The following is a 107,080-nucleotide window of genomic DNA, read 5'->3' on the forward strand; positions in this document are numbered from 1 at the left end:
GTTTTTTTTTCTTTTATCGTTGCCTTTCTTCTTTTGCCCAGACTATTTCTATGGACCATTTATTTCGGAAACAAAAATTTACCACGCAAAAAATCTTAATAAAAAATTATGTTTAATTTAATTTAATTTGTTTGTGTGATCCACAGGGTTTCATTTCCAGGCTTTTGGAAAAAATTTTTACAGCTACACGTTATAGGATTCATGTATATATGAGAAGATCCCATTGAAAACAGACAACATAGCGAATTTCATCTAAAGAATTCTCTTCGAAATTTTTTTTTGCGTTTAAATTAGTAAAAAATCAACATTTCAACCAATAAACCACAGCTATATGTAGTAAAGGAACCAAGTTGGATCTGAGTGTGATCCAGTCAGAGAAGGTAGAATTTCTGTGCTTCTTCCCGGAAGTGGGTATAATTTTACATCAGGATCAGGAAAAAAAACACCTCACAACATTTGAAATCAAAAATTCCAACAGCTCCTGATAACTAAGCACATTCAGACGTGATTTGCACTGATCGGTGGGCTTTGTCCGAAAATTTGAGGCGGAAACAGAAGAAGCGGCGACGGAGACACTCTTGCGGCCGGCCGCACAGACAATATCCACTTCAATGTAGTTCAGCGTCAAAGTTTTTGTTTCCTTTTCTGAAGCTTCTCCAAAAACATTAACCGAGATTATCTTTCTGGATTTTAGATTGAATTCGGGATTAAAACGGATGGATTATAAGTGTTCCGCGTCTATAGGCTATAAGACTTTAGACTGTAATATAGGTAGAAAAGGAGCAATACGTATCCACTGCCGAAAGCTCGGGATGTTTTTCGCAAGGGAAGAATCCATTTCAGCACTTTCAAGTAAGAACAGAAGGATTTTTCAAATAAAAAACCATATTTTCTAGTCTATTAGCACACGGCCAGATTTTATCACTGGAGCAGCAGCAGCATTTGTTGTGCATTTGTTTCTTCCGTCACTCCTTAAAGGAGTTAAAAAAAACTTAAACTGTAGGAATAAGTGCATAGTTGTCCACTACAAATTCCACGTAGATATGAATTACTGTCAACAAAGGATTCGACAACGAAAACGTTGAGCCATGCCGACATAAACAACTGTAAACAAAGGATTAGACAGTGGAAGAAGCCTTGAGACTTTGAGTAACCTCGCTAACTGAAGAATGAGAAAAAAAATCCGTTCCGAGTTCAGAATAATATCTTACATTGAGGGATCGCTAACGACGAATCCGCAACGAGTTCAAAGCGAAAACGCGACTCGGTGAGAAATCTGAAAAGTAAAAAGTTAAGTGAAAGATATAAACAGATCCACACTTTCCCGAAAACGACACCAATGACGATGAAACCGAAAAGGACACTACGAAATCCCATGGAAATTAGAAGCAGTATAAGAAAGAGGGTTATGCGTGGAATAAACTAGTAATCGTTTAGATGTGGTCGAACATTTCGAAAAAGAAAAAAAAAACTAAGAAGAGGAATTTCAAGAAACAGTATAAAAATTGAACAATTCAATGCTAAAAAAATTCCTGTTTTGATACTGTGATCGATTTTTTGAGATTCATTGATTTGACCACTGCAATCGATTTTCTAACGATCATAGAGAGTTCCTATTGCATTGCATCCCAAGGCTGAATGTCCTCTGTGATTCCTCTCATAATTATCTTATAATGCACATATTCTGTACAATTCCGTATATTTTTTCGTGTAGTCAAAAATCGGTGGAAAAAAAAACAATGAAGGATCAGAGGCGTCAGGTGAACTTGACGTAAAAGTAGGACAAATTAACAAAAGAGAGATGAAAACATGGAAAAAATGAAAAAGAGAAACGCATGAAACAAAGAGAGACGATGGAAAATGCAAACATTTTAATTCCAGGGAAAAAGAATGGGAAGAGCAATTTTTAACTAAAAAAAAAGAAATTAGCTTCTTTAAAGTGCTAAGTAGGAAGAAAACAGGATTTCTATGTGAAACACTTCCTCAAAGAACGATCCACATCTTCGATGTTACTAATCCTGTAATCCTTTATATAGGGTGGCACAGATGAATTGTGATGGAATATGGAAAATCCAGAGATGCAGTAATTCCTTGAGTCAAAGAAACCGGTAAGGATATTCATTGACTAGACCCTCTTGCAAAACTGGGCGCCAACCCACGATGCAAAGAAGTGCACACTGGGGTGGTGCGAGGCCAATTTCCCGGATTTCTGGAAGAAGGTGTTTGGCCGTCAAATCGTCGCCCGATATGAATCTTTTTAATTTTTCTATAGTGTAATTCTCCGAATAATCACTGCACAGAAAACGTGAAAAGACGTGCATTGAAAATGAGGATCATCCGAGTACCAAAAAAAAAGAACCGCCGACAAATTCTCGATTCATGTCGTTATGAGACGCGAGAGGAATTTCATGAATATTTGCATCCGATAAATGTCCATCTTATTGGAAATGAAATTCTAATGTTAGGGGTTACTTTTCCAGAATCCCTCAAAGTTTCCTAGAAGAGGTGAATATATGAAATTTTCTAGAAATCCTCTAAGAATTATTAATGATTCGAAATTGGCGATCACATATATGGCGATATACTATAATCCTTTTTTTAAAATCAGTATAATCAAATAATCAAATATAATATCAGTATAATCAAATAATCAATCAATCAAATATAAGCAGTTAAACTAACTGTAGTCCCGAAAAAAAGCAGAAAAATTGCAAGATTAATGGAAAATTCCAGATCTTTGCTCATTTTCGTGTCCGCTGCGATCGACTTTATGGGGGTCATAGGAGTGGTTTTTGATCTACATTTATAGCCACTTTTACTTAAACTTAATAGCTTAATAGGAAACTTAATAGCTCAAAAATTGTGCAAGCAATGACTTCAAGAATTTTTTTTTTTAGACGAGAATCGTCTGTGGAAACCACTTCTTTTTTTCTTTGTACGTCTAACTGCGAAGGTTTTTAAAAAGTGTTTAAAAAAAAGTGACTGTGAGAGATTCGAATTTTCCTCTTATCGATAGTAAGTTTTCCAGGGAAGATTTTACAATAGATAAAGAGCTACAGTTACCAAAATTTAGCATAAATTTTGAATTGGAAGGACACAATCAGGGAAAATCCAGGAAAATTCTAAAGTTAAGCACAGGTAGAAAACTGTATCTGAATACAATAGCATAGTTTTTTAGGCTTTTTTGTATGAAAAACATGAGCTAAGAGTTGTCAACCAAACAAGAACAAAAAAACCAAAGAAAAAAGAAAAAGATCAATATTCAGCCCAATTCTGCCACTTATATCTGGTTGCAGATCTTGATTATTTATTGATTCGTAGAAAAATAGACTGAGAGTTTTTTCCATCCAATTAGTTGTGAAGAGATTTGAATTGTGGATCGAATCGCTCATGTTAGACTCTGAAGAAGGCGAATTCCAGAAATGACAGCCAATAAAATCATCCGACAAACAATTTATTCTCTGATCGATCCACCTGATCGATATGATCTTTTTGCTCAATGTGAAGTGATCAAAGAGGCGCATCAGCAAAATGACCTCGAGCGTTTTGTTTGGATGTTGTTAACAAAATCGCCACAAAAAACATGTAGTGTTTTCTTTTAGATTTTCTCAGAATTCTCAAAAATTTCGCTCAACGGAAAATAACTCGAAGGGCATAGAAATGATGCTGTATTCAGTGTTGTTTTTGCTTAAAAATACTAGGAGAACCGGTTTAAAAGCTCTCTCGTGACGTGGATAGAACTCGAGAGAAATAGTGAAGAGAGTCATTTTCATCCTCTCTGGATGTCCTCTTCAAGTACGTTTTAAAGGCATCACCCCACGAATCTAAGGTGGTACGGATTTCAGGTGGAGTATTCGCATACAGTGTGGGAGACTACAGAGAGGGGGGTGATGCCGTCCATTTCTTCCTAATTGCCGTAAAAAACGGCCCGGAAGATACGGCTTCATTCGTTTTGGCGCACCATTTTGTACAAGAGGTTCGACTGGAGCGCGCCAGTCTTGTGCGGCGCCGCATCTTCCGGACCGTTTTTCACGGCAATTAGGAAGAAATGGACGGAATCACCCCCCTCTCCGTAGTCTCCCATCCCGTATACGAATACTCCACCTGAAATCTGCACCACCTCAGATTCGTGGGGTGATGCCTTTACGTAGTAACTGTACGTAATTTATTAGCATCGATAGCTAGCACGGAAGCAGCGCAACAGAAAGCGTAAAAGGTAAATACGATGCCACCAATTCGCAAAGTAAAGTAAGTTAAGTAGTAATTTCAACAGAAAAAAATTCTATTTCAAAAATAAACTAGTCTGCACCGGCGGTGAATCCCTAAATTCAGTATTGTCTCGAGTTAATCCAGACAAAAAGTTGTAAAAAAAAATCCTTTATTCTTAGCTAATATTTCTCCTTCTTCAGAGCCTGAAAAAATTAAATCGAAACTCTACCATCCATTCAAAAGCGTTCTCCGCCTAACACAAAAAATCCTATGTGTATTTCTGGATCAAAAGTAGATCGAAAATAAAGTAAGCTATCACATAGTCATAGGTTCAGTTCATCTCAAGAAAATATTGGAGCATCATCTTGCCGAGGTTTATTAGAAGTCGTAAATGGGAGCTCCTGAATTTTTTTTGAACACGTAATCAACTTTATGCTAGAAAATACGTGAGAAATTTTCAGGATGTGAGAAATTTCGCAGATTAGCTGCGAGGTACATAGGTTGATTGCACAAATTAAAAAAACGAAGAGTGAATGGCGTTTTTTTTATAGAATTACCTGTTTCTGGAGAAAATCCATCTCAAGAAGAAAAAGGGTGAAGCAGCTGTGTTTTGTTTTCAAAATGTTATTCCACATTAAGTAAACAATGCAAAAACATTGTTTAAGAATACTAAACATATTTCTTGTTGACTTGTGTGTTGACGTAGAATCTAAATCAACTCTAAAATTAGTATCTATAATTAAGCCACACAACATAACGATGAAATAATGAGATCTCTGGTTTTTTTGTACAGAAATATATTAATGAGCAGGAGCCTGGTATGTACGTCTAATGAACCGTAAATAGCGGAAGTGGGACTAGAGAGCAGTAGAGCAACTGAACTAATAAGTTCCTGTAAACAACATATGCACCTCTGAAACACACAAAAGGGACCCACTTAGGAAAGGAAGTATTGTTACAAACAAACTCTTGCATGGATAGGAAGGTTTCCAGTGAACTGATGGGGTTAAGGGCGTCACCCCACGAATCTGGAGTGGTACGGATTTCCGGTGGAGTATTCGTATACGGCATAGTAGATTATGGGGTGGAGGGTGATTCTGTCCATTTCTTCCTAATCGCCGTAAAAAAACGGCCCGGAAGATACGGCTTCGAGCGTTCCGGTGCACTATTTTCTAGAACGAGTTCGATTGGAGCGCGCCAGCCTTGTGCACGCGCCGCATCTTCTGTGCCGTTTTTTTATTAGGAAGAAATGGACGGAACCACCCACCTCTCCCACCCGTATACGAATACTTCACCAGAAATCCGTATACCCCCAGATTCCTGGGGTGATGCCTTTAATTAACTGGTGGAGAAAACACATTGAAATATTAAGAGAAATGCAAATATATAGTAAAGTGTTGCTATGTAAAATATCTCCACGGCAACATTACGTCAGCTATGAATTCCAAAGGTAAAAGTCCAGAAAATCACCTTCTTTTTTTGCTACTGACGTTGTGAAGTCCAAAAGGACGGAAAATTTCTGGAATGTGGAAAATTTAATGGGTTTTGATCGGTTTCGTTAATGGAAAAAACGAAAAGGTTATGAAATCTCGTCTTTATCCATGGGGAACCAGCAGACCTGTAAGTAAGCGAGGTTTTGTTTTGAGTAATGCAAAAAAAAACAGAAATGCCAAAACGTTAAAAAGAAAAAGGAAAAAAGGAAAAGAGAAAAAGAATCCATTGAAGAAACACAACGAAACCAAGAAATGACAAAAAGAATAAATAATTTACCAAATAACATATATTTGTTCACCACCCGAAAAATTCTGGAAAAAAATCGATACTGTAGCAGAGAAAGTCCGAGAAAGTTTTCTGTGTTATATGTAAATGTATATGTAAACGTCAGCTTTCTTAGTGTTTTTAAGGTTGTCCCAGATACTTTGCGATAATTCCTGTGCTTCGTCAACAATTTTGGATAAGGTTAGTGGATTATCTATGGACGATCCAGAGGTGATTATGAACGGATTACGTAGGAAACAAACGGGAGAAAAAAGAATAGGAAAACGAACGAATAAACGAAAAACACATGAATTCATGAATTAATGAGTTCTCGAATGGATACACGAACATATGTTCGAATGAATAAATGATTTGAAACTCAAGAATGAGAAAATAAGAAGTTTCGAGAAAGACCATATGGACTACATATGGATTCAAAAAAGGAAAATCCCTTAATTTCTGCTAGAAGATACCAAATCTATGCGAATAAGGTTTTGTTTCGGAAAAGTTGAGGTTCCTCAGGTCCTCCTCTAACTCCCAAAACTATCACATCTTTATGTATGTGTGTGTGTGTCACTGAGCACGAGGACCAGAAACCTACGAGGAAATGACTTCGTTTCCTTACTTCAACTCAAAGCGAAAAATCACTGGTAGAACACTAGTAGATCAAAGCTTATTCCTCGAAATGCGTATTATACCAAAGCTCTAATGGGACCCACACAAATTTTCTGAATACAAATGCAGTAAAAAAATCAGGGGATTTGTTTTTGGATTGGAGCATATGTTCCAGAACAACAGCTATCTTCATCTGAAAAGTAGGCTGGAATAAATTACGTTATATTAACCGAAAATATTTACAAATAATCGAAAATAGTAAAGAAAACTTCAGGTTTTTCAAGATTTTTCACCTGAACCTTGCCGAATACGTCTGTTTTTATTTTCCATCATTGTGTCCACCAGGTGAAGACGTTGACGATCAAATATTACTTCGCCGCTGGTGATGATCCTACAGAACAGTAGTCATAATTTCCTGCCCTTAGTAATTACTGGACATTTCCGTCCGGACACCAACAGCAGCTTATTTGGTGCAGCAAAATGATTTAATAATTAATACAAAGCTTTTATTTCTACCAGCTTTAACGTCTATAGCAGTACTATGTTCGCTTGACAGGGTAAGCTCCCTTAGCCTCGGCTTAGACCTCTGAAGATGCAAAAAGAGCCGAAACATCAAGCGACTAATGAAGAACACACCTAAAAACTTCCTAGGCACACTAACGGGAAATATTGAATTTCTTCTCCACGTATATTCTTTCCGAAAATAGGAGAATAAAGGGAGAGATTAGGAATATTTTGAAAGTACAAGTATATGGGTAAATAAACAACCAGGTGACCAAATTAAAGGCAGCACGTGTCACAAATTGACGCAGTACGGAAAACTAATGGAAAATATAGAGTTTGAAATGTAGATTACGCACGTTAACGCACCCACGCTAAATTTGCCATAGTCGTCCTAAAAATTAGCGTGGGAACGGCGTTTGTTCTAACGAAGCACGTTAGAGCGTTTCCAACTTATTTCGTAGGGAGAAACACCGTTTCCCACGCCGTTTTTGGGATGATTAGATGAAATTGAGCGCGTTCACGACCGTAGCCGGAATCCACACCCCGAACTCTGCGCTTTCCATCAAATTTCCAAGTTACGTGAAATTTCTGATACGCTACGCTGCCTTTAAAGGACGGATGAATGTGCACTACTACAGAAGAATGGATGGATGAGCAAAATAAAAGATGACTAATGAATAAATAAAATGATTAATGATATCATTTTTGATGAAGCGCTAATAACAAACTAATTAGGAGTTACTACGCTGCAGCAATTTCAGCTGCGTTAACAAGCATGTAATTTACTCGGACAAGTTTCGTTTTAACTAACAAAAGAGGAAGTTTTACTGATTATTGGAATTTTTTTTTTGCTTTCTTTGCTCTTATCATTAAGTAGATAAATAAATCATTCAAATCATTCTCAATAATTTCAGTTCTGCTACTAACAGTGTGCGGAAATTGTTAAAAGTTCCGCGTTGGTTAGGGTCCCCTCCGTTAAACGAGAAGCTAAACGAAACAGAGCTAAACGCACATTTCTAAACGGCTTTCAGGACACCAGATAATTTGCTTCGATTTTATTTTGGTAGAAGAAAAAATCAACCAGTTTTTTTTTTTGAAACGTGAGGTGAAATTCACAAGGAATCTGTAGTGTCATCAATGGTAAATCAAGTGTAACATTAAGAGGAACGATGTTAGTCGATAAGGATCATTAGGTTTGGCCGTAAATCTTGAGATTTGTTTGTGGCTTGTTCTTGCAGACATTCCATGTTCTCTCTAGGCATTTGACCTATCGGGGAATGGCCTCTGGCACTCGACGACAGCACCCTTTTGCAGTGTTTGGGAAACTTGCACCATATAACATGGCAAATTACATATAGTTGCGCCAAAACGACATGAAGCGCGGTGCAGTAGCGTAAGCTGTTGCGCCCGAAGCGGTGCGGTGGAGCAGAGCGGTTGAAATCGAGGTGGGACCATCGCGAACTGCAGCAGTGAACGGTGCTAGTAATGGTCCACACTTGATCTTATGCTTTACCGCGCCGCATCGAACGCAACCGCTTACGCAACTGCACCGTGCCTCATGTCGTTTTGAGGCCTGATTGCGTTTAGTAAAAGCAGGGCCACTACGAGCGGCTAACAATCAGATCTGTAGCTTCAAGTTCTCAGATTATGATGAACTAATGTTGTCATAGTGAGATTAATGAAGTTTGAATAAAGTTCGATACGTTGGTCACGGAGAGAGGAGTAAAGGTAAGAGATAGGAGCGAGAGCATCAAGGAGAAAAGAAACCATTCTTAGAGACATAGAAAAACCTGGATAACGGAACCCGAGACACCTTATTACGTAAAAGGCAAGCTACTGTTATCGCCTGACGCAGTTATCCGTTTCTTTGCCAAGGCTTGCCTTATTAAATATTGCTCTGCTAAACCTTCTCGATCTACAGCTCGCTTAGAATCCATCCAATCGTCCTTGTTCCATATCGTGCGAGATTTGGGGTCTCGTGTGAACTGCATATCGATACCGAGCGAACTGCGTGGCTTTAAGTGAACAACATTCGAGAGTTCAGCACAATGAAACGGAGTGCCGTTACCAAAGAGACTACGCTCCCTCTAGATATATGACGTATTTGAGTCTGGCTTTGGCGATGTACTGGACGACAACACCTTTTTGCAATGTCCAGGAAACTTCTGCCGTAAACTATGTGCAATTTATATAGCTCGGACGTGCCCAGATCGTACACTCAAAGGTCTGGTTGCATTTAGTCGTTCACAGAAGAAAGGCCACTCGTACATGTACACGGCTTCCTTGAGACGTGAGATGTTTTGGAAGCATTCAGTGGTACCCGAAGACTACTGTCACATATGTACAGTACGGGAAAAGGCTTAGGCTTAGGCTTAGGTCTGCGTACAGTGCAGGGAAAAGGCATCTGGTTCGCGTACAGTGTAAGGAATAGTTCCCGAAATTCCCGTACGGAGAACTTGACGATCAAGATAAGCCGAGATGATTCACTGGCAGAGCTTGACATGTACATTAAGCAGAAAACTCACCAATACCTTTCCATGCTCTTAGACAGAAAAAAGTACGGTGGATGAATTGGCTGGATTGGATCCTCTAAAACAAACAAAAACTAATGGATTGATAGGGTAGGGAACACTCTTTACGAGATGTTCGATCTACACACCTTCTTATTGGGAAGGACAATACTTAAACTCCTCATAAGTGTCCAAAAATTTCTAGCCAAAAGAATTAAATGTAGTTTTGAATCTGTGGATCTCAAAAATTACGGAAACACCAAGTAAGGATTTGCCCTTAGCTTTTTAACAGACTTGCTTTAAAAAATAGGCCCATTTTACAACTTCTTACAATTTTTCCAAAGCAAAATACCAAATTTTAAGATGAACTTTAAACATATATCAAGTGCTGGACTTAAATTGAGAATCCTTAAAAGAGGTCGAATCTTCTGAATACTGAATTAGGGCTTCAATGAGACTACGGGACCAACGTTGATTAGATGCTCGCCGGCGAACCCACTTTAGGGACTTAATCAGGTCCCGTGCATACACTATACACAGAAGACGCTGCCAAGACCAAGCTGATGTGCTTCATTTGATTAGATAAAAATAGAAGCACAACCAGTTGTGTTCACAGTGAGAATATTCGTGAGTAATGAGATGTTAGCGCCTATGCAAATATATGGGACCCTCACAAAACTAAGTCTCATTTTTATAGGAGGGAAAAATAGAATAGAACTAGTAGGATATTAAACACTTTTGACGAAGAGTCTCCAGATTTGTTGGTTGAAGAAAATTCTTTTCGGAGAAAAAATAAAATAAGTATAAGTTATTCCTAGTAGATGGACATAGATTTAATGGCTGGGCTTTTCTTACAAGCTAATGGTGACGATTTCGTCCTTCTCACTTTCTTAAAATCACCAAGATCACATCAAAGTCCAGAAAATCACCTTTTCAGCTTAAACGCAAAGGTAGCTGCATCCAGAAGGACTTTCTTTTATGACACAACGTCAGCGGCACGTCAAATGTACCCTTAATCGCTCTTAAGGTGACAATGAAGCAAGATAACTTCCCAAAGAATTTGCAAAGAATTAAAGGATTTTAGGTGCTTAGTGCTCTGGTGTCGTCAATGGTGTACGTAAATAAGAAAATCCAACCTACAGGAAAGCAGATAAGTAAGAATCAAAAAAGAACACCGAAAAAGAATGAAAGAAAAAAAAAAAGAAAAAAAGAAAAAAAAAGAATGAATAAATATGTAATTGTTCTATATACCAGCAGGAAATGCAAGGATTCAAAATAGCACACTTAAATAAATATATCTGATATGATTATTTCAAAAAAAAAAAAGAGAATATTGCATGTAAAAAATTATTTGAGCTAACGATAGAGTAAGAAATGAAAAAAATAATAACAGCTTAGGCAGAATTTATATTTTAAATTGTTTTTGTTGAACAAAACCAAAATTATTTCCACCATACGCATACGATGGAAAAGAGTAAAAACGCTAAAAATATAAACGTGAAAAACTTCAGGCAAATATTTGCAGTAGCTCCCCAGCAGTATGGTATAATATTTCCAATTAGCTATTTTTACCGAAAACAAAGGACATATCCGGAATAAATTGGTCTTGACGCTCAGAATTAATAAAAGGGCGTAGGCAGCGTTTCTTTTTCAAATCTTTTGCATATTAAAGCCGTATATGAACTCATAAGGCGTAAATATGTGTTTTCCATGAGTATATATCTATAAAAAAAAGTGAATTGAGAAAAATAAAATAAAAGGAATGAATAGGAATGAAGTGGAGGTGAATAATACAGAAATACAAACAGGTAAACTTCCTTTCGTGATCGGAGAGCAATGAATTTCTACATATACTCGTCTTCCTACCAATATGGTACTTTATTTAAACAAACAAATGCTTTGAATATTTTACAACACCAAAAAAACATATCTCTAAAAGAAAGTAATTAACCAGTATGAAATGGTGATCGTAGAAGTGAGGTTATAGTGGGCTGAATATTTTTACATCCACCGATTTAACTGCTCTCAACACAGAATCGAAAAAATGAGGGAGAGCTTGCCAGAGGGCGAACTCAAAAAATGAAGACGACTGACGCTCTACCTCCTTTAACAAACAAAAGCATCTTTTGAAGGAAGGAAGAAAGAAAGAAAGAAGAAAAGAAAGAAAGGAAGAAGGAAAGAAGGAAGGGAATAAAGAAGGAAAGAAAAAAGAGGGAATGATAGAAGGGAAGAAAGAAGGAAGGAAAGAACAAAGGAAAGGAAGAAGGAAAGAAGGAAGGAATGAAGGAAAGGAAGAGGGAAAGAAGGAAAGAAGGAAACGAAGAAGGAAAGAAGGAAGGAAAGAAGGAAAGGAGGAAGGAAAGAAAGAAAGAAGGGAACAAAGAACGAAGGAAAGAATGAATAGATGAATGAAAGAAAGAATGAAAGAATGAAAGAAAAAAGGAAGGGAAGAAAGAATCAAAGAAATAAAGAAGGAGAGAAAGAAGGAAGGAAAGAAACAAAGAAGGAAACAAAGAGAGAGAAAGAAAAAAAGAAAGAAAAAGGAAAGTAGACTCAAACGAGGAAGAATATTTATGCGTAACCGAAGCGAACCAAACATGAACGGCCAGTAAGTACGCAGCCGCCTCCGCCACCGTTCTCCCCAAGCAGTCTCATCCATACGCGACCAGTAAACACCGGGAAAGGGCGGTAATCATAGTTAGGACGAAGTTGGTCGGTCGGCGACCAGCAAAGGACTTTAACTAATCATGAAGTAGCGTGAAGGATTTCCTTCCAGAACCTATCTGCTACGATTCAGAACGAAAAAAAAAAACTAAATAATCTAGGATAAACTCTTATCCCCCAGCTTAAGCAAGAATTTCCCGGAAATTGGCGCGGATAACAATCACAGTTCGCAGTTTATTTTTTTAACTAGAAGCTCAATAATGTAAACGTCAAACAGAAAACCCTTAGACAGACAGAAGCAATGCCAATCAGTCAAGTCTGGTGAAGTGAAACACTTAACAGAAAAAGGAAAAAAAGTGGTGATCAAAGTGAAATAAAAAATCGTAGATTGAAAAAAAAAACGAATTTAGTAATATAATACACTCATTGTGATGAATTCTTTCAAATTAATGATTACATAAAGATTCCTGCGCACTTATTTGTCACCATTTCTAAGCAGCATCACGATAAAATTCTCCTTCTTTACCCTTTGAACCTAAAAGAAGATCATGCGCTCAAAACAAAGATCCAAAATAGTTAGAGTAGATCAAACACATGTCGGCAAAATTATTCTAAAAAATAAGCACAATTAAATTAGCATAAAAAATAAAAATTATTATCTTGTGGAGAGCGAAATTAACGTACATAACTTAATCGATGGCATTGGGAAGAAATGTTCTCACTCAAATAACGAGTCACATAACGCTAAGCTCTTGATTTTTTTCTTCTCCAGTTTTTTTTTGTGGTTCTCTATCTTTCCTTTCAACTTTTTGTGGAGCTCTAATTTTTTGTGGTTCAAATTTAAGAAAGAAAAAAAAAAACGGCATCAGATATTCACCAACCGAATAATATACACATAAATACGTAACTATCTCTACCGTAACTACAATTTATGATATGTGAGGTGTATTGGGCACAAAAAAAGTTTTTTTACCTAGGATACTGGGAAAAAGTGCTGGAAAATTTTTAAGAACTGCGCAGTGAACCTTAGAACTGCAACATTTCCCTTCAGAGACCAGAGAAGAAAGCATGTCAGTTTTCATGTCAGCAAAATACTGTGGAAAAATTTACTGTGGATGACGGGACTGCCCTCCCTCCAGTACTTCTACTTTAGTACTATGCCGGAGAGCAAAACAGGAAGGCGCCACCCATCATGACGTGAGAGGAAATAATTGCGTTCTACATGTTGTTCTCTACGGAAATTGAATAAAAGAACGGAAAATAATAGATCTAACGGGAAGAAAAATAGATGAGAAATGCACTGTTCCTCATGTTATTGAATTCTTGGCGAAAAAACCGAAAAAAAGAGGTCTTAAAATATAGATCGTCAGGATAAGAGTCGGCTATGATGAATAGCCATACTCTAAACAAGTAAAAGTGCTTAGAAAGCGCGCGGAGATCCATGAAAAATCTCCTGATCGATCCTCTTTGTGTTTCTGCGCATTTAGTTAGCAGCTATAAATCTATCCCAAAGATAAAGATGGAGCCGAAAAAGAAACCTTTGTGCTGTCAACGTTTTCTTAGTCACAAAAAAATATAACGAGAATAAAAAGGAAACAAAACAAATAAAAAATGAACATAAAAATAAATAAATAAATATAAAATAAATAAATAAAGTATAAGGTGTACGTTGTTGATAAATCTCTATGGGATGCACCTACGCGTTCTGCTTCAATCTAGAATTCTTCTGAGATTCATGAACGCGTGTGCAGCCTTACAATGACTCGCGGGGGCTACCCGATGTGCAAATTCAGTGTTTTTGTCCTTATATCCTCCTTTTTATCTATTTTTTTACGTTTATATTTATTTTATATTTTTATTTGCGCTGGGGCGGATTCGAACCATCGATTGATCGTGCAATCACAGCTAAATCTCATTCCGTTTGCGCTACACCCGCTACTTGCAATGAACATAAAAATATGAAAATAACATGATCTAGAAATACTAGAAAGAAAGGAAGATCAAATTTTTAAAACAACAACAGCTAGGAAGCTAAGTTTTTCGTTTCGTGCACGTAAAACTTGTACGAATACAAGTGTGGCAGATTTCTTCCTGCATAGTTCGGTGAAGAACAGGAAACATAATGAATATATAAGTAAGAATTAACAGGAGAAATTTACTTAGTAAAATATTTTTTAAGTAATGTACAGAAATACTCTGTGGTGGACGTTACTAACGACGTTTTTATTTAAATAAACTATTTTTTCCGAAATCATAGTGATGTAGTGATGAATTATTTTTGAAGTATAGGATGCAGAATTATGATTGGTGTATTAGTCATCCAGAATATAAACAGAAAAATTTGAATTCGAAAGAGTTATGTAATTTCTTTGAAATCATAGAAAATTCTTTATCACATAAAAGGAATAGAAAAGAAATGCATAATACTATAATATGTAATCTAAATAGAGCAATTAGACAGATCAAGTGAAAATAAAAGATTTACTCACAAAAAAGAGACGAAGAGTGAGTTTTTGATACAAATAAAAACTTTTCGTACGATGTATTTATGCTTTCTTCTTATGCCAACGAGGTCTAGATGAAGGTTGGGGTAACTTTTCGGAAGTTTGTAGTTTTTGGAAGTGAGAAAACCAAAATCAGAAAGCTGGAAGTGAATAAGGTATGCAGTTCGAAGAAAGTATGATATTCTTCTTAGATCATCGTGCTTTCATGACCGTGCTGTATAGCAAAATTACCTAGAAATAACTCTAAATTACTAGAAACTAGCAGTAAATAAACACAGCCACTAGTTCTGTAATGAGCACCTCTCTTTCATGTGTTCAATTCTTTTTATATCTTTCATGTAGTCTTTCATCGCAATCTACGTAATTCACGGAAAATATGCATCATATATTACGAGGAAGTCGTTCATCTATTGATAATTAGTCCGTGAATGTCATCATCAGAATAAATGACTTTTGGACGACTTGGAGATGTTCCCAGATGACAACAGACCAACAGCAATAAGCATCCAAAAACGACACTAAAAACAGACATTCCTCTCCCATACGGTCCCATAATAAAATTTTTGCAGAAAATGGTATGAAGAAAAAGCTGCTACTATTCCATCGTTTCGAAAAAAAAGAACTTCGGAGAGTTATAAGAAAGTTAGAGAGAGAAGTTATAAAAGAAAGCAAAAAAAAATCAATACGAATCACTCAAAAGGAGTATTTTCGAGGAAAAAAATAAAACATCTAGTCTTCTTTTCCAGAAAATGTTAGCTAAAGCTTCAAATTTGTATAGGTGAGCAAAGCTTGCACTTTTTTGCTTCATATAATGTCAAAGGCGCAGCCAGCACAAAGAAAGGTGCCAGGAAGTGGAATGAGGATGAGTGGGATCTAATGGAATGGAAAAAATACGAGTACAAAGGTAGTGCCACCGACACAAGTTTTCAACGGTGATTAAATCGTACAAGAACTATGAAGGATTGGGGAGCGTTGGCGCTGAGCAGTAGCTTCCCAGAAATGTGTCAATGTGAATCCAGAATCGCTTCAAGTTTAGATATGTGTGTCTGTTCCATACAATGACTTTCGGGCCCTCAACTCCCTGTTTTTATCATATCTAGCGCCAATGTGGTGCTCTATAGAAAAGAGCTCGAGCTTGGTTGGCTCAGGGAGACATCGAACCAATGATCGTTCAATCACAGCTAAACTCCTTACCATTGCTCTCTCTAACCGCTCTCTCCAAACAGGAAACTTAAGCAGAGCAAATTCAGGGTTCATTAAATTGTTTTAGCTGTAATTCCCCTGAAGTAAAACTAAACGATGGGTATCCTACGTTATACGTTATGTGTAATGTTACGCTTATTCTGGATTACTGCTGTAGATCTACAGCTAAGCTAATTATGCCTCGCTTTAGTATGGGATAATAACAAGATGTGGTCTCATAAGATAAGCATTCAATGTCCTGAGAGCGAGTGTAGCGCAGTCGGTGAGAGATCTCGCTGTCTTTGCATGGATCGATCGGAGGTTCGAATCCGCCCTAGTGCTCACCAAACCTTTCCACCCTTCGGGGTCGATAAATTGGTACCAGACTTGTTTGGGAGGATAAAAACACTGAGCTGACACATCGACTAGCCCCCTCAAGTTATTGTATAGGCCAGTTACAAACCTCAAAACCTCAAAACTCAAAAGGTTCGTGAACCTCAAAACCTGCTGTGGCGCATCCCAAGCGGACTGATTAACGCCAGACACTATCCTTTACCGCTTTCCAGAGCACTGGTAATTACTAACACCACGTATTTTTGTAAGAGAAGAGTTGACATTTTCGAGAACTTCGTTGGCTTCAATTTTTTCTAAATTTCTACGTTTCTAGTAAATAATCCAAAAATAATTAAGTAATAATAATCTGATAATTCCAATAATCTAATAATTCCTATAATCTAATAATTCCTAAGCTGAACTGAAAGTGATGGCGTGGATTCCAAGCGGATTGATTAACGCCAGACACTTTATCCTTTATCCACAGAAAATACTGTTCAGGGCACTAATAAGGTCTTTATTGAAAATCACCTAATCCTAATCCGGCTCAATTTTTTCCCCTGAAGCCTTATAAAACCACTACGTTCTACGTAAACCACGACTTACTTACCGGATATCGTCATTTCATCCACTTATTTCTTGCGTCTTTCTTTTTCTTTTATTTCTTTGGAAATTGTGGCCAACAACAATTTTGTGGGAAATTTATCCACTTGAAAGGATATTTACTCATCTTGTCGTTTTTGTTCCTTTAACCAGACATTTATTTCTTTGGAAATTGTGGCCAACAACAATTTTGTGGGAAATTTATCCACTTGAAAGGATATTTACTCATCTTGTCGTTTTTGTTCCTTTAACCAGACATTTATTTCTTTGGAAATTGTGGCCAACAACAATTTTGTGCGAAATTTATCCACTTGAAAGGATATTTACTCATCTTGTCGTTTTTGTTCCTTTAACCAGACATTTATTTATTTATTCATTTATTCATGATGGCAAAATAGTTGTAGGAATGATGATAGCAGATTTTAGTTCAGAACTTATTAAAATATCTTATTCAATGGTGTTTTTTTTTTCGAAAGAGGATGGAAGACACATCCAGACCAGTATATTCCATCCAGTGCGATTAAGCGATGTGTTTGAGTGTTTTTTTTTTCTTGAAAAAGAAGACGAGAGAAATTGTTAAATAATTATTAAATGCCAGAAAGAATTATTAAATATTTCAGCATTTGTCTGCGTTTTTTTGTTGTGAATTTGTTAAAAATCCTAGACATATGATAGAGAAAAAACTAGGATTCCTGTGACATCGTTTACTAAAAAGTACGTATGTAGCTGCAGAAATCTGAGATGGTTCGGGTTAATAATTTATTTATATGATTTTTTAATGTATTTTTTATATTTTAATTAAAATATCTTATTTTATTTATATACTTGTTACTTTCATATTTAATTATTTATTATTATTTAATGTTTTAAAGAGAAATTAGTTCAATGTAGATATGCTAGAGCTAAGAAAAAGACAAAAAGATACAGAAAAATAAAATAAAATAAAAAATTAAAATTAAAGATCACTAAAAAAATATATAAATAAAATAAATTATTAACCCAAAGCACCTTAGATTTCTGCAGCTATGTACGTACATACGTTTCAGCTCCTCGTTGGAAAAGAAAAGTCAAATAAAGGTTCCCATGAACCTCAACGAACCCTTGCCCAATATCTCCTCTCATAGCTTTCTCCGGAACATAATTCCTTGCCAGCGTATTGCTTTCCACATACATACGTTCCTGCCAATGCCACGCACAGCTTTTCCACTAATCCTCTCCAAAAACAATCACAATCTACGTACGTTGACAAAGAACGATGACCGATTAGGGATCTTACCTCGGAAGGATTTTTTCAAGAAATAAAATACAGGATTCTAACGAAATGACGAAAGCAATGTACTTTCCGTGCGTAAAGGGGTGCACTAATACTAATTTTTTCCTGAAAGTAGCTCCAGCAATCCATAATCTCACGCTAGGACTACATTAACATAATGAAATTTAAAAAAAAATGATTGGGTATTTTTTTCTCATGATGAGGGAAAGATTATGGAAACATTGCTTTTCCAGAATAGCAGATGACATTCGAAATAGCTAACGTGTAGCAAATCGATGTGATGCGAAACGTACATATACCGTAATCAGATGACGTTGAAAAGAGTACGATATCAGGAACTGTAAAAGCGCTCACTTTTGCTAATGAAAGCTAGTGGTGAAGAGCGGATACGTAGATCCACATCGGGATCCCGTTTGGAATTAGGAGACGAACAAAAACCTCATGTCACTTTCAGTCGAGCTTGAATGAAAATATTTGTAGAAAAAAAAGGAATAAAAACAACATGAATTTGAGTTATGCAGTTATAGAATGGAACAAATATGAGTATTTTATTACGAATATTAATCTGTAATAAATATGAGCACGAATAAATAATATAAACAAATAATAAGTAAGTAGTAATACAGTAACATAAATATATTTGAATATAATGAACAGGTATGCAAAAATAATATTATGAATATAAAATATAAATATTAATTTAATCTTTGCTACTACATATTGGTTTCAAATGGGGTACTTGAGTTAGTTCGAGAGCTTCTAGATTTTTCTTATTACTAGTATATCCAAAAAAATCTCATTTATAATTCTAAGAAATAGGAGGAAATTCTGAATCGTTAATTCTCTCATTCATTCAGCGGAAAAGAAGAAAAAGAAAAAAAAAAAGTTACGAGCAAAGAGATGAAGGGAACGAAACGGACGATGATGAGGAGGGTAGGTTTAGTATAGAGGTCCGAGAGCGGTGAACCTCGAGTCAGTATGTCGGGTTCAGAAAAACTTTATCCTGAAACGTCAAACGATGTCTGAGAAAAAGTTGAAATAAAAAATAAGTAAAAGCTTTTAAACCTGTTTCATCTAACCAACATACTATTTTTGTTTTGGAGAATTTTGGAGAATACACTCAAAAAAACATAAAATGTGTTCATCAGTGGAGAGCATTTTATTTATTTATTTATTTTATTTGTTGAAAACAACTGCACGTGTGCCATAAAGCAAAAAAAAATTTTGAGAGATTGCTCTCAAAGTTGTTTCTTACGATATGAATTATGGATAAAATAAGTTTCTATCTTAATTGATTCCTCCTAACAAGAAAATTTAGCTCAAATTCTCGAGCCAATACTTATTCGTTAACCTGTATGTCCCAAAGGGAACATTAAGGAAAAATATCAGAAAGGAGACATTTTTAAATAACTCACATAATTGACGTTTTCAAATAACTTATATAATTGTGTGGGGGAAAAATTGTGACAAGAAACAACTTTGGAGGAAGATAATAGGAATTACATCGCTTCCGAGAAAGAGAGAGAAAAAAAAAACAAAAGATTGACGATGCATCTGGAAGATAGGATTTAATTAATAAAAGTAGAAGACATGAACTGATGCTAAAAATCATGCTAGAGGTAATATTATCACTCATAGAAGGAATTTAAAAAACATTTAGAGTCTAAAGCGAAAAAAAAGAGGATCTAACCACATCGAGAGCGCACATCCAGAGTCACAGAAACATCCATCAAAGAAATTGTGGCCGGTGATGTTTTCGGTTTCATACGTTCTAATTTCACTCAAACTCGTACTACGGGGAGTAACTCGTCCGATGATGAGATCAGCAAAGTGAACAAACATGAAAATGGACAAATTCTTCCAAGTATTCGAGGAAGTTACTGGATTGGTCAGATGACTATCTTAAACACTAGTATCATCCGAAGTTAAACGAGTATCGCTAACAAAATGTTCAACGATCAACCGAAACGCGTCCAGAAAACAACTTCTACGGGGAAAAGCAATTGAAAACTACTGGTGTGGTTGAGTTGAGAGACAGCTTTAGAGATAAGGATGGAACGCTTGAAGCGTAGAGTAAAAAAAGAGGTTAAAGGCATCACCCCACGAATCTGAGATGGTACGGATTTCAGGTGGAGTATTCGTACACAGGATAGTAGATTATGGAGAGGATTTCGCCCATTTCTTCCTAATTGCCGTAAAAAACGGCCCGGAAGATGCGGCGCTGCGCAAGGCTGGGGCGCTCCAATCAAACTCCTTGTAGAAAATAGCGCGCCGGATCGCTCGAAGCCGTATCTTCCGGGCCATTTTTTACGGCAATTAGGAAGAAATGGACGGGATCACTCTTCTCTCCATAATTTGCGATCCCGTATACGAATATTCCATCTGAAATCCGTACCACCTCAGATTCGTGGGGTGATGCCTTTAATCGAGGGCAGAACGAAAAGAGGAAAAGGGACACAACACATGAAGTTGAACAACTGCCTCTGTGATACCATTCATACCTATCACTTTCTGATTACAGAAAAAAAAATATTTGAGAAAATAGTTTTTTTTTTGCCCAAAATAGCTGCAACGCTTAGCAAAAAAATCAGTCAACAACCGTGTAAACTTTCTGTTTAAAAAAAGAGCTCTATGCAAAATAAACTAAATCCGCCTTCCGTTATGAATGAATAAACCAAGAAAAAGCAATAATAGACTTCCGGCGGCGTGTGGACACTTTTTTTTCGATGAGACCTCAAGTCGCAGGGTTTAGTTCCTTGGGTTTCACGTCTACCATTGTCATCACCAAATTTCACCAGAAACTTCAATTGAAAAAAACAAATCTTCGGGAAAAGAATCCTCGAGATCGAATAAGTCAGTATCAACTTATAGGCACAGATTTGTTCTTTTTTTTTCAATTCTGAAAATTTCACTTTAAAATACTCCGTAAAAAAAGGACTCAACCAGTAAGAGACAGTCTTCCTGTTTCCTATATCTTTTACCTCGTGGAACTCACCCCCACGGATCTTCTCCAACGGTTATTTTTTATTATATTAATGTAAAATTTTAAAAAATGATACGGAAACAAAACAGCGTTTTCTGCAGCATCTGGACAGTTTCTAATTGCTATCTATATAAATATCTAAAAATCTACAAAAATTTTTATAATTAAATCTATATAAATTTTTAGGGTAGTTATTCAATCTGTGCAGGTGGTAGGTTAGAGGAGAAGACGACTTTTCAACATTATGAGATCATCCTGGCCATGAACATCCATTCCTGAAGTTTATTATGTATGAAATTAACGGGATTCGTACCACGAAACTCTTTCTAACTGTTAGTCAACGAGCAGACATTTCAATTCGATAACAAGTCACTCAAATTACAATTTCAAAACAACTAGATTAGTGATGGTCGTCGCATGGATGTGGTTAGAGTGACAGCCCTCCTTTCTCGTGTCGTCCTAGTCGCGTACGGGCATTGAATACACGAATGAGATTGCCCCTGGTCAACTACATATTAGTATATTTACATGAAAACAGTAAACAGTGTAGAAATTAGGGAACTCTTTCTTTTTTTTTTGTCTTCAAGTTTTTTTGTTCAGCTCTATCAAAAGGTTTTTTTTTGTATTTAGAAAAAAAGACGCTCTATTTTTTTTGTGGCTGTTCCATCAAAAGACTTAGATACCTGACGTTAAACTATTTTTCCGTTAAAATCTTATCATAGTACAATTTATATAATTATAATACTAGTATAATTAGTATAAAAAACCAACATGAAGAAAAAAAGTACTTTCCCTGGAGCCGATTATCTCAGAAAACTATAGAACTTAATAGAGTAGAGTGTTGTTTACTTAGCAACGCACTTTTTCCCCCATTCTTTTACTAGTAGTTTTCCAGAAAAACTTCAAACATACATACTAACAACTGAGAAGGAAAAAAAAACTCGGGACTAATAGAGAAATCCGATGGAAAAGGAACCTCCGATTCCAGAAATGGCCTTTTCATGGAAAAAAGGAAATTCAAACGAGGAAAGGAGAAGAAAAAGGAGGAAAGGACGACGAGGGAAATTTGTGTCACTCTTTTGGAACGCCTTGCTAAAATAGAATAAAAAAGTTTAGTACAAGAAGTAGAACGAGTTGACCAAATCTTATATCTATTTTACTCTTGAAAAGACGTGAGCGCACCCGTAAAATGCGAGGTATTTTGGCTGAATATAATAATATGATACATTATATAATAATAATATAATATATGACTTAATACGAATACCGTACCACAATGTTTAGTGCAAGAAGCAGAGCAAATTGAGTAAGTTTATACCCGTTTTACTCGTGAAACGATGTGAGCACACCCGTAAAATGTGAGGTATTTCGACTGAGTAGGATACCGTATCACAAGGGACACAATAATTGTTATTTTCATCAATGAGAAAAAAAAACCTACTAGACATTTGTTGACTAACAGTAGCGATAACTGCATAATTCACTATGAGTAGAAGCTCCACCAGCAACAGATAATTAATCGTACGTGCCTATTGTGGAGCGTCTACTGCTGTGTCCATATCGCAACACAATTGTAAACACTCACTCAGCAGTGATATCCAGGTTTTCCGCAGAAAATTATCAAATGAATCGTGCACGAGAAGCGAAAACAGGAAGTATGCCATAGGAAAAGAGTTACGCATGCTAAATGTAACCTATGATTTTTTTCTTTTCTTCTTTTCTCTTTTCTTTCGATGTCATCGATGTCATCTTTCGATGCCAAAAGGGTTGCGCCAAGTACGGTAGTAGTACTGTATCTATGTACATACTGTGCAGAATAATGAAATAATGATGGTTAAAGGCATCACCCCAGGAATCTGGGGGTGTACGGATTTCTGGTGAAGTATTCGTATACGGGTTATTAGATTACGGAAAGGGGTGTGATTCCGTCCATTTCTTCCTTATTGCCGTAAAACACGGCCAGGAAGATACGGCGCGCACACAAGGCTGGCGCGCTCCAGTCGAACTCTCTTTAGAAAATAGTGGGCCAGAACGCCTAAAGCCGTATCTTCCTGGCCGTTTTTTACGGCAATTAGGAAAAAATGGACGGAATCACCGTCCTCTCCATAATCTACTATCCCTTATAAGAATACTCCACCTGAAATCCGTAACACCTCAGATTATAATTTTAGTAGTATTAGTAGTGGTATTATAATTATAGTAGTACTAATTACGTAACTATATAATAATTATAGGAACAAAATCCATTGGTAAATGACGTAGCGAATATTTGAAATTCAAATAATGTCTTCCTCTGGATAACAATCATCAAAGAGCGGACAGGGAACGGGAATAATCATGTTTTCGGGAATTTACACAGCAACAGCAACAGAAAAAAACACTGATGTCACCTGAAACTTATTAAAGTCCTTTTAAAATGAACAGGAAAATTTTATTACATTTTTTTGCACGTTGTTTTCTCTAGTAGAGGAAAATGAGGAAAACTCAAAATAATCTTATTAAAGCTTAAACGAGAAGAAGGATAACAGAGTTTTCCAGCATAAAAATAGCAATCAAGGATAATTCTAGTAAAATTTATGTGAAAAAATAAGTCAGCAGAAGAAATTTTTCTAGAAAAAAATTGCAAATGTATTCATATACACAAGCGTCCGAGCGACGTAGATTTTGTGTAGGATCTTCGTAAAACGAAAAATTTTTAAGAGATTTCACGGTTCTCCAGAATTCCCAAGAGGAAAATCCAAAATTTCACTTCTGGAATGTAAATAAGCTTTCAAAAAATTTTGCAAGGAAGAAACTAGAAATTTCTAATGAAACTTCAGTGAAATCATGTCACAGTTCGGCGTTCAGCTACATTTTTTAAATCGATTTTATATCAATCATATGGATTTTCTCATTCCCTTCACGTGTCCTTCGCTGGATTTTCTCATTTTTGGAGAATTTGAAATTATAAGGATAAAAAGTGATGAAGGTTTGGAACGTGTTATTTTATTTTAAGTTTGGAAAAAGGAATATATCCTCGAATTCTTCTCCCTTTGGGAATCTATTATACCCGACCAAGCGTATTTGGAGTTTGAAATGACAGTGGCGATGGATGGCACTTCCATTAGGGGGAATTCTAGTTCTAGTTATGAACCTTCTTGTTTCTGTTTCATGGCACGCCGGGGTATTTTCAAATAAAAAAAATCGAAAAAAATTGATAAATAAATAAATATTGGAAAGCTACAAAGAGTTACGCGGTATAGAGCGCAGCGTGACAAAATTCCACAAAAAAAAACAGAAAGCACAGAAAATGAGAAAATCCATAAAATTGGATATGGATAATTAGAAGGATAATAAAGATTAACTTGAACCATGATAACAGTCATTTCATTGAAATCCTATGCAATTTAAGAAGAATTTAAGAAATTAAGAATTTATGAACTTAAGAATTTAAGAAATTCTTCCAGAAATAATAATTTAGCTCTTTTATCAAATCATTGAAGAATGTTGTAAAAGTTTTAGTCGAAAAATGATGAGGGACCGTGAAATTAATCGAAGTGACGAGAAGTATGTCTTGATAAATACGTGTGAAAACGAATAAAACTAATTTTTATATTTATTAATGTGATCATTCCCTGAGCAATGCGAAATGATAAAAAAAAAACATTTGTCTTCGATCAATATGGGAAGACATTCGGAAGATTTTTTCAAACGCAAAAAATGTCCACCTAATTGCGTAAATGCACGAAACAACCGAAATTCCGGACTCTAATAGAGGAATTAATGGAAAAAAAGAACTGATGTGAAAGCAACAGCTGACGTTGAAAAAGTTTGATGATGTCAATTTCTCACGAAATCAACGAAATTATTTTGTGAAAGAAAAACTACACCACGTCATATTCAGAGCGGACAATAGTTCCGGGACCTATTTTGTTTTATTTTACTTTTTTTCCAAACAATTATATAAGTTATTTGAAAATGTCAATTATATGAGTTATTTAAAAATGTCTCCTTTCTGGTTTTATTATTATTTTTTCTTTAGTCATTCCTTTAGGATATACAGTATGGCGAATAAGTATTGAAAAAAATATTGTTTTAATTTTAAAAATTGTTTTAATTGTGAAAATTGTTTCAATTGCAAAAATTTATAAAAATTTGTATTTTAGTACTACTGCTTTACCCTGAAAACGTAGAGTAGCAGCGAATTAGAGCGCATAACAACGGGTATTAGCTGTTTTTTTATTAATTGTTCTAAGAAGTGAAAATTTTAATTTGGTAGTACTGTTTGAACCTGAAGTGGTAGAGTAGGAACGAGTAACGGGCCCTAACCGCTCGCGCACTTGCTCGTTTTTTTTGTCGAAGGAATCCTCCTCAGAGAGTGAAAAAAATGAGGAAAAAATGATCAAGTATCTGGATAAACGTGAAGTGTGATTCCCGCTGCTTTATTTATACAAACGTCCTCAAAACCAGCAAAGTCTCCAGTTCTAGTCTCTGAGATTTCCAGCTTCAGAATAAAATATAGGGTAGCAAAATTATGCGTAGACCCCATCTAGCCAAATCCCTACCTTGAAGCCATCTAGCCATAAATCGCGTAAAGACCTACTCACCTCTTCTGACGAAGCTCTGCGATGACGAAGCTCTGCATATGAGTACTTTTATTTATTTATTTATTTATTTATTGAAAACACCTGCAGGTGTGTCATAAAACAAAAAAAACAAGATGGAACAGAGCTCACTAGAACTTCGCCTAAATGTTACACAACAAGACTGGCCCTCCAAGACATAAGGGGTGGTGGGTTGGCAGGTCATCTTCCTGCTACGGAAGAATAAATCCTTACCCGAGATCTTTTTCCTAAACCCTGAACGCTGCAGTAGATAAACGGATACCAGGGTTTGAGTGACCAATTTAACCTCGAACGGAGGAGAGATGCGTCAGGGACCCTGGCCCGGACGGGTGGCGGGACCTCAAGTGGAAGGGCTTAACAACTTTGCTATTTTTTACTTAACTTATTAGCTTGTGTTATTAGGTATTACCGGTGAAGGTGAAAAACCACAAAAGGAAATCACTAGTGAAAGATTCCTCATCGAACGTTCAAGAAGTTCAAGAGAACTGCCCATGTCCAAGAACTTGACGATCTACCATTCAGTGTTGACAACTAATTATAATAATTATGACAATTAATTAATAATAACTAATAAATAATAATAGTTAATATATAATAATTAATAAACGAAAGGTTCCACCAAAATGCGAGTAAAACACCTAATGGAGGGTGGAAATCAAAGCGGTGAGCTTAGTAAACGGTCGTTTCTTGCTTGGCACTCAAAAACACAACGACAAATAGCATCTATGCATAACAAATATGCTTGAAAAAAGGTTCTCAGCCAAAGAAAACAATTTTTTTCGGCCCTGATACATTTCTTGAGCTTTCTTGAATAGTTCGAATGTACTCTTGTCTTGAAACCTCGGCATATTCTATGTTTTCTGATATTGTGATTGATAGACGGCGATAAAGCCGAATCATCAGGCAAAAGCTTTCTTGAATATATTTTCCAGCATTTTTTTTTGACTAGTAATAGTGACGATAGGAGAGAAGAAATTTGGGATCATTGTGAAAGTACAGCACGTAGGTGGTGTGGTACCTTTCCCGTGAGGAATTGCAGTTTTGATGGACGGAGCTCATTACTAAACTTTTATTTCTACGGCGATTCAGCTGCATACCCCCTAGTTATACAATATTTTTAATAGAGTTACTAAAGAGTGAATTTAAAACGTTTGCGGATGATGTGTGGAATTAGAGAGTGCTCGTGTTCGTTCCAACTCCTCTCCAAATATTTTCATCATCCATCCTAAAAGGTAGAAAGGTCTCTCTCTTTTCAGAAATTAGAAACCAAATAATAAATAGAAGACGTTGAAAACATAAAAGCTGAGTAATAGAATAAATTTGAATGAAATAATAAATGGTAGCGGGATTTTAAAGTAATTAATTTATCTCACGGACATGAAACACCGTCTTTAAAGTTTCAAAGCTCATTAGTGCTCAAAATTGCACTAATTAATTTTTTTTAATCGTACTAATTTTTCCATTATTCTTACTCCATTTAAAAAAAAATTTCCACGATATTACATTTACACAATTTTCAAGCGAATTTAATGCTTATTAACGAAAAACAAATCAAAGAGGAACGCTTGTTTATACATCATAAAGTACAATTTTTTTCAGGCTAGCCGGAAAATAAGCTGATCGCATGACCACAGTGCGCACAAGAAGCATGTGTTATCTTCCAAACTCATAAACTGTAACATTCCATCAAAACTACATAGAGGAGACAGATATAGTACAGAAAGATGAATGTATACAGTATATGGATGTTTTTTTTTCCGGAAACTCGAATAGTCTCCAACGTTACGTTAACGTTCCAAGGCTGATTTACAAAGTCAGAAGTCGAAAAATATTTCCGGTAACGTCGTAAACACCATTAACTTCTCCAGTGATAGAAGGAAACTTGAGAGGGTCCCCAACAAATTAGGATGAGCCGAGCAGAAATAGAGATCAGGAAGCAGAACGGAAAAAGAAGCAAATGGAACAGCGAACAAAATAAGATAAAAAAATTAGCCTAGTCGCAGGGATTGTTTCATCCAGAAAATACAGGATCTCTCAGCGTTTCGTTCCAAAATTTTACTTGTTACAGCCTCATAAGACACAAAATTAACTACTAAATATATGTTCAGAAACAGCAAGAGTTAACAATTATTTCAATATGATTTGGATATCTCGGAAATACATCGATGTTGAGTTCCAAATGATTTATGATTCGAAAAAGAAAATATTTCCGTTAAAAAAAACACGAGATTAGGATGTTGATGGGATATTATGGAGGGAAATTGTGATACGCAGGCCCGAGAATGGATTATAGGACAGAAAAGGGAAATAGGAAATTGGACAACAAGACCTGGGAAGTTCTGTTGTTTAATTTCCCAGGGAAATCATTATTGAGGAAGAGCCCATCAATCAGGAGTTAGATGTATAACTTTTATGTTCTAACTGTTCCCGAACAAAAAAATGAGGAAATATGCGGTCAAAGGCAAAAAAAAACGTTTTAAAAAACTGAAATTTAGATTCATTGTGTCCATATTATATTACTATTATTTCATACTATATTTTTATCATTATATTACATTACATTAAATTTATGTCATATTATTTTTATATTACATATTATATTACATTTGTTTATATTATTATATTATAATACATTATTTATATTAGTTCTATATTATTATATTACTTATTATTTATGTTACATTTATTTGTATTTATATTATATTAAACCATTATTTTCTGCACTGTTTTGTTGTCAAGCGCTGGTTCTGTGCTTATCGCTGGTCTAATGATTTTTATTACGGGTGATACTACAATTACAAGAATTAGGACAATACCTTTTAAAGGAAAAGTTCTGCGAGGTTCACGTCACTGAAACAAATAAGGAAATTTTTCTTTTTCTTTGCGAATACAAAAATAAAAATAAAATAAGTACAAAAAAAATAAATTTATTTCCTGAATCGATTCCCGAAACTAATGATATTTCAACACGAAACAGTATCGTATATAAGTATTTTCCAGCAAAGTAGATGTCAACACTGCTTCCTCTTCCCAATCATGCAATATTTGGAGATACCGTAAAAAAAGGAAATGAAGAAAAATGGGGAAAATGAAACAATGAGCAGAAGACAAAACAAAAGAGAAGAAATAGGACAGCGATCGTATTCAGTGCAGAAAAAGAATCTCAGAAATATTCAAATCCGCGGAAATGCTTGCCCCGGAACTTGTTATGTTCGTGAAGGAAGTCGTTTACGGAGACTACCGCTATAATTTTCTGCTCTGTCTAGGATTGAAGCACATGATCTGCATCGGATGACATCATCTGAAAGGTTGTTTGGATTTAGTGCATTGAACAATAAAGGTGGCGTGTCCTAACCATACTTCCACATTTGTTTTTTAATCAGTTTTTTTTTTGTCTTGGAAGTCTTCAACCAGTTTAAAGGGCTTTTGAGGAGGTATTGGAAGAGAACGAGAAGGAGATTGGAAGATAACTTGGTAGCCATGCTCAGATGAGTTTCGAAGAATCATCTCCTCCGAGATCCGCAGATTCGACTGCAAATTCCCCAAAATAAATTATAGGATTAGGAGCACCTGATCCACAAATGTAGCTCAATTTCGAGAATCTAGTTCTAAACAAAAAACCATGATTAGAACATGGATAACTACTAAAAATAACCTAGTTTCTACACTATCCCCGGTCACTAGCACTCCGAACATGTGTATCACATACTTCACAAAAAATAATTCTTTTTTTTTTCGTCGAAAAATTCGTCGAAAAAAAAAAACGAACCGCGAGCAAGAAATTTCCTATAATACTGCAAAAGAAAGATTGCAGAAGAAAACGCAGAAGTACAGATTTTTTCGTGATATACCTTCTGACATAAAGTCTTCAGTTTCGGTTAGATGCTATGAATGAAGCCTTGTTTTTTTTTCTTTTGGATTTGATGAAACTTTAGCAAAGGGTCAGGAGGCTGCAACGCAATACACTAACGACCATCCTTTTCACATGAAAAAGATGAAATCAAGAAATCGTTCCAAGCTTTGCTGAAAAAGAACTCCAATAAACCTGATAGCGCAATAATCTTTGCAGAGAACTGAATTATCCGACGAAATGATCTGTTATGAGCGAAATGCTTAGAGCAGACCAAATCAGTAATTATTATTGGTCAACTTTTTAACATTTGCCAACTTATGAGCAAGTGTTGGAAATTATATGTCAAGATATATTATAATGTGCTTTTTCTCGAAGTGAAGTGTTCTGCTGTGCACAAGCGCCTCATTGGGAATATTGGGCCCAACAATGCATAGCAAATATAAATGTCACCAGGTATTGAGTTTAGAAACGTTGAGGTGATTTGAAATTTTTTAAAGTAAACGTTTTGCTGGGAACGTAGAAAAATTATTATTTAGTCGGCTCTAAAATCTAAAATCATGTTAACAACTTCCTGAACCGGCGACCACCATCTGTGCCTGAGGCTGTGGACGTCCAACGACCGACATACACCGGTGCGAAAAACCATCGATGGAGTCTGGTCTGCACCCCAAAAAGGAAGGATTGGGAAGTCTTGTGGAGACGACGGGTCGGTGCAGAAATCCTAAAACCTCTCGTTTTGGGACGACGAACATCATCCGTTCAATATGGAGGGACGAAAGGATACCTGAGTCGTAGAGACATGCTACCATAATTCCTCTCCGCAAGAATCTATCCATCAAAGAAACTAGGAATTGATCACTCTGTATCGGCTAATCCAACATCGCGAAGAAAACACTCACGACAAAAAGGTTGGGTTTCGCCCTGGTCGAACGACGATTGATCAGGTGTTTCTTGTGAGAAGAGTGGTTGAAGTGTGGCTGCGGTATTCGAAGCCTCTACAGTCATCCTTTCTGGATTTTGAAGCCGCTTTTGATTTTCCTCACCAGCGCACTTTGCTCTGATGGAATTCGAGGAAAATTCATACGCATAATTAACGACACGAATAGAAAAACAACAAGTGCTGCGCTTCGAACATCAGAAGGTTGTACTACACCGTTCGAAGTGCAAGAGAATGGGCTGTAGCAGTATTTCTGTTCACCTTAGCCGACGATAGCATCATGCGAAGAAAAGTTAAGCAATGTCCCGCCGATATCGTTCTAGCACGGTCTCTGCTTCATTGGTGGATCTCGAGTATGCCGACGATGTAGTAGTGTTCGCATCTAGCAACAAGTCGTCAACTTTTTATCGATATTAATTATAGCCTCAGGGTGAACGGACAATGCATTGAACTTGTGAATTGTGAATGAATTCTGTTATTTGTGCTATATACGGGAAAATGACAGCAGCTCCGAGAGGGGTATTCTGCAAAGATGCGCTAAAACTAATTCGCCATTCAACTTTTTGACCGAGTGCCTGTGGTGAGCCCTCACCGCCAACGAAATCAACCTGCTGGTCTACCTGTCCGCACTTTGCACAACACCGTCGGCTATAGCGGAAAAGTTTGATGCATGAAGAGAAAGCTACTCAGACGACTGTTAAGCTACTTTTGACCGATGGGTGCTATGACGAACAACTTTACTCGGAAGTAGGCATGGTGTACTGGCGTATGACACGTCTAAAACATCAATATCCTGCCTAGCCTTCTAAGGATCTCGCGGAAAATGACACCCTTTCTTTGGTTACGTTGTAAGCACACCTTCTGACCACGTTGTGCAAGTTGTCCTTGTGATGAACCCAGACTCAAACTGTGAAATGCTTGCTGCACGTAAAAGAAAGTTCCGGAGGGAGGTGGTAAAGGAAGATTTGAGGATACTCGGCGTTGGCAAGCAATTCAAACAGACGTTCCGCATATTATAGAATGCCGACGGATGGATAGATTCTATGCGAACTTTAGCAGAAGATCGAACAGAATGTACCAAAAGATGACCCACCTCAGCCAAGATGCGAATAGTCGCGTTAGGCCGTCTCTCTACAGTTTGAGTAAGTCGAGGCTTTGTCATGGTTTTCCTCTGAGTCACAGAGCTGCTTATTATTTTTTGAAGGAGACTTTGATGTTGTAGATCTTTCTAAGATGCACAACATGTGACAGATATCGTTTGCGATTGCACGGCGTTGAGAAATAGTATTCAGAAAATGAAATAAGCGCTAGTGGATATGTTGCCCTTTGAGTTTGTCTATCTTTTGAATATTTTCTGTAGGGTGATGAGGCGCTTTAGAGGATAAGTCATTAATCTGATTTTTTTACAGGCTCTAAACTTTGGCTCTAGCTGAAGTAAACCGATAAAATTCAGATTGAAAATAAGATCCGAATACTTTTGATCGGTTTACATCAGATCGATAAATAAGAATTCAAATAAAATATAGGAAAATGGAGCGCGGTTGGTGGAGATTCAACCTAGGATGCTCCCGTTGCACAAGCGCTCAGAACGTTTCCATTCTACGGACTTGACGGAGTTGAACTATAGACTTTTGAAACCTACACGGTCAAATATATTTTCTGCTCATTTAGACGAATCGTTCAAGAAACCTACATTGAACAAAATGTAGGGTAGCAAGTAGAAGCTCTGACCAACAAGCTTTTCCTGAGTACAGTAGAGTACAGTATCACTACAAGGTTTATCGTCTACGACCAGAAATCGCCACAAATTCTCAAATTTTCGTCATCCTCTTGGCAAAAAATCGTCCCAGCTGGGTAAAAACGTTAAAGATGTTAAAAGCAGCTTGTTATGCACATATTTCATGCAAAAACACTCCCATAAATAGCAAAACGAAGAAAGTAAGGTTGCTGAATGAGTTGAATGAGCACCAAAACAAAGACCAGGAACATTGCTTGTTGTGTTGAGGTATATGAGTTGAGTGGTTGAAAAGAAAATCGACGTAGGCCGCCGGAAGGTATGGCCCCCTTAACGAGGCATTATTGGAGAAAGGTAGATGGATTAGACAAGTAGCAAAAGCATAAAGCATGCAAATTTAACAAGCCCAAAAGACTGAAAAAAAGTGAGTCCGAATAGGGAGACAAAAAATCCGTGACTGTTTGTGCAGAAAGAAATGGAAAAATTGGAAAGAATAACAGAAACCATTTAATGCAACATAAGGTTTGATCTGATAAACTGATAGTTTCATTAATGTAATATCCTGTGGATAGACATTCCATTCCGAAGTGTCACACTCCCATGTCAAGCTTCGCGCATTTTTGCATAGCTCAACTAATTTTGATCGTATAACTGGAATTTGGCTACCATTTTAAAAAGAGATTTGGAATAACGTTCCGAGACATTCAGTCAACTACTCTAACTCTATTTGCAACTATCTACTGTAACTGCTTAAAGTGTTGCATCGGACCTGTCGTCTACAGTACATCTACAGTAATCCTCAGGCACCACTTGAAACTTTATGGTGCTGTCCCTGGAGTGTGCTCGTAATTCTCGGTTTTGCGGCCAGTTGGGTAACGTTCTTGAGGAGGTGGACAAGTTCGTACGACTGCGGAAATGTGAAGATCCGATGTGATGTTACTGAAACGTCGCATAACGTAGATTCGAAAGAGGTGACAACAAAAAATAGTCAAGTTATGTGTAAATGTTGTTAAAGGCATCACCCCCACGAATCTGAGGTGGTACGCATTTCGAGTGGACTATTCGTATACGGCACTGTAGATTATATAGAAGAAGTGATTCCATCCATTTCTTCCCAGTTCCCGTAAAAATGGCGCAGAAGATGCGGCGCGTGCACAAGGCTGGCGCGCTCCAATCGAACTCGTTATGGAAAGTGGCGCCCCGGAACGCTCGAAGCCATATCTTCCGGCCCGTTTTTTATGGCAATTAGGAAGGAATGGAGGGGAATCAACCTTCTCTCCATAATTAACCCTCCTGAACCCCGCACCACCCCCGATTCGTGGGATGATGCCTCTAAGGGGAATGGAAAATCTAACTATGCTATCCCATGTTCAAAAATCCTAGAATCCTGACGTCTTAAATTTTCAGCACATCATATAACCAATATTATATAAAGGATAAAAGATAAAGTTTCTGGCATTAATCAATCCGCTTGGGATGCGCTCCCACGTTCACTTCAATTCAGAATCGTTTGAGGTTTACGAACGTGTAACTGGCCTATAGAATGACATGCGGTGGCTAGCCGATGTCTCAAGTCAGTGTTGTTATCCTCCCAGACAAGTCTGGTACCAATTTGTCGACCCCGGAGGGATGAAAGGCTTGGTGAGCACTAGGGCGGATTCGAACCTCCGATCGATCGTGCAGGAAGCGGAACCTCTAACCGCTACACCACACCCGCCCTTATATAACCAATATTATACCTTACCCTTATAACCAATATTATATACATATTATATTGTGCTAAAAAAACCACAAAAAAAGGAAAAACGGTTGTAGCCATACAGAAGACTATGAAACAATTGTATGAAGTTTATGCGTCTTAGAAAACAAAGAAATAAATGATTTGTTTGGAAAATTGTCAGATTCTAGATATAAAAGGAAGGAAATTCTAACAAAAAGTCTCCAAATTTAAAAAAAAAGTCACTGTAGACATGGTAGAAAAAACGGTTGTAAACTAACTGTAAAAAAACTAATATCTCTGTCGTCTTGTGATATCCACAAGGAATGGAGTCAATATCTGAGCACTTGTCATATTCATTTCCTTCACTGTCACTCAAGGAAACAGCAAAGGAATAAGTTTCGCAGCAAAAGAATAAGAGTGAACAGAAATGAGTACATGTGACTGAACATATGTGAATGAATTAACGGATGACTGAGCAAATAAGTGAAGAAGTGCATACATAAATTAGCATGAGAAGGAATGAGACAGAATTATGCGAGAAGAGTTCCGCTAAAAATCCACTGAATCTTCGATAGTAAATGAGTGAATCATTGAGAGATAAACTAGCAACCAATCCGATTTTCTGGAGAGAATTGAAGAAAATGTAATACCAAGGAGGAAGAGGATTCGATTACTCAATCGAAAGAATTACTTTCCAATTTCTCAGCTAAGAAGAAATTGTACTTAGTAAAGCGAAGTTCCAACGAGAAGTATAGTAGATGAGTTCGTGGGCGACTATATGTACGTAAAACTAACGAGTTCGTAACTCAAAGGGCAGGAGGTGTTGTCCTTTGAGTTCGAATACTTTTCGTAAAGTGATGAGGCGCTTACGAGGATACTGATCGCTGATAGTTTTGATTCTCCAGGCTCTGACGAAGGCGATAACGCGGAAATGTTAGCTCTTAATAAAGAAAGATCAATACCAACCTAGGCTAGAACTTAAGCAAATCAATCAAAAAATAAGTAAAATTAATTTCTTGAGGCAAAGAAAAACACATCTGCAAGAACTTTACAATGAATATAATTTAGAATATGAAAAAAATGATAAGAATGGCAATTGAAAGTGGAGATGGTGTAGTTGTTAGCAAATTGTAACAAAAGCAGCGAAATTTTGCAGTTTTCATCAGCAGCAGATGATCGGCTACGTTGTGAGGATTTTTCTAGTTCAGCTCTGGGATTTCTTCCCAGTGCTAAATTTCAAGACAGGCTAGGCAAGATCAGAAAAAAACCTTAAAGCCAGGGAAAAGACCTTAGAAAGGTAAAAAGCCGGGAAAAAACCTTTAGAAACGGTTCAAAATCCTAGAAGAGATTTATTTCTGGTGCAGTTCGGCGAAGGGGCTCAGCGGATACATTAAGTTCTTACCATATCACATGAAAGCCTCACAAAGATTATTCCGAGTGTGCTCAGGTGAAGCCTAATTTTTTTCTCTTCTTGACATCACAATTTTTTCAAACTTTTACTCATTGCGTTATTGTTTCACTGTTGCTCAAAGTTACTGTAGTTGTTGACACCTTGTTGACAAATTTCCAATCGAAAGAATCACAGTACGTCAAGTAGGCGAAAAAAAATGCTGTCTACCACGCTGTGTTCGTTCGAAATTATCCGATATTTGAACATCACTACCATAAATTCGTAAAGAGAAGTGAAGAGAGCCTAAATTCCTAAAACCCCAACGAGAAAACATTTGAATCGTCAAAAAAAAATGTGGTGAAAATAACCTGTAAAACTTCTCGAATGTGGAACAGATTCGTACGATTTCATTAACTTCAAAGAAGAATGAACAACTATGTATATGGAGCGTAGGCGGGAGGAGGAGTTCTACTGAATACGACAAATTTCTGGAAGAACGCTTACCGAGTAAACCCATAACTAAGATAGGGATCCTGGAAAAAGTTTGATAAAAGAGCTGAGCTATCAAATGACTAAAAATCTAGGTCAGTAACCATGCATTTTACTTACCTTATTTAAAAAAAAAACATTTCCATTTTGTTTATTTTCTATACGACATGCAATACTTTCAATTCTGGATATTCACAACGTCTTCCATCTAGTTTGATAACCTCATCCTATAGCGTAGATTATAATGTCGGGCTAGAGGTAAAAGAATAGCATCACATCGGAGATTTGTGATCGACTTCCTAATAGGTTTTCGACAACTGCTCGCTTCTCCTTGACGTTATGGATTCTCATAGAAAATGAAAATGTGTTGGAAAACTACGAAATAATTAAGTGAGAAAGCTACGCGAAATTTCTTAGATGAAAGAAAATTTAACTGTGAGATCTGCTTTCACGTACCTAGCATCTTTTGCTCTTTCTTCAATTTGAACAAGATGTGAAGAAGTGAATAAGTGATCGAGTCTCTCTTACAGGATCTTTCCTTTTATTTTCAGGACTTATCATATTGCGAGTAGTTACAAATTGTAACAATAGAATTAATAATTAATTAATTAATAATGGAGTTATAATAGATTTAGAATTAGATTTTGGAAGCTCATAGTGTTTTTTGTTATTAATAAATAAGTTCATAGCACCATAGTAGGTGTGAAAATTAGCTATGAGATCTGATCTAAACTAAAACTAAACTATCTAACTAAACTACTAACTAAAACTAAAACAAAAACTCTTTAGAACTCTTTTTTTAGAAGGTAAACTTCAAAAAACCATGTGAAAAAAGTAAGGCAGCAGTTACTGTAGCTCACCTGAGCATTAAAATATACGGATTTTTCCGGGATTACATACTGAGGGCGCCCACTTAGCGAACGGAAAAAACGTTTTTTTTTTGCTGAGACTCAATTTCGCTACGTCGTTTTTTCTGCAGAATTTCTAGAGAAATTCGACTGAATGATGAAAAAATATAGGAAAAAATCGAAAATTGTGGTCCTCTTAGATTGATCTCTCCGAGACATTTCACGTCCAAGATCACTTTTACTGGATATGTGGTACCTGAACAGTTACCAGCAGCAGCATACAGTATGGTAAGATACTTTTAGCGGTTACAGATATTATTATAGTTAGTATTTATATTATTCACTAATTTGTTGTAAAATATCATAAAAATAAAAATGTAAATAATAGAATTGTAGAATAAAAATCTATCAAATTTTGGTAAGTGCGAGAGAATTTCTTCTCCTTACATGCGCCAGTTAAAAGTCACAGAGGATAGTGGTTCAGTGTGACATTCCAAAATATTTAAACTTTTTTCAATCAAATGAACCCCTATGACGTAACTACCTAGATCCACGTTTGTGTGCGATTTCCTTGAAGGATTCCTCAGCGATGAACGGAAAAAAGCATAGTTTGCGTGCTTATTTTATGTTCATATAACATCATACATATAACAGATTCATCCCGTCGCGAATACGTATTGAATTATGGAGAAACTTGAACAGTTATCCAAGGTTTAGAAAATAATCTTGTTCCGCGATTATTGCGAGATCAACCAACTTATGTATCTGATTTCTACATAGCCGATCGGATAATAGGTATTTAGCAACCTCTTACTAGTTTAGTAGAAAAAAAGGAGAAACAAAGAAGAAAAATCGAGGAAGAAAAAAAAAGAAAATTGATGCCTTTGAGCATATCTGAGTGAAAATTTCTACGAGCTCTTCGAAAAACAACTTTTTTATCTGCCTTTAAAAAACAAAGTAAAATGTAGGCGGAAAGTGTTCTTTTGCATATTTACTAAGAGATGAACTTGGATAGAAAAGGAAAGGCATCAACGTATGCACTCCCCGTTTCCTTTTTTTTTTCTTCTTTTCTCTTACTAAAGCAGAAAAAGATACCTAGATAGTCATTACCCGATCGACTATGTAGAAATCCATCCAAGATCCCAGAAATTGTGACATTCTTGAATGCAATTGTTGTTTGAGAAAATCTCTGACATTTAACACCGAAGATCAGGCGCCCAACTCAGTACCAGAAACTTCTAGCGTCTAAAATCAAAAAAAAAAAATCAAAAGGGTTTTCACAGGAATGTTAACTGAATGACAAAGTCTTTAGGGTCTTTAAGCTAACTGATAAGATTTCATGGATGTCTATTCTCCGGCAGAAAAAAAGGCACAACTACCATTTATCGCTCGCGAAGTCTTCGCCAACAACGAACCACATTTCAGACTTAATTTAAACCTCACCGAAGCCAGTTAACAAGGTAAAATTCCGCTGCCGTTGAATTTGCATCGATCACCACATTTTCATACATCATGACCAACCGGAGCGTTCAGTTATTCCGTGCTTGAAAGGCTTCTAACAACAAGTGGGAATCAAAGATAGGAGCTTTTCCGAAATTAATTTCTTTCTATTCTTCTCCATCCGCTCATTGAAAGGAGTCGCCCATTCATCAAATCATCAAATTAACAATTGACTACAACCATTAAAAATTGATAAACTGAGCATTTGTGAGCCAGGAAAAACTACATTGAACAGGAAAAATACGTTTAAAAAGTTAGGAAAAAAGGACGTTTTAAAAGGCCTCAAAAAATCAGCAGAAATTTGGCTCACTGTAGCAGTTAGTTTAGCAGTAGTTAAAGGCAAAGACAGTAGGTAGAGTTAGATCCAGCAAGGTAAACACGAGTCATTTTCTTAGCCATTGAATAAATAAATAAAATGATAGAAAAAAAAATTAAATGGAATAGATAAAGAAAAATAGAAGAAAGTGAACGTATGAAATAAAACAAGGAACGTGGTCCACAAAAAAAGCGAATCTACGAATGAATTAAAGCGGTGGGTGGATTTGTGGATGAAATACTAACATATTTAGAGTATTCAGAAATGGTGAAAATTTACAAAATACTAATTTTTTCCAGACTACATCACCGTTGGGGATCATTCTGAGCGATGAACCACTAAAAATCTCAATCTCTAACACCTCATCCATAGCATTGAAGCCACTTCAACGAGGAAGGATGTGACGCGTTTGTGACTGAAGAGGCTCCCGAATCCGAGCGCATACGCTTTCTATACGCATTCAATTCAATTGGTTAACTTCATTAGCTGCTATTTCCGTAATTCGTTCATAAAAGAAAACGCAAACACGCAATCCACAATTTAACACTACATAATGATGCAACATTTCCATCCAGAAGAAAATCTACGTACGGAGATTTGTAGCAGTTACTACTTCATCCTAGGCGACTGTAATGTAGTGCTCGAAGTCACCACAACGGCTCTACGTTCAGTGGGTATGAAGCCTATCAAACATCCCACTCTTCCAGAACCAATCAACTTGTCTCGATTTGATTGCGAGGCAAAAAAACTCTGATTTCATATATCGTTTGATCCCAGCAATTCATTGTACGGACCACATTTACATCAATTCAAGCGCATTCGAGCATCCCGAAGTGATGAATGGAAGCTAGGCACTAAATCCTTTATCCTTGATTTTTTTTAGCATCTTTCCTACTCAGAACGGTCCAAAGAAATTGAGAAGCGTTTCCTAGTGCACTTCTACTTTCCAAAAAGGGAAATTTCCCATATGTTTGTTCTCCTCACCGTGTATGAGCAGGTAGGAAAACCTCATAAAAGCAGGAAACATAGGTGTTTCGTTCTTTTTTTTAATGATTTCCTTAAAAGACCCCTTGATGAAACTCGTAGGATGATACAAAGATTTTGAAACCGAGATCTCAAAAGCATAGCCTCGGCTAGATAACTTCTTTAGGTTTTTGGGTTTTTGGGTTTTTGTCTCATCCGAAATTAGCTATTGGGTACTTTTACTTTCTATCCCTTCCTGTTCCTTTTTTTCTTTCAAATCAGATCTCTTCCATCATTTCTTCTCATTGACAATGTTTGTGTCCCTTTCTGGATTTAAGTATATTCGATTTTCTCGGAATTGGTTAAATGGGATTTCGCGTTGGACAAACGGAAAACGGATCAAGAATCCGAATAAGCGGTGGTCTCGTGAAAAATAGGAAAAATCGCTGAAAAGGGAGTATGCGACTTACGTCTAGGAAAATTATTAGAAAGATAACACAATGAATAACTAGAGTAAGTCAGGGTAATTGCTAAGATCATCATTGGTAGTACAGCCTATGAACGTCAGCCTGACTCTTTCCTACCAATGTGGGAAATTTTCAATAATAGAAAGTGCATTAACCTGCTAACGCCCCCTTCCCCCGTAAAGTCCTTTCCATGTTTACCGAGCAGTAAATCGTCAACCCTCAACATACAGTCCTCTCCACGTTGCACTCCTGCTCCAGTTCAAAACTGTTCGACAGAATAAAAGCACTAGGGTTTATAAGAGAACTTACTCCCATTTATTGTATTTCCTTTGCATCAAAGAGCCACAAATTTGTAAGAAGCGCCTCCCAAGCCTATCAAAACACCTACAAAATTAATAGTATTTAACACTCATGAATTACGAGCAGTGACCGTAATTTCAAGGTTTCAACATCTTCAAGGATCCCATCACACTATCAAGTACGAGACTGATAGCCACAGGAACACGCAAACATAAATATTGCACATATGTGCAGAATCTGAACGTCACGGTGCATACATATTAAATGTCATTTATATTCATATATTTACATACATCCTCCACAACGGTTTACCACTTCATAGTGGCGTGAAGGTGACTCTGGGCGTCAAACTACGACAAATAGTGGAGGTACGTTTTACGGGATGGTCTTCCAAGCTGAGAAAGAATCCGACAAATCCGACATTCGACTTCTCGGGATCGGGAGCGTAGCTAAGAGTAAATCACCGCTGAGCTTCACCACCATCTTAGCAAAACGGATCCCTCATGGATGGCTCCCCCATCCGTAGAGGTTGAGCGACCACCTGTGGTGAGGGCTAAGCTCGCAATGGTAGGGCTACTTAGTTTGGGAAAAATCTTCTTCTTAGCCCAGTATATACACTGCCTCAGTATCCTAGACACTAGCCTCCACCGTCTCTGAAATCGAACAGTATGGCGACTGCACAGTGAGAAGAGATCGAATCTCAGGTTGCTCAGGATGTCTTTAACTCTGGACCAAGGCAACACTTGCTTGATGATGCATGATGCGTGATTCGCCATGGAGACTGCCAAACTTCGTACTTATAACGCGAAAGCAGTGTCCACAGACGCTGACCTATATCCCTTTCTCGGATCTACAGAGTATATCAAGTTTCACGTGATTGCTCTGCAAGAGACCAAGAGCAGAAGGAACGACGTACGATAAATGATTGACGGTACGCTCGTCATTCGCAGAGAGAAGGTTCCGTTGCGGAATGAAATCGGTGTTCATTTTGTTGTGCACCTTCTGTCATCCATCTTGTCAATTCTCACAAGGTCCTGTCATCTCGCCCGGCCATTCTCTGCTTCTACCTCTGAATGTCAATCAAAACAGCAATCGTCTCGCCGGGACATTGTCCGTCACTCGTGTCTTGCATGAAAATTCTCTTTGCATGAAGAAAGATCATCCTAGGTGGAAATGGGAATTGCCCAATGGCGCAACTCGTGCGGAAATCGACCACACACTTACCAACCGGAGGTGATGTCTACTTCACGTCCCGGTAGTACCATCCTTTTATAGTGGAAAAGAACATCTGCTATCAGCAACGAAGGAGAGAGGAAGTATACGATTGCACACTTGAAGACTTCTTGTCCCAGTGTGATTGAAACATCGAGGACGATACACTCCTATGAGAGCTGCCAAGAGGACTGCGATCGTGTGCTGAACGTGCCTCGAAGCAAACTTGGATCAACTTAGACCACCAAGGAATTGTTGGAAGGTAGAAGGACGTTGACGCTTGATCTAAATGCATCGAACATCGAGCGGTTAGAAGCAAGCACTAGTGGCGTTTCGGCAGGATCTTTCAGAATACAGCCAAAAGAAGATTCGGGAAGTAGCACAAAGAAGAACAAGTCAGAAGAACAAAAGAAGTGCCTCTGAAACCTCCGTAAATATATTATTTCGTTAGCAGCCTTGCTGAGCGAAGACGAGATTCGCAATTCTTCTCCTCGCGAGATGGGTATGATTACGAAGAGGTTATATTCGAACCTTCTCTGTTCTTTGACTCCTATGACAAATCTCCACCGGGAAAGCTCCACTACGGACCTGATTTTGTATCAGCAAACTTTCCTTGCGCTAGTGGGCATCCGCTCCATGTAATTTTAACGGTGCACATCTTATTTTATCTTCAAGCGGTCTTATCTCCAGAATGAGAGGAAAGTGTTTACCGAAATCATTCGCACATATCTACGACACGGGATGGAACCCTGCCTCAACAACAAGCTGGACTGCTTCAGGGGTTCAGCTGTATGGCCCACATCTAGAACCCGTCGAGAATCATACAGAATTGCCGGGAATACCGCCTGCCCCCGTTCTAACCTTCGTCGACTATGAAAAAGTCTTCGACAGTGTAGAAACGAATGCAGTACTGTCAGCGCTGGTAGATCGAAGTGTGGATCTGTCGTATGTAAGGACATTAACCATTAGCTACGATAGCATACAGCTTTTCCACCGCTCCCTCATTATACCTAGTGGAAAGGGTTTACAGAAAGGCGATAGTCTATCGCCGAAGCTGTTTACGGCTGCATTGGAATGGAAAGCGAAATCACTTTCTTGGGAAGAAAAGACCATACGTGAAGAAGGGACAAATCCTAACAACCTTCCTTCTGCGGACGGAACGCTCTCTTTTCGAGAAGTGTCGGTGAAGCAATAACGATACTCAAGAAACTGAACGGAGCACTGAAGACTGGGAATAGACAGAAAGAGGACACAGTGCATTAACAACGCTTGCTGCGAGGGCGGAGGAGTACAACTGGAAGGCTTCCAAATCGTGGAAACTTCGTCATGTGTCTACCTTGGACGTTCTATTAATATGGAAAACTACTTGAAGGAGGAACTGAATAGAAGGATGATAGCAACACGGCCAGCATTCGTACCGTCTGGGAAGCTACGGACCAATTGTTGGTGAAGATCTCCGTGCTTATCTGTTCGACTCGACAGTTCTTCCACCGCTCGATTACGCAGTGCAGACGTCGGCAGACACACTGCGTAACCGAGAGGTGGAACTGCAACGTCTAGAAAGCCATTCTCTACCCAAAGAGCCCTCGAGAAACGTATTCTAAAGTTTACCCGGCGTACACAACACCTAGCCGGTCTTCGCAACTTCGAAGATGTATATCGAAAGCAAAGGATAGACGGAACGGCCACGTTTTGAGAAGATCCGACGATAGATGGATTGAAAGGACGCTGGAGTGAAACGCAAGAGATGCTAAGTGCCATCGAGAGACGGTCCCATGAGATGGGGTGCATGGATGAAAGGATCAGCTGCATATGGCTCAACGAACGTCACTCATGAAACTAGAGAACACCTTGGATAACAATGACGGGGAAACGAAACTAGTGGAAAAGATGCTTAGCTTGAACGTTCAGTAAAGACGGACCATCTATCTATTTAAGTGAGTAAGTAAATACTTACATACAATTTTATATACGTATATACATATAAATGTTTATTAATGGATACATAAATATGCATGTGTACATGCGTATGCATGCATGTACATATGCATGCATAAATATGCACGTATGTGCACATATTTCTATCACAATAAAGTCCATAAACATAAATATGAGGCAAGCAGTACGAAAAAAAAAATTTAAAAACGCCATGACACAGGAAGGACAAAGAGCTTCAAAAATTCAAAAATAGTCTAAATTATCAAGGTTTCTCAAAACTACGCACATATTTGTTGCCTTTTGTATGGTATACATTCAAAGAAAACTTTAGAGTTCACTTTTTTTTGTTGTGAAAATTACACAAGAAAAGCTGCAAGAGTCAAACATTACTCATTTATATTAGTATCTAATACTTAAACATTACTTATAATATTATTAGCTATAGGGCACGAGCGTCCTCTGTTACAGGTACCTATTCAACCACTCTGGTTTTGTCTTCTAATCGCAGGCAGATCAAACTAATCTACACATCTACATAATTACATTTATTTTTATTCATTTTTCTCGTCACTTCTCTGGTATAAATCTTCAATGCTGCCAGAACAAGAAAACAGAGCTGGACTCTTTTCAAAAAAAAAAAGCCAGAAAAAGCGAATAGCTGGCAAACAGACAATAAACTCTTTTATCGTATTTGTTTTTGAATGAGGCAGCGATCCCAATCAAACTACTTCATTGGAATAAACAAGAGAATAGATGTCATTGGGGAAACAATTAATCAAGATGCACTGAACAAACAAATAAATAGATGCTAATATACCATGGAATGTGTTCGTGTGTAGAAACCCTAGGCAGAATAAAACCCTTAGACAGAATGAAATGGTAAAGGATGAAGCGTTCACCCGATATGTCAAGTCAGAATTTTTATGCCCCCAGTACAACGTGACGAAGGTAATTGTATGGCACTAGGATGGATTCGAACCATCGACCAATCCGTGCAGTCACGGTCGAACCTCTTTCCGAAATGTTTACAATGCTTGTATGTTTATGTTTATGTTTACATAAAATTGCAAGAAGACGGTTAACATGGGAGTGAACTGTTTCTATTTTCATTCATTATTTAAGACATCAAAAACTGTGTAGAGGTTAATTCTCCGCAAAAACAAAAACGAATTCGATCAAAATCAAAGTGAAGCAACCGTAGGCGGTGCTCTTCGCTTTGACTCCGAACGAGATGTGGGCATATGTATCTGTGATTGGAAAGCTACATAATTAAGCTATTTCTTTGGAATAAATAAACAAATTCACGAGAAGTACTACAAGAGTGTATTCTAGAGAATTTCCCGGTGGCAAACGGTGTTTAAGCATTGTTTATTTCTTGAAAACTGCTGACGAGCTATGCGTAGTGTGTTTGCATAAAATCACACAACGCAATAGGAAATCCGCTCGTTCACATATGTCAACAATTGTAGTAGCATTTCTGGTTACCCAGGATTTGGTTTTCTCGAAAGAGCAGAGGTTATTTTACTGTAGACTCGATGAAATGAAGAATTCGATGTCAGGACGTTATTCAAAGAAATTTACAGAAACCACTACCGATTTTGGGAACATTTCTCGATCTGAATCACAATGTCAACCGTTACTGTTTATTTTACCACCTCATTTATTTAGTCTCAAGAAAATGCTTCAATTCCGCAACACAAGACGTACCTGTAAGCGTCTTGTAATTGAAGTGAATTTGAAAGTAGTACCTTCTTCAAGAAATTTCTAAAAAAAAATTGAGGAATCTCCTAAAAAAGAAAAACCAGGAAAACTCTCCATGAAAAGCTCCATTATACATAGTTTTTCCTTAGTCTCAAAATAAAATACTTCAGTTTTGCAATACTAAACGTATTTGTAATCCTCTCGTTATTTAATTGTACGTAAAATTGTTTTGAAAAACTTACTTTAAAAAAAAATTGGAAAGGTAAGTAAAGTTTATATATGAATGCACGCAATTTTCTTTACAGTAAAAATTTTCCCGAGCTTCCACAAAATGTTAATTCCACTATTGTCTTTGATTATCTTGGAACCATACGCCAATAAGTATAGCCTCACAAAAACATGAATAGAACTGCTTTAGTTACTAACTTTTCAAGTATTGTTTATGTTATAGAAAAAAATAGACTTTCAGTTTATTAAAAGTTTATTTAAAGTTTTTAATAATAATTTCAAAGTTTTTTCTATAAATTTTAGTAGAATTCCCCTACGCGAATCAATGTTAGTTGCTTATACTTGTTCTAACGTTTTCTTTCTTACGTTTCGACTAATTTTGATGTGAGACTTAATCCCAAGACGTCAGCAGAGAGCGATGAGGTCGGCTTCGGAAGATGTTTGAAGTGAATTATAGGTTTCCTTCAACGAGAACGAGATCAACGCGTCCTTAAAATGACTCATATTTCATTTCGATGAAACAATAATGAAAATGAACTGGACGTGTTGGTTTCCTAGTAGAATTTGATCTTCTGAATTCTTTAGAAATTAAACTATAAAGAAAAAACACGAAATTTCACTGATAAACTTGTCCAAAATCTCTAATTGTATGTGCTGCTACTAAAAAGAGAATATTACAAGAACAACATATTATAACAAATTAGTTATAAATTGGTTCAGTATTAATCAATCAGTTTATTATATAATTACAATATACTAAAAAATTATTACATTATCATAATTTTATTCAGAAGGTTTTTTTGGTTTAGACTTTTTAAAAAAAAAAGATGTGACTGTGTAATTACAGCAATTCCTCTACTGTTCAAACTATATAGGAATTATAATTCCGTAATGAATTTATTTCCTTTCAAACTACATTATTTTATAAATTATTATACAATTCTTAATTAAGATCACATGATTCCATCATTACATTCATATACTCAAAACTTCCGGATTATTTCAGACAATTTATGTCTTTTCTTCTTGCTTTCAAAGTTTATATGATGCTAAATATTAATAATATATTAATATTAATATGCTAAATAAATAAATATAAAATTCAGCAAGCTTTAGAACAAAAAAACATTCTACGAGGGAAACGAACGAAAGAATAAATTTTAATTGTCGGATCAGGTTTAGAGGAACATGGGGGAATTAAGTTAAGCTAAAAGAGCTTATATTAAGCAAAAAAGAGAAATAAGACTGAGTTAAGCATCCATACGAGTTCGTAAGGTGCCTCACGACAGCAACATACTCTCTTGTTTCACCAAAACCTACACTTTTATTGCAAAATTTTATTTTTGTTCTATTTTTATTCATTTTTATTGTTTTTAAGTGTAAATTTATGTTTTCTTCTTTTTCTTGGAATTCGTGGGATTTTCTAAAAAAGAAAAAAAAACATAAACACAAAAAATACCTTTCATGGGATTTTCAGGAGAAGAGAGAAAGCATAATCGTACACCTAAAAATAATAAAAAAAATTATTTTTTCAACGCTGGGATTTTTTTATTTCTTGGAGTTCTACTTTGCTAGTGATATATCGTAAAGAAAAGCTCACAAGCATGAAAGGTCTCTTCAAGAAAAGAAGGAAAACATAAACGTAAAGCTGAGTTATGTACTTTTCCTTCGTATATGTAGATGACGTCATTTTCGCATGCACACGTTACACATAAATGATAACGTCGTTAACGTTCCTAAAACAGCCTACAATATTAATAATATTATAGTAATTGAACTTTCAACTATTACTTTTAGCATTGAACGTATAGTCAAAGTCATTAAACTTAAAAATAACAATAACTTCGAAAAAAAAATTTCCGCTTGTAAAAACGATTCAAACTACACATACAATAAAATTTTTTTATGTATCTTATGGGCGTAGACGTTCTTTTCTTTCTCCCTGTAAAATTTTAACATGAGGTCTTTCTCTCAATTTCAAAAATGTTCCGATAAATAGCGCTACCGCAAGAACTTCCGCAATTCCAGACAGCAAAAGAACAATGAGGAAAGAACCGCATAGTAGGTAAGGATATTTCAGGAAGTTGGACGGGAAAAGTTTTTGGAGCTCAAAGATTGGACTGACGCGCATATTCTTTGTGAATGCGGCTGAATATGCGCGAATGACAAATCGTGAACACGCTAATCTAAGCAGCGATTAAAGTCGAAGCCATAGAATTTGGATCACGGGGAGACCCGCCCGGGAACGAGCAACAAGCACTAAAGGTTATTATAAACAGCTGGAGATTCATCAAAGATCGAGAGCTGCTCCGCCTCAGCACTCAGAATCGAAGAAATTACGCCAAAACACTTGAGATTTGAGGAAGTTACCAGGATGGAAATGTTCACACGGATTCAAAGAGAACGATTGTGAATTGGTTCTGAGAGAAAAACTTCTGGTTCGTGAAGACATAGATCTTGATGGTGCTGTCATTGTCACCGTGATAACTCAGATGGATAAAATTACTAAATTTTTGTTATTTATTCATTTACTGTTTATTTTATTATTATTTGATTTTAAAGTTATTTATTGAATCTACATTCCTCTAACTCTATTCTATAGTAGAAGTCATAATCATGAAGTTCCAAGTGGAACCAAAAAAGAAACTGTCATAAAATAAAAAACAAAATTAAATTAAAAAGGAAGAAAAAACTATTACTAGTAAGATAAAAAGAAGTGATGATGAAGTAATTTTAGTACCTTAAACATTCCGCTCTAGCTAATTTTTGAAGTTAACGTTTTTAACGAGAAATTTCTTGCAAGAAAATATTTAACTTTTTGTAATTATTGTGAAACTTATATGCAAAACGATGCTGCGATCAGCATAGAGATGTTCGCGTGGCTTTTCGTGATCTCCCTGCTTCCTCCCACTAAATCTGATAATAATAACTTTTTTCATCTCATTCCCAACGTTGAATAAGTTTCACGCTAAGATCCGGCAAAAACTGATCTGCCCTAATTGAGTTCATTCATGTGACTCAACGGAGCGGAGCATACGTCACGAAAACGATCACCATGAAATAATTGCTGCTAATTTCAGGTTCTGTACGATTGCATCATGCGTCAAGAAAATCTAAGTTCAACGTAATCACATGGTATACGAATGATTCAGGGGAATGATCCTTCTCGGAACTATGAAACTATGAACTCTTGATCAGCGCTAGGATCAAAATATTACGAGAATGGTTAAGCATTGTTGGCAGCCCGAGAAAATCCTAGGAATGGAGGTGAAGAAGAATTAAGAAGAGAAAACAAGCGAAAAGTACATAAAGAAAAAACGATCAAGCAATTTCGAATTCATCGCGACCATAAGCAAGAGAAATCGATAGTGATGAGAAATTATCACTTTATCTCCCAGAAAAGTAACAAAAACAATTCCCCACAGGATTACTGGTCCGTACTTTGAGAGATTCGAAATTGACCTCTGTAAGTATCTTCGACGGTAAAAAAAAGTGGACAGAATGATACTATAGAGAGAGAAATGCATTTTTACACGTATTTTTATTGTCGTGATACTAGTATCACCATCAGTTTACTGAATATTATTTTTCGGATCATTATTATTTGAACGAGTTTAAACTGATCACTTTCGAAGAGAAGACTCACTGAGCCTCTTAAAGAACGATAAATGGGAACTTCAGAAGAGTCGTGAATCTTTCAAAAATGGTTCAAAACTTCGCAAGTAACAAAAAAAAATACATAAAACCTCAACACTCTGGAGTCATGTTGTCAGAAAAAAGTTGGGGAACATCCTTAGCCTTGACAAAAAAAGAAGAGAAAAAGGAGTTTGATAAGATCACTGTGTGTATCTGTGGAAAAATAGGAGTAAAATTTCTTAAAAGTAAAAAAGGATTAATTAAAAGAAAAGAATTGATTGAATTGATTGTAGAAAATCTCAGCGAAAGCGGTAAATGAAAAAGCGTAACATGACACCTCCTGGCTGAATGACATGATGATTGATTGACAGTTTGAGGTTTGATCTCTTCAGTGATTTGTTTGACAGCATGAAGTGTTGATCTCAACACTTCCTAGGATTCCGCCAGTTTCGTGAGGAAATTTTCTTCTTGTTTTCCTTAAAATTCAATCTCAACACAAAATCATTTTTGACATTATTCTTCTTCGCCAACATCATTCCTTTCTATAAAACCGTGCTAAAAAGAAAACATTTTAGTAGCAGTAGATGAGGAGAAGAGAAAAAGAAAAGAGAAACGAAGTTTTGAGAAGTTTCCGAAATAACTGGTAACTTTTGAGGGAGTGAAAATTATGCTTAACACTGTAAAAGATAAAATAGAGGCACTTTCTACCGGGTCGCATATCTCGTAAGCTCTTTTAACGACCTGTGAGTTCCTTTGCAAAAAAAAATTGACCATATTTCCCTCATTGCTTCAAAAATGGAAATGACCCATTAAAGCACGTCGAAGTCGTTGCTAAATATATTTTCCTATATAACTGGACGGAAATAGCCCGTTTGTGGATTCGTCCGTAATTCGTTCCTTGAACTAAAGCACATACGCGTCTAGACATAACAACAAGTGCATAGACTTTGTACGCGACCTACAGCGAAATTTGCCTCATGCTGTGTCGGTCGCTGTCGCTTGAGTTAGGCCCGTTTTATTCAAACACCACAACCATCGCGCGAAACAACATTATCTTGGATTTGTTTTCAAAATACCTAAAAAAGACATTTCAGCTAAAGAAAAATCAGTGGCAGAGTTGTTTATGAAATTTCTTCAATAGTCAACAAGACAAAATACCCAAACCTAGAATGTACTCTCAGATATCCACAAACATATGTATATGACCCAAAGGTTAAATAGAAGACCGATACGGCGCTAAACCGCTGGGTTCAAAAGCTGAACAATGATGCATTGTAACAACACAACAATTTCTATATTTCTACTCATTTTTATCATCTTTTTCTTTCTTTTTATATATCTTTTCCTATTTTTCAGGTCTATTCTGGCCTCTCTAGCACCGAAAATTTGAGTAATGTGCTAAAAAAAATGAAGCATTCACTAATTATTTGAAACATGAAGGGGTCTTCATCCCAAAAAATGCAACCAAATCATAAGAAATAAAATAAAATAAAGAGTAAAAATAGATAAATAAATGACAGAATAAAATAATGTTATGGTAAATAAAATTGATATAATGAATAGAAATAATACTGTACATAAAATGTAGAATATAATGTGCAAAAATAGTGAATAAAATAATCAAATAAATATACAAAACATCTCATGTCTAGGTAATCTCTTGTTCATTTCTAATATTCAATTGTCACATGAGTTAACGATGATTCATGACAAAGAGTAAGAAATTTCGGTTGCTTTTGAACTTCTGTGGAGTCGGCAACGCAGCCAGTTTGTTTGTTTTTTTGTTCTTGTCGCTTTTGCAGGATCTCAGTAATTCCTTAAAATTGGGTATTAGCCCGCAAAAAATTAAAAAGGTAAAAGATAAGGGGTAAGAAAAAGAGGATGAACTTAACATAATAGACTTTGTTTGATATTTTGGAAGGCTTTCTAAGTCATTATAGAAATTGAATCAAATAAAATGATAAAATTTGTAGGTATTTGTCTGTGGTTCAGAAAAATCATGCAGTAAATCATGTAAATGTCACAGAAATGGCAAATAAATTAAACACACAATATCATGATTTATTATCAGATTAGTTTCACACAATGATAATGATATTAGTTATAGAAGCCAGTGAAGAAATGAGAAACTTCAATTATAAGAGAACTTATGAAGTTCCATTATAAAAATTCTGTCGAGTTAGAAGATCGAGGGGAAAGAGCAACAAATAGTTACAACAAATAGTTTCCTTGCAGAATTTCTGAAAAAATAATTTCTAAGCCATTAATATGGATGTTTTCTGGAGTTGAAACATGTGAGTTCAGTCAATTTCTCAACATCTTCAAAGTAATGATATTACAACCGTAAGAAATATCAAATTGTTCGCAATACTATTTAGATTACGAATATGTAACTATAATATTACTTCCCGAGAAATACATTCATGTCAAAAATCATTCCTTGGAGCTCAATTATCTCGGACTCAGCCTTGTTAATGTGTAGCCGCAAGTAATTTTTTTTCGAAAAGTATTTAAGTGATAGGTTTTGAGAGGTCTTATCATATCGAATCGATAGAGCTCGTGCTCACGAATTTAGATTAGATAATTAATTTTGTGTAGATTTTATGGTAGAGATCATAAGATCACATTGTCACTGACATTGTCTTTTTCGCCTTCTGTTGAAGAATTAGCTATTCTACTGTATCATTCCCACAGAAAAAATACTTGAGGGTTAAATCTCATTTGAATACAAAAAAAGAAAGTGGAATTGAGACGCCACGTGGAAGCCGCGTGGTGAAAATCAAGGAAATAACAAGTTGTCGTCAAGATTACGAGTCTAGAAAATTCCACGCTACATAGATATTAAGGTACAACGGAGGGTCGCCGCACTTTTTTCCATCTTGATTGAATCCATTGCGTGAGGAAATCCTTGGGAAAAGTTAGAGATGGGATTGTGGATTGCTGGATCGGGGTGGTGCCGCTCTTCCCTCCCTAATCGTCCTAATATAGCGGCGTGAGAATCACTTAATTTCCTACGAAGTAAGTTAGAACTATGCGCACTTCTGATCCTTTAGCAGCCTATTCATTGATTTTACTCAAATAGGTTGGTGAAAGGCAAAACGCATTATTGATCCTCGACCGCTCGCACTTCGATGCGGCGCGTACACAAGGACGGCACGTCACAACTGAGATCGTCGTAGAAAATAGCATCTTCCGCCATTTTTTTTACGAAGGCAAGGGAAAGATGAGCAGACCTACGCTGGGTTTTTCAGTCTATTACATGAACTCTACCGCGCACTTCCTTTACCAGAGAAGTCTGTGAGTGAGGCACGTCTGTGAGTTGAAAAGCTCAGAACGTGGTACCCTAGCACCACTTATCTGTGGAATTATTCCTTGATAAGGATGAGATTGGGTACCAGTTTCGACCCTCTTTGGATCATGGCATTAGTTGAATTATGGACTAGTTTTCTTTTTTCTTTTTCTTTTTTTTTTCTTTCTTTCTTTCTTGTTCTAGTTCTCTTGTTTTGCAAAACAAAGATTGTTATTGATCTCTATTCTGGCTAACGTTCTGGCGTCGTCTCATTGTTCAGAGCCTGGAAAATCAAGATGATCATGATGCTAGTAAACCAAGTTCTAGGCTCTGAAGAAGGCGACGACACCGAAACGTTAGCCAGAATAAAGATTAATAACAATCTTGGTTTTGCTCAACAAAACCAGTACATGATTCCGAGGTGAAACAGCGAAACGTTAGGGAGGACGGATAAAGTTTCACCGATAGCTCGTTGGCAAAACAAGAAAACATATATTAAGCCATATTTCTGCACCGTAAGTCAAACATTCGTCGCGATGATGGATGGCTCGAAGAATCATATACAAGGGCACCTATAACTTTAGTTAAATACAGAATATTACCTCCTCTTGTCATTTTTAGCCACAGAATTTCTGTATCCAAAGCACTACTCTATTTCGTTACGGTTTTGTTCTGTTTTAAGACTCTAGTTTTATCCGCGAGAACACCTTGAGTGCATAATCAAGTACACAAACTGATAAATAGACGAATAAATCAGGAAAACCTAGTTTGACTATGTCCTGGATATCGCTACGACCCCCGCCGTAATAGTGAGAAAAATGATTGAAGGTGTGGGAAATGAGGGAATTTCACAGCATCCGCACGTTGGGAGTAATCTGCTAGGAAACAAACATGCATGGATACTGTAAACATTGCAGGATCTGCATGAAGTACAGTAAGCAACACACGGAAGCAGGATGGCCGACAAAGCGTGGCAGACATTTGGGGAAGCGATCTCGCCTCGATCGAATCGAATGAGTGTACCGAAGAGTGCAGTACTATGTAAGGAGTCTAAGACTTAAATTTCTGTGTTTCTGAACAAAAATTACATGGTTTTTTTTTCCTGAGGCAAAATGTGAGCCTCTAACCTAACTCTAACTTTAACCTCTGAGTAACTGAGAGTCGAGCAATTTGTGGAGGAAAATGAAAAAATTTTACACCAGAGATGACTTGTGAATCACATGAATCGTTCCTTACCTTATGGGAAAAATCGAAAATTGAAAATTTTAGCTTGCCGCATCCAAAATAAAATCCATAATTCACAAGAAATAAGACAAATGTACCTGCGTGGCCTCCCTAACTACATAGAAGTTTGTGTTCGCCCGTAATGCTTCAAGATTGGCATCGGAATCCAACTCAGCCGTTCCTATGTGTTTTGTAGATGGAAGACGAGGAAGCCATCGAATTAAAGGTAAAAATGAAAGGACACACATGTACCCTCCTAAAGCTCCAGCCAAATCAAACACAAAAGAAATTGGAAAAATTAGGAAGTCGAAAAGAAATCGCATCGGAGAAAGAGCCAGATCGACCATACGGACCTCCGTGGCATCACGGCTTCTACCCTGCTCAGAACAACCACATTTCGCCTTTTAAAGGAATTGCCATAGTACTGTAGATGATACTGTATTCAGCTCGGTAAAACACATCTACATTATCTTGATATCAAAGCACTAACCTTGATAAGCTAATTTCAAAGAAATTCCAGTCATTTGCTTCACTGCCTGCTGTACTGCAAGACTTCTGCTATTGTGATGCGAAAAAGCAGGAAAACAATCGTTCGAACAGACGAAAATGCGATTGAGGAATGAAACCAAGCAAGAAAACTTAGGAATGTTAAACTTAGCAGACAGTGGTTTTTTTTTTTTTTCAAGTAATGGTTTGGCAACAGCCTTTTTGTATACTCTTGCAAACTCTTGCAGAAAGTACCCAAATGGTTGCACAGATCCTAGCAGAATTCTATTCCCGTTTCCTAGAAAAAGAAATAATGACCGGGAACCAGTGAGAGCAATAGCAATTATATTGCCATATAACAGATAAAATAGACAAATAGAAATGAATAAATAAATACCAGTTGAGACCTTTTCAGTTAAAAAGTAGATGAGATAGGAAAGCATAGAAAATGTTAGCAAATATGGCATAGACCATCTACACTATCTTTTTTTTCATGGGAATCAGCATGTTTTCTTTGGTGTACTGTTTTAAAAACTCCGGCATTATATCCTTCCTCATCTATTGAGCGCTTTATTATCCTTTTTTTCCTTAATCTGAGCAAAAACTTTAAGCATGGTGCTGATTCCAGGGAAAAAAAGTTTGTTTTCGGCCTATGCACCTCACAAATATTCAAATGCTATTCTATCTGATTACAACAACGAAAAGGTCTGCTCCTAAGGAGCACAAGAGAAATAACTTGAAATTGTTGCCACAATCTTTGAAGATAAAAATCATAAACTCAAATTCGCAATCATAGAAAGAAAATCATTCATGGTCGTAACTAAAATCATAGAAACACTAACAATGCAATTCACATAAATGCAAAAATCATGCTATGTAGAAACCTACAGTGAGATTCAAGGAAAAATAGGGAATTACCGGTAGCCACTCAGGTGGAACTAACACTACGATCCACGAAGAGCAGACATATGATGAGGAAAGATTGTATGATTGTTTTCAAATTTGTAATCGTACCAGGATCAAGAAAGATCCCCTTGAAATATGACTGAAAGATGCATAAAATACCTTCAAGCTACGCATATGAAAAATTTTGATAGAAACAGATAACATCCCGGCTTTGAAGTGCAGAGAGGGGACCATCAATATCCTGTAAATTCCAGGACTTATGTAACCTAAGTTGTCTCCAAGAAAAAAGTTACGAATAACATCGGTATTTGTGAAACAGGTAAATAAATAAGAACGGAAGAAAGTGATAAAAAGCTGGGAACTAGATGTTTAAGATAGGGACTTCCTCTATCTCTGAGTTCTTAGAAAAAAAACAAGTTTACATAGCAGGAATTATAGAATTCGGCACCCAGTTTGTTCAACTTTTTCACCTTTCCAATTGTTTCCAAACAACGCACGGCTGTTGAATGGTCAACGCTTAGTTCTTGGTTAATCTCTCATGTTGTTTTAAGCGGATCATACTCGATGATTGCCTTCAGCATGTGGTCGTCAACTTCAGAAAGGCGGCCACGACTCTCTTTATCTTCGAGGCTCATATCGCCACATCAAAATCTTTGCAACCAACACCTTTGGACTAAGGATTTGGTAGCGCTTCATTCACCACGAACAGCAAGAGTTGATATTCCGAGCTCTCTCCGCAGCAGACCTGCTCAGCTTGTACTCGTAGAAGATTTGATGAAAATCATGCCTGGACATATTATCTCCTAAGCCTTGGTACTGACCAAATACTAATTCGCCTTCGAAACCATTTCAGCACTAATAGCTCCAACATACAACATAGAAATGCGCTGCAAAACACCATGTTCTAATATTAAAGATGAGTGTAACTGCAAAAAAAATGCCGTGAAGATGACGAAAAACAGAAACAGAAATGAGGCAACAAAAAACGCGCATTATTTTTGCGCCAACGTCATATGTAAACGTCTCCCAGGACATATTCAGCGGATAAGTAAAAGTATCTCGGAGGCGCTAGCGGGAAAATTCTGCGTATGCTTTTTTTACCGTTCCCCGGCCACAAAGGAAGTTGAGCTTGACACCTTCAGGAAAAAATGTTTGTTTTCTACCTACAAATGTTGTATACATATTCAAACGCTATTCTATCTGATTATGGCAATGTCAACAGGAAAACTCCTCCGCCTCGAGGGAACACTCGCCCCAAAAAAAAGTGCTGTTAAATTTTTTTGCTACTTAGCGTTACATTCCGAATACTGGTACCCAGCAAATCGGATGCGGTATCCTCCAAGATACAATGGTCGGCAAATAAGGAAATTCCTATCAGCTGACAGATAAAGTGTAAGAGCGTTTATTTCAATTCAATCTCCAGGAAACAATCACCAAAAACAAATTTGATGGATTTGCAATGAAAAGACAGACAAAAGTGATGCGTGTTGTCATGGATATGGTAAATATCAAAAAGCCTAAATCTATCATTCAAATTTCTTTGTTTGCACTTTTAGAGTAACACCCCTTCAACAAAAATTCTTTTTTCCTTAAATGCTAAACTATATTTTGCTTCTCCTTCCGAAATCAAAGAATCTATTAAATTATATCCCTTTGATAATGGAGTTCAAGGGGACGAGGGGAAAAAACGAAAGCAAGTGCAGTGATAAAAAGGCTCGCGGTGAGCTTTTTCTGCTTCTGGAACCGAAATTGGAAACAACAACGCAGAGAAGAAGTTGAGAAGGCCAAGGCATACGTGTCATTTAACCTAGGAATCGAGGCATAAGTGTCCTAGGAATAAAAAAAAACGAAGAGAAATATGGCAAGAAATTTTAGTTAAAATATTAAAGTGGAAGCGAGACTCAGAAATTTCAAAAGTATGGTGTTTGAGTTAGCGTAAAGGTACAGAATAAAGTACACGATGTTGATCACTCTCTACGGGAGTGTGCCTACGGGATCGACCTTCAATTCACAACCGTTTGAGTTTAATGAAAGAGAGCAGCCTAGCAGTTACTTGGGGGGCGATAGCCGATGTGTCATGTCAGTATTTTAATCCTCCAAAACAAATGTGGTACCAACTTGTCGACCCCGAAGGGATGAAATTCTTGATTGGCACCAGGTCGGTTTTGAACCAACCATCGATTTTGCAGTTACAGCGGAAGCTCCTTACCGACTGACTGCGCTGCACGAGACCAGTGCAGAAGTTTCCGGAGAAAAACGTTAATGCAGGTGCATCAACGTTAATACGTTAATGACCAAAGATATTCACGGACTAAATCCGATTATAAGTTGCTGTTATGGATGGATCTTCGAGCGTATATCAACGAGAGTAAGGCATTTATTATTGGTCTTCAGTACTCTACTTTATGCGAAAAAAATATGCATAACTTTTAAAAAATAAAAATAACAGCAAAAAAATATAGCCAAAAAATAAATATAATAGCAGAACAATCACGAGTTCACTAGAGTTAAGCGGTTGAAAAGAGTGTTCTGTAAAATAAAATTTCTGTGGTTTTTTTTCTAAGCCCTATTCCTCACACTCATCAATATTTACGTCTTAATGCTTCTTTAAAACATTCAGGTATATATAGTACAACTATTATTAGCGTAACGACACCCTCCGATCGCAGTAAGTAGGGAAACAAAATATGGAAGCACCGGGATCCTAGGACCACTAGAAAAATTTCAAAAAATGAGTTTCGAATATACAAATTCGAGTCGCCAAGTCGTAGTATCAAAAAATGGTACTCATCCAGCTCTAGTGAATAAAGGATAAAGTGTCTGGCTTGAATCAATCCGCTTCGGATCCTCCACGTTCACTTCAATTCAGAATTGCTTGAGGTTTACGAACGTGTAACTGGCCTATACAATGAATTACGGGGCTGACGATGCATCAAGTCAAGGTTTTTATCCTTCCAGACAGGTCTGGTACCATTTTATCGACTGCTGGAGGGATGAAAGGCATGCTGAGCACTAGGGCGAATTCGAACCCCAAATCAATCGTGCAGGAAGCGGAACCTCTAACCGACTGCGCTACACATCCTAGTTCTAGTAGCAGTCAATTATTTTATTTTATCATCTAAAAACCTATAATATATTACGATTGTAATTATTATTACTACCCATTATAAAACACAAAAATAATCTAATATAAATTTCTGAAAATAAACAATAACAACAAGTAAGGTTACTTATTGGCAACATTTAAAATGCTTAAACCTCATCTCAACATGTTCCTAGAAAATAAGGACAAATCTATGCAGAAAGAATCGTGTTTTTTTTGCCATTCCTTAGGAAATCCACCAAAATTATGTGAAGGAAGTTAGGCGCTGCCGCTGGTAGATTATGGGGTGATATTTCCTTTTCGGGCAGTTTCCGTCATAAGAACCATTAACGGAGCAGTGAGCGACCGGAATCGACAAAGCAATAAAAAATGCGGAAGAGGAATTTCGGGTAGAGGATTATATCCCCATTTATTTTTTTCTACCATATGTATAAAAACAGAGGATCAGAGAGGAAAGGATGTTATGTGCCCATCGGAAAAATATTAACGGAAATTTGAATGATTCGTTAAAAAAAAAAACACAGGAAATTTTAATTAAAACCCTCCCACATTTAACGAAACTCCTTTGAACTAGAAATGTTTTTTTCTTGCCACACCAAAACCAAACATAATGCTCGAACCAACCAAGGAGTGATTGAAAAAAAATGTAAAGAAAAGACCTGACTGTAGGGAAAAAAACTTACTTTTATGCTGGAACAAAATATTTCCTAATTGTTGCACATCAACCGCAGCATTTAGGTGTCAAGCCGTCTTGGAATTTCCTTTCTTTACAGCTCAAATTTTTATTTTTGGATGAAATTTTCACGCCTCAGTACATACAGTAAAATTGCCAACTCTTCGACAGAAAACGAACGCGAACCCGCGTTTTTTTTCATAACACGACTAAATTTGATCTTTATTTCAAAATATATACATCAGTAGATTCGTGTTTGAGAGCTCTATCGACAGGGTACAACTAGAACTCTTAAATCCTACCACTTAAACATTTTTGAAAAAATTACCTGTGGTTCTACATCAGCAAGGCCGAGCCCCAGATAATTGCGTCCCAATGATGCCTTGAAGTAGATATCATATATGTATATATATATATATATATATATATATATATATATAATATATAATGTACATAATATGTAATAATAATAATAATAATAATAATAATGATAATAATAATAATAATAATAATAATGATAATAATAATAATAATAATAATAATAATAATATCTCGCCGTGGCATGGCTGCTAAGCTCGCCGTGGCATGGCTGCTAAGCTCGCCGTGGCATGGCTGCTTAGTTTGGGGAAAAGTCTCTTTGCCACTCCAGCATATTATAATAACCTCCACAACGGTTTACCGCCTCATAGTGGCGTGGAGGTGACACTGGGCGTCGAACTGCGATGCACAGCGGAGGTTCGTCCTCCGGCAGGGTCTCCCAAGCTGAGAAGGAGTTCGACACATCCAACATTCCGACTTCTCGGAATCGGAAGCCTAGCTAAGAGTAAACCACTGCTAAGATTCACCACCGTCTTGGCAAAATGTCGCAAGGTGGTTCCCTGATCCATATAGATTGGGCGACGACCTGTGGTGAAAGCTAAGCTTGCCGTGGCATGGCTGCTTAGTTTGGGGAAAAGTCTCTTTGCCACTCCAGCATATTCACTGCCTCAGTACCCTGCACACTGGGCCCTGCCGTCTCAGACGTCGGACGGTATGGCGACCGGTGAGAGGCGATCAAATCTCAGGTTGCTCAGGACGTCATTGATTCTGGACCAAGGCGACACACGCACGACTCGCCATGGAGACTGTCTCAGACTGTGTACTTACAACGCGAGAACAGTTTCCACAGACGCCGACCTGCATGCCCTTCTCGGAGCTGCAGAGCGTATCAAATTTCACGTGATTGCTCTGCAGGAGACCAAGTGCAGAAGGAGCGACGTACGACAGATGAATGACGGTACACTCGTCATTCGTGGAGAGAAGGTTCCGTCGCGAAATGTAGGCGGTGTTGGTTTCGTTGTGCACCCATCTGTCGTCCATCTCGTCGATTCTCACGAGATCCTGTCACCTCGTCTGGCCATTCTTCGCCTCCGCCCTCTGCGCCAAAAATCCATCAGTATCATCAACTGCTATTCACCAACATCAGCAGCTGATGATTCCGAATTGGACGCGTTTTACGAGGAGCTGGAGGAAGTAGTCCACAACGAGAAGTCCTTTTACAAATTCGTTGTCGGAGACTTCAACGCAAAACTAGGAAAGGTCACAGAAGAGGAATACAGGATTGGAAGATTTGGACTAGGGGACCGGAATGAAAATGGCAATCGTCTCGCCGGGCTGTTGTCCGCCGCTCGCCTCTTTCATGGGAACTCTCTTTTCATGAAAAAAGATCATCGTCGGTGGACATGGGAATCGCCCAATGGCGCGACTCGTGCGGAGATCGACCACATACTCACCAACCGGAGGTGGTGTCTACTTGACGTCTCAGTAGTACCATCCTTTTGTAGTGGTTCTGATCACCGTCTCCTTCGTGCGAAAATACGACTTAGCCACACGATTGAAAAGAACATCTGCTATCGGCAACGAAGGAGAAAAGAAGTCGTCTACGACGATTGCGTACTCGAGGACTCCCTGTCCCAAGGTGACTGGCACATCGAGGAGGACCCAAACGTGGACTACGAGATGCTGCTCAGAGGATTACGAGCCTGTGCTGAACGTGCCTCGAAGTCGCGCACGACAAACTTGGATCGAATTTCGAAGACCACCAAGGAATTGTTAGGAAGAAGAAGGGCTTTGAGGCTTGATCCGAATGCATCGCACATTGAGCGGTTAGTAGCAAACACTAGCTGCAGAAAAGCGTTGCAGGAGGATCTTTTGAAGTACAGGCAGAAGAAGATTCTAGAAGCAGCACAAAGAGGAACGAGTCTAAAGAAGTGCCGCAGGGACCTCCGCGAATATAATATTCCGCTAGCAACCTTGCTGAGCGAAGACGGGACTCGCACGTCTTCTCGTCGTGAGATGGAAATCATTACGGAGAGGTTCTACTCGAACCTTTTCCGTTCATCAACTCCTGTGTCAAGCCTAATCATCCCCACTGGCGATGCTCCACCACGGATTCTCCCTTCGGAAGTACGAGTCGCTATCAAGAGCATGAAACCTGGCACAGCCCCCGGACCTGATTTTATATCAGCAGACTTTCTTCGGGCTGGTGGCCATCCGCTTCATGTAATCTTAGCAGCGCACATGACATCCTATCTTCAGAAAGAAAGGATCCCAGACCAGTGGAAGACCTCGCGAACCGTTCTTATCCATAAGAAAGGTGACCGAGAGGACCTTCGGAACTACCGTCCGATATGCTTGCTGAGCGTGTTATACAAAGTATTCACCAAGATCATCCTCACACGCATATCTAGGACGCTGGATGAAGCCCAGCCTCAAGAACAAGCTGGATTCCGCCAAGGGTTCAGCTGCTTGGACCACATCCAGACCGTGTCGAGGGTCATAGAGGTTTGCCGGGAATACCGCCTGCCCCTTGTTCTAACCTTCGTCGACTATGAGAAAGCCTTTGACAGCGTAGAAACGAATGCAATACTGTCAGCGCTGGTCGATCAAGGTGTGGACGCGTCGTATGTGAGGACATTAGCCAATTGCTACGAACGATGCACGACTAGGATACAGCTTTTCCACCGCCCTCTCACCATACCTATTGGAAAGGGGGTACGACAAGGCGATACTATATCGCCGAAGCTGTTCACGGCTGCCTTGCAATGGATAATGAAATCACTATCCTGGGAAGAAAGGGGCATACGTGTTGATGGAAGATTTCTTTCGAACCTTCGTTTCGCGGACGACATCGTTCTCTTTTCGAGCAGCACCAATGAAGCAGAAACGATGCTCAACGAATTGAACGAAGCAGGGAAGAGAATAGGACTACGAATAAACAGAAAAAAGACACAGTTCATGAAGAACGCGCACTGCGAGGACGGAGGAGTACAACTTGAAGGCTCCCAAATCGTGGAAACTCCGTCATACGTATACCTCGGACGTTCTATGAACATGGAAAACGACTTGAAGGAAGAACTGAATAGAAGAATGAGAGCAGCATGGGCAGCATTCGCAGCCGTCAGGGAAGCTACGGACCAACTGACGGACCATGATCTTCGTGCCCATCTGTTCGACTCGACAGTCCTTCCAGCGCTCTGTTACGCAGCGGAGACGTGGGCAGACACCGCGGCCACGTCTAGGAAGCTACTTACTACCCACAGAGCCCTTGAGAGATGTCTCCTGAAGTTTAACCGGCGCACACAACACCTTGCCGGTCTTCGTAGCTCCGACTTAAGAGGAATGTCCCGTCTTCGCGACCCAGCGGAATATGTATCGAAAGCAAAACATAGATGGGCCGGTCACTTCATGAGAAGAATCGACGATAGATGGACTAAAAGAACGCTAGAGTGGATCCCAAGGGACGCTAAACGCCCCCGAGGGAGACCGCCAACGAGATGGAGTGACGTGTTCGCTGCACGGATGGACCAGCTGAGAGCTCAGCTGGATACGGCTCAAGGACCTCGTCAACGTCACTCACGAAGCTTGAGAACATCTTGGATGACAATGGCGAGGGAACGAAACGAGTGGAAGAGATGCTGGGGCCCGCACGTCGAGTGAAGACGGGCCATCTAAGTATCTAAGTATCTAAGTAAGTAATAATAATAATAATAATAATAATAATAATAATAATAATAATAATAATAATAATAATAATAATAATAATAGGGCGGTGTAGCGCAGTCGGTAAGAGGTTCCGTGTCTGCACGATCGATCAGAGGTAGGGATCGGTCCCAGTGCTCACCAAGCCTTTCACTCCTCCGAGGTCGATAAATTGGTACCAGACTTGTCTGGAAGGATAAAACTTCTGACTTGACACAACGGCTGACCTTCGGAAGTCATTGTACAGGCCAGTTACACGTTCGTTCACAGCTATAATTTCATGGCTCTGAAAATGTAAATTTGTATAAAGCAACATGCTTCCCCTACCCAAACGGTAGACATTAGTATCTTGAAATGAAATGAAATGAAATGAAAGAAAATTTTTTTCCTACAAAATCAGCAGGAAAACTATTTGTTGTGAGAAGCTCTTGTCTGTTGAGTTCCTAACTGAACAGGCTTTTCTGTCTTTTTGCAGCTAAAATTGCAACAGCGGCGTTTTATGCGGCTTATTGTGGTCTTTGAAAGTTCGTAAATCGTAAGCAAATGAGCTGTGGCTTTCGTTGATATATCAATTTGGAGAGTTTCAGGTCACATGAACTTTTTAAATTTTTTCTACAATTTGTCTAAGCTGGTCAGTTTTGAACCTGTAAAGATGAAAACTTTTCGCTTGATTTTACAAAAAAGTTCCTTTTTTTTGGAAACCATCGAAGATTTCCCCAAATACTGAGTGGATATTTTTTTCGAGAGGAAAAGATCAGTGAATTGAAAGATTGAATGGTGTTGATCTTGGAGTCGATAACAGAGTTTGTGGAAGGCGATAATAGCCATGTTGGCGAGACTTCGTATCGGCAGGTTCAACCATGCCACAAAGGTGCCCGGCTAGTAGGCCGGTCTTAGGGCATGGCTAGCTAGGTGAAGGGTGAGGCTCCGACAATTCCAAGCCAGCCTGCTAGCTTGCTTTTGCGACAAGGCAACCGAGGACAACACCCCCTTCACGTCATACTGCTAATGTCTACTATGTGTTCTTCAGAACCTAGGGCGTCCCCCGGGAGCGAGCACTGTTGTGTGCAGGAGACTCGCTGAAAGGCTCCAAGTCAAGAAAATTAGGCGATAGCTACAAGCTCATCTACCACGGCACATCTAATCGCAATGGCGTTGGTGTCATATTGAACAGCACATTTAGAAACAGCGTCCAAAAACCTATGTCGCATAAGCAGAGACGACGCCCTGTGCATAAACATATGCCAAGACGGTGGGTCGTCTATCGGATCGCTATCGATAATGGCTGCAAAAGTAGATGCATGAGAAGTGGAATTGCGAATCGTCTCTGCTTATGCGCCACATGTGGGCTGTAGTGAAGAAGAGAAGACGTGTTTTTTGGAAGATCTGGAGCAGTACGTCCAATCCCTGCAAGGCGAGGAAGTGCTTCTAATCGGAGGAGACTTCAGCGGACATGTCTCGGAAAAAGGACTTCAAGAGTTGCCATGGAGGATACGGCTATGGAGCTCCTAATGACGACGGCCTGCGAATCCTGGAGTACGCCGTTGTAAGCGACTCCATCATTGCTAACACGCAGTATTAGGAAAGAAAATCGCATTTGATCACGTACATTACGACGGTCGTGAAACAGAAATAGATTGCTGGATGTTACGCCGACGAGATCACCGACTTCTTCAAGATTCGAAAGTCATCCCTACAGACCATGTTGTCGCCTAACCGCATTTGCTCGCCATCGACTTGAAAATCTTCCGTACAAGGAAGGGACATCCAAAGACTGAAACACAGGGCATCAAATCGTGAAATCTGAAGGATCAAAAGGAGGTATTCTCCGCGTCCGCGGCTCCATCTACACTTCCCAGCCCAAATTGCAGTGTGGAGGAAGTGTGGTCATCTACTTCCAGCGTCACACGCTTGACCGCGAAGAACACTCTGGAAGAAACGACTCTAGGTAAGCCCAATGTACAAAAGGCTGCGTGGTTTTGGAACGAGGACGTTCGGGCAGCAATTCGTGAAAAGATGTCCAAATATAAGCTCTCATGGCTAATCTGAATATTGTGGTGCTTACCTAGCGAAAAAAGGGAGGCTAAGAAAGCAGTCTCCAAGGCGAAGTCCGACCGCTACAAGGCTGTAGACATGCCTGCCTGACGTGCCAATTTTAGCTGCAAAAAGACAGAAAAGCTTGTTCAGCTAAGAACTCAAGAGACAAGTGCTTCTCACAACGCATAGTTTTCCTGCGGATTCTGAAGGAAAAAAAATTCAAGCTACTAATTTCTACTGTTTATGAAGTTGAAAGATGTTAAAGAAAGGATAATGTCACTGGCGTCTCAATCCACTGGATGCGCCAACGCGTATTACTGGAATTCGTAATCGCTGAGGTTTTTGGAATGCGTGTTGGCCTATACAATGACTTGCGGGGCCAGCCGGGTACTCATTCAGCTCTAGTGAATAAAGGATAAAGTGTCTGGCGTGAATCAATCCGCTTCGGATCCTCCACGTTCACTTCAATTCAGAATTGCTTGAGGTTTACGAACGTGTAACTGACCTATACAATGACTTACGGGGCTGACGATGCATCAAGTCACTGTTTTTATCCTCCCAGACAAGTCTGGTACCAATTTATCGACCCCGAAGGGATGAAAAGCTTGGTGAGCACTAGGGCGGATTCGAACCCTCGAACGTGTGGCTGCAACGGATCTCTAACCGACTGCGCCACACCCGTCCTCAAACATGTTGCTTTAGACAAATTCACAACATTTTCAGGGTCATGAAATTATAGATGTGAGAGATATCAAAATGTTCGCAATAGTATGTAAATTACGAATATGTAACTATTACGTTTCTACGTTTCAAACAATATATCCACGTCAGAAATCATTTGTCCTTCGGAATTATCTGGAGTTCTGACGAAGAATTAGCGGTTTTACAGTAATGTGGCTAAAATGGGTTATTGAAAGATTTTGACAAAACTGTTGAGGAGAATTTGTTGGCCTTTGAATAAATGAAAATCTGCGATGAAATCTTTGCAGAATGATATGCTTTCTTTTATTTTTCGGTAAATCTAGCAACAAATGCAGAAGGAAAAAGGGAAAACTAGAACAATGAAACATACTACACGCATGCATGTTATGCAGAACTTCCTTAGCATACTACATACTGAGTATGCTAAGGAAGTTCTGCATGACGACAGGATATTTTGGTTTTTCTCATAAATGCTGAGGCTCCGCCCCGCAAGAGAGATCTTTTTCATTCATATTCGTAGCATTTGTAAGTTCGTAAAAAACAGGTACCAATGAACCCTTTCACATCACCTTGCAAATAGAACAGAACTTCTTATATTTCAAGTCAATGAAAACAAACAGAAAGTGCATGAGAAGAACTTGGAAAGGTGATGTAGTGTTCCCGGTTCTTTGTATTCTTCAGAAAACACGAAGACTTTACAATCTTCGAATGTTTTCGTTTAAGAAAACCTCCAAAGTAACCTTAAAATTTGAAAAACAGACCCTCGGTGGTTGTTAAGTAATAGACATGCTGATGAAAGAGCAGTTAAATATTCTGTGTAAAGTATCGAATTATGCTTAGTCGATAACCCATATCTCCACGAAGATAAAAGTACTGCAAAATGTTTTTGATCTGTTCCGCAAAACATAAAAAAGGAGACTTGTTCTTACATTTTTTGAGCGAAAAAGAAAAATTGTAAAATGTTTCTTGATTAGTTCCAACGAACAGAATTGTAAGAGAAACCTGTTCTCAAGTTTCCTGATTGGAAAACATTATCATAAAAAACAGACAACTGACGAAATATGAGCTGACATGAAACATGAAGACAAGCTTAATGAGAACAAGCAGTCATAAAACCTATGTATCTCAGTGAAAGGAACAATGGGATGTAGGTCGTTGTTTGGGAGCATAGGGATCCAAAAAATCACAAGGAGACGAAAATCTTGCTGGATAGAAATGTTGGTGAAGAAAGAATAATTCCATGCTTATTCGTAGAAATAAATCACAGCCTAGCTGCAGTGGTAGCATTCGTCAGCCGCAACTTCTCATTAGCCGTTGAAATCCGAATTTTATGGATCTCGAAGTCACTAAAATAGGCTCCAATGTTAATTGTTTAGCCTAGCGCTGCAAGTGGTAGAATTGACAGCTATTTTCGCCTGGCTAATTAAATAGTTGGTCTCTATGTAGTCCACAGGATGAGTTTCCGATATCCTGTGAATTACACAGCATTCCGAGGAACACGAAGGTCCAGATTTGATATGGTGTGATTTCGCCTTAATTTTTAATCAGCTGTGCACAAGGTTGTTGTTAATCAATTTTATTGACTATAGTTTCGGTTAATCGCTCTCTTCAGAGCCTGAAATGGGCGACTCAATTGGCGATATAAGCGAATAATCGCGAATGGCGAACATTCGCCGAATGTGTGTCGCTAACCCGGGAACTCGTGAGATATCTCGGATGACTCTTCTCGATCCGAATGAGACATTCGAATCATTCGATTACGTGATCGATCGGTCAGTGGTTCCTTCTAGGTGTCTCCGATCTAAGATGAGCATTTAGTGCAGTCGCTACGTTAGTGGTTGAAAAAGCAGGCTTAAAGTTCGTCTGCTTAGTTGTGGAGCGATTTTATCGCTTAGAATGGGAATTGAATCGCCTATTTCAGGCTCGGAAGAAGACGATAAGCCGAAACGTCAGCAGATAAAATTAATTAAAGGCATCACCCCACGAATCTGAGGTGGTACGGATTTCAGGTGGAGTATTCGTATAGGGGATAGTAGATTATGGAAAGGGTGGTAATTCCGTGTATTTCTTCCTAATTGCCGTAAAAAACTGCCCGGAAGATGCGGCGCGTGCACAAGACTCTCGCGCTCCAGTCGAACTCCTTGTACAAAATAGTGCACCAGAACGCCCAAAACCGTATCTTCCGGGCCGTTTTTACGGCAATTAGGAAGAAATGGACAGAATCACCCACCTCTCCATAATCTACTCTCCCGTATACGAATATTCCACCTGAAATCCATACCACCTCAGATTCGTGGAGTGATGCCTCTGAAAACAACCTCACGCACAGCTAATTAAAAATCAATAATGTGCCGAGCTTTATCGAAAGTCGAACATTTGATCAAGTTTGATTTATTTGGACCGCTGCAGTTTGTTTAATTAATTTTAGTTTGAGAGATTTAAAAGAGTACATTCATAATAACCGAAACGTGACCATAACAAAATGGCTTGAAATAAAAGTCCCATGTCAGTTTCTCATAGCAAAAATCCATGAACTAATTTTATTGAAGCATACATCCTGATGTTTTCGCTGATTGCAGTCATATTATAATGAGTAGAAATGTGTATGAGTTTATTATTTCTGAGAGTTCGCATATATTAGTTTGACTGCCACGGCGGTCAAACTCACGGCCGCCTTAACTCTGCAAAACGCAAACGAACCATTGGAGTGTACCATATGAGCACCTATACAGTTAAAGGCATCACTCCACGAATCTGAGGTGGTAGGGATTTCAGGTGGAGTATTCGTATATGGGATAGTAGATTATGGAGAGGGGGTGATTCCGTCCATTTCTTCCTAATTGCCGTAAAAAACGGCCCGGAAGATATGGCTTCGGGCGTTCTGGCGCACTATTTTCTACAAGGAGTTCGACTGGAGCGCGCCAGCGTTGAATGCCTTTAAATGGCCGAAATTACCGAATAACCGAAATTTAACCGAAATTACCCTAATATGGCTAGAAAGAGATGTTGTCTAGTGAACCGTCAATGATCAACCTAAATAGGTCAAATGCCTAGAGGTAGAACGGAATCCTTACCAAAAACTTTTCGTCTTGTCAGGCTGAACTGCACGTGATTGTCGAGTGAGGTGGTTGAGGGCACTCAGCGTCGACAGGCACTTCGAGCAATACTTCAAGTCTTCCATAATATGGAAGAGCGACGAATGCATGGATTCTATGTGATCCTTTGTTGTGAATGGAGAAGGTGTGGCAGAGGTATCTATCCTCAAGAACGACTCATCCAGGCGAAGACGCCAGCAACCTGCATCAGCTAATAATATCAGTCACCTGTTTCAAAAAAAAAAGCTTATCTATTTTTTCACATACACCAGTGGTGCGTCCTTTTTTGGCGGATAACACGTTCTCCTACAACAGAAAGCGAAAAAACCTTTTATCACATCTGTTCCCCAATGCAGAAAGCTTAGGGATCGGTGAATTAATCTACATATCAGGGTTTGAATGACCAAATTAGCGCAGAACGGAAAAAAGCTCGTTGGGACCTTGTACGACTCTGGCGAATCTCACGTATCTTTAGCAAGATTCACCAACTTTCCAGATCCTCAAACGACTAACCTCCGCAATATGGATAGGCGGAAGTCAAGACTAAACCAGCTAGAGATTTGGGAGTCAGTAAGAGGAAGTTATACAGAAATAGTTGAGAGAGAGGGTAATATGACGGAAAAAACTGATAGTAAGATATAACCGCAAAATAGTACTTTTAATCTTTAATAGTTAGTTATCTTTATAAGTTAACATCTTTGTTAGTAAATGAGCTTCATTGAGTGAACCAGGCCTCATGGGTCCAAAAGAGGGGAAGAGTGATAGTCACCCAGTTAAAGGCCCCACCCCACGAATGTGGGGTGGTGCGGATTTCAGGTGGAGAGTTCCTATACGGGGTCGCAGATTATGGAGAGATTGTGGAGAGGGTGATTCCGTCCATTTCTCCCTAATTGCTGTAAAAAAATGGCCAGGAAGATGCGGCACGTGCAAAGGGCTGGCGCGCTCCAATCGAACTCCTTGTAGAAAATAGCGCGCCGAAACGCTCGAAGAATCTTCCGCCTCGTTTTTTACGCAAATTAGGAATAAATACACGGAATGGACCCTTCTCTCCGTAATCTACGACTCTGTATAGACATAACCCACCTGAAACGAGCACCACCCCAAATTCGTGGGGTGATGCCTTTAACAGAAAGAAAAGATTAGTAATAAGAGGAAAAGTGCAAGAAACAAAAAAAAGTGTAGAAGACAACTAAGAGGTATCACTGGTGGGAATCTGTGTGATCCACATCCATATCCAGCACAAACGGCACCAGACTTCTGGAAGTTGCCAGAAATTGAGACAAACTCTTTAACACCAACTTTAACACCAATTTAACTGCAAGATTCTTAAACCATACACTTTTTTTGCACGTGTGTTTGAATTTAAACTCCCAAACAACCATAGCGCTCATGAGAGCTGAAGAGCAAAAGTCTGCAACTCAAAAAATATCACTAATTGTTTAAAGTCGACTATGCACGGATGTAAAAGAAAATTCAACAACGGAAAATAATTTCTGTTGCAAACGGAAACAAAAGAAAATTGATGGCAAGCCATTTCACTCAGAACATTGTTATGCTGAATTTTGAAAGGACCATAGACCATGGACCCGCGAAATAATTTTTTTAGGCTTTCAATGTTTTTCCTACGTTTCTTTTTTTTAAATGGATGAATAAGCGCAACACAATAAGCATCAAAAATAAATTTTCTGACTATAGTAAGATTTTTGGCAGGCACGAATATCTAGCTGTAAATGTATTTTTCTGAAATTATATCCTCGCAAAGTATAAAATATGCTAGGACCGCATTTATCTGCGAATCAATTCCGCTAATCTGTACCTGCAGATATTCGGAGGGAAATGTATTCCTAATAAATTTTTTTCTTCGTCTTCGCTTAGCTGGAATTATGCATCGCCGTCATAAAGCAATTTTTTTTGTTGATCTAATGTCAAAAAGCGAAAAGAGAGAAAAAATGTTACGATGAAAATGCAGAAAAAAGGTGGATCGGTAGAATTTCTTTTTTTTTACAAAAAAAAAATCGGCAGTACTTCTAGTAACTTTGTTTGCCAGATTTATCTGCTGGGAAATTGATCTCAGGAGCCACGGGGATGATCATAATAATTCTTCCATGCTGTGTTTTCTTCGAGAAATAATTTCCAGTAAAGTTAAGTTCAACTCCAATTCAAAAATATGGAAGAATCAGGTAACAATAACAACTAATCTGATCTTCCAATGGCTACAGTTCCCAATGCCATTGCTACAAGTTGACCTACTTACTAATAAATTTGTTTGCTACATATTTAACTAGTGAAAAGGTGATGTTTAGAGCGATACTACGCTCTACTCTGATCATAATTGATCGCTTATCAATCGACGGACTCGCACATTCACGCTTGGTTGACAAGCAACGGTTGACCACCAAAAACATTCAGTTTTCAGCCTGATTACTCCTAACATCAAGTAGATTCTATGCAAATATAGTATTTCTCTAAAATTTCACTCTCATCTCCGAATCCCTATTCATTATCCACCATTCGGTTATCCATATTCGTGTTTTCTCGCTGTTCTTTCCTTGTTTATTTCTCATACTCTCAGATCATACTCGAGTAGCACCTAACTTGAGTTATTTCCTTAATTATAATTAATTTTTAAACACTTATACTTGTATTATTATTATTTTGTAGCCGATTCAGCATGAACTACAACTATGAGCATCTTCGAGTGGAATTCGTTAGTGAATACGTGGTCAGCGTAAAACTAAACCGCCCACGTCAGATGAATGCGCTTAATCAGAAAATTTGGAGGTAGGATAAGAGGTGGTGAAATAGAGTTACGTTTTGGCGAGTAGTTTTTTTTTTTGGAAGTCAATCTAGCCTCTAAAATCATTTCTAGACTTATTTCTCACTAATACTTCATCATTCATCTTACTGCACCTGACAATAATCTAAAGTTTAAGAAAAAAAAATTGTCTCTAACGACTACAGTTGCCAAACTATTTATTTTATGTGTCAAAATGGAAAAAAAAACTCCACTTGTATTTTTCTTAGATGAATCTGTTTATTTTAAACAACAACAAAATTTACTCTTGTTGACTTCTTGAAGCTTAATGAGACTCAAGATTTCCAACAGTTTCTTCTTTCTTCCAGCGAAATCGAAGACGTGTTCAAGAAACTAGACATTGACGAAAATTGCCGAGTTATTATTTTGAGCGGCGAAGGAAAAGCGTTCTCGTCTGGTCTCGATCTCAAAGGTGTGTATTTCCTTAGGTTTTACCGTAATCCAAAGGAGTTTCTGTCCTAAGAGGATTGGATTCATTTGAAATCTTTGCAGATGGTGGTCTAACCGAACTCATAACCCTAGAAGAAGGCGACGACGTTGCAAGGAAAGCAAGACAAATTCGCAGAAAAATTCAGAAAATGCAACAAGCGTTCACAAATATTGAAGAGGTACCTATTCAGGAATATTCAGAAACAGGACTAAATATGAGATGAGTTCCATTATATGTCTGCTTGTCTAGCTTTGCAACAAAAGAAAAAAAAAGTGAAGGGTTAGTTATCATTGCTAGACTTATCCGAAACAATGACGTCGAGTTTCAAAAAGTTCTCTATTTTTGGGGACATTGGAGGTAAACCGGGTGATCTCAAAGCTGCATCATGAAATTTTCAATGTTTACATCTCTCATGTTCGCGGAATGGAATGTAGTGTTCAGGGTGTAGGTTATGAGGACAACCGTGGTCTATTTCCTTTAATCTACTTGAAAAACGGCGTGTGAAACTACATTACTTCCTACAAGGTACGTAATAACGCGCCACAGCGCCCCGTCCACGAGCGAGCTGTCAAAGATCAATGAGATCTCTTCAGCAACAAATTCAAGTAGAACAAATGAATAGGCTGCACACCCCAAATTCTATATTCTCCACAACATCCAAACTTCGAAAATTCCATGATACTTTGCCTTCAATGACTCTAAAAGGAAGTTTGTAACCTTACCGGAAATCACTGGAATCTTGGAATGGTGTCCAGGACTGATGTTATAGTCCAGCCAAAATATTCTGATTTATTGGGCAATATTACGTAAGCCGTTGTATGGAAACAGGCACGGTTAAAGGCATCACCCCGCGAATCTGAGGTGGTGCAGATTTCAGGTGGAGTATTCGTATACAGGATGGGAGACTACGGAGAGGGAAGTGAATCCGTCCATTTCTTCCTAATTGCCGTAAAAAACGGCCCGAAAGATACCGCTTCATTTGTTTTGGCGCACCATTTTGTACAAGAGGTTCGATTGGAGCGCGCCAGTCTTGTGCGGCGCCGCATCTTCCGAGCCGTTTTTTACGGCAATTAGCAAGAAATGGACGGAATCACCTCCCTCTCCGTAGTCTCACATCCCGTATACGAAAACTCCACCTGAAATCTGCACCACCTCAGATTCGTGGGGTGATGCCTTTAATGTGATTAGAGTGCAGCTAGGCGCCCAAGCCGAAAAGGGCGGGATAGGCGAGGGTATCCGCCGCGAAGAGTATGCTGCGGATCTTGAAACCACTTGCTGCACCATAAAACTCATGTTGCTTTTGGTTTTGAGTTTAGTTCATAGTTTCTGAATAGCTCATCTTCCTTTAGTGCTGCAAACCAGTGATTGCGGCTATTCATGGAGTTTGCTACGGTGGAGGTATCGACATCATATCAGCATGCGACATTCGTCAATGCACCAAGGATGCGACCTTTTCAGTGAAGGTAAGTGGATACGAGCCACAGTTAGTTTAAGTTGGGTTGAGCCACTCTACCGCGCTAGGATCAAACTGGGGTAAGGTGACGTTGGAGGGGGAGGGGGCACTCAGTGGCGCCCTTATTTCTCAAAGCAAATAATCAAATCAGTCGGGGCCCTAAGGCTTAAGCATTAGTCTTAGAGGATCTATGACATGTAAACCTAAGTTACTAAGAGAAAAAAGTAAGTTAGAGCTTCGAGAAATAAGGGTGCCACTGAGTGCCCCCCCCCCTAACGATATTTTTCCCGCGCATTAATCAACTTATTTATCTGCAGTAGTAGTTTTTTTTTTCAGGAAGTGGATGTTGGCCTAGCTGCAGATGTCGGTAGCCTTAATCGTTTGCCAAAAATTTGTGGCAATGAAAGTTGGCTGAAAGAGGTACCACTTTGGATATTTTTATTTTCAACAATCATAAAACAATTTTTCTACCTAATTTTCCTGGAATACTGCGATACGATTCATTTTTTTAGGTTGCATTTTCTGCCCGCAACTTTGGAGCGGATGAAGCGTTCAAATTTGGTACGTTATTCCAATATTTTCTTTGTGATAAAAGGCACCACCCCACGAATCTGAGGTGGTACGGATTTCAGGTGGATTATTCGTATACGAGATCGTAGATTATGGAGTGGTGGGTGATTCCGTCCATTTCTTCCTAATTTCTGTGAAAAACAGCCCGGAAGATACGGCTTCGAGCGTTCTGGCGCGCTCCAATCGAACTCCTTGCAGCAGATAGTGCGCCGGAACGTTCGAAGCCGTATCTTCCAGACCGTTTTCTACGACAATTAAGAAGAATTGAACGGAATCCCTCTTCTCTCAATAATCTACGATCCCGTAAGTAAGCGTCGCGCAGCTCTCGACCCACGCAAGGAGAAAGCCTTACCTCTAATAGATTATCTGGGCTTCGCCCCCGTCGGGAGCATCCTCGAGAGGCTCAGGCTAGCGATGCGGTCCTTGGTGTCGTCGTCCCAAGCGTCCTTGGTCGGTCCTTGTTCTGCAGGTATCCGGTGGCTAGGGTGCCCTCCGTGTGCTCCAAGGCATGGGCTCTTATGAACCCCGCCTCTCCTGCCAGATAGCTCCACCATTAAAGGGAATGTTACAGTATCGATCAACTCGCGATAGAGCGTGTTAGCCGCATCAGTTACACGTATACGAATACTCCACCGGAAATCCATACCACTCCAGATTCGTGGGGTGATGCCTTTAAGCTCTTAGCGGTTCAATGGCATTTCCAAAAGTATTTCTTGACAACTAAGAAAAATTCTCGTTCTGTGGAAATGCTAATTGTTTATATGCTATCTGAAGAGCTCTAATTCTTTTTGTGCTTATCTTTTCCTTCGTTTTTCCATATTTTATAAAAAGTTCAGATTTGGTGAGTCGCATTCACGCCACGTATGACGACATGTTCAGAGAAGTTCTTAGTCTAGCCAGGAATATAGCCGAGAAGAGCCCAGTCGCAGTACAAGGGACCAAGGTGGGTTTCTTTCTGAAATTACGAACAAAGCGCGGGATTAAACAAGATAATGACTTTTTTGAAAGATTCTCCATAAAGGACTCTGCATTTCTGTCCTCTTACGTAATTTCCAAATGTTTAGGTCGTTCTAAACTTTTCCCGTGATCATACTGTTGAAGAAGGCTTGCGATTTGTGGTACGTTTGTATATCTTCATTCGTTATAAATGAAAATTTAATTAGGAGTTCCCTTTCGCTGACCTGAACGACAGATTAATGTCTTTCCTCTCCAATCTTTTAACAGACTTTGATGAGCTTCTTTTAAGCCGAAATTTTGTTTTTAGCAATCAAAGCACATATGAAAGCAGTCATTAGTCTTCCTAGACTCTCATAGTTCTTCTTAGGCTCTACAGTTTTTGTTCCATTGAAAATGTTAAAAAAGAAGACAAAAAAAATTATCCTTCACAAGTAGTAGTAGTAATATAAAAGTAGCAGCAATACGACACATAGTACTCATGATTTTTCCAGGCCACATGGAATCAATCACAACTGATGACAGAAGATATTTCAAAGAGTGGACTAGCAACGATGACTAAATCACCAATGCCGCCTTTTTCAAAAATATAACTGAACGGAAATAAAGTTCGATTGTATAGAATTTGATACATGATCAATGTTAACGATCTTGCAGTACCAATAACAAAATTTCGAAAACATTATACATTCAAATAATTTGCAGAAAAGACAAGGTACTAACTTGTTTAGTCAATGTACAGTTCCTTAAAGGCATCAGGAATCTGGGTGGTACGGGTTCCAGTTGGGTCATGCCTCAGGTGGGGAAGAGGGTGATTCCGTCCATTTCTTCCTAATTCCTGTAAAAACGGCCCGGAAGATGGGCTGGCGCGCTCCAATAGAACTTGTTGTAGAAAATAGCGCCCAGAACGATCGCAGCCGCATCTTAAGGGCCGTTTTTTAGGGCGATTAGGAAGAAATGAGCGGGATCGAACCCGTTTCTGCAATCTACGATCCCGTATAGTCTTTGACCATCGGAAATCCATATCACGTCAAATTCGCCAGGTGACGCTTTTAAAAGAGAACAATGGCGGGGTTAATTGTATTTAGGGGGGGAGGGAGGGAGGGAGGGAGGGAGGGATGGATGGGTGGGCTCAACCCTTAACCGTACACTTATTGAACTGTACTCGATCTAGGGTACAATGAAGTTAGGGGAGCCAACTCAGCGGTACCGCTGTTATTTCTGGAAGTAAATAACTAAATTAATCGGGCCCCTAACACCTAAGCATAGTCATAGGGAATCTAGGACATGTTAACTAAAGTTACAAAGAGAAAAAAGAAGTAAGATAGAACGTTCAGAAATGCGGACGCCACTGAGTGCCCTCTCCATCCTCCAACTACATTTTCCCTTTGATCTATACTTAGAGCGCAAAAAAAAACCATTTGACAGTTAAAAGCGATCTTTGTGCTCTAAGTGCAAGTCGAGTGCAGTTCTACAAAACCACTGGTGAATGATTCTCCCAACTACACTTTACCCGAACTAAACTAGAATAAATAAAGTCAAAATAACAACAAACACAACAAAGATCACAACAAAACACAATCGATGATAGAAGCAACCGTTCAAACATATGTTTAACCGCTCGTCACGTAAAAAATAAGAATCTATATGATAGGGAGCGTACAATTAACATTAGGTCATTTTAATTACTTTAAATACTATGCTCTAATCAAATCTACTCTAAATCTAACTTAATTCCAGAACGATTTCACAATTTCACAATTCCCCAAGGTGCACTCTTATTCTACATTATTTTCTCATAATATATCATCAAATCAGGAACGAAGTTGGCTATTATGTAGGAATTTTATTACCGATTAGGTGTAGGTGGTTGATCTTCAGTTCTATTTGGTTTCACGTGAGATTTTCGTTTCCTACGAACTCTCTACGCAAGAATATTCCAAAGCTGCGGATCAGAAGTGGGACTACAGTTTTCTACAGCCTTTACGTGCCCTAAGAGCTCGGCATTAAGCGAGGAATAATTCAGTGGGAAATCAATAGGGGAATGCTACAGGTATCGCAGTACTCTAGGACACAGACTCTAGATTTCATTTTTTTTTTGTACCTTCATCTCTGGGTATTTAAAATCCACTCTTCTGAATTATCCGAGACGAGACAAAGAATTGAAGAAAGAAGTGAAGAAAAAATAAAAGGAAAAGTTGTCTATGTAGCAGAAAATAAGTTAAACAAAAGCGAGAAAGACGAAGTATCGACATAGTCTTGTACAATCTTCTCTATCATATGTGTTGATTTAAAAAAAAAAAACAAAACATCGAGACTTGCAGAGTGGGTTCACGTTCGGAACTGGTGGTATTTTATGAATGGGGACACAATTTAGCCATACAGAATGGAATACAGGAATAGCAACAAGAAAGCAAACTACAATAATAAATACAACAATAATAATGTATTACCACCCTTAAGAGAATAATTAGTGCTGTATCGTGTTGGAAACACATTCTTATCTGCTATGTAAATCACCAAAGACTATGCAAAAGATTGTCATCCGTGATCATATGGATACCTGATCATCTAAAGCTCGTAATTTCTCTCTTCGGAGCATTGCAATGGATAAAAGTATCTGGCGTTAATCAATCCGCTTGGGATCCGCAGGAATCACCCACGAATCTGAGGTGGTGCAGATTTGAAGTGGAGTATTCGTATACGGGATGGGAGACTATGAAGAAGGGGGTGATTCCGTCCATTTCTTCCTAATTGTCGTAAAAAAAGGCCCGGAAGATGCGGCGCCGTACAAGGCTGGCGCGCTCCACTCGAACTCCTTGTAGAAAATAGTGCGCCAGAACACCTGAAGCCGCATCTTCCGGGCCGTTTTTTACGGCAATTAGGAAGAAATGGACGGAATCACCCTCCTCTCCATAGCCCCCCATCAAGTATACGAATACTCCACCTAAAATCCGTACCACCTCAGATTCGTGGAGTGGTGCCTTAAAGAATCGCTTGAGCTTCACGAACGTGTAACTGGCCCATACAATGACATGCGGGGCCCAGTCGATGTGTCAGGTCAGTGTTTTTACCCTCCCAGACAAGTCTGGTACCAATTTATCGACAACGGAGGGATGAAACGGTTGGTGAACACTAGAACGGATTCGAACCTCCGATCAATCGTGCAGGAATCGGAACCTGTACCCGCTACACTACACCCACTCCAATGGATCATTGTAGTGTTTGTGATTGTTTGATAACACCAGCGAAATGCTCTTTTTGTAGTGTTTATTCAATGACCGACGATTTTTGTAATAGATGGGATGTTTTTTCAAAGACCAATTGAAATGAGGTTATCATCGATAGAAGATAATCATCTAAACATGAGTAAACTGATAGATCCATCGATATTACTTCTAACCATTCGCCGCTGCCGCTGCCTCTGCTCTTGCTTCAGCTGCAGCAACTTTTTTGTTATATTTTTTGAGCATATCAACGTATGAACCCAAAAAAGGCCCATATTTTCCTTTACGAGACAATAAATTCTCCTGAAATGCTATATATTAGGATGGTACAAAAGAACAGTAAATGGTACGATGGGCAGGTCTCATTCATCAGAAACCAGCGAAGCTAATGGCATTATTTTTTTAGAAATGTTTTGTTCCCACATTTGTTTGCTGATTATTTCGACATTTGAATTTTTTGCTTGTTGTTTACGTCACTTAAAAATGCCTACATTTTTATTTAGATCATGGATCATGGATATTTAGATCGCCTAAAAGTGTGTGTTACGAGCAGCATTTCTGATTAACTTTAAAATAGGAGAGTCATATAAACATTTGTGATCATATTTTCAATTTTTTTCTTTCGAGTCCTCATCATATTATATTTTCCTTACCTCAGCTGCTAGTTCAAGAATGCACATATGCAGAAAAATATACTGTATTGGAGATTGGATCGCTTGAAAACGTTGTCCACGTAAATCTTTCAACACGCTTATCATGTGCGTGTCGGAATTCTCTCGAATTTTTTGCCAAGCGTAATCGATTGCTGAAATTTCGAACAGAATTCTATTAGTTCTTGTTGATCTGCCGAAAGCAGTTTTTTTTTTTTCTGGAACTCACCAACAAATGTAGCCGACCTTCCTATACCAGCAGAACAATGAACAGTTATTGGTTGTCCAGCAGCCAGTTGTCGGCACAACTTATAACAACCAACCATCGGTGCAGGATCTGCCGGTGCTGTGTGGTCAGGCCATACTAGATAAGCGAAGTGATGTACTGTAACGGTCTCCTTCCTGAATGATTTTGAGCTTACAAAGAACTTGCCTAACACTTATGACAACAAACGTTTTTACATATTTGTATTATTGTGTTTGTGCCATCGCCTGATTTTCAATAAGCATCACATAAATTAATTATTTTAATTTTGAGCTGGTAGTGGTTTGACTCATACATATAGTAGGGTCAAACCGACATCAAGGACGATACAGTTGCGTAAGCGATTGCGCTCGAAGCGGTGCGGTGCAGCGTAACGATTAGGATCGAGTGAGGACCCCTGTTACCACCGTTCATCGCTGCAGTTCGCGACGGTCCCACCGCGATTCCAATCGCTACCCTTATCGCACCGCTTCGAGCGCAACCGCTTATGCGACTGCGCCGTGGTTCACGTCATTTTGACCAGACTATGATAGTTTTGAAGATAGCATGAAGAAATTTTTGAGGTGACAGCTTAGAAACTTGTGATGAAAATACGGAGCTCTAAAGATACTATTGAAGCTGTAGGTAGGTTCAACACGGATGACAACTTTGAGAGCGTGCCGCTTGGAGCGTGTGCGACGTATCAACCCTGCTCCTCAAAGTAATAATGGATCAGCGCTGCTATAGTCAGGTCAAAAAGAAGTTAAGCTCGATGCAGTTGCGTAAGCAGCTGCACTGGAAGTGGCGCTGTACAGCGAATGGTTTGTGATTGTAAATAGGACCCTCGTTTACTCAACTCATCGCCGCATTTCGAGTGGAACTAGCGGGCTCCAACGCACTGTAAAAAAAATATCTCTACCCAAGCTAAAAGTCGTTTTGACCTGACTATACTGAAAAAAGTCTGTTTGCGGTGATGTTCTGGATGACAAATCTGCTCCAGACAGTCTAGCTAACGTTTCTCTCTGAATATTCTTGATGTGAAGATTTTAAAAAAAAATCCTACTTTCCTTCTAGCAGTAGCAGTGTATGTTTCACTGAATCGTATGGATCTGGTTTTTGATCTTTGTTCGTAACCTTGTACGGACCGAAATTTTCCGACGACCCTTTCAATTTTGGGAAATATGGTCGACATTTTTCATGTTTTCCTGAAAAAAATAATAAAATAAAATAAAATAAAAATCATGGGACTGATGTGAAGATGTAATATTAATATGTGTGATTATCAATATCAGCGTAAAACGTATAGTCGACGCTAAATTTTATGCACATGACTGTCGGCTAAAATACGCTCGCTTTTTGATATTCATACTGGATTCTGGTGGCCCAGGCAAAAGGGACACCATTCTCACCCAGATTAATACATTCACCGGCAATCGTAGATAAAGAAATGTTGAATGGAGATTTTATCGAGAGAAGAAAATCACTAATGGTTTTACAGAAGAAAAAAAAATCGGCTGATCACATACCTTCAATAAAATCGCATAGTTGTACTATAACTGTACTACGTTCGCAAAATATCATATGCCAAAAATCATCGAGAGTTTCTAGAAGGGGCCCCTGCAACTGTTTGCGTTATGTAAGCAAAAATAGTTTGTTCTATCGATTTTGATAAGCTGTACATGAGGTTGTTAAATAAGTTTATTGGCTAACGTTTCGGCAATATCGCCTTCTTCAGCGCCTGAAACGGGCGATTCAATCTACAATTTAAACGACCAACCTCTCCACAACGAAACTGATTAACTCCATTACTTTTTCAATCACCAATTTAGCCACTACACCGAATGCTCACCTTAGAACTTACTAGTGTGAAACCACAGGGCAATTGGCTTCCTTTTTTGAACATCTAAGTTTGCATCTCAAACGGTACGTACTAAACGAAATGGTATCGTAACCTAGTAATAAAAACATCTTGGATCATTTTCTTTCTACTCATCCATCTCATATGAAGAAAGCTGGTTATGAGATTTGAACGTCTGAAACCAGACGATACCGAAGTGAACGAGCACGGCAATTGAAAAACCCCACCACAGATAAGATACCTCTCTGCTTTCCTTATATCTCCGATGAAATGAGCACTGCCATTAGGCAGTGTTTGAGAAGAGCAGACTTGGATAGCTCCTTAGCTGGCTTCTATAGCTAGTTTCTTTCTTTTGAAATACCACCAAATAATTTGAATCGTCAACTAGTTCGGAATCGTTTGTAGGATACCAACTGTACAACACCGACTGTATTATTTGTTCTACAGGTAGACCAAGAGACTGTTTGAGATCCGGGGTAATCTACCTGATTTCTTGCACGAACTGTGGCGATGAGTGTGTCGGTGAAACGGCACGACCCCTTTATGTCCGCACCAAAGAGCACGTGAACGGCAAGAATAGGTTACGAGAAGGGACACTTTTAGGTGACCATAGAACACAAAAACACGACGGAGCTGATTTTGAAATCAAGGTCCAAATCTTAGCACGAATATAAAACGCTGGCTCGAAAATCGCTGGAGTCATTTTGGATCCAAGCCAAAACCCCTAAATGAACCGCAAGGGCGGATGTTTGTCGATAATGCGGGAACTCGCGGCACATCTCGAATGGTTCTTCCGATCCGAATCTGGCAATCGAACCATTCCCCTCGTGATCGACCAGTCAGCGGTCCATGCTAGGCGTCTTCGATCTAAGGTGAGCATTCAGTTTAGTCGCTAAACTGGTGATTGAAAAGGTAGGCATGGAGTTTATCAGTTTAGTTGTGGAGAGGTTGGTCGTTTAAATTGTAGATTGAATCGCCCACTTCAGGCTCTGTAGAAGGCGATATTGCCGAAACATTAGCCAATAAATTTATTAAACAACCTTGTGTACATCTTATCAAAATCGAAACGACATTCAACTATGCCGAGGTTCATTGAAAGTCGAACTTTTCAAAAATAGCTTGCTTGCTTTTAGTTTTTAGTAAACAAATCCAGCTCAAAAGATGTCTACAGCGAAATGTCAGGAAATTTACCTGTGTACAGATATATTTAAATTGGTCCGGCATTGTCATCCAACTTGCGTGAATGTAATCGTCATCCGGTTGACGATTTCTCAAAATAACTCGCGTAGCGTCAATACATATTATATCATTATACCTAAAATAACTTTCAGTACTTCTTTTCTAGCAAATATTCCCCATTAAACTTACGTACCTGTTCTTAGGTTCGTTTCTATCATAAGCTTCTGTAGTGTAACCAGATGGCTTGTATCTCTTATTAGAAGCAAACTCTCTTGATAAGGCTTTGATTGTCTGGAATATCGTCGCTTCAGAGTCTATGTATGGTTTTAGCCGATATGTTTACTGTGCACCTCAAATTTACCTTAGTAGAAACCGTTGTATTCGCCCACTTAGATCGATTGTCATCGCGAGAGCCAACCACAGTGTTTTCAACCAAAGTCTAGAGTAAAAAAAGGGAAAAATTTTTAAGCATTTATTAGATCAGGTTGTTTAGTGAACAAACTATCATCGACCCTGATGATCGTAATGGGTGCGTGGTATACAATCTGCTTTGCTGTTACGGTTATTTTGTTGGGATAACTATTTGCGTCGCCCCAGAGGGCGTCAGACAACGCTCTGCCCACTCATTCAGACGTCCACGTTCATCGCATCCTTTCTCTGCTTACTGTTAAACAAATATTTCCACTGAACCTCCGACTCGGTCTGTTCGAACAGGATATTAAAAGGATAAAAGGATGAAATCACTGGCATATCAGTCCACTTTGGATGCGCCAACGCGTTTTACTGGAGTTCATAATCGTTGAGGTTTTGGAACGCGTGTTGGCCTATACAATGCGGGACCAGCCGATAATCAAGTCAGTGGTTTTGTCCTGCCAGACAACTCTGGTACCAATTTATCGACCCTAGGGGCTTGGTTTGCACCAGGGCGGTTTCGAACCCTAGACCGTGTGGCTGCAACGGACCTCCAACCGACTGCGCCACACTCGCCACTCAAGAAGCCGTCATCGAAATGGTTTCTTTGTCATTTTCATTCTCTTCATATAGATGGGGTACTACCTGGGATCGCTACGCTTCCCGAATAAAATATCATTTCTGTCAGATTGCCTATGGCCCAATATTGCTGCCGATAACGGCCTCATTTTTGATAGATATTTGATGATAATGCGGTCGATCGTAGAGATTGCCCAAATCGCCAGTACACATTCATTATCTATCGATAACATTTGAATACAGTTCTTTCTTCGATTCCCAGTAAATACACTCAAGACGGTACTATTTTATGAGGAATTTTTTGTATCTAATGTCACATACTTAACTGTTAATTCTCTATACCTTTGCTGCTGCTCCTCCTCCTGGTCCCCCTAGCGCTTCTTCATCTAAATCATCATTTTTCCTAAGGAAATCCTAAATAAACACAAAATAATCATCCGTCAAAACTAACAAAACTAACTAAATTTTTAATCGCATTTCAGTGCTTCTCATCGGTAAACATTAAGGAATATAGTTTGAACTAACTCTTTTGCGATTTTTCTCATCTCCTTTCTTTTTCCTTAGAAAATTACTTTCACCTGGAACAAAAAGGCATGGATAGTGTGGATTTATGTTGTTCAATTGCAGTTGATTACTGATACAGATACCCACTACTTCTAACTTGTCTTTCACGTTTCCCCTGAAATTTTATTTTGATTATTTGAAACAGTTTCAGCCCACAGTCTACTGTACGTGTGCTGAAAACCAATATGTCAATCTTGTATCACATACAAGAACCTACCATCTGCAATGAACGTTAACATCGAAATGACCTCACTATGCTGCTCAACTGCTAGAAATAACAACCTCAAGGATAGATGCAAGATAAAGGTGGTTTTGATAGGATGATCATGTACTCATCAATATTCCTTGATGTTCAAGCTTTAAGAAAAGTCAAAAAATTAGTAGGTTTCTTAGAAAGATCACGTTATCTCGCCAAAAAAATCCCTTCTCTTTTTATAGTATACAATTGATTAGAGAGATATACACTGCGGAGTACTTTCCAAGGACTGCGAAGGACTTTCCATGCATGTATCGCAGCCCTCGGGTAACAGAATAGTGCAGAAGTTTTCTTGGGCCAGTTGTAAGGTAGACACATACTATAGCAACCACCATATGATATAAATGTGTCATAGTAGTTCGAATGTTCTCTTGTCTTGAAACCTCAGCATATTCTGTCTATGTTTTGTGATAGTGTGCCTGCGAGGTTTTTAGATGGAACTCTTTATTTGCCTGACGTTTCGGCTTTTTTCGCTGTCTTCAGATGCCTAAATAGGGGATAACTGGAGCAATGCTACGTTTATCCCGTCAAGTGCCACACTACCCTGGTCAGTGTTCCGATAATCGTTCAGGGTAGTGAAAACAGGAACCCATCTACATTAAAATTAGTCTTACGTGTTGTTCCACCGAATATGGCGCAGCTGGTAGCACGCACTTGTCACTCAGTGTACCAGCGAATGAGTATTGTTGCGTGTAGATCAATCATATCAAACCAGCGACGATATAGATAATTTTATCTACACACAGACTATCAGGCGTTTATAAGTCAAAGAGCGGTACAAGTGGCTCATTCGTTACCGACAAACATTGATTCCTATTATTCATTGAAGGGTTTCTTTTAAGAATCCAGAACTTCTTCAACGTCTTCCTTGCCGATATTTCTGTTTCGTGAGCCCTACAACGCATTTCACATCATAATCATTTCCGTTGTGGGCCTCATGTCTGTGCCTTCCTAGTGGTGTTATCAAACGTCAGGCAAATAAAGAGTTCCACCTAAAAACTTCGCAGGTACACTATAACAAAAAAGTGTGTCATAGTGTTCCTTTTATTGATTTAATAGAAAGAGAAACCTTATCAATATTTGACTTGTGAAGGAAAATCGATTCCGTTTGTTGATTTCCCGATTATTTAGTGAAAGTTTCCTAAGAGAAACATTAGTTGGTGCCGACGCGAGCGATGTCGTCTAGCATTGAGGAGCAATGCACTGACCTACGTATCCTCCCAGCCAACGTACAACATATTCCACCTATTTCACAAACGACGTGGGCGACGTTAACAAACGATCGAAACGTCAACTTTCGCTTCACATCATCCCTTTTCTTCAAGGCAGCATACTACGAATCTGACGCTGTATGAAATTCACATGGAAAAGTTTTATACAGGGTCGTAGATAGTGGAAACCCAGGTGGTTCCACTCATCTCTCTGTAATCACTGTAAGAAACGTCCCGGAAGCCGCCTTTTTTCAGACGGCTTGCATTCCAACGCGCCGCTGTTGTGACCGTAGGAACTAAAACGATTCCCATGCCGTTTCTCACGACCATCACGGAGAAATGAGTGGAACCACGTGATTTTCAGCAAGCTACGACCCCCCGTATAGACGCTTTCTTCAAAAAGTCTACAACACATCAGATTCATAACATGCTGCCTTTAATCTTCGTGCAATTCAAAGGTTATCAAAGAGCTCTGACATGAGAGAAGCATCATTATTGCGCAGGAATACACCACAAAATCCTCGAAAAATCAAGATCATCACAATCAACTATAATTTTGTAGCTTCTGAAAACGCTCCTGCGAGATACCGTACCAATACTGATTCGATTGGTGATGGATTGTCGATTCGGTTTGTGGATCAACCGATTCTTTAACAAAAATTTCCGGAGAATAGTGTCGATTGAATGCCTGCAAAAAGAAAAGAGAATATTTATGGTTTTCTGAGCTAAGCGTGGGTAGAATTTATTATGATGCAATAATAATTAAATGCTCAGGAACAATTAATAGTGCAACCAGGAGAAGAAGTAGTATTACCTCAAACACCAAAGCAGTGTTGTTATCGTAAACGCCTGGTTGGAGAGGTAGTGCATTGTATCCAAGCCTAAGTTTTGAAGTTATAAACACATTTTAAAAGGTAACTAAGGTTTATCCATGTTTGAGAATATGATTATTAATTAACAAGTCTGATCGTCCGGCTTACGCCGGACTCTCAGACTTTGTGTGGTGTTCGCTTCGCTCACTTTCATCAACTAACCAAAATATACTTTTAAATTGAAATTCAAAAATTAGTGGTAGTGATATTTTCTGTAAATAATAAGAGTTCTGTTTTCATGTTGTTTTGTTATTTTCTTCTTTCTTTTTTAATGTATATAAAGACAAAAAATTTCATAGTTTTTTCTAAACGCGTCAGTTCTACATTTTGAGAATATTCAAACTTTAGCATCAAACACTACTTCGGTTCGAATATAATATATACACAATTTTAAAGCATTACGCGAAGAATGGGTGTTCTCCCTATTTTCCTCAACAGCTATCAAGGAATGATGTTTAACATAAAATAATGTGAAGATCATCGTACTGATAAAGGTAACGTTCTTTGTCAAATTATGTAAGCTGTTGGCTACTATTTAAGCAGCCGGTTTCATTCGTGTTTCCACTTTCTGAGGAGCACAATACCAAGCTGAGGCAAACGTGCAAGGAAACAAACGCACGGAGGAGTGAAATATATCATGAGAACAGGACTTTTCGGTACACTGTCACCAAACTTTTCGGTACACTGTCACCACACCTTTCATACCGGAGCACGCTTCACAAATTGTCTAGAAGTAGTGAGTTTTCTTCAAAAATTTCTTAGAAATGTAGTAAGAACCTACTGAAGCCTATTTCCATGGTTCCAGTAGAAAAAATAGGAGACCTTTTTCTGCTCTACAGTTAACTGTTCCATGTTCTTAATCAGGATGTTTTTTTCGTTCTCGTTTTTTATGCTCAAATCTGTCCTAGCCCAGCGGAAAATGTTCGTCGTCAACGATGTAATTCCTTCTCCCCTTCTCACTTCATTCGTATTCCTTGCAGTGATTGGTTTGCTAAAATTTTATGTTTCTCGGAAGTTATTCGTTTTATCTGCAGTAGTACTTTTTCACTACATTAGTGCTTTTTACCCACCTTTTTGCCTTCAGCCTTCTTCTTGCATTTTTTCATAGCAAAACCTCATTGTAGACTATGTTTTTCACTGATTCATGTGGTGTATAGACCTTCAGTCCGACTGGAGTCCTTACGCGGGAAAAAGCTACATATAGTTGTCCGTGACTGAACACGTCTTCTGGCAAATACACTCCCACTTTGTTGAAGGACTGTCCTTGTGCTTTGTTGATGGTCATTGCAAAGGCAAGACGTACGGGGAATTGCCTTCTTCGTAGTCGGAAAGGCAACTGCTTATCCCAGTAGTTGTCGATTCTGGGTATTACAGCTAGTTGATTTCTTCGACTCCCACAAATAAAGCGGCATCCAAGCACATACCGTCCAAGGGTTTCTATTCTTAGTCGCGTCCCGTTGCACAGACCATTGAGAACGTCAAGGTTTCGCAGAAGCATGATAATAGCACCTTTCTTCAGTCGAAGTTCGTGCGGTGGCATTCCCGTGGGTTCCAAAGTGTTTAGATACTCTATCGGGTACAGTTCATCTGAACTTCCTTCGTGGTACAGTGCTTCATCAATGCTTTTGTAGACGCGCTCATCGTGTGGACTGGATGTGCATAATCGTTGCAAAGCGTCGTTATTTTGCTGCCCTACACTCATATTAGTGGGAGCCAAAATTGCCCGTTCATAAAGGTCCGTATCATCAGCACTAATAGTTTCACCGAAAATCTCCGTGACGATGCTTCTTTGACACCGGAATTCCTCTGAAATTTGAACGCGCCCATTGTCGTCGTTCGCGTTTCCATTGCCTAAGTTCAGGAGGAAATTCGCCCACTCAAGTCCAGCTTCTCGAGCTCTCATATTAACTTGGAGCCTATGAGTCTTGAAAAGTGACCACAGAACAGAATTCGTCACACATGAATTTACGAAGTCGTCTCGCTGTCCGTGCTCTACTATGGGTAGCACTTGTCGAAAATCACCTCCAATGATGAACAACTTGCCGCCGAATGGCTTATCGTTCTGCATGATATCACGCAACAAACATTCGACGGCTTCAAGGGTGCACTTTGGGGCCATTGAAATCTCATCCCAGATGATAATTTCAGTGGCCATAAGTTGTCTTGCTTCTTTTTGCTGGCGTTTCATCAAGGATGTGCGATTTCCATCGGCCATGTTGAGCTTGAAGGCTGAGGTTACCGTCCGCCCACCTGGCAGAAGATTGGCTGCTATGCCTGTCCAAGCAACGCACAACACCTGACGTCGCCGCCCCACGGCCAGGTTGTTAATGGTGTTATAGAGGTACGTTTTTCCTGTTCCACCTGGGCCATCGATAAAAAAGCAGCGGCTTTCACTGCGGTTCATTGCTGCAAGGATGTCATCAGCAGCCCTCTTTTGATGCGTATTCAACGATTCGTATAATCGCGATCCTTCACTTTCATGTTGATGATAGTCAATTGGGACCTCGGGAGGTGAAGGTCTTTGATTCGTAGGAGGCACAATAATTTGGGCCAAATCTCTGCCAAGCAGTAGCATCCGATCGGCGACGTTGAAATAGGCGACAACGATAGCCTCTTCTGCTCCTAGCCCTCTGTTGATGTAATCGTCAGCCATCGGTGCCGAAAACTCACTCCAAAGCTCCTCAGCATTTGCGACTTCACAGTAACAGAGCAAGCAAGCAAAAAAACTTCGTAACGTTGCTGCTGTCTGAAACTGTGCAGCTTCCTGAATACTCTGACGATAATACGTGTCATCATCAAGGAATCCAGAAGCCTTTGCTGCTTCGGAAAACTTTTCATAAGTGCGTCCGTCAACGGTTCTGAGGTCCTGGAACGACTTCTTTCCTTTGGTGTTGAGTAAGAGGATACGAAGACTGTAGCGTTCTACATCTCGTGGTGAAACAGTGTACATACGTCCAATTTCTTTGCCCGCTCTTCTTCGAGGTCGTCACCCGTCACGTGCAGTGAACGTAAAATGCTCGGGAATTTGGTAGTAATAGAGATCACGAGCATCAATTCCCATTTCCATACCACTATTGGCCATGTTCTCGCAGAGTTATCTTGGCGTCTTCACACATTGGCAGTCCGAGAGTCATACATACATACATACATACATACACACATACATACATACGTACATACATACGTACATACATACATACATACATACATACATACATACATACATACATACATACATACATACATACATACATACATACATACATACATACATACATACATACATACATACATACATACATACATACATACATACATACATACATACATACATACATACATACATACATACATACATACATACATACATACATACATACATACATACATACATACATACATACATACATACATACATACATACATACATACATACATACATACATACATACATACATACATACATACATACATACATACATACATACATACATACATACATACATACATACATACATACATACATACATACATACATACATACATACATACATACATACATACATACATACATACATACATACATACATACATACATACATACATACATACATACATACATACATACATACATACATACATACATACATACATACATACATACATACATACATACATACATACATACATACATACATACATACATACATACATACATACATACATACATACATACATACATACATACATACATACATACATACATACATACATACATACATACATACATACATACATACATACATACATACATACATACATACATACATACATACATACATACATACATACATACATACATACATACATACATACATACATACATACATACATACATACATACATACATACATACATACATACATACATACATACATACATACATACATACATACATACATACATACATACATACATACATACATACATACATACATACATACATACATACATACATACATACATACATACATACATACATACATACATACATACATACATACATACATACATACATACATACATACATACATACATACATACATACATACATACATACATACATACATACATACATACATACATACATACATACATACATACATACATACATACATACATACATACATACATACATACATACATACATACATACATACATACATACATACATACATACATACATACATACATACATACATACATACATACATACATACATACATACATACATACATACATACATACATACATACATACATACATACATACATACATACATACATACATACATACATACGTACGTACGTACATACATACATACATACATACATACATACATACATACATACATACATACATACATACATACATACGTACGTACGTACATACATACATACATACATACATACATACATACATACATACATACATACATACATACATACATACATACATACATACACACACACACACACACACACACGTGACAGAATAAGCTCGTTATTATATAGTAGATAATTTTCTATTGATATCAAAATTCACAAATACGATTCGGACAGGTTCTCATATCTTCGGATCAAAAAGAACAGTGCTTTATAGTACAGTAGTGCGTGAGTGGTTATGCACAAGACTGTGTAAACAGTTTTCAACCGTTCGCAGCTGGTAGGTATTGTTAGGTCGAAAAGAGATGGAGCTCGGACGCATGATGTTGCGTAAGCGGATGCGCTTGAAGCGCGGCCGTGGAGCGTAGCGGTTCGGATCGTTTCGTAAGGATCCTCGCTACCGTCACCCATTTCTGCACTTCGCCATGGTCCCACCTCGATTCCAACCGCTACGCTCCACCGCGGCGCTTCGTGCGCAGAGGCTTACGTAACTGCCCGTGCTTCATGTCGTTTTGACCCGACTATATTATGAGAGGTCCCTAGCGCCTGCTGCAGAACTCCTGGAGAGCATATTTGCAGAGATATTTGCACGGATGAGAACGAATTTCATTTATGTTGCGGAAAAATAAAATAGCATTTCCATACGTAGTCTTTAATAACTATGTAAAATCACCTAAAACACAGGTATGAAAGTTTCTGCTCCCATTTTTGTGATCTTCAGATTTCAACATCCACCAGGATTCACCTAATGATTCAATAAATATATCAATATTATACTCTATTACTAGTATTTTGTAAATATTTTGTTTCTTTACTTATTAATACTTTATTATGATGCTAATATTTCGAGTGGGTATTATTTCAAAACGGTAACAAAAAAGCTTTTTTGTTTAAAGGCATCACTCCACGAATCTGAGGTGGTACGGATTTCAGGTGAAGTATTCGTATAGGGGATGGGAGACTATGGACAGAAGGGGGGGGGGGGGGGGGTGGGGTGATTCCGTCCATTTCTTCCTAATTGCCGTAAAAAACGGCCCGGAAGATACGGCTTCAGGCGTTCTGGAGGCGCTATTTTCTACAAGGAGTTCGACTGGAGCGCGCCAGCCTTGTGCGGCGCCGCATATTTCGGGCCGTTTTTTACGGCAATTAGGAAGAAATGGACGGAATCACCCCCCTCTCCACAGTCTCCCATCCCGTATACGAACACTCCGCCTGAAACCTGCACCACCTCAGATTCTTGGGGTGATGCCTTTAAATAGCTAAGATCCGCTTATAAACATGTAGATAGATTAATTCAGGCATAAATAACTTACTCTATTAAATCGTTCTGCACTTGAGATAGTCGTTCTGAAGAGTAGGTCACGTTATTCCCAATTATCACAGTATGCTGTTTATCCTTAGAGAGCGAAGAAGTGAAAAGATTCGGGAACACTGATAGTCCATTATAGAGCGTAGACCAAGGAAAATAGCCACTAGGATCGTCCTTGTGTGCTGGTCTTAATGTCAAATACTAATACAATAATAATTGGAAAAAAATTTACTGTTTTGGTTTTACTAGTAAGATGAATTCTCCTCCATAAAGTTTTCAGTAGAACGTCTACTTTTAAAAATCCAAGCTTAAAGTGCATGGAGGAGAATTTTGAACGCACCTTAGGAGTGGTAGACTGTATTGATTTGAGAGCAAATTCTTTGAGATCGTCACAAAACCGCGGATATTGTGGATTGTAGTGTACTCAGATTTCTATATCTTTAAGAACGTGAACTATTTCAAAAGAAATTGAACTTTTTTTGGCTTTACTTGAAAATACTACAAGCTAATTCATGCTTTTTTTGTGGACAACGCAATGAGAGCAACCCAGTAAAAAAATAGTTCAAAAAATAGATTTGAGTAATTTTATACAACTTTGTTAATCTATGAAACTTCATATTAGATTTATTTTTAAGTTTTATATTAATAACTATTCGCTTTAGTTAGAAATGAGGTGAAAAAGAGAGGGAGAGAGACAAACGTGGAAATTTCGCCCGAAACCTTGAGACGGCACACCCTAATTGATGTTTCACTCCTTTACGGAGCAATGTAGGAAGTTTTGCAACATACGTTACGCTACGTTATTTCTCAGCTCTCGCATTTATAGTTCGCGGTAAACTTGTAACCGCTAAAACTCACGTAATATCGCTATGTGCTATTATGTAGTTCGATTCCACATACCATCTTTTTTTCAGTACGGCAACGAGTGCCGTCACTGCATCCACCTGAACCATACAAATATTAATGAACTTGTTATAATGCAGTCCATAAGTATTAGGTCGGCTACTTATATTTTTTACACACGTTTACCCTTCAAAATTCCATAGTTTCTTACCCACACTGTTCATGCATTCAACCCAATCACAGAGTTTCTGGGAGAGTTACAATTCTTTGAACCAGAAGTTAGGGAAGTTAGGGGACTGAGACTCAAGGAACAACAAAGAGGCGGATTTGAGGTCAGTGAAAGAATTGAACAGTTTTTGCTCCAGGGAAAGTTTAAGGGCACTGAATAACAAGCGGTAGTTCGATGATTGGCTGAGGTCTAATGGATAGGGTGGATGGGGTACCGTCACACAGGACCTCGGTACACAGGACCTTATGTTGGCGGCGGGTGCCTGAAGTGACATGTGACGCGCAATCGTAACCGCAGGAACTTTCCAATTTTTTTCCATGACCTCAAATCCGCTCTTGGGTTGTTCATAGAGCCTTAGCCCTCCTGCTTCTGATCCCAGGGATCAGTGACCCTCAAAGAAAGATGGAAAAGTGTAATGGACACTCATAATGTACACATCAGCGGATCAATTATCAGCAATGTGTGATTAAGAAACTATGAAATTGTAAGGTAAGGTGTTTGTGTGTGTAAAACAAATAAAGAGCTAACCTAAAAACATCATATTGATTCCAATTTCTGAAAAATAAGTTGCAATTTTGATTTTGGCTACATCATGTCCATCAAATTTATTTCGTGTTATGTAGTTGTCTAATAACTCCTTATGAATTGAGGCTGGACGACATTTCACTCAATGAAGAAACTCAGGTGACGCCATACTATCTGTTCTAACTCGAAGTCTCACTTTTACCGTCAACACCCTTACCATGGTACGCTCACCCCGATGAAGACTCGAAAATCAGGAATGAATGATCGCTCGAGCAAAAAATGAGACTAACCTGTGTTTGTCCGAATGGTTCATCTCCAGTGTTCACAATCTCGATTCCAACGCTGTAACTATTGACGTCATGGATTTCTCGCCATGATCCAGCTCCGGCATGCCATGCTCGATAATAATCACGCACCTGTTGGTATACCGTACCATTTCGAGCAACTAAAAGACAGAACATACACAGAAGACAAAAGATTTCTTTCCTATATTTTTCCTATTTTGTTACGAAGCAAGTTACGAGAGACAAAGGGGAGAATCCGAAATCAAGCAAGGATTTGGTGACTTTTCGATGAGCTACTATTAGTCCAAGCAGAGAACTTTGTGCAACTAACCACTCTAAACCTGGGCACAGCGCAAGAAGTTGTTTACCAAGAGATTTTTTGGCTAAAAAGACACCCTTGTTTAGAAATTTATCCAAAAGTTAAAGGCATCACCCCACGAATCTACGGACTTCAGGTGGAGTATTTGTATGCGGCATAGTAGATCATGGAGAGGGGGGTAATTCCGTCCATTTCTTCCTATTTGCCGCAAAAAAAAACGGCCCAGAAGATGCGGCGCGTGCACAAGGCTGGCGCGCTCCAATCGAACTCGTTGTAGAAAATAGCGCACCAGAGCGCCCGAAGCCGTATTTTCCGGGCCGTTTTTTTACGGCAATTAGGAAAAAATGGACGGGATCACCCTTCTCTCCATAATCTACGATCCCGTATACGAATACTCCACCTGGATAACCTATGAAGAAACAATGTACCGATATATTGAACGGAGAGTCCTCTTTGATTCAGCGCCTCGATTGTGGCGTCCGCAGTCGGTGAAACGGTGTGATGCAGCAAAATAATGTTTGGCATTGTGCATGTGGTACCATAGTTTTCCGTGGTATCTGTGATATCCACCAAAACAAAGGTTGTAGGGGATGACTGATTCTAAATTTGGGAGATCTAACCTTTCAATCCAATTTCTGGCTTTGTTAAACCACAAATTCATGCTATAGAAGAAAAAAAGGCTCATAAATAGAAAGAGTGAATTTTTAGGCGAGTAGACAATGCATGCAAATATTTTTTTTTCAGGTATGACTCGCGGCGCGGCGGAGCGCAGCGATAAGGATCGAGAGGGACCCTTGCTAGTACTGCTCATCGTTGCAACTTGAAACTTGGTCGAACCTGATCCTAACTGCTACGCTTCACCGCACCGCTTCGAGCGCAACCGCTTACGCAACTGCACCGAGTTTCATCTCGTATTCACCTGACTATAGAACTTGGCTCACAAAATAGTGGAATACCACAGTAATCGTTTCTAATACAGTGTAAATTTGTTTCCATTTTCATAGATTTTGCGCCCTTGATTTGATAATAAGAGCAATTCTTTGAATGAATGTAGCACAAAATTGCAATTTTGCTGCTACGGCGCCTTAAAATTCACCACAAATATGTATATAAATAACAGAAATATTGTATATAGACCACCTCTATCGGACATTTTCCGGTGTCAGCACATGTTGCCAGAGGAGCTGGTGGATTTGGCAAATTTGCGTCTCCGTAATACTTCTTCCAGTGACAGCTGCAAGTATTCATTTTTTAATCCTTCATGCCCGAAAATTTTAAATTTCAAGAAAAAAAAGCTGTGGATTCGTCGTGATTGCGTCGTGATCTTATTGCATATAGTTCTTATGATATCCATAGAACTGACAGTTAGAATCACTTGAATTATGTGGAGGATTTAAATGTGCTTCCCGTTTGCGTAGTTTGCGTAGTATGCGTAAATATCGCGTCGGGGAAAGAGGAGCTATGAATGAAGTTTCAAGCTGACTTCGATGAAAATGAAATTTAAAGGAATTACTCCACGAATTTGGAGTGATGCGGGTTTCAGGTGGGTTATACCTATACGGGGTCGTAGATTATGGGGAGGAGGGTAAATCCGTCCATTTCCTCCTTATCGCCGTAAAAAAACGGCAGGGAAGATGCGCAGAGCTGGCGCGCTCCAATCGAACTCGTTGTAGAAAATAGCGCCCCGGAACGCTCGAAGCCGCGTCTTCCGGGCCGCTCTTTACGGCAATTAGGAAGAAATAGACGGAATCACCCTTCTCTCCATAATCTACGATCCCGTATACGGATACTCCACCTGAAATCCGTACCACATCAGATTCGTGGAGTGATGCCTTTAATAATTGTGCATAAGCACAGGCATCGCCGAATTTCTTGGACCAGATGTGTGGGCCACCGGTATATAGCCGATTTCTCTGCATGACCCAATATCTCGCCTCTCTCCGAGGAGCTCCAATCGAAGGCACACCGCGGAAATATGTCAAAGACTCTACAAAGCCAACTGGATTTCCATAAACAAAATATTTAACTAATGTCAACGAGTGTCTTTTGTATTTTACTCTAGGGCTAGGCGCAGTTCTTCGCTTTCCTGTCTTTCCTAACAAACATATTAATTTATTTACTAGAGATCTTTTTTTCAGCTTGATTAATACATCAATGAGTACCTTTCTAATGAGATATTTTCTTGGAAGTAAAAATTACAAAACTAACTCACGGATGTTGAAAGAAACTGTATCTTACTGTGTGACTTTTAGGTCATATTACTCTTCGTGACCAAGAAAAACGTGACCCACAGTGGGTCGCATTGTCATCAATGTATTAAACACCCGTTGCTGTTGATTACGGTTTACTTGGATCTTTGAACGCCATAAAATCTGATTCTCAGGAAAACGCTCATTCATAGTTCGCAAAATCCACGAACGAATGCAACGTAATGCAAGCGAAAAAACTTTGACAAATCAGGAAGATATAACTTATCCTGGAGAATAGTACACACATACTTCGCTTCGTTGATGTATTCTGTTTGCTGACTGCCTGAATAGCTGTTTGCTCCGTTGAGTACACGCTGTTTCGTCTGTTGTTCGGTCTCTATAAATAAAAACAAATTAATGCGGACTCAACAGTCATTTATTATTTTTTTATTTACTTGAAAATACCTACAGGTGTGCCATAAAGCAAAAACAAGATGGAAAAGAGCTCGCTAGATCTTTGCTTAAGTTTTACACAGCAAGGTTGGCCCTTCACAGCATAATGTGTGTTAGAATGGCAGGTCATTCTCCTGCTACGGAAGGTTAGAAATCCTCACGCGAGGTCCTTCTACCGACCACGGAACGCTACAATAGATACCAGGGTTTGAGTGACCATCTTAACCCAGAGCGGAGGAATCCGTCAGGAGCCCTGGGCGAAAGGGTGGGAGACCTCAAGCGGAGGGGCTCACCAACTTTACTATCCTTGAATGGCTCACCACCACTAGGAGAGAATAGCGACCAATTTTAGGGACGAATTTGGATAAGAGCATATCGAGACAGGACTCCAGCTAGCTAGTCCCATAAAGAACAAAAAGAGTGGCTAAATCTCCTAAAATTTGAAGGACTTGTTTTAACTTTATTCAAATTTTTGACACAAATGTCAACTTCACTTTTCGAGCATCCTGAATAATTGATTAGTAAGATTATATAGATCGTTTGCAGCTTTGCAAAAATAGATTAACCGAAGAGGCATTGCAGAATTCCTTCAAAGACCAATTATTTCAAGATAATTACAACATCTTTTTTGTTTTTTCTTACTTGCAAATTACTGGCCAGCAATTGTGAGCAAGACAAAATTAAATCAACGCATTTAAGGCAGATACTGCAAAATTGACATTTTACGAAACCCACAGAGAAAACGTAGAGTTCAGGTTGCAGACTATGGAAACGAGCATGGCATTGAAAGAGTGGTGAGGATACCTCGATTATCTTCAACCGCTCCCTCGCAAACGCAGTGACGCTCCACCCATTGCGGCGCCTCCGCCCTGCGATTCGTCGAAAATCAATTCAGACTGCCCCGATAGGCAGTAAGGGACGCTACGGGTGCAAGGGTGGCGCGCTGCAATAGAAGGCATCGTACAAAACAGCATTCAGGGGCCGGAACTACCCCCGTCTCCATAATCTACGACCCAGTATACTCCACCTGGAATGCGTACCACCTCAGATTCGTGGTATGTTGCCTTTAAGTCAACGTCATTACTCAAATGTCTAGAAAAAAAGAGCGAAGGCGTTGTTACAAATAGTAAAAATTTAATTTCACAGAGAATGACACTACTTTTAATTTTTATTCATCACTGAAAATGAGTAAAGCGAGCATCACACTAAGTCTTAAGTTCGGGTTTAGCCGTACGCTTAGGCTGGTTTTATTTTAAAAAAAAAGCGAGAAGTTTAATTTTCACTCACCACTGCCTTGTCGTTTAGTACGACCAGCGAGATCTATGCACAACCAACAACTGTCGGTTACGCCCTAAACAAATAGTTTTCATTGGCAAGCAATCATACATTTACTTTAAAAAGAGCTATTTGGCCACTTCCAAAGTTCAATCCTCAGCTGGGACAAGAATTCTGCTGAAATGAAATAATTTAACACTAGAAAAAAAGATAAAAAATGAATAACTCGAGTTACATAGCTTTTACGATTCTTACGTGAATTGAACTGCATTGAATGGGGAAAAAAGATCGTCTGAATAGAGTTATGCGTAAAAGATCGTTAATAAATTATCATTATTATTATTATTAAGTTATTTTTAAAAATATTCATCAAAATAAATAAAATATCATTAAAATATTAAGTTATCTTCCTGAAGAGTATTTCACATGAGGATATCGATGAAATTTTATAAACGTAACAATATTAACAAAATCTGAGCTTTTCTCGTAATTAATCAGAGTTAAATCAATCATAAATAAATTAATCAAAGTTAAAGAAACCATGTGTTGTCTCTTTCTTTCAGGTGTAGTTCTAAGTTTCTTCCTGTTTTGTTTTGCTGAATAAAGAGTTGATAAAGGAACAACGGGGACATTTCTATCAAGGAATCATTAACATCCTGTTCCAACGACGAAGGAAGGAAATGGAGGGAAAGTACTTTGGAAATGAAGGATACATTACCAAAAACAAAGCTTCTCTTTTAATTCCAACGTAATCCCAATCCTAAATCATCAATGACTTAAAAAAAAAGAATATGATATATGACTAATGGACAAAATTGCAGGAAACCGATTTTTTTTGCACATTTTTTTCCCATAAATAATGAGAAATGGTAGGAGGGCATGCATCAAAGTACTACAAATGACTTGAGATGACTCACCTGAACACTAATCAAAGATGTCAGCAACAGAAATAAGGCAAATGAAACCCTCATTAAGAACAAGTCGGCACTTTTTCCCTATCAAGTAGCTGTGACAACCTTATCAGCCGACGTAATGTTGGTTGTTGGTCCTCGCGGAATTATCAGGTGAAATTCATGAGGCACTGAACAATTAAATGTACTCTTTTCGTTAATCGTACGGGCGCAGCACCATCTTCATCCACTTCGTTCCCACGCAATCATCACCAAGATGTTAGTGGATTTCGTGCGCGGCATTACCGAGGTGCTTGAGCAGTAGCCAGTTGAGCTTTCAGTTGGTTTATCAGCGCTGCAAATTAGCTTGTCAGGTTTTTTGGGTGCGGGTGTAGTGTAGCGGTTAGAGGTTCTGTTTTCTGATCAATCGATCGGAGGTTCGAATCCGTCCTAGCGCTCACCAAGCTCTTCATCTCTCCGGATTCGATAAATTGGTACCAGACTTGTCTGGAAGGATAAAAACACTGACTTGACACATCGGCTAGCCACCGCAAGTCAGTGCATAAGCCAGTTACACGTTCGTGAACCTCAAACGATTCTGAATTGAAGTGAACGTGGGGGCGCATCTCAAGCGGATCGACTAACGCCAGACACTTTATCCTTTACTTTTATCAGGTTTGTGACCTATACTATTTTCCACTTCTTGGGATTCAACATTAAGCTTTTCTGAATCGTCTTTTCTCCGGTCCTCCTACAGCCAAGACATAATCAGACATAATCTGCAGCCCTCACGTTTGCCAAGCATTTGACGTATGTTTCGCCGCGTCGTGAAGAAATCCCTAAGCAAGACTAAACTACCAGGAGTTAAAAGAACTGTCTGTCCCACAGGTGAGCGCGAAGGTCTTGGCAGCTAATTGGTCCGCAGCTTCCTTCACGGATGAAGGCTGCTTGTGCTGCTCCTACTCACCAATCTTTTCCGTTATTGTACAAGTCGTTATCTACATTAGTAGACCGTCCGAGTTATAATGAAATCTCCTTCATCATATCTGTGTGGTCCCAAATGGTATCATGAGTGTCCCACATGCTGGTGAGCAATTTTGAGAATCTCTTCGGTCACTGTTCTGTTTCGAACAACAAAAGTTACGAGTTCTTCTACTGATCTGGGACAATTTCTTGTGAAGATGTGTATGCGCACCATTATAATTACGTTAAGAGAATGCTCACTAGAATGGTCATTAAGTAACAAGATCCGCTGGTACGTTAGGAGTCAGAAGTTTTGCCAGTTCTCATGCTCTATACCCAAATGGAGAATCCAAGCTGGTGTTTTACCAGCGGAGACGCAGCAGTTGAAGAATGGAAGAGATCCGAGCAGATCCTACCGGGAAACTTTCAATATCAGGGCTAGAAAAGGTATGAATTCCGTTTTACTTGAGAAAGACTGCTACCGAAACATTATGTCAGCAAAGTTCTGCCACACTTGCTTAGAATTGCCCCACCTCACCCGTTCAAGAGCATACGTAAAGAACATCTTTGAAACTTTCTAAACTACTAAATCATACCAACACAGATCGATCAGCAGAGATAAAGTACTGATTTGTGATTGCAGCAAATATATAAGCAAGAGGATTCCATAGTTAGCTTCATTACATAAATCGCTTGGCTGTGCGACGGTTCATGACCTGCCGTCTTTGCCACCATACGTGAACGATCAAAAAGTGGTCAGTTTAAATTTATCAATGTGCGCTTAAACAACATTACATTCCGTATTTAGTTAAATTACAGACGGATCGCCAGCTGTTCACACTACAGCATCAACATCGAGCCCGTACGTCAGCAAAATGAATTTTGAGTGAATTCTCGTTAGAGCCTAAAAAGAGACCTCAATCACCAGTGAAGCCTAAAGAATCCGCTGCCATTCCACCGGAAATGCCCCAGAAAAGCCCAAATAAATCAGAAAAACTAAATGTCACTCCTGTCCCCTCGGCTGACGCCCAAGTAATCTAAGAAAGAGTTTTCAAACATACTGGTGCCACATTTTCCTGCAATTAGAGTGCCACGCCTAGGCAGCCTCCCAAAAACAGTACATGAGAACAACTGCTCATTTGTAACACCAACGGTGCCATTTTTACAGCAGTACGTATGATGTTCGACAAACAGTGTTCAAAAATACTCGGTGAGAGTATCGTAACAGGCTACACTGTAGAATTATCGTTAACAACCCTGAATCAGACGTGCCGAAGGGGAAATCCAACGGTGCTATGCGTTCAAAATTTCATCACCCTAGGCGTCTTCGTGGTAAATAACCCAGCTAGCTGCGTTTTTCATCGATCCCTAAACGACCGGTCCATCGCTGAAGCTAGTAAAGGGGTGTAGTGTAGCGGTTAGAGGTTCCGCTTCCTGCACGATCGATCGGAGATTCGAATCCGCCCTAGTGCTCACCAAGCCTTTCATCCCTCCGGGGTCGACAAATCGGTACCAGACTTGTCTGGAAGTATAAAAACACTGACACATCGGCTAGCCACCGCAAGTCATTGTATAGGCCAGATACACGTTCGTAAATCTCAAACGATTCTGAATTGAAGTGAACGTGGGGGACCATCCCAAGGATTGATTCACGCCAGACACTTTATGCTTTGTCCTTAATTACAGTATAAATTTCTGAGCAGCTCATTGCAGCATTCTAAGTGAGAATCGCAATACAGTTACTCTTAGACCAAGCCGTGTAGGATCCTCGAGAAGATGTAGCGCTCCTGGATCTGAAGGGATGAACCCATTAGTTATACTTGCAGCAGCAATACACTTCTGACACCCAAACCTTCACCTTGTGAGAGGAAGCGATCGGTGGTTCTCGTACAAAACCACAACAAGGTTTATAAAGCGATTTGTTATCAGTTAGTTCAGGTAAGTGAACTTCACCTCCGCTCGATATGTACTAATACTATGTCATAATCAAGTGATAATTTCAGTTTATGTTAGCTAGTAGTATTATAATTTGCTCAATCCACGTGAGATCGCAGACGCTAACCCATATGGCTCGCCGCGTAGAGAAATTACATGGCGATATCGTATTTTTCGACAAACTTAGGTCAAGTGTGAGTTCCAAAAGCGCATTGTACCAAATCCAGGATAAGGAATAAAGTAGTACTAGTTCAGAGGGACACATCATTGCGCATGCATGCACTTGTACCTATGATCGGTGGCATCTTCATGGCGAGCATCAACGTAGTTTTGATGCACCAGGTAATTCAGAGATTTAAAAAAAAAACTAATAAAAAACCGTAGTGGCATAGAGGAAGACATAGATTGACATTAAAGGCACCACCCCTCGAATCTGGGGTGGTACGAATTTCAGGTGGAGTATTCGTATACGGGATAGTAGAATATGGAGAGAAAAGTTATTCCGTCCATGTTTCCTAATTGCCGTAAAAAACGGTCCGAAAGATTCGGCGCCGCACAAGGCTGGCGTGCTCCAATCGAACTCGTTGTAGAAAGTAGCGCGCCGGAACGCTCGAAGCCGTATCTTCCTAGCCGTTTTTACGGCAATTAGAGAAAAATGGACGGAATCATCCTTCTGTCCATAACCTACTATTCCGTATACGAATACTCCGTGCCACTTCAGATTTGTGGGGTGATGCCTTTAGATTAAAAAAAAACAATTTACCGACTTCGACTCTTATTTTACCCCCGTCCTCCTCCCCAAATTTGACTATGTTCTTGTAATTTTTTTTAATACCAAAAAGATCCTTACTTCCTGAATTTGACAAAATGTTCCAACTATGCTAGACTGAAAAATGGTTGCACAAGGTCAAATATACGACCGAGGCGAAACTGAGCTATCTAATCGAACCGCACTGACGGATCAGAGCGAACTGATCCATGGTACAATTAGATGAGCTATCAGAAATCCTAGTAGTGCGATGGGTGCCTTCATCTGCTTCACCGTTAGATTAGAGCTAGCATGCGTCCCATTGCGAGAGCAACGGCTTACACAATTGTACTACAAGTTAGGTCATTTTGATTCTACAGTACTCCTGTTTAGTCTGATGAGCTTGCAGGTGTGATAACTGCAGTAATAATGTGTTTTCAGTGTTTTCAATACGGTATCAATATTGCAAGTAACTTATGTGGTATTATCTCAGTTGTTATCATATCGTTTCTTCTGTTCTCGGCTAGTCGTAAGTGATTTCGAATTAGAATCATAGGTGCGATAGAGAGGAGCCGGACCCTACTCGGATGAAGTGGGTTCAGCTCATGGAGTGCAGCTCAATGATGAGAATCCTTTCGTCAACCCTCTCCAAAAGTGAAAAGGGTTCTTTCGCAAGCCGTCAAGAAGAAATGGGAGTCTCTTCCCCAACCGTCCGAAAGTGAAGGAGGTCGTTTGGCCAACGGTTCAAGGTGAAGAGAGTTCTTTCGCATGCAGCCCAAAGGGATGGGGGTCCCTTCGCAAATCGTCCAAAAGTGAAAGGAGTCGGAACACCGGCTCCGACTATCCCGCGATATGTATGTATGATTGTATGATTGGTTACGATATCTATGATTACAATTCTACAAAATTCCAAAACCATTTCCTAGTATTGTTTTAGTGTTGTTAGCTCTGGATCTCTCTCGTTATCCGAACGATACGATGGGTGCTAGCCAAAATAGCATTCATATGTTCATGCATGTTGTGCGGGTTGCAATAGATAAGGAAGATCCTATTCTGAATAGGATTCTGTACGCTTTGCATGAAAAGGTAATTGTGACCAATAATCCTCGCAAAGAGTTAAATTTGAGCTCTCCGCATCCCTCCGTTTAGCTGAAGTGCTGCGGTTTCCACAGTATTAGTGATTATTATACTCAAAGTAAGGTCGAGTATCCACCACCAACTGAGGGAGAGGAACCGGTGAGCCTATGAAGGAGAATTGAAAGCATCACTCTAAGAATCTGGGGTGGTACGGGTTTCAGGTGGGTTGTGCTTATACGGAGTTGTAGATAGTGGGGAAGAGGGTGATTCCCTCCATTTCTCCCTGTATCAGTGGAAACGGACAACCCTGGAACGCTGTTTCTTACGGCGTCCTCAATTGCAGCGCGCCGCCCGTGCGCCGCCCCCGCTTGCGATTCGTCCGAGTGGGTTCTAGTGCAGCTAGTGGAAAAGTGAAATGATTTTTAAAAAAAGTGTTTGTTCTTTTTCTATCTTTTTTCTTTCTTTTCTTAACACCATCGAAGTTTGCGTACTATTTTGTAATATTTTCCTTTTTTCCAAATGTTTGCCAGCTTTCCGCTATTAATTTTGGGAATTAGAGGCTTTGCACAACTAGTGATTGAAGTAGATAAGTGATTTAAAAACTCGGCATGAAAAAAAAACAGGAGAAGTGGACAAAAATTGAGGAATGGGGGCAACTCTTGTTATGTAGAGAGTTCTAAACATATCGTGATCGCCAAGATTTCTTTTTATGACCTCATTTTGGGACCAGAAGAAACTTTTCATGACCCTGGATCGACCTGTCTGATAGTAGCAAGAGCGGGGCAACATTGATCGGATCAGCTGACTGCAACGTGTGATCCTGGCATTCTGGACATTTATCCACATACAAAACACGAATGTAAAAGTATCGCAACCCACTTCTGAAGGTCTACTCTATTTTTAAGGCAAAATAGAAGACAAACGTGCTCAAGTATCTATTTGTCATTCTCAAATAGATTGCGGATTAAGCACAAAAATAAACATTAGTAACAGTAAATAACAATAGAGGTGATTTTATGTAAACAAAATGTGACACCTGACACTGCATCGATCAATACTATAGTATTAAAATAACAAAGAATAAAACTCATTACTTCTTCTCGGGACCAACAAGCTCAATATAGTCATGTCGATGACCAAACGACCACCCCATATAATCGTAGGAGGGGCAGGGTTGTGCGGGGCGCAAACGTTGCGCATTGCAACGGAAGCCGCCAAAAGAAACAACACTCCGGGGTCGTGCATTTCCACTATTACAGGCAGAAGTGAACGGAATCACCCTCTTCCCCACTATCTACGAACCTGTACTGGCATAACCCACCTGAAACCCACACCACCACAGATTCGTGATGTGATGCCTTTAACAACAACAAACCAATTAACTCTACATAATTAAGCAAACATTTCGACTTTCCAATAGCTGGATACATAACTGTACCGAAGAAGCAACAGCGATATTCAATTCTACTCATATATGCTACGCACCAATGTTTTGCTGCGCTACAATCAATGAAAATGTCACATCTATTCGCCCATGCCCACCAGTGAGATGGGATGGTTTTAGTGAGCTTGTCCCGTAAGTTTTGATTTCCAAGCAAAATTATGGAACGTCGAAAAACTCTAAATTCATATTCAGGTCCAGCAAAATGTATCAAAAACCGTGCGCATGGCGTATCGCACGTAATTTCAAGAACAAAACTGTGAACGTTACAATTCTGTCATTAGTGAACGCGATTACGGCAATAGCGAATGCCGTACATCTATGGCGATGGAAACCAAAACCGAAACCACCGCCACCTGAGAACAAAAAAAAGAAAACCGGCTAGAACCTTCTATGATTATGTGATCCATTACTCTTCGACATAATTGACGTCAAATTGTTTAAATAATGAACTATTTTGATGCTATCGGTTTAAAATATCATTTCTGCAACACACTAGCACAACACGACCATTCATTGTCCTAAAAGCAACTTTGGTCACGATTTTGAAGTGGTTTGGAATCCATAGCGATAGCATAAAATTCAGATAGTACATAGATTGCCAAACCCAGCGTGATTACGCTCTTTCCCTAATCTTCGTAAAAAAAACACCGTGGGAATCGCTTTAGTCCCTACGAGGCACGTTAGAACGGTTCCGGTCCGGCCCGCTCAGTAGACTATTCATTTGTCTCACTTGAATAACCACTCAGCAAAATCATTGTTTGTGGCTATTGGAATACTCGACTAGTCGAACATTTAAATTCTAATCACTCTTAACAGGAAACTGAAGAGTAGTAAATTGTTAGTACTAAAATGCTTGAACTACTACTTTCAAAGTAATTTCAACTACAACTACTAGAAATTAAAATGAACTTTAAAAATTTACGAGAATGATACGCTGAATTTCCGAAAATAATACGCTACAATGATACGACTACAAACTAGGCATATCATGCTATTAATAACGCGCTTAGTCCGTGTGTATGTGTATGAGTGTGTGTGTGTGTGTGTGTGTGTGTGTGTGTGTGTGTGTGTGTGTGTGTGTGTGTGTGTGTGTGTGTGTGTGTGTGTGTGTGTGTGTGTTTGTTTGTGTCACGAAAATACTTCATAATGATTCAAAACTATGCACCGGTGGGGTGCCGAACCATTGCCATGCACTTGATAGGCGAGCTCTCTACCTCTTCACCATTGTCCGAAGTTCTCTAACCATGTATGTTGGCTTTAAAAGGCAAGTCAGTTTCTCTCATATGTTAGCGAGAGTAAACAAACTTTTATGTGAATGTATACTCCCAAAATTGCAAACTGTCATGCTGTGCAATAACGGGCTTATTCTGTTACGTGTTTGCGCCTGTGTATGCGTGTGTCTCAGTCAAGAAATTCCTCAGAGGGAGACAAATACTATGGCGTCGGTTTGGTGCGCTGGAACCTCAACACGGTAAAATTGGGTGAGACGTGTACTACGACGTTGAATTCGTGCCTCGGAGCCAGATAACTGTAAAATGGGGTGGAACGGGTCCCACGTGGTTCAAATGGTGCGCCGGTGCCAGAAAGCTAAGAGGGGGAGAGAAGGGTTCCATTGCGTCGGAGTGCGCGGGAGCACCAACGCAGTAGAATGGGTTTCCATGGTTCCTTCGCATATCTATTTCCCAGCATGTCTCTCTGATGCTGTTAACATCCTTTTTTCAAAGAGAAGAAACAAACGCGCTAGCGGCAGCTTAAATACAATACATAGTAACCAACAGTTTACGCTATCTGACCTAGAACGCTATTTTTATCGCTACGACAGTGATATTCACGTCTTCATGTCAGCACATCATTCTTTGCTAATAGATGAGAACGGAGCAGACTCATATTTCGAATAATGTTTCAAATTGTTTGAGGTTTGAGGGGAACATAGACGTGAAATCAAGCTGGATTGCTCTCCAAATATAGAATTGAGAGTTTAAGGAAAAACCATAAAATCATCCATACTTAAGTATTTAGGTTAAAAAAGTGGATAAAGCTTTGATTAAAAAAAAGCAATTCTAATTTCCCAAAAAATGTCGTTACTGCTTCTTATTGGTCGGTGAAAACGAGCGGAGCGAACACCAAAATAAGCCTGAAATCCGGCTTTAGCCGGACGTATAGTAAATGAGAATACCTTTGTTTGAGAAAAATGTCACTTAAACGCATCGCTCCACGAATTTGAGGTGGTACGGATTTTAGATGGAGTATTCGTATATGGCGTAGTAGATAACGGAGAAGAGGGTGATTCCGTCCATTTTTTCCTAATTGCCGTAAAAAACGGAACGGAAGATACGGCACACAAGGCTGGCGCGCTCCAGTTGAACTCC

General features: G+C 38.9%; 7 protein-coding genes across 12 annotated transcripts; 4 read left to right on the forward strand and 3 right to left on the reverse strand.

The window, feature by feature from the left end:
- Positions 1 to 42,163: 42,163 nt before the first annotated feature.
- Positions 42,164 to 42,667, forward strand: RB195_016921 (uncharacterized protein; the record flags this gene model as incomplete). Its single annotated transcript, XM_064183672.1, has 1 exon — positions 42,164 to 42,667. One exon carries the CDS (start codon positions 42,164 to 42,166, stop codon positions 42,665 to 42,667), a length of 504 nt encoding a protein of 167 aa, XP_064039553.1.
- Positions 42,668 to 47,044: 4,377 nt separating this feature from the next.
- Positions 47,045 to 55,114, reverse strand: RB195_016922 (uncharacterized protein; the record flags this gene model as incomplete). Its single annotated transcript, XM_064183673.1, has 3 exons — positions 47,045 to 47,075; positions 49,313 to 49,407; positions 55,040 to 55,114. The coding sequence occupies 3 exons, from the start codon at positions 55,112 to 55,114 to the stop codon at positions 47,045 to 47,047; spliced, it is 201 nt and encodes a 66-aa protein (XP_064039554.1).
- A 4,127-nt stretch (positions 55,115 to 59,241) lies between these two features.
- Positions 59,242 to 62,634, forward strand: RB195_016923 (uncharacterized protein; the record flags this gene model as incomplete). Its single annotated transcript, XM_064183674.1, has 2 exons — positions 59,242 to 59,391; positions 59,548 to 62,634. The coding sequence occupies 2 exons, from the start codon at positions 59,242 to 59,244 to the stop codon at positions 62,632 to 62,634; spliced, it is 3,237 nt and encodes a 1,078-aa protein (XP_064039555.1).
- Positions 62,635 to 62,661: 27 nt separating this feature from the next.
- RB195_016924 (uncharacterized protein) lies at positions 62,662 to 68,620 on the reverse strand (the record flags this gene model as incomplete). Its single annotated transcript, XM_064183675.1, has 5 exons — positions 62,662 to 62,776; positions 62,904 to 62,962; positions 64,378 to 64,450; positions 66,681 to 66,761; positions 68,490 to 68,620. The coding sequence occupies 5 exons, from the start codon at positions 68,618 to 68,620 to the stop codon at positions 62,662 to 62,664; spliced, it is 459 nt and encodes a 152-aa protein (XP_064039556.1).
- Positions 67,075 to 75,325, forward strand: RB195_016925 (uncharacterized protein; the record flags this gene model as incomplete). Of its 2 annotated transcripts, XM_064183676.1 has the most annotated exons (10): positions 67,075 to 67,187; positions 71,181 to 71,291; positions 71,634 to 71,737; positions 71,818 to 71,933; positions 73,105 to 73,218; positions 73,545 to 73,628; positions 73,721 to 73,769; positions 74,615 to 74,721; positions 74,843 to 74,896; positions 75,227 to 75,325. In XM_064183676.1, the coding sequence occupies 10 exons, from the start codon at positions 67,075 to 67,077 to the stop codon at positions 75,323 to 75,325; spliced, it is 951 nt and encodes a 316-aa protein (XP_064039557.1). The 2 variants fall into 2 exon arrangements, with proteins under 2 accessions (XP_064039557.1, XP_013291904.1); XM_013436450.2 differs by lacking the exon at positions 67,075 to 67,187 and having other exon boundaries at positions 71,182 to 71,291.
- Positions 75,326 to 78,130: 2,805 nt separating this feature from the next.
- Positions 78,131 to 98,625, reverse strand: RB195_016926 (uncharacterized protein; the record flags this gene model as incomplete). Of its 4 annotated transcripts, XM_064183677.1 has the most annotated exons (23): positions 78,131 to 78,262; positions 78,613 to 78,764; positions 78,839 to 79,011; positions 79,917 to 80,058; positions 80,380 to 80,470; positions 81,903 to 82,026; positions 82,084 to 82,181; positions 82,252 to 82,329; positions 83,223 to 83,294; positions 83,406 to 83,458; positions 83,532 to 83,617; positions 85,505 to 85,599; positions 85,726 to 85,792; positions 86,744 to 86,811; positions 86,898 to 88,649; positions 88,736 to 88,889; positions 91,542 to 91,724; positions 92,396 to 92,481; positions 93,425 to 93,579; positions 94,166 to 94,337; positions 94,878 to 94,971; positions 96,236 to 96,323; positions 96,392 to 96,509. In XM_064183677.1, 23 exons carry the CDS (start codon positions 96,507 to 96,509, stop codon positions 78,131 to 78,133), a joined length of 4,233 nt encoding a protein of 1,410 aa, XP_064039558.1. The 4 variants fall into 4 exon arrangements, with proteins under 4 accessions (XP_064039558.1, XP_064039559.1, XP_064039560.1 ...); XM_064183678.1 differs by lacking the exons at positions 85,505 to 85,599; positions 85,726 to 85,792; positions 86,744 to 86,811; ... (7 more) ...; positions 96,236 to 96,323; positions 96,392 to 96,509 and adding an exon at positions 83,662 to 83,664 and having other exon boundaries at positions 83,532 to 83,559; XM_064183680.1 differs by lacking the exons at positions 78,131 to 78,262; positions 78,613 to 78,764; positions 78,839 to 79,011; ... (12 more) ...; positions 88,736 to 88,889; positions 96,392 to 96,509 and adding exons at positions 97,667 to 97,730; positions 98,572 to 98,625 and having other exon boundaries at positions 91,538 to 91,724.
- Positions 98,626 to 99,897: 1,272 nt separating this feature from the next.
- RB195_016927 (uncharacterized protein) lies at positions 99,898 to 105,093 on the forward strand (the record flags this gene model as incomplete). Of its 2 annotated transcripts, XM_064183682.1 has the most annotated exons (11): positions 99,898 to 99,954; positions 100,179 to 100,262; positions 100,327 to 100,373; positions 101,334 to 101,445; positions 101,511 to 101,636; positions 101,698 to 101,784; positions 102,632 to 102,719; positions 103,128 to 103,276; positions 103,340 to 103,426; positions 104,665 to 104,843; positions 104,904 to 105,093. In XM_064183682.1, 11 exons carry the CDS (start codon positions 99,898 to 99,900, stop codon positions 105,091 to 105,093), a joined length of 1,206 nt encoding a protein of 401 aa, XP_064039562.1. The 2 variants fall into 2 exon arrangements, with proteins under 2 accessions (XP_064039562.1, XP_064039563.1); XM_064183681.1 differs by lacking the exons at positions 100,179 to 100,262; positions 100,327 to 100,373; positions 101,334 to 101,445.
- Positions 105,094 to 107,080: the final 1,987 nt, after the last annotated feature.

Source organism: Necator americanus, chromosome II, assembly GCF_031761385.1.
Source record: "Necator americanus strain Aroian chromosome II, whole genome shotgun sequence".
NCBI classification, from domain to species: domain Eukaryota; kingdom Metazoa; phylum Nematoda; class Chromadorea; order Rhabditida; family Ancylostomatidae; genus Necator; species Necator americanus.